The 144,179-nt window shown below is 39.0% G+C and overlaps 4 protein-coding genes across 5 annotated transcripts; 1 reads left to right on the top strand and 3 right to left on the bottom strand.

The window, feature by feature from the left end:
* Positions 1-2,229: 2,229 nt before the first annotated feature.
* Positions 2,230-5,861, bottom strand: LOC127652701 (actin, cytoplasmic 1). Its single transcript, XM_052139015.1, has 6 exons — positions 5,710-5,861; positions 4,384-4,513; positions 4,055-4,294; positions 3,326-3,764; positions 3,041-3,222; positions 2,230-2,919 (listed from the first exon to the last, which is right to left on the bottom strand). The coding sequence occupies exons 2-6, from the start codon at positions 4,504-4,506 to the stop codon at positions 2,776-2,778; spliced, it is 1,128 nt and encodes a 375-aa protein (XP_051994975.1). The 5' UTR covers positions 4,507-4,513; positions 5,710-5,861; the 3' UTR covers positions 2,230-2,775.
* A 47,459-nt stretch (positions 5,862-53,320) lies between these two features.
* On the top strand, positions 53,321-62,600 carry LOC127652699 (fascin-like). Its single transcript, XM_052139011.1, has 5 exons — positions 53,321-54,296; positions 57,569-57,725; positions 58,668-58,789; positions 58,934-59,101; positions 60,718-62,600. The coding sequence occupies exons 1-5, from the start codon at positions 53,474-53,476 to the stop codon at positions 60,921-60,923; spliced, it is 1,476 nt and encodes a 491-aa protein (XP_051994971.1). The 5' UTR covers positions 53,321-53,473; the 3' UTR covers positions 60,924-62,600.
* A 4,370-nt stretch (positions 62,601-66,970) lies between these two features.
* On the bottom strand, positions 66,971-124,908 carry LOC127652697 (E3 ubiquitin-protein ligase RNF216-like). Of its 2 annotated transcripts, XM_052139008.1 has the most exons (18): positions 124,815-124,908; positions 123,919-124,063; positions 123,657-123,781; positions 122,493-123,056; positions 117,663-117,739; positions 117,475-117,577; positions 116,922-117,083; positions 116,651-116,765; positions 113,321-113,457; positions 113,147-113,197; positions 112,204-112,341; positions 111,634-111,782; positions 111,116-111,194; positions 86,265-86,362; positions 77,897-78,119; positions 75,883-75,958; positions 74,028-74,324; positions 66,971-68,823 (listed from the first exon to the last, which is right to left on the bottom strand). In XM_052139008.1, exons 2-17 carry the CDS (start codon positions 123,983-123,985, stop codon positions 74,038-74,040), a joined length of 2,451 nt encoding a protein of 816 aa, XP_051994968.1. In that variant the 5' UTR covers positions 123,986-124,063; positions 124,815-124,908; the 3' UTR covers positions 66,971-68,823; positions 74,028-74,037. The 2 variants fall into 2 exon arrangements, with proteins under 2 accessions (XP_051994968.1, XP_051994967.1); XM_052139007.1 differs by lacking the exon at positions 66,971-68,823 and having other exon boundaries at positions 72,861-74,324.
* Positions 124,909-128,896: 3,988 nt separating this feature from the next.
* LOC127653264 (urotensin-2 receptor-like) lies at positions 128,897-131,197 on the bottom strand. Its single transcript, XM_052139892.1, has one exon. The coding sequence runs from the start codon at positions 130,938-130,940 to the stop codon at positions 129,855-129,857; it is 1,086 nt and encodes a 361-aa protein (XP_051995852.1). The 5' UTR covers positions 130,941-131,197; the 3' UTR covers positions 128,897-129,854.
* Between the last annotated feature and the right edge of the window lie 12,982 nt (positions 131,198-144,179).

Raw genomic sequence — 144,179 nt, 5'->3', positions numbered from 1 at the left:
TAACATTAAAAAAGCTGTTTTATGCTACATGGAGAGGGTCCACACATGAGGGCTGCCATGTTAGAATCACATGACCAGCAGAATAATACTAATTTAATCTCAGTAACCATCCTGTTATTTGACACTTTCACTCATTGATTAAAGTAATCATGGCTGACTGTGAATACTACATTTCTACAATCTGGCATCTGAAACTGAAAACTATTGATTTTAAATGATGCTGCATGCAAGCTGCTAGGTGTCAATGTAACTCCAAATTCACACAAAGACAAAATTGACCACGTTTCCCCCCAAAGAAACAATGTTCTCAAGACCTATTATTATTATAATAAAGCTCAGCAAAGAGTCAAATAACTAAAGTGCAATTTTCTGTATCGATGATACTCTACATCAGTAATGTGTAGGAACATATTTCAAGAATGAGATACCAGAACTGTATGTCAGCTCTAAAACATGCCATCCAAATTCACACAAAGACAAGAGTGCACCTTTAAACAAGTCTAATAATTGCTGTAAAGTGTTGTTCATTCATTGTTACTTTACGTTAACTAATGGTACTGCTGTCAAGATGCACAGTGCAAACTTATAGTGATATTTTGGTCTGTTCTCATCCAAAACAACTTGATCGCTTTAGAATACATTGATTTAAACCACTGGAGTCTTATGGATAATGAATGACCTTATCTTCTTTTTTTTTATCTTAAAAGTTCTGATCACCTTTCACTTGCAATGTATGGACCTACAGAGCTGAAATATTCTTCTATAAATCTGTGTTTGTATTCTGCAGAACAAAGAAAGTCACACATCTAGGATTGCACGAGGGTGAGTAAATGAGACCATTAGAATTTTTGGGTGAACTATCCCTTTAATGAAAACAACCTTATTGTAAATTATTACAATTAAGAGTATTCCATTACAAGTTCAGGTCAATTAACAGCATTTGTTACATAATGTTGATTACCACAAAAACAATTTCGACTCGTCCCTAGATACACATTTATATATATATATATATATATATATATATATATATATATATATATATACACACACACATATATTTATATTACACACACGAACCGTTTTTTGACATTGAGTACAACTAAAGCACAACTTGTACAAAAAGATAACTACTAATAAAGTACAATAATAAGGAACATTTCTTGATCATTTTTCATCAAGCGCTGTCAGACAGAGCAGCTTGTAGGAAATCAACTAGGGCGCCCGTATTTATCACGTATCTAAGCAAAGTCCAAACACAGAAGATCCACCGAAAAACAATAGTCGCATTTAATGTATATTGTTAGCACCAATTGTGTGCCACGTTTTTTTTTTAATTTCCTTCCGCATTTACCGAGTCTATTCCTAGAGAAAACACTGGGTCTCTATAACCTGACAGTTTAAAGGTTCTCAAAGTATAGTAAAACAGAATGTAGTCGCTTGTGTGCGTGTAGCGCCATCTGCTGTAATGTTATATGCAGTACACATTGAAATGCAGCATCAGTCCATGACAGAAAAGAGACATGACGCTCCGAGTAATCAGCTTTACAGGGTTCATTGATCCAAATTCACATGCATGCACACCCAATATCTTCCTAACAAAGGCTGGAAAGAACGGGACTATTTTTGACATTTGCCTATTGTGGTAGCTTTTCATGGTTTCAACCCCTTACATTTTCCATAACCATCCTTTTTGGCAATAAATTCTTTAGTTCATACTTTGGGCTAATTTTGCACTTAAGCACCATGGTGTATGAAATGTGCTATATAAACTTGCCCAGCTCAAAATTCTTCATTCCTGTAGGCAGATTGTTAAAATAGTTTTCTAAACTTAACACTTTTGGCCCCAGTTGGGTGCACTAAGGAATCTCATGGTTTCAAAATCAGGTTTGTAATTGCAAGTGGAAAGCAGTTTCAGATTGAATTGATAGTGGCAAAAGCACACTTAATCTTGCTTTTAAAAGGACAAAGAGACCACACTGTAAAAGTGACTGCAATTGCAGAAAACTTGAGGTTTGTCAAAATGACACTTTTCCCCCCTCCAGAGTTAAACTTCTTAGGGGGTACAGGGTTGTCAGTTTCTCACCATGCCCAGCATAAAGCAATGTGGACATTAACATCTAGGACCCCCCACCTAGGTGAATTCATAAATAGTCCACATCCTGCCTGCAACTTTCTTGAAACTGCAGTTCAATAACACTTAATTTGACACAGGAAATGACAAGATAGTATGTCTTAACACATGTGCACTTTATTGGAATTGAATTAGTCAGTGTACAGGTTGGCCCCACCAAATGTCTGGCACCGCCACATTCCACACAGCTTTTACAATATGCCCAGGGGGGAATGGAAACCTTTACATGTTGAATTGTAAAGCTTCAGGTTTGGAACAAAACAAAAAAACAAAACAAGATTTTAAGGCTGAAAGTACAAAAACCCAGACATTGTTTTGTTACATAATTTACATACAATACTACAATGTTAAGTATGCTCCCAATTTCTGGGCAGCCTTCATAGAGGCAAATAAGTTTCAGAACAATGCATTTAACAAACATTTGGAATGACTAAAAAAAAAAAAAAAAAAAAAAAAAAAGTCCTCAGATGCATTGTAGAACTTCGGGGATGCTTATTTGCCAAAAACATTGCCGTCACCTTCACCGTTCCAGTTTTTAGATCCTGAGTCAAGCGCCAAAAATAACAAGCCATGCCAATGTTGTCGTTTGAAATTTTTCCTCTCTGCGCAGTTTGAGTCGGCGTGAAGTGGTAACAGTCCGTTTAGAAGCATTTGCGGTGGACAATAGATGGCCCAGACTCATCGTACTCTTGCTTGCTAATCCACATCTGCTGGAAGGTGGACAGTGAAGCTAGGATGGAGCCTCCGATCCAGACGGAGTATTTACGCTCAGGTGGGGCAATGATCTGCAAAGAAAAAAAAATAAATAAATAAATAAATAAATATATTAGTAAAATGCAAGTTGATCAATGCTTGCAAGATCTATTGGTTGGAGGGGTTTTGGTCCAAATATAGACCCAAGCTCACCTTGATTTTCATTGTGCTAGGGGCCAGGGATGTGATCTCCTTCTGCATCCTATCAGCAATGCCAGGGTACATGGTGGTGCCACCAGACAATACGGTGTTGGCATACAGATCCTTACGGATGTCCACATCACACTTCATGATGGAGTTGAAGGTTGTCTCATGGATACCGCAAGACTCCATACCTGTGGGCAGGAAAGCAAATTGTTAAACAGAAGTAATTCATCAATCCTCCAAGTTAAGTGCAAAGCCTCTAGACTGTTAGGGAACATTTGTAGGGCAACTTACCCAGGAATGATGGCTGGAACAGGGCCTCTGGGCACCTGAACCTCTCATTGCCAATGGTGATGACCTGTCCATCAGGCAGCTCATAGCTCTTCTCCAGGGAGGAGGAGGAAGCAGCAGTGCCCATCTCCTGCTCAAAGTCGAGAGCAACGTAGCAGAGCTTCTCCTTGATGTCACGGACAATTTCCCTCTCAGCTGTGGTGGTGAAGCTGTAGCCTCTCTCGGTCAGGATCTTCATGAGGTAGTCAGTCAGGTCACGGCCAGCCAAGTCCAGACGAAGGATGGCATGGGGGAGTGCGTAACCCTCGTAGATGGGCACAGTGTGGGTGACACCATCACCAGAGTCCATCACGATACCAGTGGTACGACCAGAGGCATACAGGGACAGCACAGCCTGGATGGCAACGTACATGGCAGGGGTGTTGAAGGTCTCGAACATGATCTGTTGAGAGGGTAAAAACATTAGTCAATATTCAAATGGATACAGCACAGTCCACAAATCCATGCAGGGGTTAGTTGGAAATCCAGAGTAAAGAAACAAAGTGCAGAAACAGCAAGAGTAAAGAAGAAACTGCAAAACAGGCAGGCAAAATAGATAACCTGCTGCTTCCAGCAAAAGATGAGAAACTCAGCAACTCAGGACACAAAGCCTAGAGAAAGTGAATGAATGAGAACTTAAAAAAATGAGGTAGAAGTAACAGCACAGGAAGTTGCAAAGGCATTTAAACCAACCTGTGTCATCTTTTCCCTGTTGGCCTTGGGGTTCAGGGGGGCCTCTGTGAGCAGGACGGGGTGCTCCTCAGGTGCAACACGCAGCTCGTTGTAGAAGGTGTGATGCCAGATCTTCTCCATATCGTCCCAATTGGTGACAATACCGTGCTCGATGGGGTACTTCAGGGTCAGGATACCTCTCTTGCTCTGAGCTTCATCACCAACATAGCTGTCCTTCTGTCCCATACCAACCATCACACCCTGCAACACAAGAATGAAACGTTTAAAAATCTGAGTCCCACACAAATCAAATATTAATTGCACAAAGTCAGTCAGAAAGCATTCCTCACCTGATGTCTGGGGCGACCGACGATTGATGGGAAGACAGCACGGGGAGCATCATCTCCAGCAAATCCGGCTTTGCACATACCAGATCCGTTGTCAACCACCAGTGCGGCAATTTCATCATCCATGGCTCAACTGCAAGATAAAACCAGAAAAACTTGTTTAATCAATTCACTGTCGCCATTAAAAACATTGCAGTGCACATGTGAGCGTGTAGAGTAAACTTCCGGTTTCGTCGAACATTCTACAATCTGACCGCTAGAGTGCGCTAGAGACAATGCGCGCCACCGATATGCCAGACAAAAAGGAAGTCCCTCTGCATTCTCTCAGTACTACCATAAAAGGCAATGGTTTGAACCGCTTTGCAGCTGGCGGCGGTGTGGCATTCAGCCAGAGTTGCAGGGTTCAGTAAAAGGGAACAGATTTCGACATTCATCAGGCCTGGGCCACTCCCTGAATTCTACAAAAGAAATTACATCCTCATCAATCCCCGCCTGTCGAATTTCGACGGGTCTTTGCCCGACACAACTGCGTCACAAGAGCTGCAAAGAGCTCGTCACTCCTTAGGAGAGGACACTCATCTCGTGAAACCCTGTAAAACTAATTTGATATAATTCAGTCATTTGACAATACGTCTACGTTCACGGTTCCTCTTTCGAGACAGTTACAGTAGCACGCGTTCAATCGGTCTCGAATGCTCTAGCAATTGATCTGAAATTGACCACACCTTAGAAATATATATGCCTACTATTTTCCCGAATCTTCAGTATTTGTACAGTTCCGGCGGATATTTCATAATTTAAGGTGTACGGAATTTTATAGCACGCACTTCATGTGTTGCATGCTCTCAAAGGAAACGAGTTAACCAGTTCCTTTTCAGTTCGCGATGAATGAATTCAAGTGACTGTTGGTTAGCCTGCTAGCTAAAGTAGGTCACACCCTGCTGCAGCATGCCTGCACAAAGAACTTCACATGCCGGCTATCCATCAAGTGTGCAACATGCTTCACCGACTATCAGCCCTTAACTGTACTTTTATACATAGCAAATGGTTACATTTAAAAAATAAAAATCCGTTTGACATTTCACCTAGCCGTTCGATTTAGTGCCCGCAACGCTCACTATTAATGCCACTAGATACAAAATTCATAATTAGCCACGCATAAACAAACAGTCATATTAACATTATATTAAGAACAGTCGCCGTTTCAAAGCAGTTACTACATCATTGCGGTAAAGACCGGTCATTCTACCACGTCACGTTCTCCGTGCTTACGTATACAATTAAACATAATAAATAGACTGCTTTACAAGCACACAAAAATCAACTCACCTTAGGTTTGGGGTTTTTTTTTCGACTTAAGAGAATGTGTTACAGGTAGATGATATTCCGCACTAGCTGCGTATGGAGGAGCTCAAAGTGAGGTTGAGAAGCTGGGCGCGCTCTTTTATACCACGGCATATGCCCGGCTCGAGCCATAAAAGGTAAACTTTCGGAGCTCTGCGCTCTGATTGGTCGGGCGTCACACGCCGGGCTGTGTCGCGTGCACATTGCTGCACATTGCTACACTTGCTGCTTGCAACTTAAGGGTGAAAGAACGGGAAGCCAGACTAATGAAAGAACAAGGCCTATAGGCGTTTTTTGTGAAAATTAACCTTTAATAGTTGCGAATTGTCACTGCTAAGTTTTCCGTTATGGTGTGTTTTGTTGTGGTTACGCCACTTAACTACAACCGTTTAAACCGTCCGTGTTAGGTTACAAATGACAGTATTGTTCATACTGGTGGACACCTCCTTGATATTGTGTTTACACTCTATCACAGTAGTGGCTCTGTAGGTCATTTACCTCTTATGTTCACAGTTATATCAGAAAACGCTGAATACACCATCCTGGAATGCCTCTTAGTATAAAAATGAGGAAGCATACTTTTCTTTAAAGTGACAACGCACTGACATGACTGTTGTATATTATAACTGTAGAAATAACGCCTGAAGTGTCATACAAACTGGTCCGTGCCCATTTCGTAATATTGGCAAAGACTATGTAATGAAACTTGTGCTCAATGGAACTTGCATTTCTTTAACTGGTAGTTGTTGCCTACGCAAAATTCACAATGTTTAGGGGTGAAATTGGATCTGTGTAGGTGTGTGCACATGAGATAATTATATGGCAAGGAGTGATTGTATTTATTTACGGCTGTGGCCTAACCCTGGTTTATAGTAGACATGACGTTGATTGTCAGCACTCAGTCCTGAATGTTTACATGGCATGTTTTAGAGCTGACATACAGTTCTGGTATCTCATTCTGAAATATTTTCCTACACATTACTGATGTAGAGTATCATCGATACAGAAAATTGCACTTTAGTTATTTGACTCTTCGCTGAGCTTTATTATAATAATAATAGGTCTTGAGAACATTGTTTCTTTGGGGGGAAACGTGGTGATGTGTTTTTGGTCAACTTCAGTAAATTAAAAAGTATCCTACATATTTAAGAGATCACTAGAGTTTTGAAAACAGATAAGGCTTTGCTTGAGTAGCAGTGATGTTGTCAAGCTACATGTGACTTTTTTTAATATGTAACTTATGAGTAATGCACATGGTCTCACTCAAGATATTTGTGAATGGCAGTTAGAAGCATAACAAATAAAAAAAAACAGCTGATTATGCTAACCTCGCAGATACCAAGGACAGTGTTGTTTTGTGGCCTCAGTAATCTATTTGTCTTCCATACATGTACAAATATTTGAACTTTCTAAATTGCAAGTACATTTTTTAACGTGTTTCTCAAAATTTCATATATATATATATATATATACTACTGATGTAGAGTATCATCGATACAGAAAATTGCACTTTAGTTATTTGACTCTTCGCTGAGCTTTATTATAATAATAATAGGTCTTGAGAATATATATATATATATATACACACTGGTGGGCAAAAGTTTGGAATAATGTACAGATTTTGCTATTTCGGAAGGAAACTGGTACTTTAATTTACCAAAGTGGCATTCAACTGATCACAAAGTATAATCAGTCATTACTGATGTCACCTGAGTATCTGGACAAACTGACAGCTAGAATGCAAAGGATCTGCAAAGCTGTCATTGCTGCACGTGGAGGATTTTTTGATGAGAACACTGAAATAGTTTAAGAAGTTCTGAACATTTCTTTCAAATTGTAATAGTAATGTTACTAGTTATTAATGTCCTGACTATACATTGTGTTCAGTTGAATGTCACTTTGGTGAATAAAAGTTCCAATTTCTTTCCATAAGAGCAAAATCTGTACATTGTTCCAAACTATTGGCTGCCAGTGTATATATACATTTTGTAGAGTATTAAGTAAATGATGTGGCTATAGCATGTATGAAAAATAACAACTGACCATTTTTACATGTTGCACATTTGTATTAGTATTGTAACATCAGCTTTTAAACAAATGAGTGGTAGGGGGCCTGAGTAGCTCAGCGAGTATTGACGCTGTCTACCACCCCTGGAGTCGTGAGTTCGAATCCAGCCAGGTCTTCTAAGCAACCAAATTTGTCCAGTTGCTAGGGAGGGTAGAGTCACATGGGGTAACCTCCTCGTGGTCATGAGGGCTGGTTCTCGCTCTTAATAGGGCACATGGTAAGTTGTGCGTGGATCACGGAGAATAGCATGAGCCTCCACATGCTGTGAGTCTCCGCGATGTCATGCAGAGCGAGCCACATGATAAGATGCACTGATTGACTGTCTCAGAAGTGGAGGCAACAGAGACTTGTCCTCCGAGGTGAGGTGAGGATCCGCATCACCACTACCTTGTAAGTAGTGGGAATTGGGCATTCCAAATTGGGGAGAAAAGAAAAACAAGTGGTAGACAGTGTTGCCAAACACCACCTTCGAAAGACTAAATAAGAAATCTCACTTTATATAGGCCTATGTACTGAATGTATGCATATATTATAAAAAAATATATGAAATGGTCAAAAAATAAGTTCACCGACAAAGTGTGTTATTCGACGTCAGCAGCTTTGAAATGGGCTTTACATAAATCTTCTCTGTGGTAAATTGATTGATCCGTGTACAGCAATGAAAAGAGCTAAGGTACACTCAATCTGCGCACCAGACAAATTACTAGGTGATGCAAATGAGTCCATACGCTCCTGCTTTTGATTGGATGTTTCGCACTTGCGACGTGCTTAGTGGTAAATTAATATTTATTTAGATCTGACTTCTTACCAAATAGTTTGACTTTATGTGTGTGTTTAATAATTATTTGCCTAAAATAGCCAAAAAACCTGCAAGTATATTTAAATATAGCCAAAATATCCCATTGTCACTAAACCTCATTAAAAGTCACAGCAATGTTGAAAAAATTGCTGTTTTTGGTGAAAAATTCCCCAAATTGGCAACATTGGTGGTAGATTATGGTTCACATAATATTGGCAGTCCTCAGCACTGACATGTTCAAGTCTTAAGCCGTTTTCATCGATAAGGACATATGCAATGAAGTTTCTTCCACCCATCCCCCAACACATTTTAAAGAATGCCAAGCATCCACCCACTTATAAACACACGTTGCTTAAATTTTAGTACATAATAAATATGAACCTGTTAATGTGATGTGATACTGTACATCTTGCAATGTTTTCATTTTTGTTTTAGCTTGAAAAAACATGCTTCTCATTGTAACTTTTGTTGGCTTGTCTTGGATCTTGTTACAGCAGATGTGCTTTTGTGAGTCCAAAGTTCCCCTGAGGACCGCCACCCTTCAAGCCTGCCTTCCCCCGCTTCAGTATCTCCCATTCAGCTCTAAATAAGGTACTATCCTAATGATCCTCAGCTTTGCCCCATGACATAATAGGGATCAGAGCAATAACATTTATGTTGAAGCTTGTCACTTTGATAATGTCTTTCTCCTTGAGAGTGCCCAAGTATCTAATTTCTGATTTAAAGCTCTCCATATTGTGATAAGAAAATAAATGATGAAATTCATCTCAAAGGAACATTACCTAGGCGTGTGGTTTTTGTGAAATCTATTACAATAGTAGTTATCTCCCATGCAATTGCCCTCAGTTCTACAAAACACTGAAGTAGCCCTTTCCTTTGTTCCTTAGCACTTGTGAGCATTGCACAACAATTCGCTCCCTAAAGTACTTTTCTCCAAGCACCCGATACCCAGGGATTAAATTGGGGTGGAACAGTCCGGAACGGTGCTTTGGCATCTCCGATTAAAAAAAATAAAATAAAAATGTGGGCAGTTTGTTTGTCACTGCATTCTATTTCCTGCAGGCAGACTTCACTTCAGTTTTTGTTGATGGATTCCATCTCCATATAGTGAGTGTGTTTGCCGGGCCTGGCTCCATTTTAAAATCTATGAGGGTGCTTTTGAATTTTGTTGGGATGCTCTTGTAGTTAAAGTGAAGAAGCAATGAAGCACTAGCATTATATAATTGAGAGTGCTTTAGGGTTGCCAACCATCCTGTGTAACCGTCCTTATTCACGTTAGCGCCATTTTAATGGGAATGACAATATAATGCCATCTCTCCAATGGCATTATAACTCATGTTGTCTGGAGTTTTTTGTCTACTGAATGTTCTTGGAAAGATGTTTTTTCAATGTTTTGCCTGCAAAACAATTCCAAAACACTTTAAAATGCATTACAGCCCATTGAAGATACTGTAGGTCTATCCCTGCCAGCCTGATAGAAGCCTTGATAGAAATTTGGTTCCTTCTGGTCGTTGAATTAAAGTGGTTTTCATTTTGTGTGTATTAGGGACTGTTCACTCTGAAGGCATTTTTGTGCCCATCTGTTAGTTTTTCAAATCTTTTGCAAACAAGCAAAAGAAAGTTTTGTAAATAAGCTCTAGGTAGACCTCTTTAACCGTTGAGCTGCATCACATCCCGGAGCCCTGCTAAAAAATAAATCCTGTATCTGGAATGTCCCATATTTGTCTGGCAGAAACCTCAAGCACCCCTGTATAACTGGGCCTGGTGCTCGCTCGAAAACACCTTCAAAGTGGGGGATGTTATGGATCTGCCTGCTCAAAAATCCCAGTTTAACTCCTGTCAATACCTGTATTGAAGCCAAGCAGAAGGCCACCGTTTGCCCCCCACAGAAGGACCACCAATTCACTTATATTTGCTTGCTTGATGGTGAGTACAGCCAGTCACTCAAGCTAGAAAAGAAGTCACATTTACACTGCAAGCTGGCCTCCAGTATAGAGAATGGTTTAAGCTCCCAGTTTATGGCCCATTTTGATTAATATACACCTGCCCATCTCCTCTGTTATCCCTCTACATGTAAAGAAATAACATCCTTTTTTGATTGTTTTTTATATTTGATTTGAGATACAGTTAAATTAAATTACATAGCAGTCCTGCAACATCTTCAATGAATTTTGGCAAACAAAGAAATCGTTTCTGCCTCCATATACAGTATTCAACAACTTGCAACAGGATATGATACTGGCCAAGAAAAAACACTGTTCCTTATTTGTGTTCCTCTGCATAACAGTGGTGACTGTGTCCTCTCTTACCATACCAAAACTTCACATCCTCTGAACAGTGATAACTCGTAGGGGACCACAGGATCCATTTATATCCTTTGTATGGCAAGCTGGTTGCCAGCACATTGATTGGTAAACCTGTTGAGGATTTGTCACTCTACATGATTTGGAATAGGCAATGTGTTGAGGCAACTTTTTCTGCTAGAATGCCTGGATGCTGTATACTAGGATTGTGCTGCTTATACTACAGTGCTGGCTGATCAGTGGAGATCAGTGGCTTATTAGCATCCCACAGAGAGAGCAGCTAACAGGGACTCATTCTGGCTCAGTCCCTGTTGCTGAGATATAAATAACTCATTTTGGTAGAATTTCTATAACATACTGCTCTGGAGATACCAGATTTGACAGTCAGAAGTGCAGGCAATATCAATGCATACGTATCATAAATTGCCATAAAGAAATATAGCATTAACATAAATGGCTACTTTGGTTCCTGTATTTTGTGGTCTGCAATTTTCCTGCTCTACATGTATTGGTATTTACCCAAGCTTAAGGGGTATGTGAGATGTAGGAGTAGACTTATGGGTCAGTTTTTAGCAATATCTTCTTTTCTACCGCCATCTAATCTTTCCCCCACCATCTGTTTGCTCCTGAGCGGAGGGCTGATCTGGGATTGGCCCTGGAATGAGTTAGACATGCACGTCCTCACTCCAGACTAAGTCAGCCTTTAAAGCAGCATGGGAGAGATTACTGTGGCAAGCAGCATTTCTTGAGCAGGCCACAGGAAATTGAGTAATACCAGCAGGAAAAGAGCCTGCATCATTACAGAATTGTATATATCAGAGTGCAATTTCAACATCCATGACCTTTGAGCAAACATGGACTTTATGCAGTGGGTGATCTAGATTGAAATTAGCCTTTAAGAATAGCACATTATTAGGGAGGCTTGTTAAGGCAAAAATCACTATTGCTCACAGTGCTCATCTTCAAAACTACTAATCCTAAGTATTATACTTCAGCCCATAAATCGTCCTATATATTGTGTTACCGACATGAATGACACCTCACCTTGTGTGTCTTGTTGTGGGGATGTCGTTTTACTTTTCTAAACAACTGAGCCATATCTAAAGAATATAAACTTTGGGTCGTTTTTGAGTCAGAAAACCCTGGCAATGCCTTAGCAAACACAAACTGCATAGCAATGTTCTCTCAATCACTTAGAACACCTTAGCAACCACATAGATCCACTCTGGCAACCACCCAACCCAGTGGCAATGTAGAAGTGAGTTTCACACATACTCACATTTTCTACATTAGAAAATGTACAAATATTGCAGTTTCCCAGTATGGCATCTTTAAAGCATTTTGCAACCCAAAAATCAGTCACAGGCCTGTTCTGATTGGGTCACAAACAGCAGGGAAAAATGTTAAATGCACATAACAAAACACATCTAATTATGTAATAATGCTGAGTGAAGATTGAAAATACATTTGAAAAAGTGATCAAACACTTCCCATATCTCTTTTGTTGACATGAAAGCTGTGTGTCCAATCAAATTCTACTGTATTTTGGCACAAATTCATCTGTCACTTTTGGTAGATGCAAATATGAACAAATTGCGTGACATGCCCACATTCTCATAAGTACCCTGTCACAGGCTGGTAATTCAGGCTTTTACTGACCGTTCCTTAGTTATAGTCTCATGTGGCTAAACATGTTAGCCATTTCTGAGTGATGTCTGTGATTCTATCCCTTAAGCATAGCACACCCAACTTTTCCCAAGGCCAGGCTCCAACATCAATATTGGTAGAGGCCTATATTTGGGTCATTGTGCAAAAACTATACACCAACTGTCTACCCACCTTTAACACTATAAAAGCCAGTCTAATTAATAGCTGAGCATTGGCATTATAAATATAAAACAATTATGTAATTTTTACTCAGATTTTTCTTAACTTTAAATTTCAACATATTTGACCCAGTAAAATTTCATAGATTTGACCCAGTAAAAGTAAATATGGTAACTGAAATATAACCATTTTCCTTAAAAGTTTAACATTTTCACTGCATTAAAGGCATGGCCCCAAACCATAGGCCATTGTTAGTTTCCAAATAAGGAAATGACTTAAGCATTTCATACAGGAAGTGAATTTTAAGGGATGTCATTTCTTCTGCAAGTTTGTACAGGAACTGGCATTCAAATATTCTGGTTTGGGAGAGGTCTTAGCCAACTCAGGAATGTACTGTACTCTCTCTCTCACTGATGTGTAAAAAGACAACATTACAGTATACAAACGGATCTTTTAATTACTTTGTAAACAAGACCACATCTGGATGCCATATTGCTTTAGCAGGTTCTAGTTTATATTGTCTAATTATATTGTCCATGTATATGTATATTGTGTATGTTTTTCCACCAGAAATCATTGTATTTCTTTCTTAATTTATTTCATACTCTATTTACAAAACTACTATAGAACCAAAACAATAAAAAGGCCCTTTGGCCTGCCCTAGGATGAGAGGTTGTCTGTGGTCTGCTCTGTAATTTGTAAACTATAGTAAATATCCTTACAAATCTGTTGCCATTTCTTTATTCATGACAAAATTATAAGATGAAAAGCAATACACAAGACAAGTCCTTTCTTGCAGAGCAATTAGGGAGCCTTTTTGTCTCAGGTGTGGCATAGAGTTCTGAATAATGACCAACGGAAAGGGTGACTTTTTTAAACTAGTTTTTTTTATGGATATTCAGCCCTGTGTAGCTGTGAAGCTACAAAAACAACTGTGAGAGAAAGCCTCAACATCATTTTGAAGAATTTAGATGGAGAGAGAAATGATATAGCAACAACATGTTCTTTAAGACTGACATGTGCTGCATTCCTCTTTAGATGAAATACATATTTTTTTCCCCTTTTTTAAAAATGTGTTTTATTATCTAACTTTTTCCACAAGAGGATTCTTCATATTTATTTCCTCAAGGGCTTTTGCTCTAGATCGTTTGTGTTCTTTGGCTGTGTTAGGCCTCGCCCTCTGGTCGATGTAACAGCAACCACCATAAAAGGAAATCTTTAAGTGCGTCACATGGTAACAATGTCAAGAATTCAAGGCCCTTGTCACATGGGAGTTTCTCATGGAAATCAGATAGAAACTTAAAGGCCCAATGAATAAAGTAGTACTTGCACATAGATGCAGGGGAGTTTTAAGCAAATAAGACTTTTACTTCTGTTTCACTGCAGCTTCAAACTGTACCATATAAGCCTCTTTCTTTTGACCTTTAGGGATACTTGCATATTTGAATTTCTCATGTAAATCCACCCTCTGCAATATACAGAATTGTTCCAGCTATTTGTTTTTGGCATTTCCTTTAGTTTACATTTTTTTTCCCCCCATTGTTACTTGTCAAAGCAAAACTGTTCCTCATTCAATTGTTTAGTAAAAATGGCTTGACTACATTTTGCCTCACTATGAGTAAAAAGGAAGTGGTTTTAAGTAATGACACCAACGTAATATCCATATATAGTCAGCCTTAGCAGAGCAATGATGATGTCTCAACTTCAGATAGCTGATTTCATCTCTATGTTTTGCTGTCGTATCAACATCACACTTTCACACACTTACTCTTAACAAAGTCCATCAAGGAAAGATATATTATCAACAGTCTCTCAGTCCTTTCAGACCTACCTCTTACTCACTCTCTCAACCAATCCACCCCCCCCCCCACCCCCACACACACACACACACACACACACACGCACATGCACACGCACACGCACACGCACACGGACACGCTGACATTTTCATACTTGCATTAACACTCCCATGCTCATCCCCTCCTTACTCTGTTTAGACAGCGAACAATTACTAGTAGATTTGGTGGGTGGTGCATAGCTTCATCTCTAGCTTCTCAGGCTCCATATATGGAGAGGACTAGCAGGTAGTGATCACTAAACTTAGTCATCAAAGCATGCCCATTCATCGCACACTCAGCTTGTTTGTTTGCAGTGCAACTCTTGCCTTCTAAGCTCTTTCGGTCAGACTCCTTTTTTGGCTATTTCTATCCAAAATTCCATGACATAATATGCTAATGGATTTATTCAGCTCCTGGGATCTTTATCGAAGGAGGATAGGGGTCGCTTGTCACTTCCTTCAGCTGGATTTGCGAGAGGAAATGGCATTGTCTTGTAACAGAAGCAATATATCTTTGGAGTTGACTTGTGAATGTGGCCACAACTGCATTTCCTCAGAGTTGTGTGGTGGTAAATTCCTTTTAACAGATTGTTGTATTGCTGTTGATTATTGACCGAACCAGTGTGTACCATAGACATGTCATATTAAAGATTGAGGGACACCAAAATATTCCCCTTCTCCCTCTGGCCAAGAAAACATTAGCAAGTGACCACATTTGTCAATAAAGATCCAGTTTGAGCTGTGACGAATTATGTTTATGTATAAGCTTGTTCATTGCCCAGTTCCTCAATTATTTCTTTGAGAGGAAAATTATAGTTTGACTCTTGTGTTTTTTAGAGCGCATGTGCATGGTTATCAACTTGACATTGTGGGATGAGACCGTGGTTTATGGGTGAATAGTTGGTCATGTCAAAGTCTACTGTAACAACTCAATTTCTTTCAAAGAGGCACGGCAAGATGTTCCCTAGGTGGCCACTAGAATTACCTGCTGCTCTTATGTAACTAAGCCTTATTGGCTTATAGAATGTAGACCCTGAAGACCCTATAAATAAGAGTTAAGCATTTGTATCAGTCAACAACCACTCAAATGTGCATTAAGCATTTAAAGTCTATGAGCAAAATGTAATAGAATTCAAAAACTTCTTGGAAATGTATATTTGAACCAGATTAGTTTTTCATTAAACACAATAATATTTTCACTCATATCCAATCTATCATTTTCCTGTTATTTTATTTAGTGAGCACAGAGAAAGTTTCTTAGGAATAGTGAAAAAATACAAAATATAAGAAAAAGCACCGTTCTGGAACTAAAAACAACATCACATTTTTCATGTCTCGAAGATCATGCTTAGGTGTCTAAACTGTGTTTAAAAATAGATAGAGAACACACATAGTTCTTGACATCCGTCTATCAAGCCCCCACCCCCCATGCTGCATAATGCAAGAATGGCACTGCTGGAAGACCCAGGCCTCCATTAACTATTTAATGAGGCAGCAAAGTGAACATGAAGGCTGGTGATATTAGAGGGCTTTCAAACTCACTGACTTGCAATTCAGAAGTCATCAATTTAAGCGAGGACTTAGCATTTAGGTTTTAATTATTTAGTCCAGCCTTCTCTGTTAAGCATGAGATTTGTCCTTCCTCTTTCTAGTGCATGAACAATTCAGATGGAGGGAAGGACACCTGCTTTTAGAGTTTCTGCAGTTTTATAGGGTATTGAAATTGAGACACTTAGTATTATGGCTGTCGGGCCTCCCTATCGTTTTGCTCCGCCTCTGCTCTGGGTAGCCTCAGCACCCTGATCCCCTCTTTTTCAGAAGGCATCTCATTCTCTCTGTCCAGATCTCCCTCTGTTCAAACACACCCAAGCCAACTGCTACAGGCAGTAGAGGATCATTCAAAGGCCTTTAAGGGTAAAGGTGACTGCAGCAGTAATCTTGCTAAGATATGGACAAAGCATTCCTGTTCCAGCATACAGAGTCTGAGAGGGTCTGGATTCATGACTCTGCACCTCTCTTGACTACCTGTCAGTCTATGAATGTCTGCCTTTGTGTCTAATGCTCTGTTTACTAGAAGAGCGCTGACATCAGTTTGCCTGCTTCTGGGTCAGTGTCTGTAAATATTGCTGCCATTTAGGTGGGAAAAGTACACCCTGGAATAGTGTGAATGGAGGTCATGAATGATTCAATGAAATTTTCATTTGCAAGTTCACAAGGAAGTCAGAAAGAAGGATGCTAGCCTACCCTTCTGAAAGACCTGCATACATTTCCATGCTGCCCCAGTCTGATCAGTGGTTCATGCTGGTCTAACTGGTGGACTAGCAAACGTTAGCTTGAAAACACCAGCATAGACCAGCAGGAATTTCCATTTATGTCCCAGCCTGGTTTTTGCTGGTCTAGCTGGTGGACCAGCATAATGCAGCTTGAAAACACCAGCTTGCACCAACATGAATTTCCATGCTGACCCAGCCTGATTTTTGTTGGTCTGGTGCTGGTCTAGCTGCTGAACCAGCAAAAGTTAGCTTGAAGACACCAGAATGAATTTCCATACTGACCAAGCCTGGTTTTTGTTTGTCTGGTGCTGGTTTTTCTGGTAGACTTGCAAAACTTATCTTAAAAAAAAAAAAACATTTTAGACCTGCATGAATTCTGATTTTGGTACAGCCTGGTTTTGCTGGATAGTGCTGGTCTGGTGCTGGTCTAGCTGATGGACCAGCATAACATGGCTTGAAAACACCATCTTAAGGCCTGAGTAAACTTCGGTTGTCTAAGTTTTCTGATTACTATTTGGGACGCAAATTTTGTCATCAGCACATTCCTATGTGGCCCGATTTTCTCGATACGTGCACAGTCCTCATCTGTATGCATCGTCAGTGCATGTGCCTCCCGTTGACTGTACTAAAAAGTATTGCAAAACAGTCGTAGTGTGCATGCATCAAACAAGTTAGTATTTGCACGTGTAAATTAAAGTATACTTTGAAAGGGAGACCGGCCATGATCCAATCCGCATTGCAGAAAAAACTAACTTTACCCAGGCCTTTAGAAAAGAAATAATTTGCTTGCTGGCCAATCCTGGTTTTTGCTCAGCGTGGTGCAGGTTTACTTGCTGATTAACCTTGTTACTAAGCCTGCTGGACAAGCCAGCACACCACCAATTTATGCTGGGAAATCACATCCAAAAAACAGCATTTTCTGTTCAACAGCAGGTTAACACAAATATAAAAATGTAATTACATTGTACATTGTAATTAAATTGTTTTTTTTATGTATCACTCTCTTATTTGGTAGTGGGCTGGCTGTGAGAAACAGACTTTGACAGAGTCTGGCATAGAGAGAGAAACAGTGAATGGAGTGGGAAGGGGAAGCAAGGGGAATCCATTTGTGACAGCTATGCCCTTAAAAGGAAATCCAATCTGGAGAGATGGGAGGGGCGACAGAGAGAAAGAGAGGAGCTCAGGCCAGGTGTCAGGCCAGGTATCAACATGCAAGCCTCCCAATTGGAGCCAACAGTCTCGGCCAATTATGTGCCACCTTCCCTTGATTTAGGACTGTTTCATTTAAACTGGGAAGCCACATTCCCCTAATCTCTTTATCTTTCCTGCTCTGTTTACTACAGGTAAACACTGCCCTCGCACCTCCTATACCTTCTGCACATGCCACACTGCCTAAATAAGGCAAGGTTGAAGGTTGACAGTTGGGGATTGGCAACACTTTGATGTCTGGGATTATTTATCCTTCTTTTCCCTCGATCACTCTTTATCTCTTTTAACTTTCTCCCTTCCTTCTTTTCACTCTTTGTTCCAGGAAGATAGAATAAGAAATCTACAGATAATATGGAATCTGAGTGGAGTTTGAACAGGTGGAGCCATACCCTACTGTTTCGAACATGTGTGCTTTTTTTTTTAAATCATATTTGCGTAACAGAGGAACATTTGGATCAGATACAGTAGATAGCTGAAGGGATGAAGTTCATAACATTTGGGTAGTTGATACATAACATGTCCATGGACATCAAGAATTATTTGAATGTAAAAGTTTTGCAAATCCATGCATATTTATAAAAAAAATAATTAAGCAAAATGTTTTTTAAAATGTTTAAGATGGAGTTTAGTATGTCACACATGCAAATTTCCAAAATTATTTTTGGGTCAGGCACACATATTCAAATATTTTTGGCATTTCCATCATGAGGAACACTGAACTATCTGGTGTGAGATCTTTAAGGGGGAATTAGTTCTTGTGAAGCTAGCAAGCTGATCAGCAACAGTCTAATGCTGTCACATTAGTGTAGGTGCAAATGAAAACAAGGTTTTACAACTAGTGCAATCCTTGCAATAATTGCGACCTAGCTCTTCCGAGCGTAAATGTGAATTGGCCAAAGACTTGCTTTCTCACTCTCAAGTTGTTTAGTCTCCACAACCCATCATTCGGCTTACTGAGCAAAGTTGAAATGAACTCTGGCACTTGCAATGCTCTACAGATAGATGGCAGAATTCAGTTTTGGGGTCATTTATCCCATAATTCAGCCCAAATGGCTTGTTACTCCATGGAAACACTCTTATATGACCTATATTTCAAAAATATTTCATTTTGGATGAACCATTGCTGGCTTTGCCAGTGGTCAGCACTTGTTTTCTAGCAATAGGGTATTCCACTTAGACAATATATAATTTCTCAGATTAGATATGATGAGAACACAGATGGACGGTGGCCAGGTAGGTGTGTGCCAGTATGGTGTGTGCAGCGGGGAGCAGATTGCAGTTTGACTAATAAATGAGAGAATGTGTGTTGTTGGGGACTGGACAGATGGGCAGTGGTAAGCCTGGATCTCATATCACAAAGACTTGGCTCAGCATGACATGAGAGGGTGGTGCCTGCAGGCCCTTTTCCTCCACCAGCTTCAACCTACAGGCCTGCAGCTGGCTTCTGGTCACCCCCCACTGCCTGCACACTTCTGTGATTAGATGTAGAAAGAATGGGTGTTTGTTGTATTATGGCTTTTAATAGGAATATCACACAGATTTTCCCCTGCAACTTATGTTAGACTAAAAAGTTGAGAGAGTGGTTTTCTTGAAGCCATGCATGAAAGGGTATTTGGCTCAGTTTCACAGTAAACAAATAATCAGCACCTGATAGCCTATCAGCCAGAATGAGACAATGGACCTGAACCCTGCAGACAGTGATGTGGAATCAGTTTGTGAATGAAACATCACTCTGAATAGATGTGTCCAGATATGTAAAATATGACACCTAATAAAGAACTTTGACTGGCATCAATGCAGATTTTATACATGGTTTTGAATGAATAGTCTAAGAGAACATTTTGAATAATTATAAACTAAAAGGCATAGGTTTTAAATAGCATCTCTGTGGATTCTCAGCTTAAGTTGGTGTAATCTTGTTCTTAAATATTTAGTTTCATTTCTAACAACTGGCCCAATGTGTTGAGAAAGAGAGCGAATAGCTGGCTGTGAATGGTCTGTGTATGAGTTCTAAAGAATTGACCCCCACATGAGAGCTGAGAGTCTTTGTTGGACGAAAGCATATCATTAGCATATAAAATGCCTTATTTACCCAGCGGAGACAGAGAGCTGTATGAGGACAGGGTGGGGAGGGAAGCCAGGGGGAATTGTCAGATGAGCGCATAAGTTTCAGTTTCATTACAAATAGTACATATCATCAACAAGAATACGAAAGAATGAATATATACTGTATATATATGTGTGTGTGTGTGTGTGTGTGTGTGTGTGTGTGTGTGTGTGTGTGTGTGTGTGTGTGTGTGTGTGTGTGTGTGTATGTGTGTGTATGTATGTATGTATACACAAGCTTTGAGACAATATGATACATTTTTCTGGATTTACTATATATAGGTATGTGTTTGAGTAAAATTTACATTTTAATTTTATTCTATAAAATACTGACAACATTTCTACCAAATTCCAAATAAATATATTGTCATTTAGAGCATTTATTTGCAGAAAATGGCAACTGGTCAAAATAAAAAAGATGCAGTGATTTCAGACCTCAAATAATGCAAAGAAAACAAGTTCATATTAATTTTTAAACAAGACAATATTAATGATTTAACTTAGGAAGAAATCAATATATTGTGGAATAACCCTGATGTTCAATCACAGCTTTCATGTGTCTTGGCATGATCTTTACCAGTCTTTCACTTTGCTGTTGGGTGACATTATGCCACTTCTGGCACAAAAATTCAAGCAGCTCGGGCTTGTTTGATGGCTTGTGGCCATCAATCTTCCTCTTGATCACATTCCAGAGGTTTTCAATGGGGTCCAGGTCTGGAGATTGGATGGCCATGACAGGGTCTTGACCGGTGGTCCTCCATCCACACCATGATTGACCTGGCTGTGTGGCATGGAGCATTGTCTGGCTGGAAAACCAGTCCTCAGAGTTGGGGAATGTTGTCAGAGTAGAAGGAAGCAATTTTTCTTCCAGGATATCCTTGTACGTGCTGTCTTTACAAAGTCGAATCTGCCCAATTCCAGCCTTGTTGAAGCACCCCCAGATCATCACGATCTTCCACCTGGTTGTCTGATGGTTAAACGGAGACCTGGAGAGGCCTTCATTATATATATATATATATATATATATATATATATATAATCAGGGTTGGTGAGTAACGGAATACATGTAAGGGGATTACATATTTAAAATACAAAATATAAGTAACTGTATTCCACTACAGTTACAATTTAAATCATTGGTAATTATAATACAGTTACATTCAAAAGTATTTTGATTACTGAAGAGATTACTTTTATTTCATTGTCACTTGTTTCATTTAATATTTAGTCCTTTCAGATGGAAAACATTTATACATATAAATGATCTGATCCAAAGTGCATTTGAACAGCGGTGAAACACTTTCATATGAGCAGACAGAGAAGTAAGTTTGAAGCAGTAAATTGTCATCTTTACGCTAAGGTTTACTGACCTTGAGTAATCTAACTGAATACATTACAAATTAAATTTTACAGCATGTATTCTGTGATCTGTAGTGGAATACATTTCAAAAGTAACCCTCCCAACCCTGTATATGTGTATATATATATGTATTTTAACCACCTGGTCTCAGTTTACAGTTTAAGTGTCCTTGCAGAGTAACCCTAAATGTAAATAAACCCTTTATAAAATGTTTTGTTTTGAAAACTATGCTCATGCTATATTTCTTTAAGATAAATGCCAGATGGTTTGACATTTTGTTATCTAACGCAAAGGCATTCAGAAATTATTTTAAGAGTGGATTATGTGTCCACATTTTTGGACCCCTGTAATGTAGGCATCTGGCCTACTAATCTATTTATTGCAAGTGATGCAGTTGCACTGAAGGACCAGTAGATGGCCCCAATCAGCCCTAAAATAGGACTGTTTTGGTTGCACCCATTGAAGTCATGTCAGTGTTCTAACGTTCTGCCAGAATTAATGTCATAAATGGAGTTTAGCCTAATGGCTATTGATCATTTCCTATAATTGGTGACAAATTGTGACAAAAAAAAATTGTTTGTCTCACTGCCAGCCTGACCTTGTGCTCTGTAATCTCTGTCTCAGCAGGTTCAGGGACTTATATCCCAGCTCCTCAAATCCCATTCACCAACCATCCGACACACTCTGCACATGAAGATCATAGGAGCCAAGGGCAGTGTGTAAGGCAATCCAGGGCCAAGGAGAGCAGAGTTGGCTTTATTTATTCTGTTTGATGTACCATCTCCGTTTCGATCATCCGGAAAATCTGCTGTGTGTGAGTGAAAACTGGGGGAGTGGGTTTCACCTGATACTCGGAGGTAATGAGGAACTGCCAGTCATGTATTCAGAAATAGTAATTTTTGAATTCAGAATGATAATTCATACCTATCAAACTACCGTATGTTGATGACAACATGGACAGGGTAATATTTCTGAAAACTATGTTTAAAACTACACAAGGCAACATCAAATACAACCCAAAATACATTAAATTTGGTGTCCACTGAAGATTAACATGGTTTGTGCCTGTGTTGGGTAAATTATTTAAAATTAGTAAAATACACTACAAATTACTAATTATTTCTTTCATTACTTAACTTTTAAGTTATTTTCTCAAACACTTTTCAGCTCAACAAATTCTAAATAATGTCTATATTTCTTCCTTGTTCATTGTTATACACAAGTCATAAGCTCAGCGCCTCCCTTTCTCCTTTACAATGACAAATTACGGGGCCATAATTCATGTTTTTTCATGAATAATATTAGAAATAAGCATAACCCTAAAATGTAGTTAAAACTAATCAAATAAAGTTAGTAATCTGATTATAAGAATTTAAAATGTAATGCATTACACTACTTTTTAAACAAAGTAAATAGTTTACTGTAACTAATTACTTTGTGATTGGATTACACCCAACACTGGTGGTGAATTATTGGTTCTGTTGTTAACTGCACTGAAATCACATTGATATGTGCCTAAAAGCTTTACATTTCTCAAGTTCAGCCTAATACAATGTTTGGCCCTGTGTTTGTTACATGTGCTTGGTTCACACTTCTGCTGTTGTTTAGGCATTTACAAAAGTATCAGTGTTGCCACAGCCTACATCATTGTTAATAATATTTCATATTGTTTGGCCTATGCACTTCCTGGTAATATTAATACATTTCAATGCTTGATTTTAAATGAATATTCCGGGTTCAATACATGTTAAGCTTAATCGACAGCATTTGTGGCATAATGTTGACTACCACAAAAACTAATTTCAGCTTGTTTCTCATATACACCGATCAGCCACAACATGAAAACCACCTGCTAATATTGTGTAGGTCCCCCTCGTGTCGCCAAAACAGCACAAACCCGCATCTCAGAATAGCATTCTGGGATTATATTTTCTCACCACAATTGTACAGAGCGGTTATCTGAGTTACTGTAGACTTTGCTGCTCACTGGATATTTTTTGTTTTTGGCACTATTCTGAGTAAACTCTTGAGGCTGTTGTGTGTGAAAATCCCTGGAGATCAGCAGTTACTTAAAATACTTAAACCAGCCCGTCTGGCACCAACAATCATCCATGCAATTATCTAATCAGTCTATTATGTGGCAGCAGAGTGTAGTGCATAAAATCATGCAGATACGGGTCAGGAGCTTCAGTTAATTTTACATCAACCATCAGATGGGGAAAAAATGTGATCTCCGTGATTACTCTGAATGGAGCCAAAAACAAAAAAACATCCAGTGAGAGGCAGTTCTGTGGACGGCAATGACTTGTTGATGAGAGAGAACAACAGAGAATGGCCAGACTTTTGTGGTAAGGAGAATAGCATCTCAGAATGCTATTCTGAGATGCAAGTTGGCACTGTTTTGGTGGGGGGACCTACACAATATTAGGCAAGTGGTTTTAATGTTGTGGCTGATCGGTGTACATACTGTATATATAAAAAGCAAAAAACTTGATTAAAGTGATACACTTACAAGGGAAGTGAATGGGGCCCTCCGTAAACATTCAAAAACAAACTGTTTCAAAATTATAGCCACATGATGTATGTATTATACATGTTAGCACAATTTAAATGTAATAAAATCAGCTGATATGGCATAATGACAATTAGTAATGTTGGATATAACTTTTTACAGATATGGTTTAGTACTGTGTCGAAATTATGAATGTGGTAATCAACATGCCACAAATGCTGTCAGTTGAGCTTAACTTATATTGAACCCGGAAATATTCCTTTAAGGACATTTATGTCCACAATGAATAATTTTGGAACCGTATTGAATCGCAATTTGATGTCCAATGTAAAATCTGGATCCTGAAGCAAAACCAGTTGAGAACCATTGGTTTGTGCTATTGAGATGGAAAGGAAAGGGTCATTTTGATCTCTAAATTGGTAAATGCAGGTCCTATAAATAAAGGGGTTTAAAAATAAACATTGTCTTTATGTAACACTTGAGTCATAACAAAATATTCAGTCTTTTCATTGGCTTTGTAAATAAAATTAGAGAAACTGAAAACAGAGCATGCAAAATTATAATTTGTCAGAGTGTATGAGAACAGTAGTGCATTGTGCTTGTTTATACAAGACAGAGATTTTACTTGAATCCAGCCTTTTATTATTAAACTCCTGGCTTTCCTGTTTGCGCCCAATTACTCCCAATAAACAATTCGGGACCAGTCCTAATCTGAAAGAGCCCATGAGTCTTTCTTACAATTCTTCTAATGGGCTCTGCGGGCCAGGGGAATATGGGCTGATCCGGAGGGGTTCACAGGAGGGAACCAGTGACTGATCACCCACACTGGCTTCAGAAAACAAGACTGAGGACATGGAATCTCCATTACAGATGAAACTGCTTGGTTCCACTCTGGAGCCATAACCACCAAACCCACACCACAAATACAGGGTTCTGCTGGGAAACTTGCACTTTGAGTGATGCAGTTATATTAAAATAGCTCCAGCAAGATGAGCAAATAAAGTGGTTAAAGTGCCCTTGCACTACAGACATTGGCATTTGTTATGACTGGTTTTCAACTGGTTTTACTTCTGATCCCAGAAGTAATTTTTTTATTTGGTCGATTCGATATTTCGATTCTCAAAAGACTTGGATTGATCTTTTACTCTATAAGCAACCGTCCACTACAATGAGAGAAAATGATTTGTATCTGCAACCAAATTTGTGCTATGCGACTAAAAATATATAAATGTGGCAATTGGTGGTAAATGTTTAGTTCCCTTTCGTTGGATCTCGAGCTGTGCAATCACATTGGGACACACCTTGACTGTCACGTGGTTTGAAGCCCTTGTGCAATCACGGTAATTTATTGGCTGATGGTGCTTAAGCGACGCCCCAAGGGAGCTACATCATGGGCTCCATAAAGATGCCTGCTTCATGCCATCAAGTAAGATTTTTTGTTCTTCAGTGCACAATCTCGTCTGGCCTGTGTTGTACCAACAACTCACGTCAAAGTGATGATCATTATTATTCTGCCTTTTGAGTGGCAACACAGGATAGAATTTAAGAAGCGACTCACATCGTTTTATACGGCATAATTTCAGAGCAATATTAATGTGTTTTTTTCAGGTATTCAAGCTCATTCTACGAGGAGCATGGCATCCTTATGTGCTTTGACTAGAGGTGCGTCCTTTTTATTGCAGCAGGATGGTCCTCTTTGCTAACATTTGTTCGATTTTATAATCTGGACGAGAGTTTGACACCAGCTTCCAAGGTCTCTCTGTTGGAACAGGAATAAACTAATAATTCCCTTTGTTTTATTCAGAAGCTTTAGCTCATTTGTGTGACGCTATATGCTTGCCACACAAATGTAGACAGTTGGCAGCTATTGTTTGCATGTTGTGAATATATATTGTTCCCAATGTGATTATATAGCTGGAGTTCCTATGAAAGAGAATGTCTCGGTTACTTGAAGCATAACCCTGTTTCCCTGAGAGGGAAAGAGATGCTGACTACACTCTCTAGCAGCTGCAAATGCTTGGGTCTTTATGCAGAAAATATGACTCTGGTGTGAAGTGAGTGCATTTATGGAGCCATTACATAATCCCAAGGGGCATCACTTAAGCATCATCATCCAATAAATTGGCCTGATAGTATAAGGGCTTCAGACAACGTGAAACTTAGGGCATGTCTCAATGCGATTACGCAGCATTTTGTTCCCACTCAGGGAACCAGGTTTATGCTTCATGTAGCTAAGACGATTTCACTCATCAGTAATTGTGCATTATAGAGGTGACGTATTCAGCGGTGAGATCCTTTCTTTACCTGTTGAGAGTAAAAGTTGTTCTGTGTAATGTGTGTGTGTCCAAAGACGAGATTCATGCGACCCATTTATCAATGAAAAACGTCTCTTTTAATAGTTTTAAAAATGAAAAATATTTAATTGTAATCAAACATGGCACAGATGAGATAAAGCCATTCAAGTCTCTCTTGGTAACATGCAATTATTTACAGATGCTGTTTACAGAAATGGCGGTTTTGTTAAAGAGACAGTACCGGTTTTTAGCATGTATTTACCAAAACTACAAATTATGCAATTAAACAATAACAATGTAACAAAATATAATATAAGCAATATCATTTCATATTTATTGATTAATTTAATTGATTTGCTCATTTTTAAAAAGCTAAAATGTGACCAAAAACTAACAAATCTTCATTTCAAATTATGAAAAACGAATAAAATATAATGAGTAAAATTCATATATTCATATTATACCTACACTGTAAAAAATTCTGTTATTTTATTTTTATGTTAAAAGTGTTATTTTGTCTACCCAACTGCTGGGTTGAGACTGTTGGGTAAGAAAGCTGGGTTGATTTGGCCCAATTTGGGTTGGCAACCATTCCTCACCAGTAACTCAACAGTGCTGTGTTGCGGCTAGAGAACAGGCACGTGACGTTAAACAAGTTCCAACGGTTCTCTGGAGTGTTCAGATAGTAACACTCTGCCGTTTGTGTTTTCAGTGCTCATGACAGGAGTATATAAAAATAAAAATAGCAAATCAAAGTGGAATGGAGAGAGAAGTGTGAAAATGTCTGCAGCGAGGTGCATGTTCTTTTAAAGCTTGCAGGTTTTGGTTGGAGTAATTTCTATCACACTAAGACCGCAGATGCGGTGACCTGTGTGCGGGAACTATAAAAGTGGAGCTTAAGAGGAGTGATTTTAAAATGCAATGCAAATGCAAAAGACGCAATAATCATTTTGATTCCCTCACATACTTTATTCAGATAATCTTTCAGTTTGTGTGCTTCTTGGCGGCAAGACTAATGCTTTGGGTTTAGTTGGACTAATTTCGTTGGTGGAGGAAACAAATTTTACTCCACAGCTGAATGACACCCATATGGTGCTGCTACTTCAATGTTCAACGCTGGAGTCTAGATGCGAAAAAGTAAGTGATATTTAAAATAGCTTTTTTGTCCTTTAACTTTGCTTATTTCATTATAAATGTATGTACTATATTGGATATTTATCTACCTAAAATGTGATAGGGTGAAGTTTATCTTTCTGACTTGATTTTTCTGTCAGAAAGTTACTTCAAAAAGTTTTCCACCCTGTTTCTAGCTAATAATCGCTCTGTTTAGCTGTACTTTAAACAGAAAACATGTCTAAATATAGCTAAATATGTAGTATTTTGTCTGAAAGTTGCTTGGTAGTTTTTTGTGTCGAAGTTTCCCGCTCTGCTTCTAACTAGTTTTAACTGTGTTAAGTTTTACATTTAATTGCAAATGTTATTCATCGACCCTCATTACACAATTATTATAGAGCTATGAGGCGTTTTACCTCATTTTCAGTGATTTTTTTGTACATTAGACCTGACAACACGTTATAAATAGCCAGAAATGCCTAATCACAGATAAATTAAGGCTAGTTTGCTTCATGTGACGTCAAATTTGCCATGCCATTCTTTTTAATTGGGATATAATTAAAATGTGGCCATAATGATAAGATCCCTTTTAACTGGTATTTATTTTCTTACAGATGGATGAATATGTGAAAAGTAAACTGACAGAGTGGAATCTTGAGGAGTTAATTCCTACATTTGAAGGTACATATTTTTAATATTTTACAGTGTTCCTTTAGCCATTGCAAATAGGCAACTTCAAATAGGTTCATAATGAACTGATTTTAAATTCCATTTTACATGTAACATACCACTGACAAAAGTAAAGGGCAGAAAGATGACATTTAAAGCAACAGTTCACCCCAAACTGTTCTGTCATAATTTACAAAACCTCAAAACCATTCAAAATCTAAATCAAGTATATTATATATTATACTATATATTTTATAGAATTTTATACACATATTTTCTTTATCCGCAAGGTCAGAATCTAAAGATACTGTGGCAGGGCGTGAGGGCGGGCCGGGTCGTGATCCTACACACCCGATCCCGTATTAGGCTAATTAAGCCTCCGAGAGGGATAAAGGTCGACTGCAGAGGACCGTGCGGGAGAGAGAGATAGTTTACAGACATGTCTGTCATGTGTGTGTTTATGTTTGTGTGCTTCAGTTTATAATTAAAATATTATTTATGTTGAAAAGCCGGTTCTCGCCTCCTTTCCATTGATCCCTTTACAGATACTTAAAACATTCAAATAATTGAGTCACTGTGACAACATGCCCCAATAGTGAAACCTATAAAGGGTAAGCTGTCACAGTGAAACATTGCTAATTTTCCAACATATTATTAGGGCATAAATAATACATTCTGGTGTTTTTCTTCAAAATATTACCCTTATTTAAACTATCCTGAAAGTTACATTGAAAAGACAGGAGCATTAGGCTCGAAGTCCATTAATTTTTAAAGGGATAGTCCACCCAAAATGGAAAATTCTCTCATCATAAGCCTTTTGTTCGTCAGATGACCACAAATTAATATTTTTTAAAAGATATATCAGGCAGGCTGGTCCTTACGGTGCAAGTCAATGGGTCCAAACTCTGTGAATGTCCAAAATTCACATTTAGGCATCATGCAGGTAATCCATATGATCCAGCTGCTCAATGAAGGTCTTTTGAAGCAAAACGCTGCGTTTGTAAGAAACAAATCCATAATTAAGACGTTTTTTAACTAAAGAAACATTTCCGGTCGGATCTTCTATGCGTGTGTCATGTCATGTGACACAAATATATATTTAAAATCAGAAGTACTGTACATTACTTACAGTGCCTTGCAAAAGTATTTTGCCCCCTTGAACTTTTCGACCTTTTGCCACATTTCAGGCTTCAAACATAAAGATATAAAACTGTAATTTTTTGTGAAGAATCAACAACAAGTGGGACACAATCATGAAGTGGAATGAAATTTATTGGATATTTCAAACTTTTTTAACAAATAAAAAACTGAAAAATTGGGCGTGCAAAATTATTCATCCCCTTTACTTTCAGTGCAGCAAACTCTCTCCAGAAGTTCAGTGAGGATCTCTGAATGATCCAATGTTGACCTAAATGACTAATGATGATAAATAGAATCCACCTGTGTGTAATCAAGTCTCCGTATTGTTAGGGGTATAACAGTTATGACCCGGACCAGATATGGAGAAAGAAGACCAGGAGTCGAGAAGTTCAATTAAAGAATCAAAAATTTACTGAAGTATAGTCTGCAGTGAAATTGGTAGAGCCAGCGGCAAAGTCTCACGAGGAGCTCAAAAGCCAACTGTACCTTACACAAAATCTTACATCAGTTATACCATTTGCAAGGACGTACATTCCATTATTTTACTCCTGATTGGTTAAAAGACCATAAAGTCACAACATATAGACAGCTATGCGGCCTATCAACATTAATCAGCGCACTTGTCGTCCGAGCCTGAGATTTACATCTGAAGTGACATCGCAGATGGTCGCGGGGCGTCTTCGAGTCGGCCTGGTGTGCATCCCTGTGTTCAAAACCTGGGTAGAAGGTCAAACGCACACACAAAACACTGACGAACGACAGTTCTTCTCTGGGCACAAGAGAGCCAGAGAACAACCTTATCAGGCCATTTAAACCAAAACAGAGAGATAAAATATTCACTCCTCGGGCAGAGGAGAGGGGTAGAAATAACATACATTTCTTCCCTAAAGAAATAATAAGAGAAAATCACACTTCTACTATTCAGGTATTATTACATAGGACTTTAAACCATATAATTAGTCATGGAAAGGTAACAATCAAACACAGAATACATCTGGAACCTATGTTTAACGCATTCTCAGGGGCTGGAGAGCATCACAGATAAGCTTATCCCCAAAAGACCTTCAGCCTACGTGCAGGACAGAGAGAAAGACTCTGGAATGTTCCTAAAAGAGACTAGTTAGCATTCAACACACATATGATTCAAAGTATATTTCAGTTATGCATAAGAAAATAGAATTGATTATGTGATCATGCATATAGTTAATTCATCACTTTATTAAAGAAGTTAAGCAACAGAATACAGACAGATATTGATATAAAAGGATATACTTATATATGTATTGATATATCTGAAGAGACAAGGGATTTTGACCCTCACCCTTCAGTCCCCCGTTTTAGACCAATGTGGGGTCCAATACCGCCACGTCTGGTCTACCAAGTGAGGTCACTACGGAAGGTGGAGTGGTAACGCATGCTTCCCTGACGGGTCACACTTGTCTCTTCGCCTCATTGCGGACATGCTGGATACTAAAAATTCCCAGTCCCCACGCGAAGGCTCTCCCACCTTCCACTCACAACAGGGCATTGATGTTATCCTTCTTAAGTTTCTCTTTCAAGCGTGTCGTCGGTTTTCTCAGTCGGTTCTCCTCCTCGGAAGGGTTCAAGTTACTGCAAGCAGACCTGCATACATAAGAAAAACAGAAACGAACACACATCCACACACACAGACAGAGGACACCCACTCCCAAAAGAGCTCTAAAAGCATATAACACATATTTAACAGCTCCCATGACCAAATCCTCTGACGCAGCCACAAACTCCTCCCAAGCTTCCTCCACATATTCCTCCACTGTTTCCGTCATGTCAGTAAATATTGCCCCTACCGAAAAAGCCAAAACCAATGCTACTGCTATAGCAGACGGAGGTTCCGAATCAGTATACCATGGAGTGCCCTTAGATTTAAGCCATACAGAATTCAAATACTCATAACCTGCAAATGGATCATTAGTTTTTATCTGTTCCAGAAATGCAGTAATAAATTTCTGCCGAGCTGTTTGCGCCTTCAACCGAGGAAAATATTCAGTCTTCTGCTTCAACTCTGCAACACAAAGAGACAGCTCTGCTTCATTAGCTTTCTTACTCTTATCAACTGGACGCCATGCAGGACCCATGGGGTGTGTCAACCTGTGTTTAGCACAGTCCTCTGATGGAGTCTTAGACTCTAGATCTCTGATTTCCTGTACTGAAGGAATTGGACTCAGAAATTGTCTAAATTGTTTTGCCCTGTCAAACCACTCATCTCCAATAGCTACATCGGACAACTGAGGCCACATCCTCACCTGAAATGATTTATAATTGTCCCACAACAGCTCCTCATACTTTAAAGGTACCAGACTAGTCTTTGCTCGAGTGTACATCATTTCAATATTCAGTTTAAACACTTGCAAGTGCAACCATGCTGTCACATTATAAGCCATCGATGTAGGATTATAACATTTATCTTCGAGGTAATCATGCAAGTGATCCATGTTGAAAACAGTAGCAGACTCATACTGGTGCAACACATCAGAAAAACTAGCCCAAGTGTAACCTGACTTAACAAAAGAAGCATTACACACCTCCCAAGGTATCTCCATCATCTTCACACCGGTGAGCTTCTCAGAAATTTCTCTACATTTATCAACATCTCCAGGAGGAAACATCTTAACAAACCACTGTTGAATTTCTTTACCTAAACAACGCTCAACATGTGCAGTCTCCTTCCAAGGGTCATCGAATCTAGGGTACCTGGGCCAAGAGAGGGACAAAGAATTAATAACAGGCAAACCATTTTTACTGCCATTCAGATCGAACTTGTCCCTGTCAGTTTTATCTATCCATCCTAACCTATCACAGACTGCACCGTAAGCCCTATTAGTGTCCCATCGGATCATGTGGCATTTAGTTGGGACTAACACTCCCCATCTCATCAAATCCTTATCATTTATTGCTGTTTGATACTCATCAGACCCCGGTTCTTCTCTAATCACAATATTGCTGTATATATAGCTTTGGGCTACATCTTTAACTGACTTTGTTGTAACCAAGTTCATTCTTAGCTTTGGGAAGATAGTATGACATGATGTGGCGAGGATCAGGAGCACTTGGGTATAACGGAAGTTTCACTGCTTTTCCACCTAAAATCATGTGGGAGTCATTCACATCTGCTACCTGACGCCTCCTTCGTTCTGCTCTACTCTCACCTTTTCTAGATTTTAACAAATATCGATTAACCATATCCATTCAGTATAGAGCATGCACTCATGTTTCACGAGCTATGTGGTCAGGGATCCAGCTCATTGAACTGAAATCTCCTTCAAACAGGTCAACGCCTCCACTCCTCATCCACCGACCTTTTTGCATAATGAGGGTAGTATCGGGATAATTTGGGGAGTGACCAAGCCAATAGGTCACTGTCTCATTTCCGTCCAGACGATAACAACGATCATTTACCTTTTGGTACATGGTCGGAATTAAATTTAGACCCTCAGTTGAATTTAGACATGGGTATTGTACCCATGATGGACGGTTATCGATCTCCTCACAATCCCAATGAGTTGAAAACGCATGGAATCTCCCTGTCCAAATTGAAATTTGAATCCACATCAAAAATGATAAAGCGATCAGAATTAAAAATACCAACGAGAGCGGAAGTACCAATCGGATGAAAGCTCGTTTCACTTTCAGTCGTCTCTCACTACGCACTTCTTGAAGAATTAGCAGCTTCAGTATGTCGTCGGATTCAGCCATCTGTAATGATAAAACATTTGTTCTAGAATTCTAGAATTTTAACATACATGACAGACATTTAATGATCCTGAGGTAGTAAGTTGTTACACTTTTCAAGTGGTTTCACCTGTGACCAATGTCTCCATACGGTACCCAAAACCCCCCTGTCCAGTAGAACAGAGGTGTTAGTGGTCAATACCACCTGATAAGGCCCATCAAATTTCGGACCTAAGGGGGAAACTATCTCCCGCTGTAACATTACATTGTCACCTATTTCAGGCAAAGCAGGCATGTCTTTTTGCTCAACATTATCTCGATCTGCTTGTCGTGTGCTAACACTAACCCGTGTGTCTCGCAGACTGTCATCCAAAGCTTTCAGATAATTTTGTAAAGCGTCTGTCAAGGGCCCAGATGGTCCCTCATGTTGCAAGGGGGCATCCCAGGGCAGCCGCATGTAGCGACCTGTCATTACCTCAAAAGGGCTGAGCTGTGTAGTCTTGTTAGGGCTGGCTCTCATGCTTAACAAAATCGCTGGGACAGCCGCATACCACCCTTTCCCCCACTCCAACAATCTCTTTCTCAATGAAGTTTTAAGCGTACGATTAGTGCGTTCAATAGATCCGCTAGATTGGGGCCTAAATGGAATGTGAAAGTGTTGCCTCACCCCCATCAATTTCATGACATTTTTCATCACCTTCCCAGTAAAATGTGTACCCTGATCTGAATCAATTTGTAAGGGCAAACCCCATCTTGGGAAAACTTCATTCAACATAATCTTGGCGGTTGCATCTGCGGTGCAGTTTCTCAGTGGAAATGCCTCAACCCATCTGGAAAACAGATCAACAATCATTAGAATGTATGTAAAACCTCCACTAGGGGGCAGTGGACCTATGAAATCAATTTGGAGGTGTGTCCACGGCCCTTGAGGTCGAGGGGCATGTCCTAAGGGAATTTTCAGCTTAGTAGAAGAATTAACCTTAAGGCATACTAGACATTTCTTACAAAAATCATTGCAAGAAGCCCTCAGTCGGGGCCACCACCAGGTTTTGGAAATCATTGCATATAGTTTTTCAGGACCTGCATGTGCCAAACCATGATACAAAGATATTAGTTCAGTTCTAGCAGAAACAGGACAAAACGCTCATTAAATTTCCACAGTCCTTCTGCATTTTTCTGAGCTCCTAATTTTGTCCATTGTTCTATCTCTTCAGGGTCATCCTCATCATAGAGTTTAAAAAGGTCTCTGGGGGTCTCACTCTCCTGAGGAGCAAGAGCCATAACACTCACGCAAGTCTCAGTCCGTGTTGCGGCCTCTCTGGCAGCTGTGTCAGCAGCTCGGTTTCCTGTGGCCTCAGGAGAATTGTCCGTTGCATGTCCAGTGACTTTGATAACTGCTCCTGTTGCAGGAAGATCACAGGCATTCATAAGTTCTTTTACCTGCTGTTGATGAGAGATCGGCAGACCGGCAGTGGTTAGAAATCCTCTGCGTCTCCACACAGGGCCGAAGTCATGAACAGCACCATATGCATAACGGCTGTCAGTGTAAACATTGACTCGCTTCCCTGGCCATACTGCAATGCTCGTGTCAATGCGACCAGCTCGGCCACTTGAGCCCCTCCTCCTGAAAGAGAACCACAGTCAACCGTTTCACCATGTTCATTTACAACAGCCCAGCCAGTGAAGCGTTTTCCCTGTTCATGAAAGCTGGAACCATCCACGAACAACTTCATGGCATCAGAAAGTGGTTCAGATTGAAGAGGGCTCTGGTTGTCCGTCTCGATCAGTCGGGCACAGTTGTGTGCAGTTCCTTCTTCTGGAAGTAAGGAGGCAGGGTTGATAGCAGTTTCAATGTCAATATTTATATCCACATTTTTACTCAAGAGAGTGACCTCCCATTTAGCTCGTCTTTGATTAGAGATAGAGCCTAAACGAGTGTTTGTTAACAATTTCGGAATCTGGTGTCTAGTGTGCAGTATCACCTTCTGATGAGTCACAATGTCCTCGGTAATCTTTACAGCCCACTCTGCACAGTCGCATATCAACAGGCACGGATGCTGTCCTGCCATTGAAACAGGAATAGGAGCAGAATAATATCCTACCATCCCATAGGAGTTTCTTCCTGGAACCCTTTGACCCAGGGCCGCTGAATAGGATCGAGTTCCCACCCATGTCCATAGATGGAACGGCCTGCTGGCATCGGCATGACGTAATGCTGGGGAGGAAGCAAGAGTTTCTTTGATACTCACAAACGCCTCCTCCATCTCCTCAGTCCAGTCGATCAGCTCCGATCCAGGTTTTCCTCCTTTCAGCGCCTCTGTGAGTGGTTTAGAAAGTTCAGTGTATTCAGAAACATACTGGCGGCAGTAATTCAAAAGACCCATTACTTGCCTTAGACCAGAAACCGTGTTTGGTTTTGGAAGTTCAATGATAGCTTTAATTCGTTCAGGAGTGATGCGTCTGCCGTGCACACCCACAATTTGCCCCAAATAAGTCACTTCAGGCAGTGCTAGCTGTGCTTTCTTCAAGTTCACTTTGAATCCCCCGTTTTGGAGGGCATTCAAAACAGTCTGTACAGCAGTCAAATGTTTGAACTTGGTTGGACTAGCAATTAAAATGTCATCCACATATTGTAGGACAACAGATCCATCATATTCAATTTGTTTTCTTACCGGATCGATGAAGGATGCTAGTACCTGATGAAACAGTGTGGGTGAGTTGCAGAAACCTTGTGGCAAACGACTCCATGTCCATTGGCGACCCCTGCTGGTGAAAGCAAATCTGCCTTGGTCCTCCTTGGCTAGGGGACAAGTCCAAAACCGTTAGAAATGTCTAAAGCAGTAAAAATACAATGTTCAGATCCTATCTCGTGTAGGATAGTTGCGGGTTGGCCACCAGAGGATGCATTTTCTCAGACACTGAATTCAGAGAAGTGTAATTAATGGTCAACGCCAGCTCCCATCCGGCTTTTGACAGGCCACATGGGAGAGTTAGTGGGAAAGGAGCAGGGAATCACAATCCCCCGTTTGCATAGTTCATCTACAACAGTGTCAGCTCCCTCTCGAGCCTCATTTTTCAAAGGATATTGTCTTCTGGCTTCATGCAAAGGACCTGGGATGCTCAGTGGCTGAATCTGTGCTAAACCACAATCATATTTATCTTTTGCCCATACATCAGGAAATTTGGAAATTATAAACTTCCACTCAGGGCGAGTTTCAGTTAGACTAGCAGGTTCAGCCACTGCACATCTCTGCTCATGGTGGAGGCCACTCTGAGATAAGCGAATTGTTTCATTGCAGCCAAGCACTAGCTTATCTTGAGAAAACAAAACATCAGCTTCGAGTTCTTTCAGAATGTCAACAACAATTAGAGTCCCTACAGTATTTTTCCCTACCCAAAATTCAGTCCAATAGACTTTTTCAGAGTTAGAAATGGTTAGAGGGATAGGAACAGATTTATGATATACATTTGTGCCATTTAGACCTTCTATATACAAAGTTTCAGAAGTGATCTCAAGATCGAGATCTGTAATTGATACAGTCGCGCCCGTGTCAATCAAAATAAGGCATTGCCGGCCTCCTAACAACGCATGTATGAATGGGCGGGTGTCTGCATAATTACATGAACCGGAGGCCGCTGACCCCTATTCGTCCCCTATCAGCTGCCTCAGCTTTTTGAGCTCAGCTGTAGTCAGAGAGTTAAGCTTCGAGCATCACTGTTGACAGAAACATCATTTTTAGGACCTTCCTTTTTCTCATTTCTGTGATTTTTTTGTTTACCACTACGACAATGTCTAGCAATGTGGCCCTCTCTGTTACAATTTCTGCATCTGGCAACAGGCTTGGTACAATCTCTAGAGGTATGACCTCTCTCGTCACAATTATAGGAGGTTATGTTATTAGGGGACTCATTTCCACTTCAACTGACACAGCAGATACTTTACCCACATTAACATCATCATCACGTGTTTGCAAACGGCTCCAGCTTACAGAGCACCAACGAAGCAAATCCTCCCAATATCTGATGTCAATGGCACTGTTCAACAACATGTCTCGGTATTGTTTATTCAATCCGCCTGTAGCGGATTCTATCACTATGGCAGAATCAAGATCTTCTGCGTTGTTGTTTGCAGCACAGTATTTTTCATAGGCTATGCGAAAGCGCTCAATGTATTCTAAGGGGTTTTCGCCAGCCCTCTGTTTAATCTGTGTCACACTGGTCCAGGGAAAAGACCCCCGACCCAAAATATCTTTCACGCGTAACTTGTAATCTGAGTAAGCTTCACAAAACTCAGGCCAATCTGTGGGGACTCTGGGGTGGAAAGGAGCAATCTGAACCGCCCTTAATTTGCTGGTGGGAACCAAACCCTCAACCAAAGACTGTATATCTGCCATCCTTGCTGTTGCCTAGCAACGGCCTCTAGCCTGTCCAATAGAATTTTGTTTGGGTTATACAACTTAAAAGGTTCCAACCCTGCAAGCAAACTGTTTTTCTCAGCCGCTGTGAGTCTGACCCATTGACCATCCTCCCAGCCAGCACCCATCTCAGTATTCAATCCTCCCCAAGCCGGATGTCGGATTGGGGCGTCGAATGCCGTCTCAATGGGTTTAGACATTTCTCTGGGGGACAAGTTAAGATTTCCGACCCCCGGTTTTTGCTTAATCTGCTTTGCTTGCACGGCAGGAATCTCTGAAATGTCATAAGGTGGGGGGGGGGGGGCGTGAAACAGCCACATTCAACAATCCGCGCGCCTCGGCATATGTCCCATCGTTCTGATTATCAGTCTGATCAGCAGCGCTGAAAGCAGCAGCTGCCTGAGCAGTCTGAGAAGAGAAGGTGGGGGCCAATGGAGCACGGGGAACTGTCTCATTTTTCACAGCATTTTCTGCCTTCTCACAAACAGCCTCGAAACCCTTACTCAAACTACACAGATCACAGCCGACTTCCTGCCCAATAATTTTTGCCACTCTATCACGCTGGGCAATCAAACTAGACCATCCGTCCATCATATTTGGAATTGCCTTTTCATGGCTTAAAGGTATACCACCCAGTTTACAAATCCATGAATAGGCAAACACGGATAGATATTTGGCCCTATCAGCGTCTTTTTTGTTCTGCAGCCAGTCAATCTGCTGCATGACGTTCCAATCAGAATCAAACCCCTGACTGACCATTTTCTTAATGAGCTGTGCACATTTCTTTGATTTGAGCTCGTCAGAACTACTCAGAAAATTCCCTTTATCAGTCATTTTTCTTGGTCACAGTTGAAAATCACTACCGAAAACGTTTTAGCAGCAAATATTTTACGCGGATAAATTAACTATAGCAGCAACAATACTGGATTTCTACACAATACACCACAAAGTATTCTTCACAAACATCCTGGTCACATATACTGATCCATACCAATTCGGGTCATAATTTATTTATTTACTTGGGACCGCTCCTGATGCATCCCTGGCAAAACAATCCCTATTGTATTTTATTTTATTTTATACCTAATATCTGAATCCCTAACTGCCTGATTCGCTAAGCTCGGGGTACCCCTATCTGAGGTGGAAGAGATTGAGCAGGTTTACGGTGCCACTGGACCTCCCGTCCAGGGACGCACTCTGCCGGGTGGTGCTACACCAATGCCCACCTGGGCCCCCCACAGAGCACGCTTCACTTGCGCTGTTTGCTGTTTTAACCCTTAACAGCTCTCTCAGCGACTTCTTATACTTTCAATAGTATAATTAAATTACTCTTCACTCGCCTGGTTGGAGTGCTCTATATATGCTCTATATATGCTCTATGGATAGCTGGACATGATGGCGCCAGGTTGTTTACCGGCTTGCAGTCATGGCCAACGTGACTTATCTATGTTAACGCTATTTTTTATCTTTATCATTGGCTTTATTTCTCGCACGGTTTGCTGTGTTCTGGTCTATGATCGCTTGGCTCTTTTAAATTTACGAACGGAGGTAACTGACTGTTTGATACGCGATCCCAGTGTCAACTGGTGGTTCCCTTCTCATGCTGCGCCGGTCACGCTGACGCAAGTCTGCCACCTGCCTGGGTGTATGTGCTTGCGGAGGAAACGGCGAAGGAGGCGTCAAAAGCGGGCTGGACGATAAGTGAGGTCGAAGAAGTCGCAAAGGATTACTTTCTTCTCATCTGTGGCCTCAGTGCGGGATGGTGTTGAAGTGCTGCCGACTCTGAGGGGTTCATATTTGGTGCCTGTATATCCAACTTCATCTGGATCAGGGTGGCGACCATCGCGGACTGTGGTTTCGAGGTGGCGGCATGAAGGCCGCGGTGCTAACCTAAACAACCTACGTACCCTGGGTAGCGGTAGGTCGGGAAATACATATGTGACTTCTCATCTTTCGTCTGACTCTATCTCTGTGACAATGGCTTTGATCAATGCAAGATCTCTCTCTAACAAGTCTTTTATACTGAACGATCTTTTTCTCTCTCAGAAATTGGATTTTTTATTTGTTACGGAGACTTGGCTCAGCAACGGCGACATGGCTCCTATTTCAGAACTTTTACCTCCCGACTGTAGTTATTTTAGCTCACCTAGGGCAGTCGGTAGGGGTGGGGGCCTTGCAGTTATTTTTAAAAACAAGTTCAAATGCAGGCTTCTGTCCACCGAGGCGTTTTTTACATTTGAAGCTCAGCTTATTATGCTGAATTCATTTAAATCTGTGTTATGTGCCCTCATCTACAGACCACCGTCATATAACAAAGATTTCATAAATGAGTTCTCAGATTTTTTATCTGCTATTATTCCTTGCTCAGATAACATTTTAATTTTGGGGGATTTTAATATTCACGTGTGTTGTCCTTCGAGACCACTGGTCAAAGAGTTTGTTAATTTATTAGATTCTTTTGGTTTATTTCAGAGTGTTGCTGGCCCTACACATATATGTGGTCATACCCTTGATCTGGTTTTATCTCTGGGTTTTCTATCAGCAATGTGCAAATTGCTGACACTGTGTTCTCAGACCACAAGACTATTATTTTTAACCCACATTTTTCATGCAGTGATCAAGTTAATGATGGCCCTGTTGCTGTCACATCTCGTTTTATCACTCCCTCTACTGCTAGTAGTTTTTCAGCTGCTTTTAATGTTTCTCCACTGAAATCACTGCTGGAGTCTCCTTTTTCTGATATGGGGCCTGAGGATTTGGTCTCCCAGTTCAACTTGTCATGTTCTGGCATCTTAAACACTGTGGCTCCATTAAAAATTAGGAAGAAAAAAGTCAAGGCTCAGCCCTGGTTGAATAGTAATACCCGTGCTCTTAGGCAGGAGTGCAGGAAGGCTGAGCTGAAAGTGGCTTAAAGATAAACTACAAGTGTCCTATGAAATTTTGAGAGACTGTTTGACTAAATTTCAAAGAGCAGTTAAATTAGCCAGATCAAGCTATTTTTCTAATATCATTTCAAAGAACTGTCATAATGCTAAAGTTCTCTTTTCTACTATTACATCATTTCTTCATCCAGTTGCCCTTACTCCCATCTCCCCTTCGGTGGACACATGTGAGCAGTTTTTAAAAATTTTTACTGTTAAAATTTCTGGTATACGCTCACAGATCTTACCTACTAGTAATGATCCTGTTACCTATCCTATTCCGCAAAATCTATTGACCTGTTTTGTACCTGTGTTCCTGTCTCAACTCAAACATATAATTTCACATATGAAGCCTACTGGTTCTATGTGTGATGTTATTCCATCCACTTTGTTTAAAGAGGTGGTGGAATCAATTGGTCCAAGTGTGTTATCGATTATTAACAGTAGCCTGACCACTGGTATTGTTCCCAACTGCTTTAAGCATGCTGTTATTCAGCCTCTTCTTAAGAAAGCAAACCTTGATTCATCTGATATGAACAGCTTTAGACCTATATCAAAATTGTCCTTTATGTCAAAAATATTAGAGAAGACGGTGCTTGCACAATTAAATGATTTTTTAGCCATCAATAATTTGCTCGATCAATTTCAGTCAGGCTTCAGAGCTGGTCATAGCACAGAGTCAGCTCTGTTGAGAGTTTTAAATGATATTTTATTAGGTGTGGATTCTGGTAGTCCTGCTGGTCTTCTGCTGCTGGATCTTAGTGCCGCTTTCGATATGGTTGATCATGACATACTTATCAATCGCCTAAGAGACCAGGTTGGTATTCAGGGGTTAGCCTTGGATTGGGTCTCCTCATATCTCAAGGGTAGAACGATTTCAGTCTGTTTAGAGAACTGTTATTCATCAGTTGTTCCTTTAACATGTGGGGTTCCTCAGGGCTCCATTTTGGGACCCGTTTTATTCTCCCTCTACATGCTTCCGTTAGGAAAGATCTTTGAGAGGCATGGCATACACTATCATCTGTATGCTGATGACTCTCAAATTTACTTTCCTATTAAACATGGGAATCACCACCCTTTTGAGTCTCTGCATAAATGCATGGCCGATGTGAAGTGTTGGCTGGCAAACAACTTTCTTCAATTAAATGAGGATAAGTCAGAGTTTATTGTTTTTGGTCAAAGGGATGTGACTTAAATTTAGAAAGAAATTTGTCACTGCTTCCAGGAAAAAACTTCCCTATGTAAAAAACCTGGGTGTTATATTCAACTCTGAGCTCAGGTTTGATCGACAAATAAATGCTGTGGTTAAAAATAGTTTTTTCCATCTTAGAACTATGGCAAGGTTGAAGCCCATCCTTTCTTTTGATGATTTGGCGAAGGTTGTGCATGCCTTTGTGTCCTCTCGATTGGACTATTGTAATGCTTTGTATTTGGATGTGAGTCAGGCCTCTCTCTCTCGCCTGCAGCTTGTCCAAAATTCAGCTGCTAGGCTTTTAACTGGAACCGGGAAAAGAGACCATATCACCCCAGTTTTGATTTCACTACATTGGTTACCGATCCAATACAGAATCAAGTACAAAGTGTTGATGTATGTGTTTAAGGCTCTTCATGGTCTTGCACCTGAGTACATCTCTGCCTTAATAAGTTTGAATCAACCTTCAAGGTCTCTCCGCTCTAGTGATCAGCTGTGTCTGTCAGTTCCTCGATCTCGCCTAAAAACTAAAGGTGATAGAGCATTTGCGGTGGCAGCCCCTAGACTTTGGAATGAGCTTCCATTGGTCATAAAATCATCTCCGTCTCTATTCTTTTTCCAGGGTACCTTAAAAACATATTTATTTTCCCTAGCTTTTAATTAATTGCATTATAATTTGTACTAGGTAGATTTTATCTTATTCTTGTTTTATAGGTTTTAAATGTTTTTTTTGCATTCTTAAGCTGTATTAATGTGATTTTATTTATTTTTTATTACTCAATGTACAGCACTTTGGTACCCAGTGTGGTTTTTGAAAGTGCTTTATAAATAAATTTGAGTTGAGTTGAGTTGAGTGAAGCTCTCCCGCTCCCCTTCAAAATCTCTTCCAGTCAGACAGCCCTAACAATTAATAAAAGCTTCCTACCTTGTTTGCTGATTTGCCAGAGATGTCACCACGGAGTGATTGCCCGCCGAATCCTCCACCAAACTGTTAGGGGTATAACAGTTATGACCCGGACCAGATATGGAGAAAGAAGACCAGGAGTCGAGAAGTTCAATTAAAGAATCAAAAATTTACTGAAGTATAGTCTGCAGTGAAATTGGTAGAGCCAGCGGCAAAGTCTCACGAGGAGCTCGAAAGCCAACTGTACCTTACACAAAATCTTACATCAGTTATACCATTTGCAAGGACGTACATTCCATTATTTTACTCCTGATTGGCTAAAAGACCATAAAGTCACAACATATAGACAGCTATGCGGCCTATCAACATTAATCAGCGCACTTGTCGTCCGAGCCCGAGATTTACATCTGAAGTGACCTCGCAGATGGTCGCGGGGCGTCTTCGAGTCGGCCTGGTGTGCATCCCTGTGTTCAAAACCTGGGTAGAAGGTCAAACGCACACACAAAACACTGACGAACGACAGTTCTTCTCTGGGCACAAGAGAGCCAGAGAACAACCTTATCAGGCCATTTAAACCAAAACAGAGAGATAAAATATTCACTCCTCGGGCAGAGGAGAGGGGTAGAAATAACATACATTTCTTCCCTAAAGAAATAATAAGAGAAAATCACACTTCTACTATTCAGGTATTATTACATAGGACTTTAAACCATATAATGAGTCATGGAAAGGTAACAATCAAACACAGAATACATCTGGAACCTATGTTTAACGCATTCTCAGGGGCTGGAGAGCATCACAGATAAGCTTATCCCCAAAAGACCTTCAGCCTACGTGCAGGACAGAGAGAAAGACTCTGGAATGTTCCTAAAAGAGACTAGTTAGCATTCAACACACATATGATTCAAAGTATATTTCAGTTATGCATAAGAAAATAGAATTGATTATGTGATCATGCATATAGTTAATTCATCACTTTATTAAAGAAGTTAAGCAACAGAATACAGATAGATATTGATATAAAAGGATATACATATATATGTATTGATATATCTGAAGAGACAAGGGATTTTGACCCTCACCCTTCAGTATAAATGCACCTGCTCCTGCTCTGTCTTCTGTTGTCCAATCCTTGTACTTCCTGCAGAATTTCAGTCTTTCAGTTTTTCTTGGTGAGAAGTGTCTTCTTTCCTGCCCTTCTTGACACCAGACCATTGTCCAAAAGTATTCGCCTCACTGTGCGTGCAGATACACTCACACCAACCTGCTGCCAATATTGAGCAAGCTCTGCACTGGTGGCGACATGATTCCATAGCTGACTCCTCAGGAGGAGATGGTCCTAGCACTTGCTGGACACTCTTAAGCCGCCTTAACTGCAGTTGAACCTCTCTCCTTGAAGTTCTTGATGATCCGGTAAATGGTTCTTTCAGGTACAATATTCTTTGCAGCAATTTTCTTGCATGTGAGGCCATTTTGATGCAAAGCGATGATGGCTGCACGTCTTTCTTTAGAGGTAACCATTGCGAACAAGAACACAATGATTGGAAGCACTTCTTCCCTCCTTTTATAGCAATTAGTCTGTTCTTATAATCCAATCAGAATGATAGAGGATTTCACCTGACATGTACTCATTCACACTTTCCTAGGTGCTGCTGATATGATTAGTGAAATTATGTTAGCTGGTCATTTTGTGCCAGGGCCAAAACAGGGAAATTTGGGACAATTAAGCTTTTTGCAATTATTTAAAATGCATATGATGTGAATCAACACCACAACAACTGAAGCAGAAACTTTGCGAAACACAAAATGTATGTCACTGCCAATACTTTTGGCCATGGATGTAATTAGAATATCCCTGTATAATTAACAGCATGAGCTGGGAGAGAATTTCTTTCAAATGTAAGCAATAGGGACATTATAGCTGAAATATACCCATATGAGTCAATATAGAATCTAATAGAGAGCTTGAGAATTGGAATCAAATCAGGAAATCTGTATTGATACCCAGACCTATTGTTTATTGTACAGAAATAAACAAAAATACCATTAAATTTGTTATACATTTAAAATGCATTATGCATTTATTTTATTTGTTATATTAATAAAGCCAATAATTCACTGAACAACATTTCTTGAGGATGGCACATCATGTTTTTTGTTGCAAGTGAACCTGTATTTATTGTAATCTTGGTGATATCTTCTTTTACATTTTCTTTTCATGGTTTTCCATTATGAAGGCATGTCACACAAGCTATCATAATTTGGCTAGCTACCTAGTAACAGGTACATTTGTGCCAAAATACAATAGAGTTTTATTGGACGTTTAACTATGCACAATAAAATGGTTTGTTTAGCTTTTTATATGCATTTAGAATTGTTTTATCCTGCTGTCCATGACCCTATCTGAACAGACCTGCGAACCACTAGTTGAGAAACGCTGCTTTATAATTTGCACATTGTTGCTTAGAAATGTGTAGTGGGAAAAAGATAGTCTTGCCATTTTTTTCATCTTCCCTTATCAATTGAAATGTTTTCACTGCCAAGGCTTCTCTCAGTATATTTATTTGGACACAGATCACCTTATCTCTCACAATGGGTTGCATTTTATCTTTCAATTATGTATGCAATCAACAGCACATTTGTGCAAGTCATTCATTAAATCTGAAGTGGATATATTTGTTTACTTTGTTCACAAAGAAGCAATCTAATTTATCTGCAGGAATGTAATTAATTAAGTAAACATGGGTACACACAGTATGATATGTGGGAGTAGTAATATCAGTCCATGTAATGGTAACAAACATTTGATTTTATTCACATGTTAAGATGACAGAAGAGCCATAAATTAGTCTGGCTGTGTTTCCGTTCAATAATGCAGCAGAGTACAATATTTCCCATCTGCCGTGTCAGAATCCTTTTTTAGCTCTATTTGATCAGGTGTTGCCAGCACTGTAATCCCTTCTGTGTATCATGAAATTAAATTTTCTGAACTGGAGCAGGCTGCGTAAAAGCGATTACAATGCCTGGCAACACTTTCATAATGAAATGCCTTCTTGTCTTGACATTGAGGTTCTGGGCTTTAACAGTTTTGGTCATAATTCGTAAAGAGATCCTAAAATGCAATCACAAAAGGATTTAAATAGTAATTGATTCTCGATGAGGCAACATACAATTTTAAGAACCTCGTGAATGTAGACAACCTGGGCTGCACAAATTATCAGAAAAATAATCAAGATTAAAATTACAACTGCTGCAATTAACTAATCGTGAAAAGTGTCAATTATGTCATTCAATTTAGATCTATTCTTGTAGTGTCAAGATTGTCTATTTACAAAATATTTGGTCTGTTGTGTGCATGAATTTAATAGACGATCAAAAAATAAATGTAATACGTTTAAATTACTCTATTGTAAACAAAGTTTTAAAACACTTGTCTTTATGCAATAAAGCAATTCAGGAACAATTCTCAGCTTGTTTTGGAGGTGTAGCCTACATAAAGAATATGGCATGCAGTTGCCTCACAACAAATATTTTAATCAAAATGAATAATTGCAATTACAATATCAAGCAAAATAATTTTCAATTATGATTTTAATCATTATTGTGCAGCCCTACTTTAAACCCTCAGAGACCCAGCATAGCAGAATTGTACCATTTGTTTACAGCAATTAAAAATGCCTATTTATTTGTATTAAATATTGTTTGAAAATAACTACACATAGCAGTATTTGACACTCTAAACTGTATCACAACAACAATTTTGGAGGGGTAAAAAATGCATATTGTATGTAACAGGTTGTTAAAGTCACACAATAGTCACTTCAAAACAAAGCTAAGATTTTCCAGTAGACTGCCATTGTATTCTGAAGTGACTCAAAATTAACTTTTTCAAAACCTAAAACAAAATATGCTTAAACATCAGGATTTTCATAATCAGTGGCTTCCTAAGAACATGCTCACGGAGGAAAAACTTCCTTGTTCCACCTTGTTCCTGTTGCATTAAAATGCTATTTTAATTGTCCCTTTTATTATTTTATTTTTTAAAGAAAGATTCTGCTAACGTTATGTAAACGTGAGCTGAACCGCCTCATGCATTTACTAGTTTATCCAGTCAGTGGTGCACACTGCAGTCCCCCCTCCTGTCACTCTCTCCATGCCTCTGCAGCATGCCTGCCCCCCTCCCTAGCTGCACTATCTCAGGGCCTGACTGACCTATATCTGCATGCTCTGAGTGCACTCTCATGGCGCTCTCTGCTGCCTGCTCTCTCAGCACTGATGCCAAACTGACTCAGACTCATTCACGCCAAACTCTGAACCCAGCAACCTCTGGTGCAGATGTAGGGCAGCCTTGTCTGTTATTCAGCACTTCAGAGGACTGCGAGCAATGCACGCTGCAGCAGTCTGGGTGGAGGGGCTGCTGGAGTGATGTATTAACCAGATTAACACTCGCTCCCCATCTCTCCCCTCAGATAAGATTACTTTTTTCTGTCTGCTTTGCTGCTTTTGGCTCAGGCAGAGTGAAGCGTTTTCCTGTCGGCATGACAATGGCAGGAGGGGAAGGGGGGGCAAATGCTCTAGCAGACTTTGACCTTTCACCTCAGCCCCTAGAACGGGTGGAGAGCTTTTCCTTTGCAAGAGCTCTCCAGTAGTTTTAGGAATGGCGTTTTGTTGAGCAGAGGAGGCCATGATGAAAGAGTTACAGTGGTGAGGCTGTACAGCCAGAAGTTCCTCAAACTAACACTACAAACATATTTTTCTTAATCAGTATTTTTGTCTCGTTTTCTAAAAAAAAATACAGAAATATCATTAAACAAAATTGATATACTTGAAAAGCAAAATTGTGTAATATTTGTTTTCAGAAATACATCTTGAATACATGAAGTTTATTTTTCTTACCCCATTGGCTAAGTTTTGATAGATTTATGCTTAACACAAGAAAAACAATTATTCAGGATATATTTTCTGAAAACAAGCCTAAAAATCGAATACATTTTTGTTTCTCAAGGGAACTTATCTAGTTTTAAGGATGTTTTAATATTCTTACTGGGAAACAGGACAAAATGCTAATTAAGAAAATATTTTTTCACAATGTAACACTAATCAACATCATTCCTTATTTTGCATAATTCCTTTTGGAATACGAGGCTCTGGTTGTTACCGCTATGACAGTGCGGATTGTTTGTGATTTGGTACATTTAATTAAATAAAGATGATGCATATTATTAAATAAATCAGATTTGGCAGGGGGCAGTTGTGATACCTTTGTCCTATTTCGGCTCCTCTCAGCTCATCCCTGCACCCCATCTGCTTTTTCCTGTGTACGAACTGACATTAGGTCAAAGGTCTAGCATTTGGATTAGTCATCAGTGAATGTTACTTAAAGGGATAGTTCACCCAAAAATGAAAAGTCTCTCATAATTTACTCACCCTCATGCCATCCCAAATGTGTATGACTTTCTTTCATCTCCTGACCACAAACAAAGATTTTTAGAAGAATAATATTATATTTAGCTCTGTAGATCTTTTCAAGGCAAGAGCATGGTGGCCAGAACTTTAAAGCTCCAAATCACAAAAGGCAGCATAAAAGTAATCCATCAGACTCCAGTGGTTAAATCTATATTTTCAGAAGGGACACGATAGGTGTGGATGAGAAACAGTTCAAAATGTCAGTCCTTTTTTTACTCTAAATCTCCACTTTCCCTTTTACATCTGAAAGTCACATGTGGCACCTTTACAAAGTGGAGATTTATAGTAAACAAGGACTTAAATATTGATCTGTTTCTCACCTACACCTATTATATCGCTTCTGAAGACATGAATTGAACCACTGGAGTCATATGGATTACTTTTATGCTGCCTTTATGTGATTTTTGGATTTTCAAAGTTCTGGCTACCATTCACTTGCACTGAATGGACACACTAAATTGAGATATTCTTCCAAAAATCTTAATTTGTGTTTAGCAGAAGAAAGTTTAGTCATACTCATGTACACAAAGTCATACACATCCGTGATGGCATGATGGTGAGTAAATGATGAGAGAATTTAATTAAATTTTTGGTAGAGCACACCCAAGCTCACATCAGAGCTCAACTCAACAGACAATTTAAAGGGTTGAAACATTATACTCTAGTTGGTCATTCGCAGCATTCTATAGTAATATATTTTCATAAAAGGTAGCTGAACTATATGAACCATTGTCCTGTGGCAACCAATTTTCTAGCTGTTTTAGTTTCATAAAATAATTTCAGATTACTGTATTATATCCATTGATTTATTTGTCTGTTCAGTATCTCCTATATAATGTACAATCAGCCACATATTGCCACAAAATAAACCCAAACAGGGTGATCAGGACCCAGGTCAATAAGATTTGGTGGCAGTATCCCTTATACTGTATATTAATCTGGTCTCTTAAGCATTATTACTTTAGTTTCCTATAGTAGATTAGTAAAAACATAGTTTCCAAGGCCAACAAAATGTGGCCCTCTAGCAAACCCATTGCCCTTAATGATAATTATATACATAAGAACACTTCAAAATAAAGTCCAAACCAAACTAAAAAAAACAGCCCACACACTAGCTCGATGCAACCCATTTTTCAGTTCCAAATATCATGTATAGGTGAGAGGCAGTTGCATTCAATGCCTGACCCACAAAGACTATCTCACTGTACTGTATGTAGGTCAGTGAGTCAGAACAAATGGTCCACAGAGAAGAGGCTCCTATCAGTTCAGATCTGTGGGAAACAGTAGGACAGTCAGTGTTCTGTCAGCTGAGAGGTGGAGTCTTGGAGGAAAAAGTGTTCTTTAGAGCCACATTTGGGTCGGTGACCTTCTGATGTGTTTCTGTCTGATTTGCCTGAATGTATCACATTACTGTTTTTAAGAGGAAGTGTGACTGCGTACAAGCCCATGCAGTTTCCTCTTGAATATCCTCTTGGATTCTTCCACTGTGGTTAGGTGTCCAAAAATTAGGCTTTTGAGCCTGAGGCTGACGTGCAACAAAAGACACCATAATACACGGTACACATTCAGGGAACCATTTAACGTATGGGTAAAAATACACTACAAGGATGTTTGACTGGTTTTGCTATTTCAGATACACCCATTACTTACAGGTGCGTAAAATCAAATATACCACCATGCAAGCATTTTTGGTAGATTGGATGTACCAAAGAGTTCAGGTGCTTTCAGTATTGTTCTTTTATTGGATGCCCCCAGTAAAATGGATTGGAAGAACTTGACTGACCTGCCCAAAGCCAGGCCTGAACCTCTCTGAACAACTTTCTGAACACTGTCAGGCTCCATTGCTCAACATCAGTACATGACCTCACTGATGCTTGTGTCTGAATGGGAGAAAATCCCCACAGCCATGTACCAACATCAAGCAGAAAGCCTTCCCAGAAGAGTGTAAGCTGTTATAGTTGCAAAGAAAGGACAAAATTCTACAGGTTTTGAAATTAAATGTTAAACAGGCACTTCCTTATACACTCACTGAGCACTTTATTAGGAACACTATGGTCTTCTGCTGTTGTAGCCCATCTGCCTCAAGGTTCGGCATGTTGAGCATTCTAAGATACTATTCTGCTCACTACAATAATGCAGAGTGGTTATCTGAGTTACTGTAGACTTTCTGTCAGCTCGAACCAGTCTGGCCATTCTCCATTGACCTCTCTCATCAACAAGGTGTGTCCATCTGCAGAACTGTCGCTCACTGGATGTTTTTTTATTTTTGAGTAAACTCTAGAGACTGTTGTGTGTGAAAATCCCAGGAGATCAGCAGATACAGAAATACTCAAACCAGTCCATCTGGCACCAACAATCATGCCACGCTCCAAATCACTGAGATCACATTTTTGCCCATTCTGATAGTTGATGTGAATATTAACTTAAGCTCCTGACCCGTATCTGCCTGATTTTATGTATTGCACTGCTGCCACATGATTGGCTGAATAGATATTGGATAAATAGGTATTCCTAATAAAGTGCTCAGTCAGTGTATTATCGTTATTTTAGGAATGTTGTAATGTTGACTTGTACTTCTGAAGGGTATATTGGGAATTTTACTCTAAGAGTGCTTTCTGCTCCCAATATGCATGCAAGATATACTGTATCTCAACCCTTTTGATACTTTTTTATACTTCACCAAATTCTGACTGATATTTTGATATACAAATACTTTTATTAAAATGTGTTATTCAGTTTTATCAAAACTCATCGCCTCGTAGTCTTTTATTTTTGTCTGCATAAGTGATTGGCTATTGAAGCAGGAAATAAATCATGTGAACCGCAAAGTCTTCAAGCATGTTGCACTAATGTTTTCCAACACGATGTTGAAAAGAAACATATGGAGAACATGCATAGTTCTGACCCAATCACTGATGCTATTATGGTGAATATCAAAGAGCACACGCAGACAAAACTATACACAGCAGTTGCACAGTAACAACTGTTTTGCTTACTCTGTAGGCTTGTGAACAAGACTCTAGCGTAAATGGGAAGGTAAATGTATTGCTGATATTAGAAATTACTCATCGTGGAGAACACAGAGAAGCACTATAATGCTCTCTGCCGCAGATTGTTTCACTAAGAACGTGGGGCCAAATGAGGCTGTGTCTGTCAGCAGCTCTCTGATTGGCTCGGGTCCAAAGGGGTGTGTGCGTGTCAAGGATGCAGCTGCTGGAAGTACCAGTGCCTGCATCTGCTCTTATGTCTGCCAGGTCATATACTGACGCAGTACAGCAGCATGGCATCGATAAGCTGGACACTGCATCTCTTCATAGTCTACCTCAAAGAGAGAGAGAGTAGCGAGTGATACAAATCAACAGATTTCCATAGGCAGATCGATTGTTTAAAGAGAAAGAGGGGTTTGAATGAGACCAAGTGTTTGGCCACACTAGGGTTTGTGTGCCGTTGCCATGCCACGTGGCTTCAGGCATCTGCAAAGTCAGCCTCACATCGCCAGCTGCTGCCAGATGACAACCAAAAAACGAAATCCTGGTGCACAAAAGACTGTTTGGATGATACAGAACATTACGCACAACAGGACCAGTCATTGTCTTGAGCTGCTGTGCATATATATTAGATTTGTTTTTCTCAATATACTTATTCATGCTTTATCATTGTCTGAAAGCTGCCTCCTTATATGTAAATTACATGACATGCATGCTTTATGACATGAACCTCCATTTAAAGTACAAGATCTGCATTAGTGGATGATTTGGCCAAGATGTTGTCAAATATTAGTTTTGCTTTCGCAGATCACTTTCTTGTGTTTGCCTTGCTCTGATCAGCTCTTAATGTGCTGCAGACATTGTGGTTTTATTTTAGCACAGCAGATTGGAGCACCATCTCCATGACAACTGCTCTGACTTCACACTATTAACCAAGATATCTTTCACTTGTGAATTGCAAATACATTCCCACCCATCCAGATTCCAATAGTGTTGGTATAGCTTTAACCACAATATTATTTGAATGATTCAAGCGAAATTCAATGTGGTAGACGTGATTGCACTTAATCTCTTTAGTCAAACAACTCTGCACAAATGTCACAGTTGTCCAGCATTATAAATGAGGATCTAAAAAGGAGAATGCTTTGTTAAATGGGCATTTTCCTTTTGGGTGAAAAAGACGACCATCTCCTTAGTCATTTCAAGTAAATCAGGAGGCTATTTTGCAGTTGAATGGAAGCAATCACACATTAACTATGTCTGTAAATCTAATACACATCAGGATCCAGTACTTTACCTTTCAGAGATTAACTGTGATATTGTATAACTGTTTTATCATTGGAACTGCTCCAGCAGAATACAACTACTTAAAAAAAATAGCCATATTAATGTTGTTGTTTTTTCACCTTTTTACAGTCATAATATCTAACCTGATATGAAAAATACTGGTGACTAATGGTCTAATCCAGTTACAAAAGCAAATAAATTTTCTTCTGCATTTATCCCATTAAATAAATCATAACTGTTACAGCTTTTTGACATTTTAAAGATACTGTTCTGGAAATACATTTCATGTAATCAGAGAGGGGAAAAAAAATAAAAAATTTGCACACTAAAGTTTTTATTGCTGCTTTAAATTTTAAATAAAATAAAAGTGATGCCAAAGTTTCAAACTAACATAAGTTAATTGCACTTTTTTTCCACGTTGAATTTCATTACTGATTAAAAAATGGTTTAAACTCTGAAAGCTTGAGTAGAAATGACTGAATGCATTGTGAAGAGGTGATTTTTCAAGCAACCTCTAATATGCATGTGTATTTATACTAGTGCGTTTGCCAAATATTATGGCAATAAAGATATTCCAAGCATTTTATTTTTAAAGAATATGACATTGATAATAAGGCATATCATATATCATAGGATCATAGATACCACAATGATGGAAAAGGTTTGTCCTGCATCATTTTCACATGCCTGTGTGCTGGTGTTGAAACACTGCCAGTGATATTTGGATGAAGCTGCTGTTTATTTGACTAGACCTTCCTGAACGCACTGACCATGTGCAGACTATGAATAGATCTTTGTGCAGAAAAAAACACTCTACCTTTTGTTTACCCATCCTCTCACTGACTAATGTGGCATTTGTCCTGAAGTTAAGCAAACAAACAAAAAGACTCGCCACGGAGCGTTACCATTATGTAAAAGTGATTTACAATGAAACATTTTCATTTATGAAAGCGTTTTTCTTATTGCTGGTGTGAGGAGTTCTGTACTTGAATGTGCTACAAAACTCTGACGTGCGTGCGAGAGTTGGACTTTCTCAAATGCGCTCACGCAATCCAACTTTTCTGAAAAGTATTCGCTGGAAATGCGTAAACAGTTATCATCCTATTCAATTTTGTGTACCCAAATCATTTTGAGTTGTGCGAGTGTGCTGAAGGAGGCGGGACGGCGCGCGTGACATCACTCATCTGTATAAAATCCGCAGCTGTGGCTGTGCGCTCTTGCTGAGAGGCTGCAGAGAGAGAAAGGCGCGCGCACGCTCATCCAAACAAAGAGACCCATCAACATCATCCCTAGTGCATCAGCAGAACGCATTCCTCTCCAAGTTCCTGCAAGGCCAAGGCGTCTTCCCGAGCGCGCACCATGACTGCAAACGGAACCAGCGACATGCTCAAGATCCAATTCGGCTTGATCAACTGTGGGAACAAATACCTCACAGCTGAAACGTTTGGCTTCAAGATCAATGCATCAGCAACCAGCATGAAGAAGAAACAGATCTGGACCTTGGAGCAGAACGGTGATGACTCGAACATGTTCTACCTGAAGAGCCATCTAGGAAGGTACATCGCCGCTGACAAAGACGGGAACGTCACGGGTGACAGCGAGACACCAACCGAGGATTGCTGTTTCGCAATCACTGCCGATGATGATGGGCGCTGGTCTCTGCAATCTGAGCCTCACAAACGCTACCTCGGTGGCACCGAAGACCGAATCACATGCTTCGCCCAGACCGTCTCCATCGCAGAGAAATGGAGCGTGCACATCGCCATGCACCCCCAGGTGAACATCTTCAGCGTCACCAGGAAAAGATACGCACACCTGAGCCCAGAGCAGAACGAGATCGCCATTGACGGGGATGTCCCATGGGGCGTTGATTCTCTCATCACCTTGGTCTTCCAAGACCAGAGGTACCACCTACAGACCTCCGACAACCGCTTCCTGAAGAATGATGGAAGCCTCTCCCAAAAGCCTGACAAGACCACTGGATATACTCTGGAATTCAGGTCTGGAAAGGTCGTGTTCAGAGACTGCACTGGGAAGTACCTGGCTCCCTCTGGTCCCAGTGGAACCATGAAGTATGGCAAGAGCTCCAAGGTGGGGAAGGATGAGCTTTTTGTTCTGGAGCAGAGCCACCCTCAAGTGGTGCTCACCGCTGGCAACGACAAGAATGTGTCCACCAGGCAAGGTAAATGCTGCGATTTATTATCAGTTTCTGTTTGCGCTGTCATTGCATAGTCCTTTCATGTGGTGCATGAAAATATTAACATTTTTAAGGTTATGTGCTATGCAAAGGCAATGCAAAAACACTGGCTTATACACTGATATACATTCAGGGTAATCATCAGTTAGGGTTGGGTTCCTATATATCCTGCATAATTATCTAGTGCTCATTATAAATTATAGATATCCTTCTCTTTTCCCTGCTTTGTGGTCTCTGTCTGGATCTGGGCAGAGCCCAGGGGTGGATCAGTGCAAATGGAGGAAAAGGAAATGTTAGGCTGATGCCTGCTTGCTTTGTTGAGCTGAAATCATGTGCCCCTTTACTTTGTATAGTTACAATCATTTCCATTTCTGCAGTCTAATGACTCCCTATGGGTTACAGTACACTGGCTGTTGTCACACAAAAAAAATCTGTTTGCTGAAAATGTAATCAATCCTCATGCCTGTGTGTATTTTTGTACAACCTTTTGATCTGAAAATTCCATAACGGCTGTATTTGAGAGGCCAGTGTACTGTAATTAAGTTTAGAATGAAAGCAATCATTACGGAAAACACCCACAGCAATTGACCTGAGACAGACTGAAATAATGGGTCAAATTATGAAGCACTTCATGCAGAATTGGGTATATGTTGTACTTTGCTGCTCCCATCTTTCATGACTGCTGGAAATGTAATGAGATGTTCGGCTATGTTTTAAAAACTCCTGATTGGACCGTATTAAATTGATAGGCATGAATTAAGCAATTTAGAGAGGATGTCTGTGATTTGTTGGCAATTTCATTGTCCCTTTCCCAACTCTGGTTTACCAGCATTGATAGTGGTAGGGTGTTAGGCCTGTGCCAAGAGAAACGTGGTATCTACAGGTCATGCTGGAAGAGGAGATTTGCTTGTGTACTGCCTTTGTCTCTCACTGAGACTTTGGTTCTTTAATGTTTATGATTTTAAACACCGCTATTTAGCTTTGTGGTAGAGCAAAGCTTCATCTCCTCAGAGGGGAGGCCATTTGTTCACATGAATCTGATTCAAATCATGTTTGTTTTATCTTACTATACAGAAACCCTCAGCAATGGCCTCGCTTTCTATTTATATGTTTTGGATGAAAATCTTTTGCCCTGGTTAAAATATTTGCTTTCTGGCACAGATATTTCTTGCAACTACCTCATTCCTTACAGGAATGTGTGCAAGTTCTTTTGTGCTGTTCCTCCGAAAATTGCTTGGTTTGTGAATGCGCATGTGCTGAGGTGGAAGGAGAACAAAGATGGCATTCTCTGGGCCCCTGCTCGCATGCAGCCCAGCTGTGAAGGGCCTTTAGGCAGCCCAGCACCAGAACAATGGGGCCATGCTATGCACAAGTTAAGCCACTTTAGCAAACACAAAAAACACTGCCTACTCATGGCAAATGTGCTGCTGGCATCGTCTCACTTAATTTCATCAGTCTTAAAGTATTAGGAGTTTCCCAGACTTGCTGGTCTGCTCTTCCTTTATGGCAAGGACATCAGATGTCTGTCATTCCATAAATTCCACAATGTTTTCCTGCTCCTCTTGCATTATTTGTCTTGCAGTATTGTTTTCCAGACTGTATTATGGCAGCTGTTTGACCCTGGTTGGCCGATGAGCTCACTTGTGTTTGTCAAGTGTGAAAGAAATCCAAAGCGATTGAAATGTCTGCCTGTGCAATATTTTGCTACCAATGTTAAAGGCTTTTTTACTGGGGAATCGCAGACCTCCTTCAAAGCACCACTTGTCATTGTGGATGCATCAAACATTCACAGTTAGATGTGGAATGATGGGGGTTGGGGTGTATCTGCTGGTGTCTTAAAAGATCCTCCCAAACCATTTAAATGCCAGATGAGGATACACACCTCCTTAGAATGGTGGAAGGGATTTTTTTTTTCCCTCCTGTCTTGCCCAAGATTGATTTAGAGCTTGTCTCTGAGTGTCTTCGTCATACTCCATGCAGATCTTCCATTTGCAGCCATGTGTTTCTCATCTTGGCCATTTATTTTCATAGCTCATTCCGGCTCACATATTTCTAGGGAAACTCAATCCGCCTTCCAGAGGCCAAACCACAGCGTGCTAATACACAATTTTTATTTGGATGTGTTGGGAGCTTGAGAAACGGGACCATGAAAGCAATCACGGTGAATCGCAGATTTAAAAATGTTGGTGACGTGTCGCTTGTCTGACCATGTAGATTTGAAAAATAAACCGACAATGTTTCTGTAAGATTCTTGATCTTCCAAACTTTACAGTGTAGAAATTATGTAGATTCTTGCAAAACAAGTTAAAACGTATCCCTGTATGATTAAGTCGGAGATGTAACTGGTTGATGAATACACATTTAACAACATCTAAAGTCTGAGAAATGTGCCATTTTAAAAATGAAAACCTCAATCAGACATGCTTAAATTACTGGTTCACAAACAATAAATGATAATATAGATTCAAATTATAATATCACAATGTATTGCAATTTATTGAATCGGGACGTGTATTACAATAAATATTGTATCATTAGGAGTCTGTCGATACTCGGCCTAATCAATTGGGTGTAATAAAGACGACGCAATAATGACAGTAATCTGTGAAATATTATAGATGGTCAAATCCTTATCTAAAGATCAAAGAAAACATTTAAAGAACCCCAAATCTCCAATAATCAGTAGAGAAACAGGGTGTTTTTAACCACACAAACACACTTTTTTTTTTATTGCATTTTCAGCTCCATTTTAGCGAAGCGCCCACTGAACACAGTTCTTTTCTCAGCTGCCAAAAGAACCTGGAAGTGTCACCAACTTTAGGTCATTTGTAAACCGTAACTTGATCTATGAAGTTCTAATACATTTGTCTTAATGTAGCGCAAATGTTTCCTAAAACAAGACATCAAATTACAATTTGCTCTTAAATTTGTACTTTATTTTGTTTTTGTGGCTATTAATGATTTATCTTAGGATTGCTTGTTTAAATGCATACAATGGAGTTTAATTAGATTTCCTTCAGTACAGGACTGGGGTTCTGTAGACCTGGTCTGCTCTTTGCACAACCAGTCAAGTCTGAAAGGGAGACCACCACTAATCTTGAAGATCACCATCCCTCAACTGCTGTTAAACACACTCGCCTCCCATTTAGCGTGGCTGATCCAGATCAAAGACTCATTGCAGGCTTGTATTGATCAAAGGCAGGGATGTGGTGATTTTGATAATAGGGTTTACAGAATCCTGCTTTTCTGTTTGCCAGGCATGGACCTCTCTGCCAACCAAGATGAAGAGAGCGACCAGGAGACTTTCCAGATGGAAATCAGTAAGGACACAAAGAAGTGTGCCTTCAGGACCTGCACTGGGAAATACTGGACTCTCACAGCTAATGGTGGCCTCCAGTGCACTGCATCTACCAAGTGAGTTTAATGCCAGTGATGACAGAGTAATATGAGTTTTTTTTTAATGCCTTGGATTAATATTTTTCAGTTAATAGAATATTTTCTGTGTACTGATGGGCCTACTACACTTTGCCTTCACTAGGCAGATTTTAATGATTTGCATTGAAATGTCTGGTTGAAACTGGTTTTGTGGTCCCCAAACTCTTTAAAATAATATCCTGTGTGTCTAAATATGTTTTTTGTTTTTTTTAACTAAAGAGGAACTAAAGGCTAGGTATTCAAAGGTGTCTTGTATCCTATATGTGTGAAACCGCAGCTCAAATAAGCATATCTACAACCAGTATTCTTCTGGACATCAAGAAGAATATTAGACTTTTTATCAGTACATTTGAACAGAGTTAAAAACATTTTTATGAAGAATCAATTTTTCATTGCTTTTATTGCATGTTTTATTTATTGATTAATTTTATCTTATTCTTGCTTTGAAAATAGCCTTTGGGGCTGATGTGGCATTATATAAATAAAATTTTTAGAATCTTATTCCAGTGATAAACTTTGCTTAACAGAAACCCAAAACCCCAACCGATTTTATGATCAGGTTAAAATCGAATTCAGTAACTTTTTCTGTTTTGGTTTGGTTCATTACATTTGAATTTATATACTGAATTTTGTGAGGTGTTTGTCTGTCTCTTGTATACACTGGTGGCCAACTTTTGGGAATAATGTACAGATTTAGCTGTTTTGGAAGGAAATTGGTACTTTAATTCACCAAAGTGGTATTCAACTGATCACAAAGTATAGTCGGGACATAACTGATGTAAAAAAAAACAGTACTATCATCACCACTTTGGTGTTCAAATTTCTTTCCATAAGAGCAAAATCCGTACATTATTCCAAACTTTTGGCCTCCAGTGTATATATTGAGGATTTCATGACTTTATGGATTATCTCTTTACCCAGATCTGCTAACTGCTACTTTGACATTGAATGGCGTGGGAAGAAGATTACTCTACGTGCCAGCAATGGGAAATATGTGGCCGCCAAAAAGAATGGACAGCTCGCTGCCACCATTGACTTGGCAGGTAGGGTGTGGTTTTGTACACTACTTATTTGTTTCAACCTTTTGTTTAGCAATTTAGAGACTTTGTCTGTACTGGAATCTGTCTGAATTGATCTGATGGTATCCGGTTATTTATGTCTAAGGAATTCCTGTAATTGTTTTGCAGGTGAGACAGAGGAGTTCCTGATGAAACTCATCAACAGGCCTCTCATTGTGCTGAGAGGAGAACATGGATTCATTGGCTGCAGGAAGGTGACTGGCACTCTGGACTCCAACCGCTCCTCATATGATGTCTTTGGGCTGGAGTTTCGAGATGGAGCCTACAGCCTTCAAGGTTTGTTGCACTAGGCTGTGTAGAGCTTTTAATTCTCATGTCTTAAACCTAGAGACCCTATGAAATTTTAGTCCATGTGTGTTAGCTTTTCTAAATGCTATTCTACTCCTAAATGTTGACAAAAGTTCCCTTTTACAGATCATTTTTTTTTTAAAATGTAAATTCTTCTGAGAAAATTTACCACTTAACACTACAGGTTTTTGTCCAATCAGATGCGCACTAGATGCGTTTCCCAATTACGCTTCACATGATTTTCCTACGACATAGAGATTCCCCAGTTTCATTGGATAGTTAAGGAACGGCCTGGTTTGGAAACAGCCACAGTTTCTCCAAAGCAGCGGCATGAGTTCTGAATAATGACAGCGCTTATTTGCGATTGGCCAGAATCACAACCTGACAACGGTTACACGCGTTAAATGGACTGTGTTCGGAATTGCATACTACACATACTATTGCTACTGCTGTATCAATCTATGGCAGAAATAAGAGTAATACGGTAGTATGCCATTACCAAGGTGTTTATTCTTACATCTGTTCTTTTTATAACCGTACATCATGTTTATATCATCTTATATTATGTTTATCATAGTATTGTCATGTTTTAAATCCAGTCTTTTATTGGACTTCTATACACAGCAGGCGCTATATAAACAAGCAAATTACCTTTTCAAATGAACAATGTTTCTGATTTATTTTATGTAAAATTCTGTCCATCTGAATTGCACTTCATCTGCAAACATAGCACAATCTTCTGTGACTGGTGTAGGTCCAGCACACGGCAGGAAGCGCAAAAGTGGCCAGTGTTTTTTGAACCCCCTCCCCCGACTGCAACTGGCAAATCTCGCAAATCAGTAAATCGAGATGCAGTTCAAGTCGAACACACCTCTATACCACATGCTTCTGACTTGCAAGTAGCAAATCATGATTTATGGCTGTGACGTAACTAAAGACTATTGGCTATTAAAAGCATGTCCTTCTCAAATTCCATATTCACTAGGAAATGCATCAACACAGGGGAAAAAAAACTGCTTGTCAAGCTATTTTATGAGGTGTTTAACCCTATAAAGCCTGACATTAAATATTAGTCAGAAAAATGTTTTGTATTAGTTTTTTTTTTTTTTTTCAAATTTAAAAAGATAAATATTTTTATTTTGGGTGGGGTTGTGATATCATATTTGATACTTGGGCTTTAAAAAGTCATTATTTTCCTGAGATCTAGCTGTTCATTTGTTTTTAGACAGATGTTTTTTCTTAAAAATGTTTTTGCACCAAACACTAATGATATTTAAAAAAGTACAATTGTAAAACCTTTTTGTTGCAGGGTCTCAGGAGGTTATAGTACATTTATATTTAGTCATTTAGCTGCATGGTAAAACTTCTATCATAGTGGGAATGAATTTAAAGTAATGATGATTGAGAGATATTCTGTGCAAAAGCCTGTTGTATCGTTCTTGATACACGCATTTCAACATTTCATTCTATGAAATTTACATTTTTGCATGCAAAGTATTGATCATGTTGATAATGTAGAAGATTTAGATAATCATGCCTCAAATATGAAATGCACAGCTTTATAGAGTTTAAGTTGCCCTTTCGAAACTTCAATATCTTTTCAGACTCCACAGGGAAATACTGGATGGTGGATGGTGAATCGATTGTGCTCAGCAGTAGCGACACCCCTGTGGACTTTTTCCTCGAATTCTGCGACTACAACAAAGTGGCTATCAAGTCGAGTGAAGGGAAGTATCTAAAGGGAGATCACGCAGGTGTTCTGAAGGCAAACGCAGACGAGCTGGACAGCTCCACTGTGTGGGAGTACTAAAAGCACTTGAGTAACCACTGTTGCTTTTTTCTTTGCAATTTCCTTTTCCTTTCTGTTATGTTTTTGAGTTTTGAATAAGAGTGAGCACATGGCAGAGAGGAACTCAATGGTGGAGGGTTTTTACTTCTAGTCACATATACTCCATTCTGTCTAATTAATTTTGTGTTTGGGTTCCATGACTTGACTGCAGTGTGTGCAATTTTCATTGCTGATGATGAGTGGCCAAAACTGGGACTTCTGGGACTTAACTGGCATCCAAATTTGTGTAGTGTGGTTAAAGTATGTCTCATGCCATCTCCTAATCTGTCAAAGTATTTGCCTGGCATTCAAATGAGTCCATTCTCAAAGAATGACCCGCCATCTGCTTGACACCACACATAGAGCCACAGGATTGTTGTCAAAGTAGGAGTTTGATGTACCGGATTGTACCGTGATAATCCTCCCTTTTCTCTGCACAGTCCTGTTAATATTAACACATAGCAAAATATGTCAAAGAAAACCTTGTGTCTGTTTGCTATTAATGATGTAATGCCTCCCCCTGCTCACTTATTGCCAGTCATAAATGTCCAATGGCAATATTTGCAGGTAAATATATGAATGTTGATATTTTTTGAATTATGAAGGATGCTCTGGGACCACTGAAACGGTCACAAGAGCTACACTGTTTTTCTGTTTTTGTATTTGAAGTATGGCAGTGCTCTGATGTGTAACACAGTATGTAATGCCTCCATTTGTGCCATTAGAATTAATTTTAATGCTCGTAAAGAGGGGGAGCAACAAGAACTGGATTGGTACAGTACAGTCCTTCATTTCAAAATTAGGGTTACAACTCATGGAATTGTAAATGGGGGGGAAAAATAGATATTAAAATGGAAATGGTTTTCTGCAACTGAAAGTTGTCATCGTTATATTGTGTGCCGTGTAGCCAGGTGTAAAGATACCGAGAATGAGGTATGTTGTTGCAGGTTCAACACAATATTTATGGTAAATTTAACCACTTTTCCTTTTGATCCTGAAGGAATGAGGGGTCCTTGTTGACTGGACCCATGTAATGGTCTAAGCTGGAAAATGGTAAAAGTTTTCACTGGAAATATTACTGCATTTTTTTGTTTGTTTGATTAGGCACAGACATTATCATCAAACTTGTTTCATTCTACACATCACTGTGCATTAGCCAATAGTAATAACTGAATATAAATGAAAAGCCAAAATTAAAACAATTTCACAACTTTATTGTATTTCCTGAATTAATCATTTAACATAACTGGACAGGAAGCCATAAGTTTGGCTTGCCAAAATGTGACTGCTCTGTATGTTTTGAGAAATCATGCATTGGTTGACTGATTAAGCTTTAAACCTTAAACTAGTGCTTTATTTGATTTCAGGTGTGCATCAAACTAACAGTGCCACTTCGAACATGTCTGTTCTTTATGAATGGTGCATCCTGCAGTCTGAATATCATCTGTCATTTTATTCACACTCTACTTTCTATGGTAATGTTAATGACTGTGCATAATTAGAGGGCTATTATAAGAAAAAAAATGACATTCCACATCAATAATTTGTAAAACTTTTAAAATGCTTTTTTTTTTTTTTTTGTATATATGTTGTTTTGATATTATGGTTCTTTTTCCTCATGTGCCATGGGTACAAATGAAATCTGAAAATAAATACAGTTGGAATATGAAAATCTGTCTGTGAATATGTCTTTAATATCTAGATTCTAATGTTCAGAAATGTAAAAGGTCAAGCTATGACGGCACAGTCTTGTGTTATGACATCATGCATTAATTCATATAAAATTTATTCAAATAGCATTTTTCTAATTTAATTATCTTTTATAATACATACAGTTTTCAAGACCTCTTTTAAACTGAGGGACATGGAGCATTTGTACTTTTAAAAATTAATTGGTCACTGAACTATTTAGGTGAACTGTTAGTGACATCCCAGATACATTATCTATCTATCTATCGTACATATTATATATACAGAATGCACAACACATGAAGCTTTGAGACGGATGGGCTACAACAGCAGAAGACCACGTCAGGAGCTTTATAAGGACCACAGTGTTTCTAATAAAGGACTTGGTGAGTGTACATGTTATTATAGCACAAATTAGTATCACATGGTAGAGGCTAGCTAGGTTGATTGACATACCCTCATCTTCAAAAAACATTAGCAAAACTAAGGTAAAATAACTAAATTAAATACAAGTTATCTTGCAACATGGAGAAACATGGCTTGTGCTGACAAGTGTCTTAAGTGATAAATCATTGGCTGCCAGGCACATGAAACCATCAAAATTCAAGAAACATTTGCCAATTTTTTTTTTTTATTATTCTATCAAGCCTATGTCATGTTCATTTTGCATATAAGGGGAATATTAATACATTTCTGTTTCATTTAAATTTGCATGCTTCAACTTTGAATTTGTGTTGGGTCGCCACTTGATGCGCAATGTGCTTAAGCAAAACCTGTTGAGAACTACTGATCTAGACTACATGAGGGTTATTTGTAATTGGATTAGAAATTAGGCCTGAATGTGAACACTGAACACAACGTTGCACACTTCCATTCAGGCTTCAAAGGAACTAAGAAAAGATATGGAATGGGTTAAATTATCTCCACCCTGGATGTGGACCAATGTTTCCATGGCAACTAAGACCATGACTATTATGGGGGCTGGTGAAAGGTCTAGAACTGTAGCAGTGTTTCAGGTGGGCGGCAGAATATTTTCATCAGCTTGAAGCAGCGGTTGAGGTCAGGGGAGATGTTAGAATATAAATTCAGATTCATCCTTCTTTGACCAGCATTTGATTATTTCAATAAATGTGCAGCACAAAGGCAGCACTTGCCCAGATGTGTAAAAAACGTTCTGTTAAATGAAAAGGCCAATGTTTTCGCAATGTGAAGACATTTCTTTAATGGTGCATACAATGTTTTTTTTTTTTTACTTTGCATGCATTTGCGTTTTCAGACATAGGAATTGTGCTTTGCCGTATGGTAAACAAACTCTCCTGTGTTCATGCCAGAGGGAAAGGACTGACATATTTGCATATGTTAATTAACAGCATTAAAAAATGTAGGTTGAACTGACCAGCTAAAATCATTATACCCTGGAACTTGGACACACATTTCAAGAAATAGTTTAACGCTGAATTCCAAAGACAACACAGTTTCCTGAACAGCTGAAAAAACATGAAGACTGTTTCTCAAAAGCTAGACAGTATTGCGTTGTGTTTGAATATGCGAGCAACAAGATTTTGGAGGGGATAGTAGTAAAAGTAACTACTGTACTAAAATAGATTTCTTCTACATTCAAACAAACAATCTAGTCTTTGTGTTTTTACAATCTCGCAAAACTCGTATAATGAGTTAATACGACATGGAAAGCATACAGCTGTAACATGACCAGTAATGACCCCAAGAAATCCCTCAGTGAGAAACCCTTGCTATGTTAGACCACCGCCTAAGGCATCATGATGGGGGATGAGGACACTCTCATGACTGTGAATTGAGCCCTTAATCCCAGGGGTTGATTAAACAACACAAAGAAAGGAAATCTTAAGATATGTGATCCATTCAGGCTTCTGGGAATTTTACATGGACCATGTAGGAGACATCTGTTAATAATGACATCTTTGTATTACCTGATTTTAAAGTGAGGTTGAGGAATTTTAACCCATCTTCAGGTACACGCACACAAGATCAAAAACAAAGATAATTGCTTTCATTATCGATGCTTGCCAAGGCGAGGGGTTTTCAAAGCCCTAACCCTTAAGTATTAAAGTCACTGGTGTCGGCTCCGTTTTTGCTACAGAAATTAAAGATCCTTCATATTGAGTTGCTTGCTAATAAGCGATGTACTATCACTTTTCTAAGCGATCAGATGTATGTTTTTCACCATATCTGGGGACCAGAATATATAGAGACTACGTCCACATTAACACGTTTTTGTTTGAAAATGCATTGATTTAGCTGTTATTCCATTGCCCACCACCAAACACTACAGGTTTCTAAAATGCTTTCCTTTACCTCATACTTTGAAAATTATGGCCATTGTTGTTTAGATTACTTCAGAAATGTAATCCAGTACTGATAATAAGTAACACAAATAAAATTGTAACCAGTAGCGTAATCGTTTAGATTACGTTTTTAGGTAATCTAATCTGTTTGTTTTTGGATTACTTACTGCATGTTTTAAAAAATCAAATCATTCATTTGAATTGTTATAAGTACCAAATGCTAAGCGCTAAGATAACACTTCTTTTTATAAACATTAGTAAACATGAAATCAAACAGCAACTTGCTATTTAAAATTCATAATTTTAATATTCAGGGCTAAACTCCAGAGTTAAACTCCATTGACAGCATTTGTGGCATAATGTTGATTACCAAAATCAATTTAGACTCATCCATCCTTTAAAAATAAAAAAGCAAAAATAGAGGTTGCACTTACAATGGAAGTGAATGGGCCAATTTTTGGAGGGGTTAAAGACAAAAATCTGAAGCTAATAATTTTATAAAGCACATGCATTAATTCTGCTGTTAAAAATTATGTATTATTTTAGCTAAGTTGTTTAACAAATTTTTTAAGGTTTGTTGACATTACATCATCATGGTAAAGAAGTTGTAAAATTGGCTATAAATTTACACAAAAGATTAGTAAGTTTTATTACACTTAAATCATGGTAAAATTCATATTACGTCTTGTGGCTATACTTTTGAAATTGTCAGTATTTTAACATTTACTGATTGGACCCATTCACTTCCATTGTAAGTGCTTCACTGTAACCTCGATTTTTTTATATTGTTTCTAAAGAAAAAGTGGGACAAGTCTAAATTAATTTTTGTGGTATTCAGCATTATGCCACAAATGCTGTCGATTGAGCTTAACTTGCATTGAACTCAGAATATTCCTTTAAAAGGTCATGAAAACGAACACTATATTACCCAAAGATGAATGACAATGATAACATGCATGTATTTGTAATTAGAAGACAATGGTTATTTTCTTTGCAAATTAGGAACAGGGAATGGATAATTATTTTTTCATCTAACTTTGAAATCAATAATGAGTGAATGGACAAGATGGAGAGATGTATGAGAATTTGAACCTCCTCATAATTATTCATGAGAAGTTGTGGCCTTAACCTATGAACCATGAAACTGAGGGTGGCTGTGGCTCAGGTGGTAGAGCGGGTTGTCCACTAATCACAAGGGTTCGGTTCCCTGCCCACATGACTCCACATGCCGAAGTGTCCTTGGGCAAAAAGACACTGAACCCAAAGTTGCTCCCAATGGCATGGCAACTCTGCTGTCATTGGTGTGAGTGAATGAGAAAGTGTAAAGCACTTTGTAGAACTGCTAAGTTTAAAAGCGGCGCTACATAAGTGCAGTACTTAGAGTAACACCAAATTAAAACGATGTCAGATATGAAAACAAGGTTTGAAAAACATCTTCCCCAAAAACTTGATGGATAAAATCTTAAGAAAACATGAGTTGTGAATCTTAGAAATGTGACCTAGTAGCTTCAATCAGCTCTCACAGACTATTTTTCATTCCTGTTAAAAATTAACTACACTGAATAATAAGATGTAGCATTAGGTGAAGGGAATTTGCATGGTGCAAAAGAACAAAAGTGCATTTATGTTTATTTTTGAAGCAGGGTGCAAACACAGACCACATTAATTTAGATACTGAAACCAAATGCCCTGTGTGGTTTTTTGTGGGTTGTATTGCAAGCTTTCAGTGGAAATTATCAATTCCGGTACATGCACGCTTGGCTAAATGATACAAAGAATTATGATGAAAATATTTTATATTTTTTATAATTGAAATTTTTCATTTTTATACAAATACAGAGAATATATATAGAGGACCTCAATGTGCTACTGAATATTGGACGTGGAGTATTTTACAATAGATTTGTATTTTGTACGGCAAAGATTGCATTGCTCATTGTCTCATTGAATGTAGTTTTTTTTTCTGTATGTGGGAACAGGACTACACTGTCTTCAATGTATATAGTGCTACCTGGTTAGGCTTGTCGCACATATTTCAGGCTTTAAATAAATTGTAAGAGCAGTTTAAACCAGAGTTGAATTCAGATGTTTACATACACCTTAGCCAAAAACATTTAAACTCAGTTTTTCACAATTCCTGACATTTAATCGTAGAAAACATTCCGAGTCAGTTAGGATCACTACTTTATTTTAAGAATGTGAAATGTCAGAATAATAATAGAGAGAATTATTTATTTCAGCTTTTATTCCTTTCATCATATTCCCAGTGGGTCAGAAGTTTACATACACTTTGTTAGTATTTGGTAGCATTGCCTTTAAATTGTTTGGGGTCAAATATTTTGGGTAGTCTTCCATGAGCTTCTGACAAGAAGTTGCTGGAATTTTGGCCCATTCCTCCAGACAGAACTGCTGTAACTGAGTCAGGTTTGTTCCTTGCTCACACATGCTTTTTCAGCTCTGCCCACACATTGTCTATCAGATTGAGGTCAGGGCTTTATGATGGGCACTCCAATACCTTGACTTTGTTGTCCTTAAACTATTTTGCTACAACTTTGTTGGTATGCTTGGGGCCATTGTCCATTTGGAAGACCCTTCAGTTACCGAGCTTTAACTTCATGGCTGATGTATTTTTTTTTCTCCCCTCAACATTAAAGCGACCACAAGGAGGTTACCCCATGTGACTCAACCCACCCTAGCAACCGGGACAATTGGCTGCTTAGGAAGCCTGACTGGAGTCACTCGCGACTCCAGGGGTGGTAGTCAGCGTCTTTACTTGCTGAGCTACCCAGGCTCTCTCATGGCTGATGTCTTAAGATGTTGCTTCAAAAATACGTCCACATAATTTTCCTTCCTCGTCATGCCATCTATTTTAGAAGTGCACCAGTCCCTCCAGCAGCAAAGCATCCCCATGCTTCACATTTGGGATGGTGTTCTTCTGCTTTGCAAGCCTCACCCTTTTTCCTCCAAACATAACGATTGTCATTGTGGCCAAAAAGTAAAATTTTTGTTTCATCTGACCAGAGGAATTTTTTCCAAAAAGTACGATCTTTGTACCCATGTGCACCTGCAAACTGTAGTCTGGCTTTTTATGGCAATTTTGGAGCAGTGGCTTCTTCCTCGCTGAGCAGCCTTTCAGATTATGTCAATATAGGACTCGTTTTTCTGTAGATATAGATACTTGTCTACCCGTTTCCTCCAGCATCGTCACAAAGTCCTTTTCTGTTGTTCTGGGATTGATTTGCACTTTTCACACAAAACTACGTTCATCTCTAGGAGACAGAATGCTTCTCCTTCCCGAGCGTTATGATGGATGCGTGGTCACGTGGTGTTTATACTTGCGTACTATTGTTTGTACAGATGAATGTGGTACCTTCAGGCATTTGGAAATTGCTCCCAAGGATGAACCAGACTTGTGGAGGTCCACAATTATTTTTTTCTGAGGTCTTGGATGATTTCTTTAGATTTTCACATGATGTCAAGCAAAGAGGCAGTTTGAAGGTAGGCCTTAAAATACATTCAAATGTACACCACCAATTCAGTGCCCCTCCTATCAGAAGCTAATTGGCTAATTGTCTAAAGGCTTGACATCATTTTCTTGAATTTTCCTTAAAGACACAGTTAACTTCATGTATGTAAACTTCTCCACCCCTGCAGTTTGCATGTTTGAATCCCAAGGCATGTTGAGTGACTTCAGCCATGTCTTCTAAGCAACCAAATTGGCCCGGTTGCTTGGGAGGGTAGAGTAACATGGGGTAACCCCTTCATGGTCCCTATAATGTGGTTTGCTCTCGGTGGGGTGTGTGGTAAGTTATGCGTGGATTCTGCGGTGATGGCTTGAAGCCTCCACACGTATATCGTGTCCGTTAAATCTGTGGAGTGGTAAAAAAAATTGTTTTAATGACTTCAACCTAAGCGTATGTAAACTTCTGACTTCAACTGTATATACAGGTTTTGCATATGCAGGAAATGATACACTTGTTATTGCCACGGGCAGATTAATAATAGAAAATGTAATCATGCAATACATAAAAAGTAACTAATTACTGTAATTCAAAATGTAATATAATCAAATACTTGTATTTAGTAATCAGATTACATGTAATCTGTTACTACCCAACACTGATGATGACGTTGGAAAACTGAAAAACAGAGTTTTCAAACGAAAATAGATTTGTGTGGACGTAGCCATAAGGGAGACTCTTGATTTGGCAACTGCATAGAAATAATCTGGCAACAGCCCACAACACCCGAGCAAAGTTTGAGTTTTGCTCAAAATTGTAAAACTGTAGTTCATTTTAACACTGCACACTTTTGTTCACTACATCTGGCCTCGTCAAGTGCAATGACGAAGAGGCATGTTGGTCTTGGGTGTGGAGGACCACCACACAATCTCCCAACCATTGTTTTGTCTGGAGCATGAGGCTGAAGATTCAGGGACACAGATCCAGTTTCAGAACCATTTAGACTGGGCAGAAAGTGAGCATGCTGTGACCAAATCCTCCATCTGCTCGGCCATTAGGAGGTTACAGTGACAAACTGAGACACTGCCAGCATCATGAGTGTAAGTTGTGGGTACACCTGTGCTCAAATAAGCCAAAGCCAATCACATTGAGCAAAGCAGATGAGAGAAGGAAGTAGATGGCCAGATTATCCTGAAGGTATTGATATTTTACTGTTGATTGACAGATGATGGTCTCCCAATGGTTTATAGTACTGTGCCTTCAACAAACCACCATCATGTTACCTAACTCTAGAGAAAAGCCTGGTGCAGTGGGGCTGGACCCCTGGGGTGGAGGTGTAGATCTTGTGGGCACTGGCTCTTTGTTGGAGCTCTGGGCAAGAGGAGACGGTTCTCTGCAGGACCACAGACATGGCCAGGAGCTTTACAAGGCACTGCAGTCACGAAATACAGCACTGGGCCTGTTACATGACAAACATCCTCTTCCAAAAGGCATTAAGACTAAAGTGGTGAATAATAACAGCTAAAAGCCTTTTTAACAAAGTCAACTATGAATTGTTCTTTGGCATTTGAGTCTAAATTGAGCAGCTCTATTACATAAGACTTGTTACAAAAGCAACCATTTATTTTATGATGACTGAGGCCCATGCGGAATCTGCACCCACAAAACAGTTACACAGAATTTGAACACGTGTCATCAAAAAGTTCAGCACACGTCCCGCCCCTTGCATGTGCATTTATTAAATATTTTGGCTAATCTGATAATGCATTCAGCTACCAATAAGAGTCACTTAACCCAATGTATCATTGTTTAAATCGTTTCTGCTGATTTTCCCCCAGAGCAGAAAATGTGATCTACAGATTCCATAGGTCTAAGGAGGGTGGCACACCAAACAGGAAGTGTCAGGATGTGTTGTGTCCAGGGGGTCAGGAATTTGCTAGTTAGTCCGTTAGCCCCTGCTGGTGCCGGCAAAAAGCACGTTTCCCTTACGACTCAGTACACTTGACATTGCGTGCTAACGCATATCGGGAGTTGTCTTTCCACGCTACCTAGTTGAAACCGCTCTAGAATAATGCCAATATTGGCTATGATGTTTGAGCCCCGCCCTTTTAGGTGTGAAGCTGACTGCTATAAAAGCAAGTGCACAAACACCATTCCTCAGAATTTTCTTCCTTCAAGACAGATTCATTTCTCATTTAGAAGCCCTCTACTGCTTTTGCGTGTTATCCTCCCTGTTCAGTCAACCTTCACTTTCACATTTTTCTTTTGTTTTGGTGGTTCACATTCTTCATGCATACGCCCCCTACTCTGCAGGGAGAATAATTTCTAGCAAAAATTGACTTAAATACTGATCTGTTTCTTACCCTCACCCATCAGATCACTTCTGAAGACATGGGTTGAACCACTGGAGTTGTATGGATTACTTTAAGCTGCCTTTATGCGATTTTGGAACTTCAGATTCAGAGTTGAGATATTCTTCTAAAAATCTTTCAAAAGATGTTATTCTTGTGACAAAATCTTGTGTTCAGCAGATGAAAGTCATACACATCTGGGATGGCATGAAGATGAGAAAATGATGACAGAATTTTCATTTTTTGGCAAACTATCCCTTTAAATGGCAAATATCTAATTAGCTAACACAGCTAGCCTGACTAGGATTGTTAACCAAACAGGCTATTTGATAGGATATCTAAAACAGGGTTGCTGCAGAGTTCTTAAAATCAAATTTAAGACTTTTTAAGACCTGAACAAATCAAATTAATTCCGTATCCCCAAACAAAAACAAACACATAAATCTAAAAATAAATAATGTATCACATACTCTTAAATAGGCAGGGACACACATTTAACATGGCCTTAACATTGCTTATCAGTAAAACAAAGTCTTTTTTGCAAGTCCACTTTTGGCCATCTTTGGAATGCTATCGGGTGGTTATTTCCAGTCATGGAAAGCTCCTATCTACTTGAATAGATTACGAACAAAGAACATATTTCAAATCAGCAATATAATTTGATAATATTGGTATCATAAATTGTGCCTCTTTATCTCATATTACGCTTAAACACGCAATTTTCCCGACTTGTACAGCTTATGTGCATGCGTGTTAGTTAGTTGCTTAACAGGAGATGTATGTATAAAATGTGTCTTTTCCACTGCACGGTACAACTCAACTCTGCTGGCTTTTTGGGGGTTTTCCACTGTGGATAGTACCAGGTACTTTTTTTAGTACCACCTCTGTTGAGGTACCACGTGGGCCGAGCCAAGGGTTAGCTTTTTAAGTTAGCTACAGCGATAGCAGTATCATTTGTTCATGCGACTTTCAAATTGTAAAAAGAAATGGCTGTGCGCAAAACCACACCATAGTCAATAAACAAGGTGCAGATGTTCCTCTCGTTAGCAACAAACAAAATTAAAATGTCTTGCAGGAAGTGTCTCAGCTGTTGGCCGCACAGCTGAGACACGGCTACCACTGGATCTACCAAAAGTGTAGGGAAAAGTAAAAAAAAAAAAAACACTTAAGTGACTACAGAGCCATCAAGGAAAAGTGGTTCGACCAAATGGACTAAACCGGTGAGCAATGGGAGGGAGAGTGCCACAGCATTGATCCTTGATGGAGGATGGTATGTTTTGTTACGGTAACTCTATACTCTGCTTGGAAGTTTCACTTTATTTAGTTGACCAGCTACTGGAAGCTTGCTTCTAAAACAACCAGTCCAATTTAACTGTTACACTTGTGTAAAATCACCATGCAACAACTGCTTCATGCAGCACAATGAGCTAGTAGCTAACAGCTAGCGGTCGTGTTATTGTTTATTATTTTGTGTCACGTTTAAGATGGTGTCACGACAGTTGAGGTGGCGCAACTATGACGATCAGACTATAATCCCACCCACTTTGAGGCGGCACTAAATAGCAGTAGAAAAGTAAGTTCAGAAAAGTAAAGCGAGTAGAGTCTAGTTGAACTGTAACGTGCAGTGGAAAGGTGCCATAAAAGGTGATTGGCTCATTTACCTTTAAGGTGGTACCTCTTTTCTACATCCATTGACTGCTCAGAGCTCCTTGGTTGGGCGTTCCAGTTTCTCCCATTCATTTAAATAGAAGTGGGCTGTCTGCTAGATAGTCTCTCGATATATGCAAGTTTTAAATACTCAATACATGTTTTCCACACTTTAAAATCAGCTTACTTACCATTATATAAATAAATACAAATTAAGGGGTTGACCAACATTGGATTTCGCTGATATGATAAATTGTTGAAAGAAATGCAATTAATCTGCCAATAGTTTTTAAAATTGGCAGCCTATATTAAATGTTCTTAGTCTTCCTGTGATGGGAGGGCCAGACAGAGGCTACAAGAGTCTAAATTGAATTAAATTCCAGATGTAGAAAAAATAAAATAAACAGAAATTAATAAAAAAAACAAATATTTGATTCATAGCATGGAACTTTGAAATTTATACACAGAAATACACCAGGGACTCTTATTGTGAAATGCAACTGCTTCACTGCTTCCAGTTGCTCATTCAAACAGATAAGGGAAATAAAATGTGCACCCCTACAATAATATACAACGTATTACAATATAAACCATTGAGGGTAAACATTGTCATATTTCATCAACACTATATCATCATCGTCATCATCAACAGTTGATCTTGTGATAGTTTGTCATAAATTTCTGATTTGGCCCAATGATTGTGAACTGCTCTGCAACATCTGGAAACACGCGTTTTCTGAAGGAGGCAGCGCACGCATTTAATTCAATCATATTCTTTTGAAGTTTGATTATCACATTAGGTCATATCACGATTGCTGTGTTTCCGCCCCCAAATTTAAGACCTCTTTAAATTATAATTAAGACTTTTGTTGAATCATTTAAGATTTAAGCAACGTGATGCGCTTACATTCATAGAAAAACAATGGTCCAGTGTGCCACAAACAACGTGTGACCCCCCTTACTCAAAATACAGTTTTTGATTTTAAAGAGTAAACTGAAGCCAAAACAACAAATGAAGATTTTTTTTTTTGGTCATACAAGTACATGGAAAGCAGTTGATTATAATAGTTTTATTTATATCTAAATTGATCCAAATTGTGCAATGTGCTTGAGAGAGTGGAGGGAGGCTTGCACTGAGAATGCAACAGAACACATAAATGTCTATTTTCTATTTCAATTTGAATATTCTCTTAACTAACAGCCTCTGCTCACATTTTCCTCAAACCACTTCCCTTTGTGATGTGAACAGATAAGACCAGACAAAACTGATAAGCCAGATATTTGCATTTCCAGAAGTTCTCAAATAACTGTGAATTATGTTAAGTGCCAGTTTCATAGTATACCTCATGAGGATCTCAATGGAAATACCAGCTAAAATATTTTTATAACCCATAATTTACTAATTTTGTAAAAACAATTTTTTTGGGGTTTATTCGACTGAAAACTAACAGAAGTTTGTATTGATCAATATGCACTTCATTCAAAACATACTGTCAACTGATGAAGCAAGTCCAACAGGTACCTTGCTGCATTCATAAGCACTCCAGAAAAACATTTGGTTCCCATAAAACAAAAAACAGCAAGAGCTAACAGTTTAAGACAGAATAATTTTACCATGGTGTCCTCAGATAGGTCTGAAGCGATGTGCCGGTCCATAGTGCATAGGCATGTTGAAGTCAAAGTTCACGTTAAGTGGGTTGTAGTTTACTGGGGGGAGGTTGGGCAATGGAGGCACATATGGGGCTGGAATGGGCTGAAGAAAAAGATGCTGTGCTCCAGGCAGTATGACCTGGGGGATGTGCAGTGGCGCTCGGACTGCCTGAGGAACTGCATTCGGGGCCTGCGGTGCAACACGAGGACGCTTGGCAGGGATGGGCTCGGGGGGAGGACCCAATCTCTTCCCAGTTGTTTCTGAAAGAGAGTGAGATCACAAAAATAATCACAAACAACTCTGGTTTAGGTGCAAAACAAAGGCAAAAACTTAACAACACCAGTGACTAATTTAAGAGAAATAAGTTTTCAAAATTGTTATTGTCGAGCCACCAGGACTAGGGGCAAACATTTTTTTAAATAAATAAAAAACACCATGAAGGCCTTTGCATACTAAAGGCGATGCGATTATGGGAATCAAATCGCTAGCACATGCCTTTACAATAGGTGCCGTTAATCCACAAAAAATGTTACCCAATATGAGATATGTTGAGAACCCATATGAGATATGAGAACCCATCCTGGTGAGAACAGCTCATTAGGAATACATTATTTTGCATCAAAATGTTGATCGCTACGAGAAATAGCGCTGAAAATGTGCATTTGGTGTGCAAAGGCCTTAAATGGCAAAACTTTTTTTTTTAAATGCCAAAGATGTTTGAAATGTGGTGACAAAAATGGATCCTGTAATGAATTCCTTTTTTTATGCGTTATAAAACATTTTATATACTTCATTGTGTTCTTTTCTAGGCCGTTATATGTTAGGATAAATATGCCTGCATAAAGGTAAAGAATTACCCTGAAAATCAACCATTAATAAAAAAATATTTGGGGAAAAAAAATGACGACACTGTTAAATACATGACTATGCACTTATTAGAAATGTATGTGATGTGCGTTTTTGAGCCAAACCTGTCCGTTGCACACAGATCATAATCTATTATTTCTTGAACAACCAACAATCCCTACTATACTTTACCATGGACATATTGCAACTTCATTTATTATTGTGCATTTAATAATGTTTTTATTATTCAACATTTTATTTTTGCACATTGCTCATTGTTACTTCTTATACCTTCCATTGCCTGACAGTTTTAACCAATAGATTTCAAATCCATTTGTTTTGCTGTTTAAATGTGTTATGTGCCTGTTTCCAAATGCACCAAGAAAATGTCCTTATCATTAGTTAGTCAAGTACATTTTGACAAAATCTGTAGTTACTGCATAGGGCTGCACAATAAATCGAAAAAATAATCGAGATTACAATGACAGCTGCTGCAATGAACTAACCATCAAAAAAGTGTCAAGTTACATCATTCAATGTAGATCTATTGCCGTAGTATAATTGTCTTTAAATGACAAAATGGTGAATGTAAAAGACAATCAGAAAATCTGTTTAAATTAGTCTATTATCATATAAGATATGACAACCAAGTATTCTAGTATTGTTGTGTTGCACACTTTGTGTATAATCAATTCAAAATATAAAAGAAAATTTAAAAACACTTGTTTTTTATGCAATAAAGCAATTCAGGAACAATTCTCAGCTTGTTTTTTGTATGTAGCGCCTACATAAAGTTTATGGCATGCAGTTTCCCTACAACAAGTATTTTCATCAAAATGAATAAATCACAATTGCAATATCAAGCGAAATAATTATAAATTATGATTTTCATCATTATTGTGCAGCCCTATTACCATATATGCCTTTATACAGCAGTCAGAACAGTGAACGAGTAACACACTGAATACTGACCTGCCTGATTGCTCTTCTTATTTAACTCTGCTTCACCTTCTTTTTGAATCTCCTGAATGATTCGCTCATCATCTTGCTGTGGAGTGAAAAAGTGAGAAAAGTGAGGGGGCAGAAGAAATACAAAAGGGGACAAAACAAAAAAGCCTTTCAGAAATGGCATGACAATTAGGATCTCTGATTACTGTTCATTCGTGTGAAAAGGCCGGCAAACACTACCAGCCACAATCTGATGCCAACATCACTGTCAGACCACAGCCTGGGCAAAAAATGGAACATTAGATGAACTTGAGCGGAATCCACTTCATCGGTCAAACACAAAACAGCGCAAATTCACCAGTCAGCCTTCAAAACTCACTCTCCCAGAACTGGCATTCAGTGCCAGGTGATTAGGAATGGCTCTGAATGGAGAAATAATTGCAGCCCCGGGCTGCCAGCAGGACAGCACTGTGACTGCGCCCTTAACACGAAAACACGGATTCAAATGCATTAATCTGATAATTGGTGGAACTCCTACAACTCGGAAAAGATTTTCCTATTATGTTCACCGTTTAAGGATAGTTTACCCAAAACTGAAAATTACATAATCTACTCCCTCCTATCACAAATGATCAATTTTTACCTTGAAACACAAAAGGATATATTCAACTGAATGTCCAGGCTGCTCTTTTCCAAACAATGAAAGTGGATAGTGACCATAGCTGTCAAGTTCCAAAAAGGACAAAAAAAGAACCATAAAATGTGTCCATATGACTTGGGATCTGACTCGAAATATCTTCTGATAGTGGTATGTGAGGAAGAGCCCAGAATTTAAGTCTTAAACTCACATATGTTTGTTTCATTTATCTATATACCTTGTATGAACAAGCCCAGTGAATGAGTGCTATAATGATATGTGCTTATTTTGTGATTATAAAAGGAAAAACTTAGCAGTATGTTGCAGAGCAAATGGTTTTTTACTATTTGTAAACAGAGTACTAAAGAAGTGAGTGCGATTTTGTTGCATTGCTTGAGGCAAATTCATGATAATTAACTCTTGTTAGCAGCAGTATTCAAGCAGAAGAGCTCTCCCCATTTAGAGCTCATTACTGCTAATCCATGAGACCCAGAGTGCTCCACTGAAGTACCATTCGTAACTCAAACTTTGTCAAAACCAGGCTGGCCATTCTCTGCTGACCTCTCTCATCAACAAGACGTTTCCATCAGCAGAACTGCCGCTCACTGGATGTTTTTTGTTTTTGGCACCATTTGGAGTAAATTCTATAGACTGTTGTGTGAGAAAATGGCAGAAGATCAGCAGTTACAGAAATACTCAAACCAGCCCGTCTGGCACCAACAATCATGCCACAGTTCAAGCCATTGAGATCACATTGTTTCTCGATTCTGATTGTTGATGTAATAATAAATAATAATACTGATGTGAACATTAACTGAAGCTCCTGACCCGTATCTGAATGGTTTTATGCACTGCTGCCTCACGATTGGCTGATTAGATAATTGCATGTATGATTGTTGGTACCAGATGGGCTGGTTTGAGTATTTCTGTAACTGCTGATTTACTGGGATTTTCACACACAACAGTCTCTAGAATTTACTCCTAAAGGTGCCAAAAACCAAAAACATCCAGTGAGCGGAAGTTCTGTGGATGGAAAGGCCTTGTTGATGAGAGAGGACAGCAGAGAATGGCCAGACTGGTTCAAACTGGCCTCTCTCATCAACAAGACGTTTCCTTGGACACATATTTAAATCAGCAGAACTTCAATGTTAATTATATTACAGGAAACCAAATGTTTATCCCCTAGCTACTGTGCCCTGTGTTGAACCCTGATTCACACATAATATTTGTAAATAACAGCCTTTTATTTTATAATAATAGCCTACCAGCGCAGAACTCTCTTTTCTACAGTGGAAATGCATGATATGGTTCCAGATCGGGCACCGGCCTGGGAACCGGCCCTGGCACCAGCACCCTGTCGGTGGAAAAGAGGCAACCGAGGGGGAAGTTTTCAACATTTACCGTCGGGTCCGTCCACAGCGAGCACTTCTTGCAGTGTCGGCAGGGGGCACCAGGTGAGCGGGCGTGCTGGCAGAAGTGGTTATAGCCATTGATAGGCTCCCGGCAGAGGTAGCACATGAAGGCGCCGCAGCGACACGACATTCGGTTGCAGCCCTCAGACTTCACCAGACCAGTGGAACAATTGTGGCACTTCCTGATGCGGGCAGCTGTCATCTTCTCCTCACTGTCAGAAGAAAAGTGGCATGTGGGTTATGTAAACATTTTAGCTCTGTTCCAAAAATCAAGTTAGCTCCCTACCAAGACAGCCTTTCAAGTCATCAGAGGCGTTGCAAACATGAGGGCTCTTCCAAAAGATCTGCACCCTTCCAAGATACCTTGTTATAGCCAAAGTCTGTGCTAAAAAGGCTGTGCATTGTGCGCGAGACATAGCGGCACATGGAAAATCTAAGTATACTTATTGGTTTTGTTTGTTTTTCCTGTTATCTTTTCCCAATAAGTTTTACCAGGAACATTCAGCAGCACATACCAGACAATCATTTTTCCGTTTTTGACTATTCAGACACTTTGCTGGACATTTCAGTCAGAGGCCCAGCTGTGTGGTTTAAGAGATGCAGGTGAGGGAAACGAGCCAGCTCGCTGGCAAAGCTTCGTCAGCAAGGCTTTTGAACAGTGCTGCAGAGTATTCATCTAGCGAATCTCCGCTATCTGTAAAGAGATGGACCAATGTAGCAGAGCTGGAACTAAGAGCCTGCTTAGACTGCACTGACTGGAGTGTTTTTGAGGCTGCAGACACCAATCTGGACGAGCTCACAGATACGGTGACATCATATATCAGTTTCTGTGAGGATATGTGCATTCTTACTAGGACTTATTTAAAATACACCGACAAACCATGGTTCACAGCTAAACTCAGGCAGCTTCATTAGGCCAAAGAGGATGCTTACAGAGGTGGGGATAAAATCTTGTACAATCAGGCCAAGAACACACTAAATAAGAAAATCTGAGTGGTTAAAGAAGCAATTCTGATAAGCTGAAAAACACGTTTTCAGCTAACAACACTGTATCAGAGTGGAGTGGCCTGAAACAACTTAATAACTAAAAGACTCCTACCCCAACACTGCAGTGGACCAACAACTGGCTGACGACCTGAATGTGTTCAACTGTAGATTTGAAAGGCCCAATCTCACACCTGCTCTGACCTTCACTTCACACAAACATCAACACCTCCTGCAACCCCCCCTTCTTCCCCCTCCTGCTACTCAACCTGCACTTAAGATCTGTGAAGGGGAGGTGTGCCGTGTCTTCTGAAAACAAAAGGCAAGGAAAGCACAGGGCCAGACAGTGTTTCACCCACTTGTCTAAAATCCTGTACTAACTAGCTGGCCCCAATCTTCACACTGATCTTCAATAAATCACTGGAGCAGTATGAAGTCCCATGCTGCTTCAAATCCTCAATCATCATTCCTGTCCCAAAGAAACCCAAAATCACAGGACTTAATGACTACAGACCCGTTGCTCTGACGTCTGTGGTCAAGAAATCATCTGAGAAACTGGTGTTGGCCAACCTTAAGGATATCACTAGACCCTTTATAGATCTCCTTCAATTTGCTTATCGAGTAAACAGGTCTGTGGATGATGTAGTCAACATGGCATTGCATCATATCCTGCAATATCTGGGCAGACCAGGGATCCTTTTTGTGGACTTCAGTTCGGCTTTCAACACCATCATCCCAGCTATTTTCCAGAATAAATTACATTCACTCTGTTCCCACATCTATCTGTCAGTGGATCACCAGCTTTCTGACAGACAGGCAGCAGCTAGTGAGACATGGGAAATTCACTTCTAGCACATGTACATCAGCACTTGTGACCCCCAGGGATGTGTGCTCTCCCCACTACTCTTCTCCCTGTATACAAATGACTGCACCGCAAAGGACCCCTATGTCAAGCTCCTGAAGTTTGCAAATGACACCACTGTCATTGGCCTCATCCAAGATGACGATAAGTCTGCATACTGAATGGCTGGCTCACTGGTGTAGTCAAAACAAACTGAAGCTGAACACGCTCAAAACGGTGGAAATGATTGTGGACTTTAGAAGGAACACCCCAACACTGACCCCCTCCCCCCAACCATTCTAAACAGTACTGTGGCAGCAGTGGAGTCATTCCGGATCCTGGGCACTACCATCTCACAATACATGAAGTGGGAGACCCACATTGACTCCATTGTGAAAAAGGCCCAGCAGAGGTTGTACTTCGCCAGTTGAGAAAGTTTAACCTACCACATGCGCTGCTAATACAGTTCTACTAAGCAATAATTGAGTCTGTCCTCTGCACTTCAGTAACAGGCTGGTTTGGTGCAGCTACGATATCAGAAGACTACAAAGGGTCACTTTGGACTGCTGAGAGGATTATTACTGGCCTCCTTACAAGAACTGTATACTTCCAGAGTGAGGAAAAGGGCAGGAAAAATCACTCTGGACCCCACTCACTCAGCCCTCTACCTTTTTGAACTGTTGCCTACTTGCAGGCGCTACAGAGTCCTGAGCACCAGAACCGTCAGGCACAGGAACAGTTTTTTCCCCTCAGGCTATCCATCACATGAACAGCTAAAACTGCCCCAATGAGCAATAATTAATGTGCAATACACAGCTTAGTCTATTTATATTTATCCAACATACCATACCTCTTCTGCCATTACATTCCCATTGTACATACATATACAAATATATATATATATATATATACACACACACACACATATGGTATCTCACAAAAGTGAGTACACCCCTCACATTTTTGTAAATATTTGATTATATCTTTTCATGTGACAACACTGCAGAAATTACACTTTGCTACAATGTAAAGTAGTGAGTGTACAGATTGTATAACAGTGTAAATTTGCAAATTTGTGTGTGTGTGTGTATACATGTATATATATATATATATATATATATATATATATATATATACATATATATATATATACACACACTCACCTAAAGGATTATTAGGAACACCTGTTCAATTTCTCATTAATGCAATTATCTAATCAACCAATCACATGGCAGTTGCTTCAATGCATTTAGGGGTGTGGTCCTGGTCAAGACAATCTCCTGAACTCAAAACTGAATGTCAGAATGGGAAAGAAAGGTGATTTAAGCAATTTTGAGCGTGGCATGGTTGTTGGTGCCAGACGGGCCGGTCTGAGTATTTCACAATCTGCTCAGTTACTGGGATTTTCACGCACAACCATTTCTATGGTTTACAAATAATGGTGTGAAAAGGGAAAAACATCCAGTATGCGGCAGTCCTGTGGGCGAAAATGCCTTGTTGTTGCTAGAGGTCAGAGGAGAATGGGCCGACTGATTCAAGCTGATAGAAGAGCAACTTTGCCTGAAATAACCACTCGTTACAACCGAGGTATGCAGCAAAGCATTTGTGAAACCACAACACGCACAACCTTGAGGTGGATGGGCTACAACAGCAGAAGACCCCACCGGGTACCACTCATCTCCACTACAAATAGGAAAAAGAGGCTACAATTTGTCTATTTATGTTACAGCCTTATCCCACACGGTGGCCATAAAGGGATGGACATGGTCAGAAACAATGCTCAGGTAGGCCGTGGCATTTAAACGATGCCCAATTGGCACTAAGGGGCCTAAAGTGTGCCAAGAAAACATCCCTCACACCATTACACCACCACCACCAGCCTGCACAGTGGTAACAAGGCATGATGGATCCATGTTCTCATTCTGTTTACGCCAAATTCTGACTCTACCATCTGAATGTCTCAACAGAAATCGAGACTCATCAGACCAGGCAACATTTTTCCAGTCTTCAACTGTCCAATTTTGGTGAGCTCTTGCAAATTGTAGCCTCTTTTTCCTATTTGTAGTGGAGATGAGTGGTACCCGGTGGGGTCTTCTGCTGTTGTAGCCCATCCGCCTCAAGGTCGATGCGTGTTGTGGCTTCACAAATGCTTTGCTGCATACCTCGGTTGTAACGAGTGGTTATTTCAGGCAAAGTTGCTCTTCTATCAGCTTGAATCAGTCGGCCCATTCTCCTCTGACCTCTAGCATCAACAAGGCATTTTCACCAAAGAACTGCCGCATACTGGATGTTTTCCTTTTCACACCATTCTTTGTAAACCCTAGAAATGGTTGTGCATGAAAATCCCAGTAACTGAGCAGATTGTGAAATACTCAGACCGGCCCGTCTGGCACCAACAACCATGCCACGCTCAAAATTGCTTAAATCACCTGTCTTTCCCATTCTGACATTCAGTTTTGAGTTCAGGAGATTGTCTTGACCAGGACCACACCCCTAAATGCATTGAAGCAACTGCCATGTGATTGGTTGATTAGATAATTGCATTAATGAGAAATTGAACAGGTGTTCCTAATAATCCTTTAGGTGAGTGTATATATATACATATACACACACACACATATATATATACACACACACACACATATATACACATATATACACTATATATATATATATATATATACACACTCACCTAAAGGATTTTTAGGAACACCTGTTCAATTTCTCATTAATGCAATTATCTACATCAACCAATCACATGGCAGTTGCTTCAATGCATTTTGTTATGTTACAGCCTTATCCCAAAATGTATTAAATTCAGTATTTTCCTCAAAATTCTACAAACAATACCCCATAATGACAATGTGAAAGAAGTTTGTTTGAAATCTTTGCAAATGTATTAAAAATAAAAAACCACACGTACATAAGTATTCACAGCCTTTGTCATGACACTCCAAACAGGAGTTCACCTGTGGTAAATTCAGTTGATTGGACATGATTTGGAAAGCACACACCTGTCTTAATAAGGCCCCACAGTTAACAGTGCATGTCAGAGCACAAACCAAGCCATGAAGTCCAATAAGTTGTCTGTAGACCTCCGAGACAGGATTATATCAAGGCACAGATCTGGGGAAGGGTACAGAAAAAGTTCTGCTGTATTGAAGGTCCCAATGAGCACAGTGGCCTCCATCATCCGTAAATGGAAGTTTGGAACCACCAGCACTCTTCCTAGAGCTGGCCGCCTGGCCTAACTGAGCGATCGGGGGAGAAGGGCCTTAGTCAGGGAGGTGACCAAGAACCCGATGGTCACTCAGACAAAAAGGCACCTTAAGGACTCTGACCACGAGAAACAAAATTCTCTGGTCTGATGAAACAAAGCTTGAACTCTGCATCATTGGCCTGAATGGCAAGGGTCATGTCTGGAGGAAACCAGGCATCGCTCGACACCTGACCAATACCATCCCTACAGTGAAGCATGGTGGTGGCACATCATGCTGTGGGGATGTTTTTCAGTGGCAGGAACTGGGAGACTAGTCAGGATCGAGGGAAAGATGAATGCAGCAAAGTTTCTTTTTTTGTAGAATTTTAGGGAAAAATAATGAATTTAATAAATTTTTGGAACGTAACAAAATGTGGAAAAAGTGAAGTGCTGTGAATACTTTCCGGATGCACTGTGTGTGTGTGTGTGTGTGTGTGTGTGTGTGTGTGTGTGTGTGTGTGTATATATATATATATATATACACACACACACACACACACACATTTACACATATACATACATATACATATATATTGTCCTTTTGTGCATTTCTATATATACTTTATTCTCTATTCACTTTTTATTTTTATTCTTTTTTTTTATTATTATCTCTTTATTATTATTTTGTTGCTGTATTGTTTGTGCAATGGAAGCCTCTGTCACCAAGACAAATTCCTTGTACAGGTGAAACTCGAAAAATTAGAATATCGTGCAAAAGTTCATTAATTTCAGTAATTCAACTTAAAAGGTGAAACTAATATATTATATAGACTCATTACAAGCAAAGTAAGATATTTCAAGCCTTTATTTGATATAATTTTGATGATTATGGCTTACAGCTTATGAAAACCCCAAATTCAGAATCTCAGAAAATTAGAATATTACATGAAATCAATAAAAAAAAGGATTTTAAATACAGAAATGTCGGCCCTCTGAAAAGTATAATCATGCATATGTACTCAGTACTTGGTTTGGGCCCCTTTTGCATTAATTACTGCCTCAATGCGGCGTGGCATGGATGCTATCAGCCTGTGGCACTGCTGAGGTGTTATGGAAGACCAAGATGCTTCAATAGCGGCCTTCAGCTCTTCTGCATTGTTTGGTCTCATGTCTCTCATCTTTCTCTTGGCAATGCCCCATAGATTCTCTATGGGGTTCAGGTCAGGCGAGTTTGCTGGCCAATCAAGCACAGTAATACCATGGTCACTGAACCAGGTTTTGGTACTTTTGGCAGTGTGGGCAGGTGCCAAGTCCTGCTGGAAAATGAAGTCAGCATCTCCATAAAGCTTGTCTGCTAAAGGAAGCATGAAGTGCTCTAAAATGTCCCGGTAGACGGCTGCGTTGACTCTGGACTTAATAAAGCACAGTGGACCAACACCAGCCGATGACATGGCTCCCCAAACCAACACAGACTGTGGAAACTTCACACTGGACTTCAAGCATCTTGGATTGTGTGCCTCTACATTCTTCCTCCAGACTCTGGGACCTTGGTTTCCAAATAAGATGCAAAATTTGCTCTCATCAGAAAAGAGGACTTTGGACCACTGAGCAACAGACCAGTTCTTTTTTTCTTTAGCCCAGGTAAGATGTTTGACATTTGAAGCCCATGTCCAGGACCCGTCTGTGTGTGGTGGCTCTTGATGCAGTCCACTCCTTGTGAAGCTCCCCCACACATTTGAATGGCCTTTTCCTGACAATCCTCTCCAGGCTACGGTCATCCCTGCTGCTTGTGCACCTTTTTCTTCCACACTTTTCCCTTCCACTTAACTTTCTATTAATGTGCTTTGATACAGCACTTTGAGAACATCCAACTTCTTTTGCAATTACCTTTTGAGGCTTTCCCTCCTTGTGGAGGGTGTCAATGATGGTTTTCTGCACAACTGTCAGGTCAGCAGTCTTCCCCATGATTGTGAATTCAACTGAACCAGACTGAGAGACCATTTAATGGCTCAGGAACCCTTTGCAGGTGTTTAGCTGATTAGAGTGTGACACTTTGAGCCTACAATACTGAACCTTTTCACAATATTCTAATTTTCTGAGATTCTGAATTTGGGGTTTTCATAAGCTGTAAGCCATAATCATCAAAATTATATCAAATAAAGGCTTGAAATATCTTACTTTGCTTGTAATGAGTCTATATAATATATTAGTTTCACCTTTTAAGTTGAATTACTGAAATTAAATAACTTTTGCCCGATATTCTAATTTTTCGAGTTTCACCTGTATGTGTAATCATACTTGACAAAAAAAGCTCATTCTGATTCTTCTTCTGATTCTTAAAGGAGCTGTAAATGATTTTTTCATGGAAAGGTATGCATAAAAATGTCCTACTCCCTGAAACATATTAATGAAATACATTTCGTGAGATATCTCAATGGTCTCTGTCACAGCTCTAGACTCTGTAAACAGTAGACAAAAATGTGTCCACGGGCTGCCGTTACTGACGCTTTCTGCATGTCAATCATTTTGCATGTCCTCAAAGCATTGTAGTTGCATCAAATTATTGAGGATTACTTAAATTTTTATGGCATATTTTTTTCATAACAGTTGTCAGTTGAGGGCGCTATTTTGCTGCTGTTGTTTTTGACAACCGTTTCTGCTTGGTGTCGGTCTCAAAAAGTATTTGGTAAATCCACCACTTCATGTGAAGAGTGCTATTTGCTATTTGAGCACAAAGTTGCTGCCTATGAAGTGTGTTTTAAATCAGTCACTTGTAAGGTTCCATAATGATTAGGATTGAAAGGGATTAAGGATTGAAACATCCCAATAAGATGTTATCTTGCTGTAAACCTACAGAATAGTTGAGATTTGTGATCCCATGTTTAATTTAATCTCTCAGTTAGGGTCAGTTTCCTGTCTCTATAAAAGCAGGCTAGAGAAAAAGGGGTCAAGGGTAAACAGGATACAGTCTTTGATACTTGTGTATGCCCCATCCAGTGACAGGAAGGAAACCACTATATCACATCCTGTCCAGTCCAGAGATTGTCCAACAAGATAGCCTGCTTTTTTCACATGGAATCAGTTTATACAGGCACCAGCACAATTCCTTATGAATACCTCTTGTGCACAGGGACAGCTTTTGCAAACATAACACACAGGGGAATTGGTCTAATCAGTGCGTTTAGAGTGCAATGAGAAAGGCCTGGGGAAAAGGCTGACTCAGCATTAAGGATCCTGATGATCTCCCATTCACTACACTACTGAGTACCCTCAATACGACATGCATTAATTATTGACAAGCTCTACTCTAAGAGTTTTCAATTGGGCACTTACAAGGCCACTCGCAGCCGGATCTCATCTCTCTCCAGGACCTGCTCACAGGTCTTTCCTGCGTGCTCCTTCCACACCACATGGCACTTCCTGCAACTCTCCTGAGGAAGAGGACACAAACGAGCAGCTGTGTTATTGATCACAATTGAAATGAACAGTGGAAAGAAAAACACCTGGACAACAATTAATTCATCTAATGGCAAATAAGGGTCACATTTCTGTTGCTCAGAGACCTCTGTTTGTGCATACGGAAGAAGCCAGTGTTCCCTGAATTGTTTAAGAGATGCTTATTACTTCCCATCCATGAATAATCTGGACGGATATTTGGCATAATCCCCTACGGGCTAAACCATACATTATTTCAAATTTTTTTATTTCAAAATTGAATGCGAATTGTGCTTGCCCATGCAAAAGTTACTGGCATGGTGCAAGCGTGTAGCGAGTAATCAAATAAAAGGGCCCACCTTCAAGTCTTTTTGGTCCCTTGATATGGCTTGGGTTGAGCCTGATCTCATGAAAATAGGACAAAATTTTAGCAAAATGACATTCCGTGATTCATTACACATATTGCGGCAGTTCAAAGGTGAAATGTCCACTGCATGGTGCTAAAAGGTTAATGCGAGTTTAAAAACCAACAAAACCTACCTCCCCCTACCCTAAACATAACTGATAGTGTGACAAAAAGCAAATGAGATGAAAAACACAATTGCTCAAGCAACATCGTAATTTTGAGGTGCTTTTATGACACTTTCAGTTCATGTATCGACTCGCATGCTCTTCTGGACCCGGTCCTTTGCATTAGTCAATTGAGTTTCCTGCACAGTTTTGATTGCATTAGAATAAGCTTGTATGGTTATAAAATGCAAAAGCTAAAATATATTGCCTTACAAATAATGAACCATCGTAAAAGTGTTTTGATGTCATAAGATAGCATTGTGTGAGGAACAGAGTGAAAAATATGCGTATATGAACAGATAATCTGCTGTTGTAAAAAGTTGTTGTTGTTTCACCAATTTTCATCTGTCAGGCGAAAAATCTTAGACAAACCTAGGTCAGATGGCTTAGAAAAATAGTGGCATGTCATGTGCAGGTTAAGTTTAATATTTTGCTGCAATATTTAATACTTAAGGTTTGGGGTTTGTTGAACATCCCTTACACTATGTATGCAGAATAGTAATAGTGATTCTTGCCTTAGCAAACAGCACAAACAATGGAACGTCTAGGCTACAGAAATTGTCATTATAAATTAGTCATCCAAACTATTATTTAAAGCAAGTAAATAGCTCTAATTGACAAAGAAGCTCCTGCAGACTGAGTGTGCGCAGTTCCCTGCCCTTCTCTTTGGATGCGAGTCATCGTCTGTCTGGTTGCCTAGGAACAACATTTTTATCTCTTCCATTTTAGCCATGCTTGTCCACAATGCTTTGCCTTTCAGCTGATTGGAAAGGACATTTGAGTGCGACATGTAGCTAAATTGCAAAATTCAGAGCGTGAAGTTGGCTATGCTAAGACCATGTAAACGCCTACGCATTTCACATGCATAGTTCTGTAAAAGATTAAAACATTTTGGACGCAACCTCCACTTTCACTGGCTGTTTGTCATCACATTTAACAGCCTGGTCCAGTTTGAGGTGGGGTTTTCAGTAAGCACACCGGCGGCACATATCGAAGCTCCTTGTATTATTAAGATAAACATTAGCCATTCATTTCATGAAGAGATAAGAAGTGGGCACGGTGAAATGGCAGCTGAATATACATCACCTTCCTCCCACAGTCTGCAAACTAAGCAGATGAACTCATGGAGAAGGAACACATGTGGCCACTATCCACTGAGAGCTCTCTAATGTCATTACTGAGTGTTGCCTGGAACACTCCCTGTGGAAAACACTATTAGCATAAATATTTAAAGATAATGGTGAATATTAATGACAGTGACAGATGATAAATGACAACTTGGTGTGATGCAGCAACCTTCAGAACAATTGCTCCCTGCCCCTGGGTGTCATTCTAGGCTGGAAATTGCTAAATATATTGGCAAAGCAACAATTTCTTTCATATGTGTAAGCCAGGAAAATATACATATGAAGAACAGCATTCTGCTTCAGGCTCCATATTGAAAAAATCATAGAAGATTCATTAGCAAAGTTGTAAAGAATCTAGAAACTGTCCTATATTGGGAATGGTGAATGGTGTAAAAACCATAGCAGAAAATGGCCATGCGGCATGAGGCGTGGACACATGTGAACTACAGTAAAAGAACAAATGTAATGATGTATCGCCCCCAAGTGGAAAAGAGCAGCACAGCAAGGGAGGGACAAATCCATTCAACCAAGTAGGGTGACCAAGAAAGCTGCTACAAAAGCTACGAAAGTCCTGTAAAGATACAGAACTGTGCAAAAGTCTTAGGCACATAAGATGTTTCACAAAATCATTTGACTTAATATGGTTATTTATATCTTCAGCTTTAGTGTGTCAATAGGAAATATAAATGTTAGACTCCCAAACATTACTTTTGCAAATAGAAAAGATTAGAATAGAAGAACAGGGAGCCCTGCAACAGATGTAAATGTGAAGATCATTTAAACAACTACCAGCTTGTGTCTCCATTTCCTAATTTAAAACAAATTTTCAAGCTTAATGTGAAAGTTTCATTTAAAAACTAGAGGTAACTTATCTCTTAAAGCTACACAGCTTTTTAAATAAGAAAACTTAACGGCAACATGTTCAGTGTAGATGCCCATAAATGGTGTATCTGCATGTCAACAAAGAGGAAGAGTCTCCAGGAAGTTACTGTGGCTCTCTAAATGTGACTCTCACTCTGAGAAGCATGAATGCACACTGGTACCTTCATTTATGTATGCGACTAAAAATACAGCGGTGACATCACGCTGATACTCTGTGCTTCCTGGTTCAAAGCATACCTTGCAAGGCTAGGTTGACACTTCCTGATTAGCTGAAAACAGGCTCCGGAACAGGGCGGAGTCAGCCTCAGATTCACACAGGTCTCCCTTGTTATGCAATGTTCAGCTCTTATCTCTGTTCTGGCAAAGATTGAAACAGTGATTCCATCAAGAACAAGCAAGTATTTGAGATATGTGGGGCTTACAAAATAAAGAAATGTGCAAGCCCATTAACATTATTCCTTTGAGCTTTCTAAGTCTTAAAATGAATATTCTGTCATCGTGTATTCAGCCTCATGTTGTTCCATGACCATATGACTTTCTTTTGTGTTAAAAACTATGATATTTTGAAGAAACGTCATAAAATGTATTTTCTGTACAGCGATAGTTCAAATAAGGTTTTTTTTTTTTAATTAGGGTTATTTTTTATAGTAGGGTTTATTATCCAATGAATCAAATCCTTATTTTGATCCTGATATTGATTCTTAAAATCACAAGGTTCATATTTTATCACTTTAAAATTTACTTCAGTTTTGGTTGTGTAGATTATTCTATCTGTTAAGTATATTGCAACTGAACTGCACACAACTACGTACATTTCCATAAAGTGCCAAATTAAAAGGTTCCCTGAATTATTTACAGCATTAGCTGATCATTTCATTTGTATGCAAGCAAAATGGACATTATAACTGAAATATTCAAAAGAATCACAATAGAATCAAATGAAGAGCTTGTGAATCAGAGTCAAATCTTGATATCTGTGACAATATCCATACCTAGTTAAAATGAGCACACACAAAAAAAGACAATCTTCTAATCCAGTGAGCTTTTAACTTGAGAATCAGTGTAAACAGATCATTGGGTAAGTGAGTTTAACTGGAGGACTGGTAATGGATCAGCCCGATTTGTAGAAGAGTAATGCTAAAACGTGAAACAACCACCGAAGTCTATGCATGTAGCACACTGTTTAAAAATACTCTAAATATATCTAAGAAATCCGAAATATCTGTAATTTCCTCTTAATATATTATAAGTTTAGTGTATTTGTAATACATTCAGGCTGAGTTTAGTATGAATTTGTGACTTTTCTGATTTACTGTTAATGTATTTCTGTTAATAATAAATTGTATAGAAGATACAGATTCGCATTCATTAAAACTTGGTGTAGATTGTGGGATATTTCAGACCTTACTTTTTTATTTGAAATAGAGTCAAATAATAACACACCATTCATTCACAGAAAAACACTCCATGGTTGAGTTTGCTTCATCTTTACAAGCAAGGAAGTTAAAGACACACCTTTGTTTTTATTCTGTGGTGCTTACAGGACGTCCTTAAGTCCATAAATCCTTAAGTTTAATTGATCAAATTATCAATGACAAATAATGGATCATCGATTATTCATTAACATCCCTAAAATCATTTTTGGAGTTTAACAGATATGGATTGTTGAAACAAAAATACCAGCATGAAGTTTGTTCAAACTTATTTAATGTTCTACAGAAAAAATAGCAGCACACAGGTTTGGAACAACATAAGCGTGAGTAAATAATGACAAGGGGCTGATGACAACTATTGATTTAAGCTGACCCTTTCAACCAAATAAACTATTGGAGTGAGCAAAGTATTGCTTGGAAAATAAAGGGTGAGGTAAAGTTCTTGCAGGGAAAGACGTCAGACAGGCTAGTGTGCCATGAATCACAGTAAGCACTACGAGGGGGGTGATATATCTAATGTGAAGAAGAAATGTGACTGCAGCACCGTTTATCACAGAAAATACTGTTGCACAAGAGCCACAGAAACCTTCTAACCACACAGGATGTATGCAGCATTCGTCTGTACCCATGAGGCCCTGTTCTGTGTAATGAAGGTATAAAAAAATAGCTGTCATCTGGTGTAGTGAGCACAGTACCAAAACAAACTGGAAAAACAACCTCAGCGACACAAGGAAAACAATTTCAATGACAAGTCTTTATCTCGAAAAAACAGGAGTGAAAACTGTGGTCTTGCCACATATTCTTTTAACTTGTAGCTGACTTGCCAAAACTAGCAATCCTCCTTTTCCTGTTAATCGCTGCATGAATACCTTTCATTTAAGGGTGAAAGCTTATAAGCAGAAGTCACAGTTCCAGGAAGTCAGGCTAGTTTTAACTGGACTGAGCATATTTGTGTGTAAACAAATTCCATTCATCATTAGTACATAGTTTTACATTATCAATTTTTTTTCTCAGAAAAATGAAAAAAAAAAAAAAGTTTGTATTTTAATTTTATTGTTTTTAATCATTAGTCACATTACCAATGTAATACATTCAGTTTATCACAAAAACACGTACCATTGCAGCCCCATGAGATATCAATCCAAGGAATTCATCGTTTTAAAATGTTTATACTTCAGCAAAATTAGCAAACAGGCGGTTTTCATTCCGTTTTTCTGTTCTTCTCATTCACGGTAATGCATGAATATAAAGTACGTTTTCGAAAATCCAAATTAGTTACTTATTTGGTAACATACAACTACAAATATATCTAACTAATTAAGAATCTTAAATCAAGAAAATAAAATCTCTAAATTGCACCTTCTTCATTTTACATTCAACCGTCATTCCATTTTAAAGGCAACATGTAAGAATCAATGAAGATGATTACACATTTTTGTAAGGTCTGTCGAAAAAAAAAGTGTAATCTCAGGCAGAAAATACTTTAAACTGGGGGCACCTTCTCCAGATGCAATAAAGTTTTACATGATTTGTAATGTTTCATTAGGTTTTTAGGTAGGCAAACTTATAAACTTGTTACTGAGTGCGAACTCTTGCAACATCTGTTTAGGCAGCTTTCTGCTTCTCTCCTGCAGCAGCGTGCAAGAGGCTTCAGCAACAGCAGGCCTTATAAGGCAGAGGAAGAGATTTATGGAGCATCTGACTGGGGCTGCTTGTTTTGGGAGGATCACAGGCCTGAATGAGCCTCAGGCAGAGAGTGATGCACCAGCAACATTAAAACATCTCCAGGCCAGGGCTGGATATCACTGAGCTTTAACACAAAAGTGTTTTTTGAATATTGAAGGGTTTGGCTCATGCAGTTCATAATAAATGTTTGCGGAAGTGCTGTGAGGCGGGGCTTTTTTCCATTCTATGTAATGCAACTATTAGATAAAACAGTATAAAAACTCTAAACATAAGAGTACTGAATATGATGTTATGCAAAACTCAAACCTGTGTGTAAACCATCAGCTGTGCAAAACATGCCAAGATTTTGTTGTCCTTCAACACAAATTAGAGAAACATGGACACATGGAAAATAACCAGTGTAATATAAAAGCCAGTACACAGAGCCAATGAGTGGGAAAAGTTGGCCTGTGAAAGCCATCCTACCATTCATCAACATCGCTGTTGGAAAAACAAAAACAAAAACAACAGCATTTTTTGCAAGCCTGAGTAAAAAAAAAAATGAACAAATCGGGGTTAAATATGAACAGTACCGCATTTCAAATTTTAGCCATTAAGGTCCAGCCAATGAGAGTTCTGTAATCGCTGTGAGGGGTAGAGCCAAAAAGGCAGCAAAGACAAAAAAGAGGGGAGGCAAAGGGCCGAGCAGAGGGTGTTTCTTCCCTTTTCAAGACAGGAACTTGAGGATACACATCACCACAGACCAATTTAATATATGAGAGAGAGAGAGACAGAGAGAGAGATACAGGAGGGAAAATACTGAAACATGAGTATTTGAGTCATTAATGGGGCACTGGGATTCCAGAGTTTTCCACAGCCAACTGTTCTTATCATGAACAAATGTGAGTTACACCTGCAAACATATTCCAAACAACAAGATGATTTTAAATGGTTTGAGCGGGGCTGTAACCACCGCAGACATCAAGACATGTCCAACCCGATACAAACAATAGTGGTCTAACAATTCAGCTTTTTAAATTATCATTTCTTAAACTTTTTCATTTGGTCCCTCCAAATCGTGAATATCCGGTTATAACCTTAGATGTAAAGCTCAGTAATGTGGCTCGGTCAGTACGTTTACATGCGCAGTAATAATCGTGCTACAGTGGGTTTTTACGTAGTTGAGCTTCAGTGCATAATCTAATATTTGAAGGAAGTTCGTCAGCCGAGAGTGTCTGCAATACGAGTTAGGTGTTGTTTCTGTCTTTCGGATCATGAGTTCCGATTGTGGTCCAATTAAAGTGTATACATGGTGGACGTAGCTAAGCTACAATCGCATTATCAATGTATGTTATGCCGAGTTTACACTACATGATTTTAAGCCCGATTTTCGTTCGCCGACAGTTTTGCGGAGATCGCTGACAAAATCGTGGGCAAATCTGAGTTCGCTCCCATGAGTGACTGCAATATATGAATATTATAAAAGACGCGATCTGAGAGAATCGCCGACACATCGCCGATGTCAGCGAGATATCCAGAATGTTAAATATCTGGACCTGTCTGCGATTCCAAATCGAGAAGTGTTAAATATGTTTTGACTGAATACAACAGCAGCGTTGACCTACAGCCAATGAGAGAGCAAGACACGGGGCACGGGACGTTTCAGTGGGAGAAGTCTTTATGTACCTACAACAGAACATCAACTAGCATGGCTGCAGTATCAAGAAAGTCTCATTGGACCAAAGAAATGGAGGAAAAATTTGTGGAACATTGGCAGGAGCATCAGTGCCTATTTGATGTTTCATTTGAACTGTACCACAACCGGGAGGAGAAAGAGAAGAGTTGGAGAGAAATTGCCAATTATCTTGGACAGACAGGTAAGCAAATAGTTAGATTTTACAGTTAGAGGTACTTTTTCATATTGTAACCAATAAAATATATGATGCCTTGAGGCGATTAAAAACGTACACATCATATTGTGAAATGCATAACATATGATCATGCATTTGTTTTCGTATCTCGTATCACTTCTCAACCTCTGTTATGAAACATAATTTGGAGTCCAGGCAGAGTCGTCAGGGATTCGTCAATAGTAAAATTTATTGTAATGTGTTGCCTGTTGCCGATTCGTCGTGTAATTTGAAAACGCTACGACTTTTATGACAAGACAAACAGTTGTGTAATATGAACGGTACCACGATCCGACATCTTTGAAAGTCATGTAGTGTGTAGGAGCCATTAGCCTGACTATACAACAGGTACAGACTAAAACATTTAAATTAAATTTTTAAAAGCTGTCTAAAGGTGAAATGTGTATTTCTGTGCTACTAGTGCCACCAAATAGGTCATATTAAATAAAAGGTGATAAACGTTTAAGTCATAATGAACAAAACCACTATAACCTATACACACCGGACAGAAAGCGTGGCAAAGGAATCGGATCATCTGATAACATCGCAAGATTGTACAGCAGCTGGGTGAGTGGGAGATCCAGCACATAAGGTAGGATGGTTCTTCTGGTAACTAGTAAGCATAACAGTACATATAGAGTATCTTACGAATTTATCTGGAGGTCGACAGCAATGAGCTTACTTGGCTGGCAATATCTTGAGTGTAGCTTACCTGCCGAGAAGCAACTCGGAATCTCATCGAACCCCAGAAATTCCTTCGAAGTCACCTATAGTACACTTACGCTGGGACAATCATCCAATCTATAAGAAACCTTGCTTGGAACTCTCACATTAAATATACCATCACTAAAATATCAAGAAGCATTTCTGTAATTGCTAAAGTAAAGCATATTTTAAATAGTAAAGCACTGCATACTTTATATTGTTCTTTGATCTTGCCTTATTTATATTATTGTTCTATGATATGGGGTAGCACTTATAAAAGTACATTAAGACCAATAGTAATGTTGCAAAAAAGAGTTATTCGACTAATTCATAAAGTAGGGTTTTTGGACTGACACAAACTCACTATTTTTAAAATCAAAGATCATGAAGTTTTATGACATTGTTGAGTTCCAATCAGTACAGATTCTATACAAAGCAAGGCACAAATTGTTACCAAGCAAAATACAAAAAAGGTTTCAAGAACGTACTGGTTGTTATGAATTACGTGATGATTTAAACTTTAGGACGCAGAAACACAGTACAACTTTGAAAAGTTTTAGCCTTACAGTCAATGGGGTACAATTATGGAATAATTTGGAGATAGTGATAAAACGAAGTTCAAACATCAATCTTTTTAAATACAAATATAAACAAAAGATCTTTGAAAAGTATAGAGAAGAAGAAATGTTTTGTCATTAGGGGTACTTTTACCATGACCAGATACTTGTTGTCTCTTTGTTGTTGTTTTGTTGTCTTGTACTTTGTTTCCTTGAACCATTGTGAAATGAGAATTTTTCTTGTATAAGCTCTTTTGCTTTGGCTCTCTCCTTTTGAGCAGAATGGTTACTGCTCAAATAAAAAAAATAAATAAATAAATAAACCTGAAGTCTTTTACTCTTGCTCATGAGTGTAAGACTTCAGGTTTCATAACAAGCTCAAGGATCAACTCTTGTGGGGTTTGAAACTATAAACTTTGTTACCAGTCCAGATGTTTAACCACTTAAGCATACCACCCCATACATTTTCCTTACAAGCCACTTCAAACATGAGTTTGTCAAAGATCAATTCATGATCCAATAGGCGATGCCATTTTAGGCAGTTTATCTACCCCAGAGATTTGTTCAAGAGAGGAGCAACTTTAGAAAAGTCCTAATAATGCCAGCCAAGTCAAGCAGTGTGCTGCACAAGAGCCCAGTTCTCCATCTTGATAAGAATGCCATGTTGAGAACCAGAAAAAGGACAAGAAAGAAGAAGTGAAAGTGGGTCACATTATGAAAACATACTATACTGCTGTTCTCAATTTCCCCCATCCTGTACTGTGACTTGGCCAGGGGGAAGAGAAATAGGAGCGGGAAAATGGAGGCCCTGCCTGATGGCACACTTAATCAATCAGCAGTGCACAGAGGAAAGCCAAAAATGTGGCCTTTGAGCACCTTCCCCGCCTTCCCTCTCCCGCCCTGCTGTGAGCTGCTGCAGAAGTGTGAGGTGGGTGTAGGCGTGTAATCAGCAGCAGATGTGGCAGAGTAAGAAACTTAACTGGCATTATAGAGCAACATCACCACCTAAAGGACAATTGTTATAAAACATAAAACACACAAATAAAGTGTCTTAAAGAGAAAGCCTACCATGATCAATCCCTTTATAAAGATAATGCTAGCAGATTTTCTTAGGCTACTAATCTAATAATAGATAAGAATTTTTTATTTTTTGTATTCCTAATAAGGTTTGCAACCCAGTTTCTATACCATTTATCCTAGGCTATATTCACACAGGCAGAAAAAAAATCCGATTTTTTTGGATTTTGTTACTCAAATCCATTTAGGTTTTTGTAGTCTGAACAGGACAAAAACACATTAAATGAGATATTTCATCCAAACACATTCGTAGGTGGTTTGGAATCAGATTAAAATTTTAATGCAGTTAAGTCTCAGTCTGAACGGTCAGATTGGATTTCATGAGGTTTTTTTTTGTGTGTGTGATGGCTGTTAAATATCGGGTTTTGCGATGATAAAACATACTGTGCTCCAAACGGCATAATGAATGCCTTCACAGGGCACATCGAATTTAATACAATAATGATGGCCATGCAGTAGGATAGTTACAAACAGAATTTTCAATTAAAATAACTTAAAAAGTGAGTTCAGCCTCTTTTATTACACATTTCAGCCCTAGAAATCAGTGGAATGTAAACAGGGTAAAGAGATCATCACTTCTGAATAAACACCCCCATATGTCATTTATATGTTACAGGGCACACAAAGCACTGCAAATCTCTTATAATAATACAGACATTGGCTTAATTAACCCAAAGAAATGCGCTACGGTGCAGTAATACACAAGGAACCACAACGCGATAAAGTATTGAATGTTGCACAAATACAGGGCGCTTGATAAGCGTTTCATCACAGGACGCAGGTCCTCGTCTAACCATCTGACCTTTTTATGATTTAATACAGGACATAATGCCTTCAAAATGGGATGTTTGGCTCTATGCTATAAATACAGGACCCCAAGATAAAATGCACCAATATGAGACGACATAATTTCGGCCAAAATACAGGACGTCCCCACTAAAATGGGCAGCAAAAACACTAGCAGCAACAAACACAGCATATGCCGCCCCATTTTAAAGCCGTTGTATGTGAAGAAAATTCATATTTGGATACTGCCCTTATGAAAAGCATAATCAAATGGTAAAACATCCATCGCTAAAATATCTTGCATGGTGAATATATGCAATTTTGCATTACCATCACAACTAATGTGGATGCAAAAGCGACTGTAGTCTGAACAGAAATAAATCTGATCTGGCCACATCTAACTTGCAGTTTGAACAGTCACTCCTTTCCTGCAGTGTGAACAAAGCTCTAGTGTTTTCAAACGTTCTGGTTCTTTGCCGGAACAGTTAGTTCCGGTCCTCGAATCTGATTGTACAATGGAAGTTCCTAAAGTGTAAGAGAAGTGCATATGTGTTCAGAGTTACTGTATGAGTGTCTCTTACATTTTTACATTACATATCTTAGCCAGCAGGTGGTGGCAAAAGATAATTTTTGCGTGTAATATGAACAGTTGGTGACATGAAGTGAATACGTCAGTCATTGTTTACATACAACAGTGCTAAATGATCGTTCGTATTACTACTACAGTTAAAAAAATAGCTTTAAATGAGCAACTTCAGCATTATGGCTCATCACAGCTGACACAACAGACTGAATAATTACACAACTCAAGGCGCTTACCTCTTACTGGAGATTCCACATTGGAGAAAACGCATTGTTCAAAATGGCAGAGGACATTGCGGATTCTATAGTGAAAGACACTTGAGCACTGGCTACCACGAAATAGGGAGAAATACCCCCGCTTGGACAGTTATTTTTCCACTGAGAAAGCTGATCTCCTGAAAGCTTCTCTGTTTGGGAGTGGCAACAGGTGATATCACACAATCTTGCTCTCTCTCTCTCTAATAACTTGTTAGAAACAGCACAAGCCGTGATACTATTTCTGAAGTTACATTTTTGAATTACTAACGAATGCTTGGATGCATCATTTGTTTTGAACCAGCAACAGCAGATTCTGATCCACCACATAATAAAGTAGTTCCATGCACAAATGCGTTTTTATGATCGTACTCAGTTTTTCCCTATTTTTTCTTTTTTTTGTTCATTGAACTGTTGTATATAAGCAATATCACATTTCCAATCGTGCTATATGGTCCTAAATCAGCACTGCTGTGATTACCTACGGCACTCGGCCTGCAGCCGAATCAGTGCTGATGTAGGGCCATATCGCACTCTTGCTCGTGTGATATTGCTTAAATAAATTATATCTAAGAGTGCTGTTGTACTGAATAAAAGTTTGTTAAAAAAAAATCAATAGCACATTACCATATTAGCATATCGTGTGAAATTTCAGAAATTTTGGAATCATGCCAACACTAGTTTATCCTAAATAGTCTGCGAGATTAGGGTTATTGTGTCCAAAATTATAGTAAATTGGAAACATTAAATGATAAGTACTGTACTATTGTTGTACTAAAATATATTGTACTATTTTCTGAATATGTGCATCCATATTAGGCTAATATTGCCCACAACCACTTTTACATTTTTAAAAGTATGAACTTAAAAGTTAAGTTAGGAAATGAATACATGCAAACACTAACAGTAAATAACAAGAAGGCCTGTGGTATAAAGACACAATTTTATAACGTGTTACCATACTGTAACTACATATTTAAAATTACCAGTATGTAATATCTCTATTATTACCATGTAGGCCCTGTATTGGCTTCAGAATGCTCTCTCATGGATTGCCCAATGACTGGTTACTGACCTATGATGCATACTGCAGAGTGCACAAAATGGTTTCAGTCTGACTGGCTGGCTTTATGCAACTTTCCAGAGTTGAGGTTGCACAAATTTGAATCAGTCTGCTTGTAAACAAAGTATTGCTTACAAGATACTAGGCTGCCATAGTAACAAAAACATCATTGAGAAGCCATTACTTGCGAAAAGAAACTGGTTTCCCTGACACTTTAAGATTCAACCTAACATGAAGTGTACTATAAGACAGGAATTCAAAACATACTTTTCATTAAATGACAATATCTAGCGATGTTGTACTCCCTGAGCTTTAGTTTGAAAGAAACTCATGACCACAGCCCTTCCACATGTATTTACTGTGATAAGTGATAGAGAGACTGAGGCAAAGAGAGATGGAGAGAGATAAATGGAAATAAAGACTTGACAAAATGCAGGCATCTCTAGCATTCCTCTCAGTACTGTTGAGAAAGTAGCGTTTAGTTAAGAGTCCTTGACAAGGTCTGCATGTCAGCTGTAATCCACTAGCGCACACAGGCAGACCACTCCCTAACTCCTGGCACTGCCTGATACTTTCCTTACAGCATAACACAACAATGCCCTCCACTGATAAGACAAAAGAAAAGACACGAAAAACACCATGATTTGGGCATGACACAACACTCTTCTAAAAATTCAGCCCATACCGTGGAGTTCAAATGTCTGCATCCACTTGTGAAAATGCTTCATAGATTTTAGGCAGCTTTTTTACAACTATTGCAAGAATAACAGTGAGTGAAAAGGTGAATGGAAAAATGTACATGAATTTCAGAAATTCTTAGTATTTGTTGGCATGTCTCCCTTTTTGCTTTAATAACAGCATGCACTCGAGCTGGCATGGACTCTGCAAGTTTGTGCAAAGCATGATGATCCATGTTAACTCAGTATGATCTGAGCTTGATAGAAGCAAGAAATTGTTTTTGTAGAAAGTAGTTAACATGTTCACAAATTTAGCTTTTTGATTAGTGACCTAGAAATAGTGCAGAATCTAAATTATTTTGCTTTCATTTGACATCAAAACCTTTCTTTCTTTTTACACTTAAAACTTTGTTTATTTTCAGGTATATATTAGATTTGGAATCCCAGATTTTCAATGTGGACTTTTGAACTCCACTGTAATTGAGAGAATGAACTGATATAGACTACTCAGCCTGATTTCCAAGACCTCACCTATCACAAACATTTGTGATTCACATCCTGAGGTTATAATCCACAATTTCCCCGTTATCATTTACCAAACATCATGAGAATACTGGAATACTGATTCATCTGGTTGCGGTGAACTCCTCAACCCTTGTTAAGCTCTGTTTTGAATTCAAAGTGCTGCATATGTATAGCAGACATGATGAATGCCTTTCTCTGTTCTTGCCCTATCCTGACAAATTCCAGCAGATTAAACCCTGCCAATGAAAAAAAAAAAATACCATTAGTTTCACATCCCCTAACACTGTATATCATGGTGCCACAGACTAAAAATCTGAAAACATTATTTTGCTGACCCTTTCCCATGGTGCCACCAAGTGACTAGGGCTTTCAACAGGACTGAGAAACTAAATCACATGTTTTACCTGATATTTACTTAGAATTCATCATTCAAATTAAATTACAATTTTAAAGTCAGCAGACTAAAGTGCATACAATTTTTAAAAATATAAATATCCAACAGTTAGTTCTGCATTAAGACTTTAGCATTAAGACTTTAGCATTAAGATACACAACAGACTAAGAAATAAGACAAACTCAAGGCGTTTACCTTTTGAAAAAAGGTTACCACATTGGAGAAGATGTAAACATTGATGACTCTTGCGCACCGGCTACTGCGAAATAGGGAGGAATACCCCCCCCCCCACCCAGATCACTATTTTTTTATTATTATTATTTTTCCCCTTTTTTTCCAATTTGGAATGCCCAATTCCCATGGTGCTCTAAGTCCTCGTGATGGCGTAGTGGCTCGCCTCAATCCAGGTGGCGGAGGACAATCTAAGCTGCATCTGAGACCGTCAAGACGCACATCTCATCGTGTGGCTTGTTGCACGTGTTACTGATATAGCGCAAGTGGAGGCTTCGCGCCATCCACCGCGGCATCCACACACAACTCACCACGCGTCCCACCGAGAGCAAGCCACATTATGTCGATCACGAGGTGGTTACCCCGTGTGACTCTATCCTCCCTAGCAAAAGGGCCAATTTGGTTGCTTAGGAGACCTGGCTGGAGTCACTCAGCATGCCCTGGGATTCGAACTAGCGAACTCCAGGAGTGGTAGCCAGCATCTTTACCACTGAGCTACCCAGACCCCCGATAGAGGTAGCAATATTCCCAGACTCTGAGCCCAGGTAGGGGCTGTTCATACAGACGAAGCACAACAAGATGAAACAGAACACCAGGATCTCAAGAAACACATTTCAAAACTGAACTCCTTACTTGGAAAGAGTTTTAAAATAAATCCCATAGATTAATCTGAGAAACACTGATAAGAGAGCAACACGTAAGAGTATGTGTTCACACTGAATGCTTGTGCAACCATCCAGTTTGCCATTTGTTTTACTTTGTAAACATGTGCTAGACGAACATCTTTAATCGTTTCACCATGTGTGGTGATGGGGCATGGCCAAGCAACATCAGTAGAGAGCGAAACCGGGAGAGGAAGAGCAGTAAGTGGGAAATTATCTCTAACAGCTTTTTTGTGTTGCAGTGAAAGTTGGAGAGGGATAAAAGGGCAATCCAGACCGCTGGAGGAGAGAGAGAGTGCAACACACGAACTTGACTGTGTCTGTGAACGGTTGGCCTTAAAGGCCATCTGTATCTGTGCTATACTGAAAAGTACCAGGAATAAAAGACTCACGGTGAATTGTTTGTCCGGCTCCCACTTCCTCCAAGAAAGCAAGTTAGAAACAGTGATGCTGAAACCCGGGAATTAGGTGGAAGAAAACACCATTATGTAGTCATCACCGCTGGCCCAAGTATTCAAGACCGTCGCCAGCATCCACCAAGCCCAACATCAGTCTCTGCTGATGCATCTGGAACAGGAGCAGTGGTTCCAGGCACTCTTCCAGGCTCAAGCACAGGACTGGTAGGTGCTACAGAGCTGGGTACACCAGGAGGGGTCTTCCGCCACGACCCTGGACCCACCTACGGCCGTACCGCACATCACGCTGATGAAGATGGAACCTCAAGACGACCCAGAGGAGTTACTTGAGCTCTTTGAGTGGACGGTGGGAGCAAGGAACTGGTCCAGCACTACGTGGGCGGCCGCCTCATGCCGCTGTTGTCCAGGGAAGTCCAACTAGCAGCCCACCAGCAACCTGTGTCCAACATCCTGGTGTACGAAAATCTGAAGAAAGCCCTCCTGCAATGGGTTGGCCGAAGCCCAGGGCAAGAACACTAACACTTCCGTTAGCTGACGCTCGGCAAGCTCGGCTATTCGCATTCGCTCGACAGCTCCGCGACACCTCCCGAAGGTGGCTACTAGCTGAAGATTGTGATGCCGAGGAGATACTCAATCTGGTGGTACTGGAGCAGTTCATCCGACTACCGAAAGGGACAGCCGAGTGTGTCCAGTGCCACCGACCGGCATCGCTGGATGGGCATTTCAGCTGGCTGAGGACCATATGGCGGTGTGTTTAGGGTCTGGCGAGTCCACTTTATCTTTGCTCTCTCTCGCTCTCTCTCCTCCCTCCCCCTCTCCTTCCCCTCCTCTTGAAATGGGGAATTCTGACCCCAAAACTGGTTCCCTGGTCCCATGGGCCGTTCAACCCGCCAGTTTTCCCTAACCCTCTCTGCTCTCCCCACAGGCTGGTAAATCCACTGCCGTGGGTGTGAAGTCTGGGCCGGTCTGCTGGAGTTGCAGGGAACCTGGGCATTTCCAGGACCTATGCCTCGCGATGGAGACATTGGTCCGGATGCATCAAAGGCCGCCCCAGATCAAGCAGGAGCATACCGGATACCTGTGAGTATTAAGGGGGGTATATACCAAGCCTTGGTGGTTTCAGGTTGCAATCAAATATCCATTCACCAAAGCTTGGTTCAATCCTAGTCTTTGGATACAGGACGGCAGGTGAAGGTATGGTGTGTGCACAGGGATATACAAAATTACCCTTTAGTGATGGTCATCATTCAATTTCAGGGATAAAAGGTAAGGTAAGGTAGTTTATTTATATAGCTCAATTAAAAACAATGGGTAGTTGACCAATGTGCTGTACAATTTGAAAACATATGCAAAGAACAAAAATACACAAAACACTAATATTAGTGTTAATGTCCCTAGACCTCGGGACAATCAATAGTTTTTGGTCAGAGGACCTAAGTGATCTTGACAGTAAGTATATCTGTAATAAATATGAGAGATAGGGTGGTGCCATACCATTTAGAAATTTTAAAACAAACAGCAAAATCTTAAAATCAATCCTATACCTATTGGCAACCAATGTAAAGAAAACTAAATTGGAGTGATGTGGTCCTACTTTCGAGAACCTGTCAACAATCTTGTTGCAGCATTTTGAACAAATTGCAATCGTGTCAATGTTGACTGACTAATCTCTACATATAATGAATTACAGTAGTCCAAATGTGATGACACAAATGCGTGCATCACTCGCTCCAAATCATAAAATGACAAAAATTTCTTGACTTTTGCCAAAGTTCTTAATTGGAAAAAGCTTGATCGTACAACTGCATTAATCTGTTTGTCAAATTAATGCAGTCATCAATAATCACCCCTACATTTTTTTTCATGTGTTTTCCATAAATGGATAAAGGGCCTAAATCAAAACCAGCGGTCCCAGATACGTTAGGGGGTGCGAACACAATAATCTCTGTTTTGCATTTTTTTAAATGCATGAAATTGAAAGCCAACCAAGTTTTTAGGTCATTCAGACATGCTAGAAGAGGCCCTAATGAATTATCCTCCTTTTTTACTGGCATATATATTTGTGTATCATCCGCATAACAATGGAACGATACTTTGTGTTTTTTTAAAAATAACGCTAATTGGAAGCATATACAACGAAAACAGGATCGGTCCCAAAATGGATCCTTGAGGAATCCCACATGTAAGTGGTGCAGACGATGATGTAAATTCACCCATGGCAACTGAAAAACTTCTGTTTGTTCGGTAGGACTTAAACCAATATAAAACCGCACCTCGCATCCCTACCAACAGCTCAAGCCGTGCAATAAGAATGTTGTGATCTATGGTGTCAAACGTCGCAATTAAATCAAGTATCATCAAAACTGCAGCATTACCAGAATCCACAGTTAATAGAACATCATTGAGAACCTTTAAAAGTGCAGATTCTGTACTGTGATGTTCCCTAAATCCATACTGAAATATTTAAAAAAGTCAATTCTTATTAAAAAAAAGACTGCAGCTGACCGAGAACTGTTTTCTCCAACATCTTTGAGAGAAAGGACAATTTTGAAATAGGTCTGTAATAAGTAAATTAATTTGGGTTTAAGTTAGTGTTTTTAATTAAAGGCTGGACCACAGCATGTTTAAAAATGGCTGGCACAGACCCGGATACAATACTGCTATTTATTATATTCAAAACACTAGGCCCAACTGTATCAAATGCTGTATCAAAATGTTTGATTAGCTTAGATGAAACAATATCAAGTGGGGAGTCTGATGGCCTCAACTGGTCAACTATTTTTGCCAAACTATAAAGATGAAGAAACTCAAAGTGGTCAAACACCACAGGACAACATGGTGAAAAGGATACATCACTAACAGCAGGAGGAATATGAGACCAAATTTTTTTCAATCTTCACAAGTTTTCAATCAAAGCAACCAGGATTGTGGACGACCCCACATAGCCCTCACACAAACTCTTCACCCTCCTACCATCTGGCAAGAGGTACCGAAGCATTCGGGCCCTCACGGCCAGACTGTGTAACAGCTTCTTCCCCCAAGCCATCAGACTCCTCAATACTCAGAGTCTGGACTGACACACACACACACACACACACACGTGTCCTGAGTTGCACTTTAATTATTGTCACTTTATACCTCAATAACTGCAATGAGCATAGAACACTATCTCATAGTATGTTTACATTTGGCATTTTTAGAATCTTTTTGCACTACTGTGTACTGGTCTCTCACTGTGCCTATTGTCCTGTTCATTTTTAGTAATTTATTGTACTGTCCCGTACTTTTTGCACACGTTTGCATGTGCACTTTATATAGGTATGTTATTTAGTCTGTGTAGTCTCATGTGGTTCTGTGTTTGTCCTATGTTGTTTTATGTAGCACCATGGTCCTGGAGGAACGTTTCACTGTGTACTGTACTAACTGTATATGGTTGAACAACAATAAAAACCACTTGACTTGATATGTATGCAGAGAGTCCCTTAAAACATCATAGGACACTTGGAGCCTGTCATTTCGCCATTAGCGCTCTGCTCTTCTGCAGATTTGTCTAAATGTGCATGTAGTTTCATTAATCCAAGGCGCTACTTTAGTTTTTACACGCCTCACCTTCAAGGGTGCAACTTCATCTAAAATAGTTATACATAAAAAATTAAAAGAACCAAATAAAAACTCAGGGTCCGAGTAGGGTAAAGGAAGAAAGTCAGAAACATTGCAATCGTTTGCAAAAATCATAGCGAACTCATTATTAACACTAGCATTTGTCTTACGACATAGTCGTACACATGGGTGAGATTTAGAAACCTGGTATGGAAAAAAAGCCCCAAAAATGACTGGTTTATGATCAGAAAAAACATCTACATAACATACAGGAAAATCCAGAAAAAAAATCTTTATTAAATTTGGGTGGTCAATATATCAGCCCACACAGCACTGGCTCAGCTAAATCGAGCTGAAAGGCTTGCAGTTCAAAACTTTGAAAAAAATCAGTCTCCACAAGATGAAAGTGGAAGCTGTTTTTAAAAATAGTTGTTAGACCTCCACCCCTGCCAATATATTGAGGGAAATTAACAAATTTACAATCCAAGGGAACAAGGTCAGCAAAAGAACTTAAGTCACCGGTAGATAACCACGTCTCAGTCACAAATAGAACATCCAGTAGTTTTGATGTGAAGAAATCTCTCAGGATAATTTCAAAGAGATCTTGCATTAACCAGTGCCATTTTGATTGATATAGAGTCGCCTACCGACTGTGATGCACGACACAGTGGTCGAAGATTTTTGAGATTTATACTCTCACCTTTACGGAGGTATGGCTTCTGATTTCCGGAATGATCGGCTGAATCAATGCATATGCTGGCTCCAGAGAGTGCACGTAAATGAATCGATGATCGTCCCACACGTCATTTAAACCATGATGGTCGAAATTTGTCCTAGACTGCAGCAACAGTTTGGCCTTAAGTTTGACAAAAAGCCCGCCTAATTTCCCACGTTGTCTTCTAAGCTTTTTGGCGGAAGGGCGCAGGGGAGCCGACGCAGTGGCACAACAGACAGATCTGGAGTAAAGTATGAAAACGATCCTCCCCATCCTTTCTCAGCCAGTAAATCCACAGTGTTTCTGATGTTAATGAGCATAAGACGCTCATAAACAAACGGAGCAGTAACATCCTGGACCAGGAGTGAGATGAACAAAACAAAGACAGACAGACCAGGAAGTAGACGGCCAGCCACACACACCGGCACCATCTTGCTTTTTTGCTAAAATTTAATTGGACAGAATGCAACGAAATCAAGTTGCAAAAGCATAGTGTTAAGGCTGCAGTTAGTCCCCGCCTCTCCCATCTGCTAATCTAGAGTACGAATTGGATGGCATTTACTACTTTATTAAGGGGAATATGTGTGGGTGGGTCCTGTGTATGGTTCACTGGGTGAGGCGGCGGTGTCAGTGTCATCTACGTCTTCTCCACGTCAGGAGGACATAAGGAATGTTTAAGTCTTGGCTTCCCCAGCCCATAGAGGATCCCATGCAGTGGATTTCTCACTGGAGAAGATGCGAGACATTAGGCATGCCTTTGACCAGGTGAAAATTATTGATGGTCAACGCCTCCGGCCAGACATTGCACTTGCATATCCGTATTTTTCAATCATTAAGGATAAATAAATGTTATTCCAGACGGCTCATTATAATCCAATGTCAGGACACTCAGAGCAGGAAAAGACACTAAACCATCTAATGGCCACTTCTATTGACCGGGCATTCGCGAGAGTGGGGATTCTGAAAGAAATTATATAATCTGAAAGGATAACTGGGGAATAAATCGAAGCGCTGACCATCCAGCGTGCTCTATGTCCTACAGGAAAATTGGGAGGAGGGACCATCAAACAGCAAAAACAAAATTCAATGCGTTCTTGACCTGAGAGCAAAACTCCATGCACTGGGGGCAAATAACAAAGGAGAATTTGCAACAGGCTCAAGAACATCTAAGCCGGCTGTATAATAGCCCTAAATTACTCACCATGTGGCAAGAACCCTTTGAGGTCACACGGTGAGAGTTGGGGAAATCAATTATGAGGTGAAACAACATTAAGAGGCAGAGCACATCAGATTTACCACCTCATCCTCCTAAAACTGTGGAGCGAGGTAGTCCCCATGACTTTGAGGACGGTGGATCTGGAGAGGGAGGAGCTCGGACCAGAGGTGAAAATAAAAGCCACCGATCGAGTCACCCCAGTCACTTCAAGTCAAGTGTCAAGTGGTTTTTATTGTCGTTTCAACCATATACAGTTAGTACAGTACACAGCAAAACGAGACAACGTTCCTCCAGGACTTGTGGAGACCACCTCTCACCGTCCCAAGTGACGGAGGTTGTAAGGAGAATTTTCCGACGTGTTCTCACCTCTTCCCGGTCGTACGATATTGAAATGACCACAGGGGTAGTGGAACATAGTCATCCCTACCGATTACCAGAGCAAAAAAATAGAAGTGGTTCAGAAAGAATTAAAGGCCATGCTGGATATGGGGGTAATAAAAGAATCCCACAGTAACTGGGCCAGCGCAGTGGTTTTGGTTCCTGAGAGCAACGACTTGGTCCGGTTCAGTGTGGATTATAAAAAATTAAAGCGGTGTCTAAATTTGATGCGTACCCAATGCCTTGGACTGATGAGCTGCTCAATCAGTTAGGCGCGGCTCACTTTTATTCGACACTGGATTTAACGAAGGGATATTGGCAGATCCCCTCAACTCCAATTTCCCGTGAAAACACAGCATTTTACACACTGTTTGGATAACACCAAACTAAGATGCTTCTGTTCTGTTTGTTTGGGGCCCCGGCTAAGTTTCAGCAGTTCATGGACAGAATCCTCAGACCGCACGCTGCTTACGCTGCTGACAATCTAGATTACATCATAATTTTCAGTAATGATTTGCAGTGGCACCTGCGGCATCTGAGGCTGTCCTGAGGTCGTTGAGACAGTCGGGACTCCCGGCAAACCCAAAGAAATGCGCAATTGGGCGGGTGGAATTACGGTATCTGCGCTTCCACTTGGATAATGGGAAGGTGAAACCCAGGGCTCTACAGTGCGTGTAATTCACTCTAATTTGCCCCTAAAAATAGATATGTGCGAACTGGAAAAATGATTTACGAGCACAGTGTGCGAATACAGATTACAAACGTAACCCCCCCCTTTAAGATATTTGTTTAAAAATTACAAAACCCACATTCCACAAGCGGAGTTTTCTGTGATGACGCGATCCAGTCAGAGAAAGGTGAACAATGGAAAAAAGTAGCAGTATAGGCGACATCACATTTTATTTTAAGCGAAGAAGAGATGAGGAGAAAGAGGAATTTGGCGAGGGGGATTCGCAAGGTTCAACTAATGAAGTCTCTTCACAAGGTTTACCGGAGACGCTAACGTTAGGGATGCTGAGAGCAAAGATACCCTGACCACAGCTGTCACTTCAACGTCCACTGTAGCCGGTGGAGGGAGAACATATAGATTCAATGCAAATTGTCTCAAAATGTTCCCATGGCTAGAGTTCGAAAACAATGTCCTGCATATATTGTAGAGGGCAGAAACAGGTGGGCATCTCGTCCTTCGTGTCAGGAAACCCGCATCTGAAATAGTGATGGGTCATTTGCGAACGAGTCGGCTCTTGTAGATGAACGTGGGAGCCGGCTCGCATATCAGAATCTATTTATACAAATATAAAAAAAATTAAGATATGAATAATTAAAAGATTTAAAAATAACGAAAAAAATAAATAAAATAATATAGGCCTAAATGCTCAAGCGCACACATTAGTTCTGACTGTCTGCTCAGACTAAAAGCCTCACCTGTTGTTCCTGTCAATCAGACACGCAGTGTCAACCAAAGATGCGTGATGGCGGGCGGAGCCAACTTATGTTGTTCAGATTGTATTTGAATTGTTACATTTATATGCACTTTGTTTATATACATTGAAAAGTTATACTTTAAATGCACACGTGAAATAACATCCTTCTTTTTTACATTTATTTCAATTTGTGGGATGCTGCAGTTTTGCTAATTATTTATTTTTCCTTTGATATGGTGCATTATTCTATTATCAGTAGGCTACTGCCGCTACCTACATGCATACTATGCAGTTTGCGTAGGGCATCAACTCCCTAGGGGGGCACCATCTTACCCTAGGATGGCACCAGAAAGTCCACCGGCTGCCCTTACTCGTTCGCTATACGTTATTCAAGGACCCAAAAGCAGTTGCGGAACACAGACAATCGCTTCACGCTCATATCACGTGTAGAGCCTCAATTTGGCCAGCGGTGGCCCTGTCTACTATGCTGTTCAGACTGCATTCGTTTTGATTGGTTAGATTTATATGCACTTTGTTTATATACAATAAGTTATACTTTAAATGCAAATGTTTAATAGTATTATTTTTCTTAACAAATCAATGCATTTTTAAATAAATTGTGGTTAAGGTAGAGTGTAATTACATTTAATAATTTAATTCGAATTGTTTTATCACCAATTATGAAAAGAGCCGGAATGCCCATTGCTAATCTGAAAAGAGATTGTGTAGAGAAACATCTCACGGCAGAGAAACCATCAAGCTCGGTGTCAGCAGCCTTGAGGAGGCAAGTGCTGCAGTCTGAGGAGGAGAAGAGGAAGCAGCTGAAAATAAAGATAAACATCGCATACTTCATTATGAAAGAAGAAGAACCTTTCGTCAAATTTGGGCCGCTTATCAGACTCCACCACAAAAACTGAGTTTACATGAATCCCACATACGTGCGGAGATGATCGGTCAAATTGCTGACATAATGAGAGATAGCTGGCTGACCTCCAAGTATGCCAGACAGTCAACATACAAAAGCAGCTGGACAACTGATATCCTTTGATTTTAGTAGGCATGGGTTCAATGTGTGAGTTGGGTCCTAAGTGACCGGACGGATGGTGCCCCAGCCTGAGTTGGGTGATGGGTGATGGGGTATGGGGTTGTGGCCAAGCGACATCTGTAGAGAGTGAGTCCAGGAGAGGACACATGAACTTGACTTTGTCTGTGATCGGTTGGGCTGAAAAGCCATCTGTATGTGTGTTATACTGAAAAGTACCAGGATTAAAAGACTCAAGGTGAATTGTTTGTTCGGCTCCCAAGCAAGAAAAGCAAGTTAAAGAAATATCACACCACGTTTCCTTGTTTATTCAGAGTCTTGTTCAAGAGTGCTGCGTTTTTCAAATTCAACCTTTAAAAACACTCAACACACCTGCATTCTGTTAAACTGTATTAATTGCGCTGCATCTAGCCTTTGTTAGAGCAAGAATGCAATCAGTCAGAGGTAATCAACATTACTTGGCACACATGCAAAATTCAAATGCACACTTTTAGCATTCAAATGCGCAGTTTTATCTTAATTTCGAACAAAATTTTTATTTTTAATTTTAATTTGACAGCCTTAAAAGTGACCGCTTCGAGACACATATAGAAGTGGACAAAGAGAGAATTGAGCCAGATCACGAATGTATTTTTATAAAGGGACTACTGCAAAAACAGATGTCATTGAATTATTAACAGACACACACACACACACACACACACACACACACACACACACACACACACACACACACACACACACACACACACACACACACACACACACACACACACACACACACACACACACACACACACACACACACACACACACACACACACACCCCCTTATGTATATCCAACAAACAGACCAACCTTTCTGCAGCGAGGGTTTGGGCAACTGAACAGAGAAATCTCTTTGTCCAAAAGTGCTGGAAAGTTACAAAATGGACACCTTGAAAAGAAAGTAAGGAAAACATTTTTTTTATAATTATGATGGTGAGCCACTTAAAGAGGTCATTTCATAAATGTATTCACATTTTTATTTTTTTCCCTGAGTCCAATAGTAATTTAATTCATTAATATATTTGTACCTAAAACAGTCTCAGGCCCCAAAAATTAAATAGGCTGTCAAGATTGTTAGTGAATAAAAACCTAAAATTTGGTTTGTTTCTCACAAAAAGATATCGTATGGCTTCAGAGGACATGGAATATAGCACGCTCAAGTCGTATTGACGACTTAGTTACAATTCAATTTCATTACATGGAAAACAAAAGCATAAATATTTTTTGTTCCATTAAAAAAAGAAAGTCATATGGGTTTTGGAATGACATGAGGTGAATAAATGATGACAGAGTATTTGTTTTTGGGTAAACCATTGCCTTTTACTCACCTGACCAGTTCGTCAGCACAGGTGGCTGCTACGGCCTCCTCTGCCTGTCGTTCATAATATTTGCACAGAATGTTCTCAGGTAAAACCTTCTCCAGTTCACTGGTAGGGAAGGAACACGTACAGTTTCCGTCCATACAGCTCAACTCTGACTGCAAACAAACACAAATAATATTTTTCACTCATTTCTAGCCAGAACCAGGTGTCCAAATACTTCTTGTGTAAGCACTTAACAGTGCATCTATTGTTTTATCATTTAAAACTTAAAATTAGTTCTGTTTTGCTTGACACTTCATTTTTTTGGAATTGAATTCATTTTAGGATAAAAATGAAAGGAAGACAGTAGAGAAACTGGAAAGCACCTAAAAAGCACATGGCTGAAATTAAATCAAAATACAAGGGGATTTCAAAACATGGTTCAAAAGACACAAAGGTAACCTCTGAGATTGAATAGTCTAATCTCAGCACTTAAGTCACGGATGATGAAATATCACACATCTGTAGAACAGGATGCAGTTGAGTGCTAACTATCAGCAGCTATTATTCTACAATCATCCTCTAGGACTGGCTTACCCGTCCTGAGCCGAACACTGCCTCCTGGGCATATTTCACCAGACATTCCTTGCAGAAGAGATGGCCGTCTGTACACTGGGTCATCTCTTCAAAGGCAAAATCCCCACAGCAGCATCCACACAAAATCAACTGCCCATCCTGAGAGCACAGAAAAGACCAAAATGTAATTTTCATGTCATCATTTAATGCTCTGAAATCACAATGTTCAGCTTCCAAATCAATAAAAAAAATACCATGTCTGAGATACCAGTCAACCATTTAATTTTTAAAACATATTAGATAATACACACAAGCCACAGCTTTGAATTATTTAATGCTTTCATAAAATAATAGCAATGGCAATGAAATAAAAGAGACCAATGTAGACAATTCTTTTCTAATGAAGTTGGTAAGAAACTGAATACATTGATGCAAATAATGCAAACAATTAAGGTTATTATTATTAGTTATGCTATTTTATGTCTTTAAATGCAGCTAATCCAACTACATGGCTGTGATCATCACATACAACAGTTAGTAAGTTATAAACAAGACGTTAATATTGAGTAAACACCATTTCGGACATAAAGAGCCAATTGTTTTTTTCACCAATGAAAATAGTTTAGTTAATGTTACAAACCACATAATTGGAATTTTATGCAGCAAGCAATAACAGAAAATCTGAGAGATACAAACATTTAAACATTTCAGAGCTGTTAAAAGAAATGTCCACACTCTTGAAAAGTCACTTGTCCAATCGAATTAGTGGACCAGAACTAAATGTTTTAAAAAAGATTATTAAAACAGGTGGTCACTGATTCAAACAGCTGAAAACATAACTCTTATACTCAAAGCTGTTGTTGAGGCACACAGAACTGTAGCTAAGAGTACAGTTTGATTCATATGATGTGGTTTGACATGTCATTCCAGAAGCGTCTAAAGTACGCAAACACTTCACACCCACCTTTTGATATTGCTCCTCATTCACTTGCAAAGCCAAAAGGAAATCTTCATGCTATAAGTGGCAAAAAAAAAGAACCACACAATTATTGAACGTTTGGCAGCCTGAAAGCTTGATTCATCACAACGCTATTTCTTTAGGTTATTACATAAGATAAATTGAAGAAATGACCTGTACCTCAGCCATTTCCTTGGCTTTCTGCTCGTAAAACTGAAGCTCTTTTATGAGAGACGGCTGCAGTGTAGTCTCGTTACCTCGGCTCCATCTCCGATTTTTCTCCAAAAAGTACATCTTTCTCTCCAGTTTAAAGGAACCTGAGATGAATGTGACAAAATGAGCAAAACAATCAAGTCTTTAATTTTTTATCTGATTTTGTTTTGATGCATTTGAAAGCCACAGCCCATTACCAGAGGATGCACTATTGCATTTAGCTGTGTTATTTCTAAATTGTTTGTCTGTGTAAACACACAGTAGATGCCTCTGCTTTGACTGCTGTGACGTGTCTTGTGCCATTTTTAGACAACATCAAGTTTGAGGTTTAGTTCACTAAAATGAAAACTAGGGATGGGCATTTTGGTAATTTTGTCTACTCGAGCACTTGTCGAGTACCTCTGTCTGTTCTTCCTTTAAGTTACCGTAGTAATCTTGGTAAGCACGGACCAGTTTTTTTAGTGACTGTCTGAACCTTCTATTTTTCAAACAACACGAGACACCATAACATTGCGTTTTTAATGTGCGTGTTAATTTGAAGTTCAGTTTGAAGACTGAAGACTTGAAGCTGCACTGTGTCCCATTTAGCTGCGCTCTGTCTAGCTGTTTGAAACACTCGCCTGCTGTATAAGCGTTGCTTCAGCGCGTTGAGTCCACAGCCAAACGCGCCTGGTGTGTGTGTGTGTCCAAATGTTCACTCTTGTGAAAGAGGAAAGCTGCGATGCTCTGTATTGTTGTTGCTGTGATTCATAAAGCATTCCATTGAACTGGGGGAATCTGAATTTCCACCTTTCAGCTGGGGAAAGTGCAACGGAATGACACTTTATATTGGACATCTAACTAGGAAACTCATGCAGAAATCAACTCCCATTTCATCGAGATGCAGGTGCGTGTTACTTCAGAGGTTTACAGTCAGTGACAAACATTTACTTCTATTAAATAATATCCATTAACAAGTCAAAGTTCTTACATGAAATTATAATAAAATGTGTTTAGCAAATGTTTTGCAGAGACAAGTGTTCAAAACACGGTTAATTACCATAACGATAGCAGTGTTGTATCAGTTTTGTTGTTATGAGACGTTTCTGACAATCAATGTACCCCTCAAAACCACAACATAATCAGTCTCAAAATTCAAAATAAGCTCCCTCTTTGACACATGTGTGTTTAGTTGTCAGGTAATTGTCACTGAATTTCGAATTAATTGAAAAGTCACATCATGCAAGATCACTATCGATCATCGTCTTAGGTTGGTTAGGATCACTAATTTATTTTAAGAATGTGAAATGTCAGAATAATAGTAGAGAGAATTATTTATTCCAGTTTTCTTTCTTTCATCACATTACAGTGGGTCAGAAGTTTACATACACTTTGTTAGTATTTGGTAGCATTGCCTTTAAATTGTTTAACTTGGGTCAGACATATTTGGTAGCCTTCCACAAGCTTCTCACAATAAGTTGCTGGAATTTTGTCCCATTCCTCCAGACAGAACTGCTGTAACTGAATCAGGTTTGTAGGCCTCCTTGCTCGCAAAAGCTTTTTCAGTTCTGCCCACAAATTTTCTATCGGATTGAGGTCAGGGCTTTATGATGGCCACTCCAATACCTTGACATTGTTGTCCTTAAGTCATTTTGCCACAACTTTGGAGGGATGCTTGGGGTCATTGTCCTTCCAAATATGCAAACGAGCTTTACCTTCCTGGCTGATGTCTTGAGATGTTGCGTCAGTATATCCACATCATTTTCCTTCCTCATGATGCCATCTATTTTGTGAAGTGCATCAGTCCCTCCTGCAGCAAAGCACCCCCACAACATGATTCTGCCACACCCATGCTTCACAGTTGGGATGGGGTTTTTCAGCTTGCATGCCTCACCCTTTTTCCTCAAACGTAACGATGGTCATTATGGCCAAACCGTTACATTTTTGTTTCATCAGACCAGATAAAAGTTTTCCACAAAGTAAGATCTTTGTCCTCATGTGCACCTGCAAACTGTAGTCTGACTTTTTTATGGCGATTTTGGAGCATTGGCTTCTTCCTTGTTGAGCAGCCTTTCAGATTATATCGACATAGGACTCATTTTACTGTGGATATAGATACTTGTCTACCCGTTTCCTCCAGCATCTTGACAAGGTCCTTTGCCGTTGTTCTAGGATTGATTTGCACTTTTCACACCAAACTACGTTCATCTCAAGGAGACAGAATGCTTCTCCTTCCTGAGCATTATGATGGCTGCGTGGTCCAATGGTGTTTATTGTTGCTTACTATTGTTTGTACAGATGAACGTGGTACATTCAGGCATTGTAAATTGCTCCCAAGAATGAACCAGACATGTTGAGGAAATGTCAAGCAAAGAGGCACAGAGTTTGAAGGTAAGCCTTAAAATACATCCACAGGTACACCTCTAATTGACTCTAATTAGCCTGTAAGGCTTGACATAAGCTGCATAAAGCCACAGTTAACTTGTATGTAAAGTTCTGACCCACATGAATTGTGATATAGTCAATTAAAAGTGAAAAAATATGTCTGTAAACAATTATTGGAAAAATTACTGATGTCTTGCACACATTAGATGTCCCAAACGACTTGCCAAAACTATAGTTTGCTAATATGAAATCGGTGGAGTGGTTAAAAAAATTTGTTTTAATGATTTCAACCTAAGTGTATGTAAACTTCTGACTTCAACTTTAGGTTTCTCATCGAGAACGCGGCTTAATGTGGCCATGTAAACACATTAGCGGGATGTGTGTGAACAGACCGAACAACAATCGTCATAGGATGGAGCAACACCGTAGAAATAATTAAACATTTCTGGGAATACAGTGGGAAACAAACATACACTATAAACTATACCCATTTATATACACCAATTTAACATATTAAAGGCCTCTCGTGTTCGCATGTATGTGCTCGTACATCAGTGTAATTCCAGTGTAATACCGCTGCAGGTCGCAATGCAAATTTAAAGAAACAAAAACAGCAACAACTCTGGAATATCTGGAAATAAAGTGAAGGCTATGAGAATAAAATATCAAAGTCTCCCTCAGATACACGTTTGTTTTTTTACAGAGGAAAATTACGTTGATGTGGAGAAAGCTGCTTACTGACCGAGCAAGATGTATACAGGTGTAAAGAATACACTTCGAAAAACTTACATAACACTCAAGTTTTATGATCTATTTTCATGATATCTTTTCTACTTAAATTTTTGGGGGGAACTATTCCTTTTTGGACAGTTTTTGAATGCAATACCACGTCCTGTGTGAACGGCCCCTAAGGTAAGGAATACATGTAGTCACCCTGCTCAAACTTGAAGTCTATGAAGGCGCGCTCATTGGGCTCTCTCCTTCTCTTCTTCTTTCCTGAGGGGTCAGTGGATATCTCTTGCCACTTCTTGAGGGCTTCGAATAAGGCCTTCAACAGAAACCAGATGTATTAATAACAAACTCAAAAGCCTTCATCAATACTTAAACATGCCCACTGAAACACATGACTAATGATGTGGCATGCCGTTAAAACCCCTTGACATTAAAAGCTCACTGAAGTATTTAAGTACATATGAAGGAGCACCTTTCGGGTGATTGCATAGTGTCCTTTAAGGCAATTCAGGGCCCATCTGATATCCTGACAGCTCAACATTTTGAAATCACGCATCAGCATATCTGCAGCTTGGACTACAACCTCTGGGCCAACAGTCTTTAGTTTGAAATAATCAAAATAATTTTCACTTTCCTGCATAAATGAGAGAAAAAGGAGATAGAATTTTAAAAAGAAACCAACATAAGCTTCTTACCCAAGGTTCCCACACATTTAGGCAGATACATTTCCATCACTTTTACAGTTGTTTGTGATTACTGAATATGGATTTAAAAAATAATTTATAAAGATTACACTTCCAAAGAGCAATTCCTAGACAATATCCAATATCCACTTTTCAGGATTGTGTTCATTTAAACGGAAATGGGAATATCCTGGTATTTCCGGGTTTTCTATGACCACGGGAACCCTATATTTACCATATAATTGAATAGTAATTAACCAGTGACTCAATATACATGGAAACACTGTATGAAATACATGATATCCATTGCGTTACACATGATGAAAACAGACATGTGCAAACCTGTGTCTCAGAGTCATTAGTCTCGAGGAGCACACTGCTTTGCATCAAAACAGAGTTGGCTTTCTTCGGATAGTCAGGATTTTCCAACAACAAATTGCATATTCTGTGATAACAAACACAACGCATCACAAACATCTCATGTAAGGTGAGTTTTAGTGAGAAATGAGTAGAGAAAAGCTTGGACTTACACATTTAAATCTTTCAGTTCGCCTCTCTCTATCAGTTCAGCTACATATGCTTCCTGCACATCTGGAAAAAGGTCCATCTGGGAATATGAGCCAAAGCAAAACCAACCCTGCTGTTAATGTACAGTATGCACAGTGGGATAATGTAACTTCTGAGTGAAGTGCTAATCATATGCAGGGTTGGGCAAAACTCAGAATTTAAGAATGAAGCTGTACAGTCATCAAGTCAATTTGCATGTCACCCATTAAGGCAACTTCATTGTAGGTTCTCACAAATTTCCAATGGGTTTTAAGTATAGTGGTTTATAATTTATGAATAAAGGCCTGTAGTCAACAATAATTGAAGAGTAATTTATTATTTTAATAGAATTTTGTTCTACAACAAATTACTTAAAGGCATCAAACATGAATTTTTAAGGTTTTGTGAGCTTTAAACGCAAGTTGCTAACAAGCTGCTTCATATGGACTACAACTAACACAAGAATGCAGATTTAATGAATCAAGCAACCTTTGTAATTGTTATGAAGCAACTTGTTACATACTTGTATAGAACACTTTTAAAGCACACAACAGCTTCAAAATTAATATTTGAGGTATGACTGTCACTGTGTAATTCATATTGTAGAACAAATGTCTCTTAACTGTGTTAACCACAGACATTATATGACTCTGGAATTGAAAACAGCTATTCTAAAAACCAACTGAAAAATCCCTAGAGAACCCATGGCTTAAAAAACAACTTAAAGTCAAGCTCAGTCGACACCATTTGTGGCATAATATTGGAGTACCATAAAACTTCATTTCAACTCGTCCCTCACTTCCTTAAAAAAAAAAAGGACAAATCGTGGTTACAGTGAGGCACTTACAATGGAAGCAAATGGGGACAATTTTTGGAAGGTTTAAAGACTGATTTTATAAAATCACTTTGTCCTTCCTAAAAGTCATGTATTATTTGAGCTGCAAAGTTGTTTTAAGTAAGGGTTAATGCCCGACGAGGTGTCCATTGTCAGATTTTAATGGACGACGGCGAGGTGTGAACCGGCCGACGCGCAGCGGCCTGACGGTTTATTTAGCAACCGGAGATATTTATAGTCCGCTCAGCTTGTAGAACCCTTCAGGACTCAGAAATACGTGGATGGTGAACGCTGGTATCTTTACCGCTTTTTCTGTAACGCTTAATTATTGCTTTAAACACAGCATTACAGGTCATGAATCTGGTGTCAGTTATAATATTGAATTCCCTTATATGGCGGTTGATACCGGCTCTCAGGCTCCTTAGGCTTGAAACGCTGTACTCTCCTCCTGCCTTGGTTGTCTGGACAGCTGCGTAAAACTCCCGCAGGGTCTCATTCAGAGCAGCAGCGGTGTAATTTTCAAAGCTGGAGTCCATTTCTTTTTGAACAATAAAGTCTCTGAGTGTATTTACTGCCCATTTCGTATTTTTTTTCGTGTTGATCTCATCTTTTTCGTCTTCTATTTGATTAAATTCTCACAGTGTTATCTCTTTGTGTCATTTCTCCGTTTTATTTACATTTTTTCTTTCTTCAGCAGCATCCCAGTCGTCAAAGTTGTCATATTCTCCATAAATGTTAAAAGAAATAACGAAGTCGCTCATTGTTGTATTAGTAGGCTATGTAATATCTAACTAACGTTAGATGTTTGTTTTGATAGAGCAAATTGTTAACGGATACTTTGAATGCCTGTTGCTATGGTTACTCACAGCTGTTGTAGGCAGCGCATTTATTTATTAATTTCGAATGGTAAACAGGCAGGGTTGCCAGATGCCAGCAAGGTTTTCCAGCCCAAAACCTCGTCAAAAACCGCGAGAATGCACAAAAAAACCGCCCAAATTTGTTTTGGCTTGTTTCTCGCTATGGTTTCTCGTTTAAACACATGATAATCATTAACGAGTTTTAAAATTACCCATTGGTCCGTGTACTTTGCGTCCATTCGTTTTTCCTTTTTTAACCTGTAATCAAAAATTAACGGTTGTATTTTTAAAACACAAAGTTGAACACCAAAATTTGAATTTGAACTGCAAATGCTGCAGTTAAAATATTTTAACTGCAGCATTTGCATCATATATATATATATATATATAGTATAATAAATAAAATAAATATATAATAAATATTTATTTTTATAAAATAAATTAAAAAAAAATATTGACGCATTGTTTATGACTTTTTGCCCCTTTATTAAACATTTAAAATATTCACAAATTAATATGGAAAAAATGTCCATATTAATTAATTCTAAGGCCAAACCGGAAATTATATTTTTCCCGCAGTGCTGAATGAGAACAGCCATGTCTCTGGAACAATACAGAGAGGTGATTTAGATTTTTGTTCTGTGCATCTGGAATGCACCTGTCTCGATCTTTCAGTATATCAGATAGTTCATCAACAGCATTAATGGCAGTGTGGCACGCAATGTACGTTGCTATCCGCAGTTCTCGTCGTTTCTGGTCATTGTTGTCAGGGTTACTGGACTCACCCACTCTGCTAACTGTCTGACCGTTGGCTGGCACCTTGCCTTATGCTTCTTGGTGGATGCATGATCTTTAAGATCTTTTAAATGAGCACGGATATCAGCGTTGCAGTATTTACAGTGTGCCTTTCTTTCTTCTGCACCCGGTGCAATCCATGACTTTAAGTCTGGATCTCTTTCCCACTCTTTCCTGTAACTTTTTCTATATTTTGCCCACTTTGGCATATTGTCAGTGTCAGTCAGCTAGCTAAGTTTGAAAACCCCGCGCAATCTAGTGTGTTTGAGGGGAGGGCGGTGCCGGCGTGCGTGACGTGAGCTGAAGGGAAGGAGTGTCTGTTGTGAGTTTAGGGGGCACGTCAGCCAGACCTGTAGTGTGTGTGTGTGTGTGTGTGTGTGTGTGTGTGTGTGTGTGTGTGTGTGAGTGAGAGTAGGCTACTGAACAGACAGTCGCCGAAAGAAGGATCTGAAGTACCGATCTTTCGGCTACAAAAACCCGCCGAACTGATCCGAAACCAGCCCAATTTTTATCCACCCGCCCAAACCCATTTTTGCCCGCAAAAAAGATTGCAAAACCGCCCAGGATTTACGGCATTACGTCATCATGGCATCAAAGGTTTTTAGATATCTTTATCTTTACACAGAAAATGTTAGTAAGTGATTTTATCACACTAAAATCATGTTTACACACATATTGTTTACACACATATTGTTTACATCATGAGGCAATACTTTTTTATATGATATGAATACACAAATAGTTGAATATAAATATCAATACACGCATCTAGAGTATCTATATAATATCATGATAAAAGATTGTGATACATCAATAATTGATTGTATTGACACAGCACTAATACAGGGCTTGACCAGAAGGGCTGGTTTGAGTATTTCTGTGACTGCTGATCTCCTGGGATTTTCACGCACAACGGTCTATAGAATGTACTAAAAACATCCAGTGAGTGACAGTTTTGTGGACGGAAATGCCTTTTTGATGAGAGAGGTCAACAGAAAATGGCCAGACAAAGTCTACAGAAACTCAGATAACCACTCTACAATTGTGGTGAGAAGAATAACATCCGAGAATGCTATTCTGAGATGTGGGTTGGTGCTGTTTTGGCGGCACAAGGGGGGCCTACATAATATTAGTAGGTGGTTTTAATGTTGTGGCTGATCGTGTGTGTGTGTGTATATATATATATATATTAGTATATGCTATTCATAAACATTATATCGGATTTAGCAGGTCCTCTCTTTCAGAATTTCATCTGTTGACTTTCAGAGCATTATGTCAACTTCAGTCTGGTGAGCATTGACTTGAACTCTTAAAGGGAGTGTTGACACAACAATTTAAATACTCATAACTTACCTAATCTATCCCAAACACATATGACATTCATTCTTTCATCGATGGCCCTCAAAAGGAGATGTTAGGCAGAATGTTAGTCTCAGTCACCATTCACTTTCATTGTATGGAAAAAAATTAATGAAAGTTAATGGTGACTGGGGCTAACATTCTGCCTTTTGTATTTCCTTTACATTTCTCACTTTTGGTTGTGGCCTGGGTAGCTTAGCGAGTATTGATGCTGACTACCACCCCTGGAGTCGCAAGATCGAATCCAGGGTGTGCTGAGTGACTCCAGCCAGGACTCCTAAGCAACCAAATTGGCCCGGATGCTAGGGAGGGTAGAGTCACATGGGGTAACATCCTCGTGGTCGCGATTAGCGGTTCTCGCTCTCAATGGGGCATGTGCTAAGTTGTGCGTGGATCGCAGAGAGTAGCATGAGCCTCCATGTGCTGTGAGTCTCCGCAGTGTCATGCACAGCGAGCCATGTGATAAGATGCACAGATTGACAGTCTCAGAAGTGGAAGCAACTGAGACTTGTCCTCCGCCACCCGGATTGAGGCGAGTAACCACGCCAACACGAGGACCTAGTATGTAGTGAGAATTGGGGAGAAAAGGGCATAAAATTATTAAAAATTTTTTTAAAAAAACTCTCACTTCTGTGGGCTTTGAACAACATGAGGTTGAGTAATCATGACAGAATTTTAATTTCTGGATGAACTGTCTTTTTAATAATATGTTTTTTTATTTGTCAAGAACAACAAAGTGAAATTGATAAATGATTGTATCACGTCTTGCTGGGAAACAAGTGACTGAATAAGTAAATATAATAATTTATATTTACACCACAGTTCCCTTTTTCCTCTCTGGACAAGTAACTTTTTACACAGAAAGTGAATGACCAATTTACATGTCCAAAGGACAAGCACATGATAATTCTTAATGTCAAGCCCTGCCTAATATATATATGGTGCACAACCCCGATCAGTGGACTCACCACTCCCTTCACCAGGACATTCAAGGCAGTCTGGTCTGGGGCCAGCTGTACATGTGGCTCTCTGGGTGCTGACGGTCCAGGCCTCTCATTGTCAGCTGGTGCGGGGAATTGCGCAGGAGCAAGAGGGTTGGCCACCGGCTGCGGTTCATCTTGTTGGATTTCCACTAGCACAACCCCCTGTGGTGTCGGAGGACTGTCTGTATGCCTTTCAGGTCTCTGCCGGATGACCACTTCAATTGTACGGCCCGTGACTGACAGACCCAATTCAGTGGCAGGTGCAGTTGAAACAGAAATCGCCTTATCTTCTGAGTAATCACTGGGTAAACGGTCCTTATGAAGGGGTAGTACGTCCTTAACAGGCAATGGAGGTCTGTGCAAGTAACTTCCTCTAGACGTTGAGGGTACAGCATTCCTGTCCGTGGTTAAGACACCTATGGATTGGTTTCCTAATGTAGGATGTACAGTGGCTACGGGAGGGTGATGGGTGTGTGTGTTGGATCCAAAGGACTTCTCACCCCACTTTGCAGCAGGTCGGATCAGTTCACGATGAGGTGAGGGCTGTGGCTGCAAAAGAGTGTACAATCAATATTTGAATAGGAACAGATCATCGGTACTTCAATGTACTGAGTACAATGGCTATTTACTACTGGTTTGAAACAAGTATGAAATAGATTACCCAAGAATAACCTTCTGGCACACTTCTTTGTGTCATTATAAAGAATCATGAATTTAAGGCTTGAGCAGACAGAAAATTTCACTCTTTCACTCTCCGTCCTATTTTCTTTACCTTTCTTGAAATGGATTGTTCACCCAAAAATTGAAATTCTGTCATCATTTACTCACTTTCATGCCTCATCTCAGATGTGAATGACTTACTTTCTTCTGCTAACACAAAAGATTTCTAGCTCTGTAGGTCCATCCAATGCAAGCGAATGGTAATCTGACCTTTGAAGCTCCAAAAAACACAGTGTTTTTGGAGCTTCAAAGTTCAGATCAACATTCACTTGAATTGGATGGACCTACAGAGCTGAAATATTCTTCTAAAAATATTTTTTTGTGTGTGTTCAGCAGAAGAAAGTCAAACACATCTAGGATGGCATGAGGGTGAGTAAATTATCAGAGAAATTCATTCAAAAGTTCATTATTAAAGTTAAACCCATTTACCTCGAAGATGCTCACTTCCTCTTCATCATCCTTGACCACAACAGGGACATTTGGTACAAACCTGACAGGTTCATCATCAGAATCCGACGATGAGGATATGGTTATGTATGTCCTAACACTCTTACCTGACAAAACCACAAAAAAACAAATCAAAAACAGGGTCAGGATTTCCCGAACACCAGTACTGTTTACAAAATAGGTGATCAGATAAAGCCAGGCATTTTTCACAACACAAGAATGCAAATTATCAGGAAGCAACAACCTCGACTGCGATGTGTGTTGAAACTAGCCAGGATTATGACATCATCATCACTGGACCCGTCAGCCATGATAAGACACACAGACTCCCGGAGTCTTCCACCTTCTCTCTCTCCTCCACACACAAACACCCATGCACACACAGGATCCTGAAATCAGACACATATAAAACCACATTAATACTTTTAGATTGTGGGTTCATCAAGGTTATAATGGAAATAAACTTTATTTGTGAAACCCTTCATAAAAGGCATGGCACGCAAATTATTCATGATACAGTGATGTGTGCACATCAGATTTCTCAGTAAATGATGTGGTTTCCAAACACTAAGAATATTTAATACAAATGAATGGTTGAACACAAGAAGGGTTGAAATTAGAGAGAGATAAAAGTGTTAGGAGTTTGTGTCCTTCAAGTATTATCTTGTCACTGAATGACTGAGTATTGAGTAAAAGTACACATGCATGTGCATTTTATGCTTTAAGTTTATGTATTACGTTTCAAACGCATCTGTGATGCCAAAACATGCGGTATATGTAGAGAACTCTGTAAGTTTTGAGACAGCCTCTAAACTGAAACTAAAGATTGTAAGAATGTGAAACACTGTTGCTGTTTTGAGCAACCATTTTCCTTTATTTTTGATATGTCACATACTGTGATGTTTTTATACAGTGACAGATAATTACAATATAAAGTAACACAAGACAAAGAAATCTGAACTCGCTAAAGTCCCCTAGCGAAGCTCAACTAGCTGTGGCGTTAACCCTCCGCGCCAGCTGACATGACTTCAACAGCCTGATTTAAACACTCAGGCTGTTATTCATTCTAACTTAAAGGCGAGAAAAAGAAATAATTAAAGACATACAACAGACGGACACTGTGTAATGTATTACACCTACCTCTCAGTCAGAATGTCCAACACATCGACAACGTTTGATCGCCGGATATCAAAACAAACGGCCAAAACAAGCGAGTGTGACGTCAGGCGTAAGTGCGTCGAAATGTGGCGGAGCCGTGAATGTAAATGGGAGTTGTAGTTCTCCTCTGTGGGACGGGTTTAGAGTCAACTTTGTATTGCCAGTAGATGTCTCTCTTTTCTTTGGTTGTTCAGAATTGAATCTCGTATGTAAATTCAGGATTTAGGCACGAAGTCATGAATCATTAAAAAAATATAACTTTTGCTAACATTTTTGAATGTTCTACAGATCATGACCCTCCAAGTAGTTTTTAATGAGTAGCCTACTTTACAGTTAAATGGTCAGGTGATAGATAGATAGATAGATAGATAGATAGATAGATAGATAGATAGATAGATAGATAGATAGATAGATAGATAGATAGATAGGTAGATAGATATACAGACAGACAGACAGACAGACAGACAGATAGACAGATAGACAGATAGATAGATAGATAGATAGATAGATAGATAGATAGATAGATAGATAGATAGATAGATAGATAGATAGATAGACTGACTTGGCAGTTCAGTTGGGTAGGTTTGTTGAAGGAAATACCTCAAATCCAGTGCTTATTTGTCTTATTGGTCAACATCTGCTGACTATTTGGTTAAGTATGTCTACACAAAGCCTTCCAAACAAAGGTATCCTGTGTCTCAAATTGGCATCAATGCTGTAGTTGTCTGTCAAAAGCTTCTATATATTGCTTGATGGAATGATTTATAGAGGCACAATTAAACACATAGTTAAAGTAGCCTAGTAGCCAATGCTGCAGACTCAATATTCTGACCAAATATATTAGATTTATAGTGTCCAAACACTAAGAATGTAACTGCCCGTTAGCTTCTCTAACAAAGTAAATGTTTATTCTGAGTGGCAAATATCCAAGTCAAACAAAATTACCATCCTCAGCTTCATTTTGTGAAAACGGAAAATATGCTGGCCCATGGAGAGATGGACAGAGAGCAATTATGCACAGCCTCACTGAGGATACAATAGGCACTCCTGTAAGAGGTGATGACTGAAATTATAAAGACATTTCAAAGTAGGCCAGTGTAAATTGAAAAGCATGCCTCGAATGGCCATGACTGGTGCCATATTGGAGAACTAACTTGAAATCTATATATGGGATCTCTTCATGGAAACTGCTAACTCCGTCTTAGCTGCTTTATTTCAAAGAAAATAATTTTGTGGGATCCAACTCACACACAATTGTACCCTCATTCAAAAACATGATTTTCATGCTATGATGATTTATACATGAATAGTGCCTTTATGAATTATTGCACTAACATGTCAGCTATTCATATAAGTCTTGTAAGAAACTCTCATAAAAGGTGGTTGCACCCAGTAGTCGTCACTCAAATTTGGAAGTTAGCTGCGTCATAGCAGGGAAGAGTATTGAAATATCAATCAGTGAAATCATTAGCCTGCAATTATGACTGCCAAGGCACTAACATCGGTAGACACCAATTATTTTCTCTTATCTAACCTACCTCACTAAGTTTACCTTATGAAATGTGGTATTTTCTGTCAAATAAATGGGGGAAATGTGTCTAGCCATCTTCATAGACTTTAAGGAAAGGTGCAAATATTTGCTTTAAATACATACTGTAAATAAATACATAAGATCACAAAAAATGTCGACAGCCTCCATTTATGGTTTTGCTGTTTTTAAAGGATATTTTACCCAATTCTCTCTTCATTACTCACTCCCATGCCATTTCATATGTGTATGACTTTCTTCTGCTGAACACAAAGAAAAAATATCAGCTATGATTGTCCATAAAATGCAAGTGAATAGTGACCAGAACTTACAGATCAATATTTAAGTCCTTTTTTACAATACATTCTCCTTTTTTCTTTTGGTGTTCGATTTCTGAGTCACACTAAGTCTGGTTGTTTCTCTATCATTACAGAAAAATGCTGCCTTGAAATGCTTCAAAATGTTCCTTGGAAAATCTGTTGGTTGGCTCTTTTCAAGAGTACATTTTTAAGTCTGTGGCACACCAAAGTGTTAGAGGTTACTGCTTGGGATTGCAAAACCTGACTTGAATAGCAAAAAGTAGGTTAACAACCATCCATTGTAAATCAATGATGACATTCAAGGGAAACCATAAAATTATCGCTTGAATTGATTGTATTCTTTTTTTTTTAAACATGTTAAAATTCATATAGTGTTAAATACAACTCCAAAAGGATATGTAATTCGTATCTATCAAGTAATTATTAATTTAAACTTAAGCTATTTATCAAAACCAAAAACCCAATGAAGAGGAGGTTTAAAAATGCACTCTTCGTGTGAAATCAGTTTTAAAGGTATGGTAGGGTTTTCTCATTACATTTATTGAATTTATAAATTTTATTACATGAAATGTTTCTGATTTCAAAAAAAGCTTAATCCTTGATGTAATTTAATACCTGTGTGATTAAAATGTTAAACACACAAAAAATACTAACTTTAGGCATGAAACTCTGAATGGTGCCAGCAGATAGGCTTTTTAAACTTGTTGTCTGTTAGCAAATCAGCTGGCTCACATGTGATATGTCAAGCCAATCGTCTCACATGGCGTAAGCTAAGAAGTCCTTTGACAAGAAATCGGGTAGCTAATCATTTTACAAACTCTCTATTGGCCTAAAATTACAAGTTTCCCTGCTAGAGTTTTCTCTGAAAATGCTATTTACTCAGGTGGTTGCTAGGGCTTTTTCTTTTAACAGCTTGCACGGTTAAGTCTGCTTTTGGCCATGCCACATAGAAGCTTGTCTTTATCAAAGTAAGCCGTTGCCAAATTAGGCACAGGCACACATTGCTTTCTTTGGTGATTAGTTAAAATAAGTCACTAGTTAAATAAGCTCTGGGCTAGATATTATGAGTCAGGTCACTAGCTGTTTAAGCCATTCGGCCAAGCAAGCTCAGGCACACATGAGATTAATTTCATCAGGGTTATCCCATTCAGCCAGCAGGCATACACTCGGTGCACATGTCTCTCCAGAGCAGCAGCTGTACACGTCTTTGCTGTAGCTCTGCTTGTTTGGGGGTTGTGTTTTGTGTTATGAGTTTGTGCAGATTTCCTGCTTTGTTGGGGGATTGTATTTATGTCTAATTGTGCAGCAACAACATGTCTTGTGTTTTTCTAATTGTGCTGCAGCAGCATGTATACATGTTTACTCTGTATGTCTGTGTATGTCATGACTGAAAGAACTGTATGATTTTAGTGTCAGATCTTTGCTGCTGCGCCTCTTAATGTAAGCTAAAACATTTCTGTGGTAAATGTATTTCTTGTTTTTTTTTTTACATGTTCATACAAGATATAACTGGCTCTTTGCACAGTAGCTTTTATTGCACAATTGAAGATGACTCGAGAAGTCTAAAAAGGATTGACCAAGAGAACAGCAGACAAATATATATGGAGTGTCAATATTGTGCCAAAATACCCAGTACAGAGTGTTCATGAACGATAGACCTCTCTGTTGACAGAATAAGTGTTTGGATTCAATATCACAAGATAATTAGATAAATGTGTGATTTTTGTCCTGTGAGGGACAAAATTCTTCAGTTTAAGAAACGATTGGGTTCTTAGCAATCTACTGCTGTGTTTATAAATAACAGGATAAAGTGCTTCCAAGCAACCTTGTTTGAACATTTGTATGTTGGTGATATAAGAATGTATTAGGTAGTGAAAATGCTTTCACGGCTGACTGCTCAGCACTTCAGCAAAGTTAACTCAGGCCATGCAATATGTCATTCACAGCAAGCTATGGAAACGCTTAACCATGTGGCTTTACGTTTATTTCCACAAAGGGTTGAATGGCAAAATGTGGGCCATCTTTTAGCAAAAGAACAAATAATTACAAACAAACTCTTCTGTGCTGGAAAAAAGAAACAAGTCGTTTTCAGGACGATCTTTTTTTTAGGTTTGTTTTCAGTGTTATCAGTAAAAACAAAAAGATATATTTTAAGATAAAATAGGAAAACAAGAAAATGTATAAAAAAAAAGTCTAATTGAAACATGTTTCTCTATTGCATTGGGACAATTTATTTAAATATTTCAGGCATCAATGCTTTTAAAAGAACATGAGAAATTATCACCATTAAAAGTCACATACGTATGCTTTTTCATGTGCTACCATTTGATAATTTCATGCAGTCAGATCTCATTCCTGACCCCAGTCGTAACTCTTATCTAAACAGCATGAAATTGAGAAACCACAAACTGACAATAGCTTTTTAACTGAAATATAATGCACTGAAGTACAAAACATTTAATGTGTAAACTAAACTGTAGAAACTAGACTATTACATCTTCAAATACAATACAAACTACTTGTTGAATGCCAAGTGAAATTTTCTATAAACAGGTACTTAGTTTTAAACACATTAATATTGAACTCTGTATTTACGATTGCACACATTTCCTCATAATAATCTAACAAATAGGCCACTAATTTCATTATAAAACAAGGTTTTTTTTTCCAAACCAGCATGTTTTTATGTTCCTTGTGTTCAGAACAACGTCCACGTCACCATTTTACTAGTATCTACATATCTGTTCAGCAATGTGAATACAATAATATGAATAGTGCAAAATATTAACATTCACATGTATGCTTGTGTGCAATTATTGAGCACTATGTACAAAGCTCTATTGATCATGTCTTACAAGAGACTTTTAGTGGAATATTCCACTTGAGAAAATGCTTCTATTTTGCATTTTTCTAATTCAATACAATGTCAATGTCACAGATTTGATCATATGATTAGTGACCAAGAAAAAGTGCAGAATCTAACATACATACGATATCTTGTTCATTTTACTTCATAACGTTTCTTTGTTGAAATGCTCTTAAATCCAAAAAACACTCCAGATTTCCTGATTTAAATTAACATTTGAATCCCAGTTTTTCAATGTGGAGTCTGACTTTTTAACTTCTATGAAACAAAGACTTCTAATCAATTATGCCACTGCCATGTACAAATAATTAAATACATTGTTGACTCCCGGAGGACACAGACCTTGTCACCAGAGATGTTTGTCTGAGCCTTTTCTTAAAGGCTGTGCTGCTCTTTTGTCTCTCCCTCACATATTCCTGATAATTCCTTGTTAGAAAAGTGTACAAGAAAGGGTTGATACAACTGTTACTGTATGCCAAACAAGTCACAACAAAGTTAGTGTACACAACTGTACTGCTTGACAGCCCCCCATGCCCAAAATAATAGATACTTAATAACTGCCATAACCAAAAGGGTAAAAAGCATGCCCAAAAAGTAAGCACTATACCAAATATCATATACAACACCTTTTGCTTAGGACACTTATTAATTTCTCTGGATGCAAACGATGTTTGTGATACCCAATAGGTCCGGGCTAACTTCAAGTAGAGATAGCCAATGATGAAGCCAGGAGCCAAGATGCAAGTGTTGAAGAGGACAGTCAGGTACACCTTGTACGCATTGATCTGCCAAGTCGGGTGGCACATGCGTTTTACTACGCCGTTGTGCACGTCTCTCTTCAGATCAATCATGATCATGGTCGGTAGAGCCAGGACAAAAGAAACGAACCAAACCATGCAAATGACCGCGCGCCTGTAGCGCCTGGAGCGACCGAATGTGTCCAGCGGATTCACCACAGCCAGGTATCTCTCCGTGCTCAGGATGGTCAGGATAAATATGCTGGCGTGCATGGTGAGGAAATCCAGGCTAAACAGAACACGGCAACCGATGTCGCCGAAGTACCAGTCTTTGACAAAATAGGTACAAACCACGAAAGGAATGGTGGAGAGGTACAGCAGATCCGCAAGTGCCAAGTTTACAATGTAAACATACATGGATCCAGTCACTCGGTCGGAGATGTTAATGACGACCAGAGTGTAAACGTTTCCGATCACACCAACCAAACACATGCAGGTCAAAACTGTGCCGAGGATAGATGTTATCAGGATGTCATAAGAGGACACGGGTGCATCTTCTTCGGAAGGTCCTGTTATTGGTGATGTGTTGGCAAAAGCGTTTGAGGATACATTCACCTGATTACGCAGGTCAAGTGCAAGTCGATCAACTGTCCCCATATTTTTTGTATTTTTTTTTTTTTTATGTGTCAGGTATGAAAAGAGTTTAGTCCGTGGTGAAATAATATATTTCAGGAACTATTGCAAGAAATATCAATGTCAAAAAACTAGTTAGATATTTCCATGTTCCAAAAACCAAGTGCGTATTCCAAATGTTCAACGTACAAATCCAATTTGTACATAAATATGCCCATAATGTATTTCACTTTGTGCCGCGTTCTCATCATATTCGCGTAAAACTTCTCAGACTGCGAGCAGGGAGTAATATTGTCACAGTCACACATTTGGTCTGGTGAGGAGGGTGGGATTAATGAGAATCAGTCTGGCGTTGTGAGGACTCCATTAAATTTATAGCAATTAAGTATTTCGAGTGCGCAAAAACTGTTGGATGCCCACTGTGCGGAATTAACAGCATGCTTCTCGGTTGAGAATTACCAGCAACATAAGAGAAAAATATTTCTGCGAACGAAACACAGTTCTTATCCACGGCAAATGAACCCAAGAGTATAACAAAAGAATAGTGACACGTACACTCCACAGCCTTTGATCGAGAGCCCAAATGATTAAAATCATTGAAAAATGTAAAGGTGTTTTTGCAGCACAGATTACAACACTGAATCATCTGTATTGTGACCCATGTTCATGATATGTTCATAAAAGTTCATACATATATATATATATATATATATATATATATATATATATATATATATATATAACATTTAATTTATTGTTAATATTTAGTCGTTTCTTTAACAGAGGGCATGTTCCAGGGATTGATTTTTATTCAAACTTAACAGACTTAAACTTTTTTATTTTTGTTATATGAAGGTCACATTACATCGAGACTCTCAACATGCCTTCATTGTTTATTTTTGGTAATTATCAAATTACTTTTATGTACAGATATAAATGTTTTAGCCTTGTATAGACTCAGATTTTCAAAATTACAGTAAACTATGAAAGTAAATAAAAAAATATTATAGTGCTGTCAGTCGATACAATTTTGAAATTGTGATTAATCGCATAATTTTTGCAGTTAATCGCGATTAATCGCAGACGTTGAAAGTGCTGAAATTTGACACTATATATACTGTACTTATTTTCTTGTCAAAATGAATTTATTTCCATCTTGAAAGAAAACAAAACAATATGTGACAATATAATGTTTATTAATATTTTCCAAACAAAGCCTTCCACAATATAAAAAATGAAATTATCACTGATTCAAGTCACATCAAACGTTTCCAAAAGTCTAAGTGGGAGTGACTAATTGAAAGGACTAGTTCCCACATAGGTTGCAAATTCATTGCAATGGGCATAAAATCTCTTAATCTCTCATCATTCACAATATTGATCTGTGGCTATCTGCTTTCCTACAGCAATCGTGAAGCTGCATTCATGATTTGCATCAGGGCAGCAACACCAGCGTCGAGCGCCGCTTTTAAATCACCATGTGCCTTGCACAGGCTGAAAAATACTTAATTTCTATTACAAGTTCCATCTGGGCTTGTTTGTACATCAAATAGTGTTAAGAGCTCCTTTCTCCATCATTTTATCACTGACGGGGAAACAATGTCAGAGATTATTTTATTTATTGAGATAACCTCCGCAACTCTATCATAGGAGAGAGCGTAACAGTCAACTAGCGTGTTACAACCAAGAAGCTCTAAAATACGTCAGGACCGCCGCGTCTATAGAATGTCTATAGGACCGCCACGTTATGCTATTTTATGCTGAGCTTGTAGCCTCTCCTTGATAGAAGGAACATTTTCAAAAATACGACTGTCCCGTCATTTCCACCACGCCAAAGAATTTGGCCCCTGAAATTTTCAATTTAAAATATTTTACAAAAATGTTGTGTACTCAATAAAGTGTCAGTGAAGAGACAGCTTGACATTAAATATGAGACAAGTGATGTTTGAAGAAAACAAAGAAAAATCCAGGCTAATATCACAAGTGAGCAGATTATTGTTTTCATTTGGTCATCATTTTCAATCAAGCTATAATTTTGACAAATTATCCAAAATGTGTGAAGATAATATTTAACTGTGTGTATTTTGGATACATAAACATTTATCTATGAAGTTAGCTATGAAAGGTGCACACAGATCATTACAGTGAGACTATAAAATATAAGAATATTATCTCAATTATATATAAGAATATAAAAAAAAAATAAGATATATAGCATAGAATGGCGTATGCACGTGTGCAAGTGTTAATATGGGTGCAAGGTAGGGGTGTGTACAGTTACTGAATTAAATCTGAGTGAATTTACATATGTACATGAGATATGTATTTACATTATTGCACTATGGGAAGTCCTGAGGCAGTTTAATTGTTCATGTGGAAAATGGCCATGAGGGTAAAAACTGTCCTTGTGCCTAGATGTCCTGGCGCTCAGTGCTCTGTAGCACCGGCCAGAGGGCAACAGTTCAAAGAGGGAGTGGGCAGGGTGTGTGGGGTCCAGAGTGAATCTACCTGCACATTTCCTCACTCTGGAAATGGACAGGCCTTGGAGGGTGGGCAGGGGGGTCCCGAATCTCTGTTGTAGTTTCCTTCTGTCTGATTGGTGGCTAAACCAAACAATTATTATTTTTATAATAATATATATCATTTATGCCCAATTATCAACTTTTCTGTTGATAGTTCATGTGCATGAATACAAAATTATTTTGTACTCCATTACACTGAAAATAATCACCTTTGCGCTTTTGTACTCTTCAGATCTCATCTCTCTGTACAATACATCCCATCACAAATCTGAAAAAGCCTGAAGCATGATTCTAGCTATAAAGGCTCTTTTGAAAAACATACAACAGATTTGTATTCAATTCATATTTATGCCTTGGTGTAACCCGACACACACACACAAGTAGAGACAGTCACAATGTCGGTGAGAACTGCTTTTAATGTGTTTAAAAGCAGTGCAACAGTACAAAAAGGGGCAAGTCAAGAGAAGAATGGTCAAGGGGGAGCGTAGGGTCAAAAGCCGGGGAATCAAGATATAAACGAGGGCGTCGAGGACGGGAAAACAGTTAACAACTAGGGACAAGTGGGAACGCAGACAGGGGAACGAGTTGGCAAGCTAAGAGGTGACGAGTAGGGAGGTCAAGACTAGATGAGACTAGCAGGGGCAAAACTAGACGGGACTAGCAGGGGCAAAACTAGACGGGACTAGCAGGGGCAAAGGTACGGGAAACTAAACACAATACAACACAATAACCAACAAGAGTGAGACGAAAGGGTTGTGATATATATGGGGGAACAAATGAGCGGTGCAGGTGAAACGAATGAATGAGTGATGAGGCGAGTGCAGGTGTAACTAATTTGTGGGGACGAGAAGCGCGTGAGTGCAAGTGGTCATAATGTTCTGGCAGATTGGAAGCGCGTGAGAAGCCAGCATGTGAGTCAGAGGGGGGAGAGAGTTTACGAGCGAGAGCTCGTTATAGCAGAACGAGCGTGTGAGCTCGCGAGGGAGGAAACAGAGCGTACGAGCTCAAGGGGGCGGAGCGAGGAAGCGGGAAGCGAGAAGCGAGAAGCGAGCACGCTCGCGGAGTGCATGTGTGCGTGCTCACGAACGCGGAGATGGGGCAGAGGAGCGGGGTTCGTGACACTTGGAAAATGTGTGCTGTTTATGCACTTTAAGTAAGTGGTGTTTGAATGCTGAAATGAGAAATGTCAGACATGTCATTTACTTTTGCAAAAACAGCCATAGAAATGCAGCCATGTGCAGGATTCAAAGAAGCTTTAATATATCATAAAACATTTTATTTATTAAAAACATTTTATTAAGACACAAATACAGTCCCTGACAAAAGTCTTGTTGCTTGTGTACAAATTGACCTGAAGTGCCGCTGAAATATATTTCTAATCAAGATTTTTTTTACAAGAAATGGCTCATTTTAATCCCATCAGCTTTTGTAATAATGTTTCAGTGCAAAACGAAACTGTTAAAAAGTATTCTAAAATTCACAGCTTGGTAAAGCCCATTGAGTCAATTTTTGCAAAGACATAAGTGTTGTCGCCTTGTCATATGAGCTTCACCTGTGACTAATAATGGATCAATTAGGTCTCAGGTGTGTATAAAAACAACCCCAGTACACTACACCTTCACATCAACTGCAACTAGACCTCTGCAAACATGCCTAAGATTCACCCTGAGACTAAAGTTTTGATTATCAAGAGGCTGAAGACCAGATCCACTGCTGATGTGGCAGACACCTTCAATGTGTCTCAGCGTCAAGTACAGAGGATAAAAAAACATCTGAAGACACTGAAGACATTTTTGACAAGCCCAGGTCAGGCAGACCCCGCAAGACAACTGCTCGAGAGGACCATTTGTTGGCTCAAAAATCCAAGGCCAGCCCATTTTCCACTGCAGCAGAGCTCCACGAGACCTGGTCACCTGAAGTCCCTGTGTCAACCAGAACAGTTGGTCGAATCAGTGCCCAGAAGCCAGCACTAAACAAAAGACAACTGAAAAACCGTGTGGCATTTGCCAAGGCCCACAGCCTGCTAAAAGGATGGACGTTGGAAAAGTGGAAGAAGGTGGATTTTTCAGATGAATCTTCTGTTGAATTACACCACAGTCACCGCAAATATTGCAGGAGACCTACTGGAGCCCGCATGGATTCACCCAGAAAACAGTGAAGTTTGGTGGCGGAAAAATCATGGTCTGGGGTTACATCCAGTCTGGGGGTGTGCGAGAGATCTGCAGGGTGGAAGGCAACATCAATAGTCTAAAATACCAAGAAATCTTAGCTACCTCTTATATTCCCAACCATAAAAGAGGCCAAAATCTGCAGCAGGATGGTGCTCCATCGCATACTTCCATCTCCACATCAAAGTTCCTCAAGGCGAAGAAGATCAAGCTGCTCCAGGATTGGCCAGCCCAGTCACCAGACATGAACATCATTGAGCATATGTGGGGTAGGATGAAAGAGGAAGCATGGAAGACGAAACCAAAGAATATTGATGAACTCTGGGAGGCATGCAAGACTGCTTTCTTTGCTATTCCTGATGACTTCATCAATAAATTGTATGAATCCTTGCCAAACCGCATGGATGCAGTCCTTCAAGCTCATGGAAGTCATACAAGATATTAAATTTAGATCTCACAGCACCACTACTTAATTTGCTGACATATTTTTGTATTTGCAGTAAATTTGTTCAATTTCTGTATAGGCGACAAAACTTTTTTCTTGCCAAAATTTGACCTTTCTGTCTTGTTTAAATGATAAATCTTTTTTCAGTGAAACTAATTTATTTCAGTCCATTAATCATCATTTGGGAGGGTTTTAGCTTTTCATACGAGCTATTTCTAACACCAATTGATTAATTAAAAGTCAGGTTAATAGCAGGTGTTTCTACAAAATAGATAAGCGACAAGACTTTTGTCAGGGACTGTATGTGCTCTCTGAGTCCCATTTGGGCATGTGTGTCACCACATTGCCTGAACTGAAAGTATTTCAAAGAGGCCGCTGTGAGCATTAGTCTTCATCTGTAAAGGAAGCATTATATGACATAAAAGATGGCTCAGGTCCACTCAAATGGAAGGTTATGTCTGCTCTGAGGATTGAGGAATTGTTAATAACAAGAAAGTGGGTCATAATTTGGAACATTATTTGTATGAAATTTTTTTAAATCCTCAAACATTATACCTACACCTCAAAAAAAGAAAACATTACATTTCTGCTTGTATAAACAAACGTAGTTTAGTATGTTTTTAAGCAATTTGAATTATGGGGACACTGGAAATGTCCTCATAAACCACATTTATAGCATAAAACCCTTGCAATTACCAGTTTGTAACCTAAAGAAATTTCCTCACAAACCACCCAAACCCGCCGACACACACACACACACACACACACACACACACACACACACACACACACACTACAACACAGATGAAAAGCCAAAAACCCATAGGCAAATTACGTGACCTTTGGAGCCCTTTTAACTTTATATTAATTGTCATGTGAAGGTGATAAAAATGTGAAGCCTCCTAGAACAGAACGGTTAATAACTCGACAATTTTCAAACTGCTTTAGGGAGTTTATTTATAATAAAAGCGCTTTTGACTTTAAGGTCAATTATAATGGCCTGAATACATAGCAATTATGAATTACATTCTATCTGCATCATTTAATATCCAAACAGAAAAAAAGGAAGAAGATGCCTAATTGTTCAACATTCAAACTTCTTCAAAATGGAACTAATTCTACAATTCAGAATAATATAAAATAAAATGACTAAAATTAAAATGAATACAAAATATAAAAAAAAATAAAAAATCAAGAACTAAATAAAAAAAGTTGCGACTTTATATGATGCCAATTATTAAAATACTATTATATGTAGAATATATTTTATAATTTTTATACGAATAGTCAAAGAACAATTTTTTGGATTTATTTAATAATTGATCCAAGTGTTTAATTTCTGAGGTAATTTACTCACACCACATCCAGTGGTTTCTCACGTCATGTTTCACAGTGAGACTTATAGCAACATGTTTCACAGTTTCTCTCTAAATATATAGCAATTGAATGCCCATTCCCAAACATATGGTGACTTTTTTTCATAACCGTGACAGAAAAAAATACTCATATCTCTCTTTATACACTTGGGCATTGTTTTCTTCATTTTTAATGAAGCTTCATTTTTATTTTCTTCATTTTCTTTCATTTATTTTTCATGACAGTCAGAGCCGGTAGACAGAGGGTGAGCTGAGCAGTAGCTCTTGATAAAATATTTGAAACATTTTGAATGGCGCCCCTATGCATTGCATATGTAGCATACCCCATTTTTGCGCCCCTGCCAACAGTACTGATTACAGTGGTTGGCATATCGGCCATGTCTATAATTCACCTTCCATGTCCTTCACAGTTCTGACACAGTGACAGAAACAGGGAGGACGGGGACACTTTCCTCTTCTCTGCAAATGAATCTGTACTGATGTCTGCTTTATCCAACTATTGATGTGATCTAATAGAACAAATAGGAACTAAAAATGATGTATAAAAAAAAACACAAAAAATAAGAGATAACATAAAATCTAAATATTTGAATTGGGATACAGTCTGCATAGTCTCAAATTTCATTCCAAGTTTTCATCAGCAAATTGAAACCATACTAAAGAATAGAAAGTAAGCACGAAACTAGAGCCTCATTCTCATTTTCAGCAGTCTTTGAATAGCAACATTGTTTGTTTGGGTAGGATTGTCCATTCCACCAAAAAGTATGACAGAGAAATACAAATCTCTTTTGCATATAACAAATACATTTGGACTTTAGGATTTTAAAAATGCACTTACAGTAGGAACACATTTAATGACTTTCTGTGAGCCATGTTAAGTATAATAACAAACGCAGTGCAGAACGCTAGCTTTAATAAATTATCCCAGTTTTTTTTTTGATTATTGTACTTAATGGCTTGTCTGGTTAATATTTGGTATAAGGTTATAAGTAGTTCATAAACCATATACAATTTTGATCAAATTAATGATAAATAGATTCAAAACACTTTCACAACCAAATTTTCTCCATAGACATAAACAAAAGCTTATGTCTATTAAAACATGTTTAAAGACTTTGTTGACTATCACATAGGCAAAACATGTATTGGATCTATCTTAAAAGCAAGTAAGAGTTGTTCGTTTGCAAATGATGAGAGAATCTGAGGGAATGGGCCAAGGTTTGATCCAAATAAGCTTCAGAGGACTTATGCTTGTTGTGTGAGTACTGTGGCTGCATTTGATGTGCTTTTGCTGAAAGGAATCTGAGACTGAATGCAATGCACAAACACCATGTGATGTCCTGAGCCAAAACGCTGCGTCAAATTTTCTGCACCCTTCTTACTGAGTGAAACTGTTTGAAAAGGCAGGAGCATATCTAAGTTAAAGGAGGGAACATTCTGAAGCACTGCTCTGTGATGTTCTCCAGACCTGTCGCAGCGGCTTGCAGCTGTTATCTAGAAACTGTCATAAATATGACAGCAGTTTATGTGCTTGAATCCAGGTGCACAAAGCAGTCAGAAATCACAGTGTATATCACTGAAAATATATACAGTATGTCTATATCCCTGATATAAAAGAAAGTCAAAAACAATCTGAGAGAGAAAGCATCCTGTCATCACATTCACTTCCCTTGTAACTGATTACTTTATCTGGGGTGAAGTCTTCATTTGCACTCTGCAGTCTTATAAAAAGTGTAATTACTACTAATAAGTGACTATCAATCTGTGATTCCACCGATATAGGCATCTGTTTTAGTAAATTATATTTACTGCTGTCAAAATTCTGCATTTGGTTTTAACTATTTTTAAATTAAAGCAGTCACAGAATCAACTAAATACTGGTACTGTTAACATCTGCTTGAAACAGAAACGTCCCAAACTGCTCATTAAATTAGTGAAACTACACTACAAGCTACTATTAAAAATGTGTAAACTATTAGTAATCTAAAAAGTATGATTAATGAAGAAAATAGTTGTAGATATATAACAATTGTATTATATTATTCAATCCTGCATTCCGAAATAATATCACCTGAAAGTTATATATTTAATTGGCTGATGTTCTCTTACAAAAATTAACCATGGTGTTGCTATAGTAACCATAGTTTAAACCATGTTATTTGTAGTAAAACTATATTAACCACAAAATGAACCATGGTTACAACAGAATTACGAGAGTAAACCACGGTTTTACTAGTAGAAAGATTGTTAATTTGTATAAGGGTTAAAGAAATAGGGTGACAACATAAATATATACTTAATGAAAATGTAGAAAACACCATATTTTATACAACTGTCTGCATCAAAATATAGCAATAAACAGCAGGAATTCATTAAATATTTAGCTTAAAAAAGAAGGCAGCGTTTACCCCAAAATGAAAATGTTCTCATTATTTACTCACCCTCATGTCAACCTAGATGTATATGGCTTTCTTTCTTCTGCTGAACACAAATTAAGATTTTTAGAAGAATATTTCAGCTCTTTATGTCCCCACAATGCAAGTGAATGGTGGCCAGAACTTTGATGCTGCAAAAAGCACATAAAGGCAGCATAAAAGTCAATGTCTTCCGAAGCGATCTAATTGGTTTTGGGTGACTTCATTTTCACTGTACATCTTGTCATCAGCAATCTCCTTGGCGATCATGATTTCAAGCTCGATTACACTTGATGGCACCATCTAGCGCTCTGTGCACGCATTAAGTGCTAGGAAGTTTAATCGAGCTTGAAATCATGATCGCCAAGGAGACTGCAATGCAAGATGTGCAGTAATGGAAAATTCATGTTTTGGTCTGTTTTGACCCAAAACTGATTGGATCGCCTCTGAAGACATTGATTTAACCACTGGAGTAATATGGATTCATTTTATTCTGAGCTTCAAAGTTCTGGCCACAATTTACTTGCATTGTGAGGAACTTCAGATCTGAAATATTCTTCGAAAAATCTTCTTTTGTGTTCAGCAGAAGAAAGAAAGTCGTACACATCTGAGATGATGAGGGAATTGTTTTTTTGGGTGAACTATTTCTTTAAGGCAGTGTTTTCCCTGCATTCTTTAATATAAGTATTTTATGGCAGATGGACACATGTTTATTGGGGAGTAGATATACCTGTATCAGTTGAGTAAGCTCCTGTAGACTGTTGTAGCTTTCTCTCTCCCTCTCTCTGGGACTCAAATGCTTTTGGTTTATTATGTATCCATTTGCAATATTTCCTCTCGGTATGTTGGCAGCTGTCAATGACCCAGTCCTGCTGTGAACAAGTGCTACATGAGCAGTAAAAACTGTGAGTGATAAAATATCTCTTAAAAACCAACCCTGGTGGGAAACAAGGTGCTACATTTCTTGGTTTAGGTTTGACGTTTTTGAAAATAAAAAGGATGGATGAAATAGAAGCTCTAATTTTGTTAAAAAAATATTTTTAAATTAATTCCTCAAAAGTCCAGCCTGTATTGCCTTTAACCCCTTATGTTCCATTTGTGATGTGAGAGACATACTTAACATTTTAATAACTTCATGACTTTTCCTTATTTAATGAGAGCTAATTATGAATAAAATGTCAACTTGATAACACGCTTCAGATATGCATAAAAAATATGCAATAATTCCATCTGGGGTCTCAGATTCATGAATAAATGCAATTCATTTCTGCATGCTAAAAGCCTGTAAGAAGTGATAACCTGCAATTGTGTCCTTTAGGAGCTATTTTTGCATGATGTATTTAGGTTGATTCAGTAATCATATTTTTTTACTTGAATCAAACCAGCTAATTTGGCATGTTTTTAGTTTTTTTCAGGATTGAATATAAGTGTATTCTCACCAGATTTAATTTGGATTTATTGTCCTTTTTCTACCAAGTGATTTGACACCAACAGAAACAATGTTACTATATTAATAATAGTCATATTTCTGAAAAGTCTATGCATACATTGTGATACAACAGACACCCATAAAGCTTCAGTACCTAATATCTGGTGAAAAGTCAGGGGAACACATTAAAATAATTTAAAGGGCTTAGTATACAAATGTAATGTATTATTTGACCAATATATCTCACCGTTAATGCCCGTTTGCCAAATGAAATATTAAAGGTTACTGAAGTTATTGAAGGTGAGAGACATTTTAAATGAATGGAATATTGTGCATTTATCAGATGACTGAAACTGTGCCACTGGGCAAACTAAAGGTAGTCGGCAGGCACAGACAGTATCAGTGGCATTTTCATTGTAAATCTACAGAATTCTAGAGACTGAATCTAACACAATGAAGCACCATGGGATATTTAGAAAGCAAGCCAGATATCTATTTTGGTGGTTCTTTTCAGTACTAAGCAATCAGAGAATAATTTTCTGTTTCTCATTTCTGCCACATCTGGAAGAGTTATTGTCAAATAACAGGTAAGTGTGTCAGGACAAAAAAATGAAAATAACTGAAATCCAGATGTGGCAGTGCTTATTGTTATTTCCAGTAATTCAGACAGGCTGTGTAGACAATTATGACTACACTTGTGATTTACTTGCATATGCCTGTCTGTAATAAACATGATGCACAAACACCAAGCTTTGATCTTATCTTGCTTATAAAACTCACTCGAGTTCCTAAAAGCAAACCGGCAGGACTATGATGGAGACCTCTTGCCTTCTTATTTTCTGTGCGCATGTGAGGACAGACTTTACAAATAACACACCTCTGCCAAACCAAATGCTCTGTTATACATCAGCCTGACAATTACAAGTCCGTTATGCATTGATCTCGGGGAGGAATAGTTTCATTCACTCAGTTTTTTTTTTTTTTTTTAGTCAATGTTTTTGAGACTAAATAAACGATGGCATTTCACTCTTCTGCATAAAGGTACTGCATATTTCTATGAGCCTTACAACATTTATTAGTGGAGCTTTTTTTTTTTTAAAGAAAGCATTGTTACTATTGCTCATATTTATATTTTGGTGTTTGTCATAAGAATATCACAAAGACAAAGAGCTGTGCTCTTTTCGCTAACACCCACCAGGCAACACCCTAGCAACCACCCCTGAAACTGCATAAAAATCAGTTTTGTATTGGCTCACACATTAGCACGGCTGTCTCTTCTAGTTCCTTTTCTCTATGGATATAGCTTTCAAAATGTTCTAAGGGAAAGCAATTTTTAAGAAGGGGGGAAAAAACCCTTCAAGGATACTGCAGTTATTTCTTTGGTAGGGTTATTCATGTTTATGTCATCGTCTCATAAAAATGTCCAGACTTATTTTATAGTGGAAAAGACAGCAAACTTAAGTTGAGACAGTTCATTTAGTGATGTATTCCTAATTAATACCTATTCCTAATTTTACTACAGTGTGCGGTCAAATGACATTCATGGTCATTTGTCTTTCAAAAGTGTTTTAGTGGCAATTAAGATGTCATAACTGAGGGTTATTATTTGTAACTGTTTATAGGTCTATATACTGCTATATTGTTGGAAACGTTTTACAATAAAGTTGTATTCATTAACAATCATATACATTGTTAACAAAAACTAACAATGAACAATACTTCAACATATAATTTCAACATATACGAATAGATTTTAAAAAGTTGTACATATTAACATTAGCATTATGAACTAACCAAAAATTAACTGTTGTTTCATAAATTAACAGTAACCAATATGAATAAATGTTGTTGATAGTTAGTTCAAGACTAATGCATTTCACACACACACACACACACACACATATGCATACATACATATATATAAATATATATATTTTTATATTCAGTCTGTATGCTATAGTGTTTCCCTGCTTAACAAAACATTACATGAAAATCATACACTGAAAACTCTAATAAGTTGACAACTCTATTGAGTAAACTCGTTCCCTCAACTGAATTGAGTAATGACATCTACAAAACTTGTGCAATTAATTTAACTTAACTTGGCATTGAATGAACTTAACTATTTAAGTAAAGGTGACTAGATGCAAGTAGACTAAACTCAAAATTTGCCATTTAAATATTGTTTCTACTTAATTTGAATTTAATTGCAAATGAAATCATAAAAAAATACTTAATTCTCCACAGAAACGAATACGTACCTGTCTGTACTTCAGTTGCACATGTACAAAGAGAACCGAGATAACGTTAACATGGTCCAACTTGACCAAAGGGGACACGGATCACTTAATCCAAAGAAACATAATTAAATATATCTTGCAGTTGATATATTTAATTACGTTTCTTTGGTCTAATAGAACTTATGGAGGCATTTAAATAGTTAAGTATTCAAAGATTTTTTTTTTTTTGTAATTAGTTTTTTTGTGTGATGTCACCATTACTTGAAATGTACACCATTACATATATCAATCAAAAAACATGAACTGCAAGGGATTATGGGTATCCCCCATAGCCTCAATTGTGTACGCAATCATTTGAATTAACATCTAAAGTCTATCAGTAATGACAACATTAGGGTTTATGTATATCATTTTTAAACCTGTAGTATTTATACTATACTGTAAATCATCAACATATAGCAAAAGATGCAAACAGAAAAAGTCCCATTGGTCCCATGAGGCCAATCATTATAAAAAGAATGGCAAAGAAATTAATGGTGAAAAGTTGGCATTTATGGATTTTTTATGACAGGAGAGTCCTCCCAATTCTGAATTTACTTCAAGATTAAAAGCCAGTCTTGCAAATGGCTGGACTGTGAAACCCCAGACACAAGGCTCTGCTTGAGCTCT

Source organism: Xyrauchen texanus, chromosome 12 (genome assembly GCF_025860055.1).
Source record: "Xyrauchen texanus isolate HMW12.3.18 chromosome 12, RBS_HiC_50CHRs, whole genome shotgun sequence".
Classification (NCBI taxonomy): domain Eukaryota; kingdom Metazoa; phylum Chordata; class Actinopteri; order Cypriniformes; family Catostomidae; genus Xyrauchen; species Xyrauchen texanus.
This window is presented reverse-complemented; position numbering and strand designations above follow the sequence as displayed.

What these genes read in the sequence shown, in the direction of transcription:
- LOC127652699 (XM_052139011.1), top strand. Translation starts at nt 53,474, where the DNA reads ATGACTGCAAACGGAACCAGCGACATGCTCAAGATCCAATTCGGCTTG. An exon ending in GAATGTGTCCACCAGGCAAG is followed by an intron (nt 54,297 to 57,568) that starts GTAAATGCTGCG and finishes TCTGTTTGCCAG; the next exon opens with GCATGGACCTCTCTGCCAAC. An exon ending in CAGTGCACTGCATCTACCAA is followed by an intron (nt 57,726 to 58,667) that starts GTGAGTTTAATG and finishes CTCTTTACCCAG; the next exon opens with ATCTGCTAACTGCTACTTTG.
- LOC127652701 (XM_052139015.1), bottom strand. Translation starts at nt 4,506, where the DNA reads ATGGATGATGAAATTGCCGCACTGGTGGTTGACAACGGATCTGGTATG. An exon ending in TCGGTCGCCCCAGACATCAG is followed by an intron (nt 4,295 to 4,383) that starts GTGAGGAATGCT and finishes CTTGTGTTGCAG; the next exon opens with GGTGTGATGGTTGGTATGGG. An exon ending in ACAGGGAAAAGATGACACAG is followed by an intron (nt 3,765 to 4,054) that starts GTTGGTTTAAAT and finishes CCCTCTCAACAG; the next exon opens with ATCATGTTCGAGACCTTCAA.
- LOC127652697 (XM_052139008.1), bottom strand. Translation starts at nt 123,985, where the DNA reads ATGGCTGACGGGTCCAGTGATGATGATGTCATAATCCTGGCTAGTTTC. An exon ending in ATGTCCTGGTGAAGGGAGTG is followed by an intron (nt 117,740 to 122,492) that starts GTGAGTCCACTG and finishes TCATATTCCCAG; the next exon opens with ATGGACCTTTTTCCAGATGT. An exon ending in AAGCCAAGGAAATGGCTGAG is followed by an intron (nt 113,198 to 113,320) that starts GTACAGGTCATT and finishes TGCCACTTATAG; the next exon opens with CATGAAGATTTCCTTTTGGC.
- LOC127653264 (XM_052139892.1), bottom strand. Translation starts at nt 130,940, where the DNA reads ATGGGGACAGTTGATCGACTTGCACTTGACCTGCGTAATCAGGTGAAT.